Below are 132,129 nucleotides of genomic sequence, written 5' to 3' on the forward strand. Positions count from 1 at the left end.
GAGTTTAGATCTAAGTCTAAGAGAAATCCATTCCAAACTTGTGCCTCTTGTAGAAGTTCATTTCCGTAAGAAATTGTGTAGAGATATTAGAGGGAATGTAAACTGAGCCAATAATTAAGTTTTTTTGTTGTTGTAACAGGTTGGCTGTTGACGAAAGTTCTTTCCTGAAAAATGTTGATTGAAGAAAACGGAAGAAGGAAAATATATTAATTAATTAATTAGGAATTCGGATTTTAAGAGGGTAGCCGGAGAAATTGTGCCACCTCTATTGGCTTTAGCCATAAGTCTATGGACAATAGACTCGTAGGCTCGGACGGACAATTGAATAAATGGTGTGGGTCGTGAGGGCTTTGCTGGCACGAAGGACACCTGTTTAGGGTTCCGGGGACAAATGCGCTCTCGATACAATTGAGTACATTGCTGTATCCGGACCTTAGTTGTGCCAGAATTGAACGGGTTGGGCTAGGAAGAAGCCTCTCTCTCCGAAATTGCAGGAGGATGTTGTTGTAGGACTTTATTGCATCTGTTGCCATTTATGGCATCGGAGACCGCCAGTTGATGCACGGATTTCATCGCGTTCGCTATCGACAATCTGTTGACGTCCGATGGAATGACGTCTTGGATGCCATCACGATGGCGCCTGAAGTCCTGGCGGATGAGTCGCGGAGGTGGATCTGCCATCACAGTGTGATGGTTAGGATGACACGGCAGGTAGCATGCCAGCTACAAGGTAGCATGCCAGCCTGGCCTCCTCATGTAGGTGATCGACGCTCGTCATCTGGACACACCCGCTTGCAATTCGGAGTGCATTATTTTGCGATGTTTGCAATGATCTCCATTGTGTGTTGCTAAGGAAAGAAGTCCAGACTGGGGCAGAATAATTCAGGATGGAACGACCTATAGCCTTATAAGTCGTTACCAACGTTTCTTTATCCTTGTCCCAGGAGGTGCCAGCCAAAGCTTTCAGAACTTTATTCCTAGCGTTCACTTTCTGGTTGATGTAATTGGAATGCGAGGAGAAATGAAGGAGACTATCGAAGACCACCCCAAGGATTTTCGGATTATGGACGGTGGGGATGCGCCTACCTTAAACGGAAATGTCAAGTTCTAGATTGACTTCTCGCGTCCAGGAAGTGAAGAGTGACACGGTAGACTTTGCAGTGGATAATTTTAGATTGCGCTCCCGGAAGAAGTTGGTGATGGTGGCTAGATAGTTGGAAATTCTTGCACTTACGTCGTCAATGTTAACGCCGGACGAAATAATCGTACAGTCATCGGCGTACGACACCACTGAAACATTTGGTGGAGGAATGGGGAGTTTCGCAAGATACATGTTGAACAAAATGGGGGAAAGGACACCGCCTTGCGGTACTCCCATTTTGATCTCGCGATATTTGGATTTTTGGCCACGGAACTCAACGAAGGCCTGCCGCCCATTAAGTGTGGAATTTGTGATATCGGAAATCAGTTCGGAATGATCGACCTATGAAACGCCTTGTACAGATCTAGAGCTGCCACAATGGTCCGTTCAGGTGGTCGTCGCTGATTGAGGCCATTCGCAATCTTGGAAGTAATTTCTTGCAAAGCCGTAGTTGTGCTATATGATTCCCTGAAACCGTGTTGGTGGGGAGCAAGAACGAAATGCTGTTTCAGGGACGGAAGCAATAGAGACTCTAAAACCTTGGCTACTGGAGACAGAAGAGAAATCGGGCGGTAGGATTCCAGATTAGTAGCGGATTTATTAGGTTTTAGGATTGGAATAATCCGGGCAACTTTCCAAATGTCAGGAATTACCAACTGTGACATCGATAACTCGAGGACTTTGGTCAGATAGCCCAGCCCTATTGCTCCAAGCTTCTTTAACATGAACATGAATATGCAGTCTGGACCAAGGGCTTTGGATGGTAAGTTTTTTGTTGTGTTGTTTGCCTCAATTTGAACAAAAATAGATTAAAGTTTATATCATCTATATAAATGCGTTTGTATTGAAGAGATTTCTTAAATATAATTGCTATACCGACTGGGGAATGGTTGTATATAAAATTGTAGTCATCTAAATAAACTTTTCGGTTGCATGAATCAATCCGAAATTAATATTGTTGCGAATCATGATGTTTTGTTTTAATTCCTTTGGTGTAAAGGCGTGTGCTAAATCTGATTTATCTCGCAAAATTTTTATCGACTCCGTGTGAACCACGGCATCAGAAAAATATAACTTGCTTTTTCGCCTGAAGAAAATGTAGAAAATTTTTAATAAAAATTATTGCGCTAAGATTTTTTTCTTAGATGCTCTTTTTATTCTCACTGAACGAATACAACAAACCAATAAAATTCACAATAGAAAGTTAAACCAAAAATAAGTTCCTAAATCTTGACTCAATAATACACAGAGAAGAACAATTACTAAGACTAGATTGGTACCAAGGGAGAATCATAAATTTCCACTCTAAACACTCTCGGAATATTAAAGTTAACACTACATTATATGAATATTATGACATTAAGGGTGTACTTACCAAATACAATATGAAAAACGAACAGGTTTATGTTTTTATCTATTTTCTTTTTCATTCTTGAAATTGTTTTGATTTTTTATTATTTTGAAATCAAATTATTTCATTTTACTTGTAAATGTAATGTTATTATAAACGTTAAGATGGCAAATTCTCTTAAAAAAATATCATTACGTAAAAAATATGTTTGTGTTGTTGTTGCAAGTGTAAATTTATAAATAATCATAATTATAATGATAATACAATTAAAATGTTAATTCATTAATCGTAATAAGTAGCAGAAATAGTTAATTAATGATTGAACACACCAGACCAATATGCCGCTATATAGTGAGAACATAGTCAAGTTTTATCCCTATCACATGTATGTACACTTGTTGGTCCGGCCCGTGTCGTCCTTTTTGTTGGGTGTGATTTCCTATTAAAAATATTTGTATAATTTGTTTGTTTTCTTTGTTTCATTGTGATGGATTGTTGTTGTCGTTTAAGAGAATGAGTATTGCAGAAAAGTAGAACACAACTGAATGTTAATATTAATCGATTTTATGGTTTTGTTGTTTCGTATTTTAGGGACAAACTATTGAATACTACATCACAAACTAAATGTATGTCTATAAATACAAGGAAATAAGGAGTGGTATTATGGAACGTAATACGTTTCTATGCGGCAGCAAACGAAAAAGTAATTCAAATTAAAAACTAATTGGAGGAATTAAACAAAAACAAGGTATCTTTCTTTTGATTATAAATGAATTTTGCAGACGGCATAAGAAATTGACTTGCATAACTGCAAAAGGAAGTAAAATTAAATCACACTCAAAAAACTATGTGAAAATATACATATATTTAGATATATGTATGTGTGTGTATATATTATTGCAGGCAGTCCGTTCTAGAGAAAACCATCATCAGCATAATCACGAGAGTTTTAAAAACTTAATTGTATTACTTAAGCTAATGTTAATTAAATACACAAAGTAGCACTTAAATGGAAAATGAAATACAAAAATAAATAGATTCTTTAAAAATTATATATAAATACAATTACAGCTATGAATTAGCCAACGCATTGATGTTGTTTTCGTTGCTAAGTATGTATAAAAAATCCCTATTTGCTTCCAAGAGGCTTTTTCATGTACATTATATTTAAATTACAATAGTACATAGTAGTAGTAGTTCATTTTGTTAATAGGCCATAATACATATATAAATTTTAGAATTAAAAAAAAATATTATGTAATAAAGAATTTTAAAATGTTTAACAATGCTAAATTTCGACTGCCTTATTTAAGAAATTATTTCATATTTGTAATTTTGTCACATTGGTTCGAGTTGGATATTAGAATTTGTACTTGAAAATTTTGTTACAAAAGCCCAGTTTGCTAAGAAAAATCCATCCATATGTATATGGAATTTAACAGATTATAAATGTTTTTTTTTTTATTTAAAGTTGTCGACAACATTCAACTAATTATTTTTTATTTACATAGTAAATAATTTAAATACATATTCAAAACGATTAAATTAAAATGTTGAAAGCTATTTTATGGAAACTACTGTCACAAATAAGACATTGGTTGAACTATAAAGTGGCACTATTCATTCGGACCAATTGATTTCTTGTTATGGGGTTCGAGGATTGTTTCAGGGAGGGAGAGAGAGCACAACGCCGGAATTGCTAGTAGAAGGAAAATATAACATGGATATGTGATTTCGTAAGCGATTTCACATTGCAGAACCTCACTGCAAAAATCATGACATGACATTTCAAGATCAGAGGTTTAAACCCAAAATTGAATGACTTTTTTTCTATCTATGTCAAGGCATGGGCGCGTGAGGCAATTCATAGTTATGATTTATTACTTAAGCTTTTAGAATTGTTTGGTATTTGTCTTTTCATAAATATTATTTTATTTATTAACATTGTTTTATTGTGGTTTTTAACCATAATAAATGAGATTCAATATATAACGATAGGGAGAATTTTTATAACTATTTGAAAGATGCAAATATGGGCAATGAGCTTCTAATAACATATGGGAATAATTGAAATAAAAAAAAAATCGCTCAATAGAAGTTCTCAATGTTGCTTGAAATTGTAAATTTGTCATACTACTTTGTAAAGGAAAAAACTCGATTACAGTTATGACAACTATAAATTGTTGGTAGTAGAGATAATCGCAATGCTAGGCGTTTTTGGTGTTTGTGTTTGTAACATTACAGTCGGTCTAAATAAATCACAATTTGATACAAACTCAATGGAAAAATAACGACTTTCAAGTATTGTTTGTAAATTAATTCATAAGGCAGTGAAAAACAGCAAAACGTTTGTTTGAATTCCTTTGCCATTGAGCAATTCAATGTGCATCAATGAAACATTTTACTCATTTGCAATAAATTATTGTTGAACCTATCACATAACTAAAAAAAATAAATACAGAACGCATTTGTATCGTATTTTGTACATAAAATGAATTAAAAAAAATACATGTTGTTTTTTTTCTTTTAACTAGCAAATAAGTAAAATGTGTGCGTGTACACATAATTATTAATTATAATTGAGAATAATATTGCTTTATTTCTATGAAATAGCAAATATTGTTTTTTTGTTTTGTTGACGTTCTCGGTTGTTATTTCGTAAACATAAATTGAACAGAAATTTAGTCTACTAATACAAAAATATGTTGGCATATATTTTTTGCCTCGTGAAATGATAAAATAAATGTATTCTTTTTTTTGTTTGTTATTTTAGCGTTTTGTATGGTTTTTGTTTGTTGGTTGTTTACGATATATGTATAGTTTGTTTTTATTTTGTTTGCATTTTTTTCTTTTTGTTTATTTTTGACATTATTTTGTTATTTTTATATATATTTTTGTGTGTGTTGTTTTTTTCTTATTTTTGCCATTATTGTTTTTGTAATCGTTCTGTTTACATCATACAATATAAATGTATAAAAATTAAAACTTACTCTACTATTAATCGGATGGTTTAACCAGACCCATCACTTTGCCCTCAAATAAGGGAAGGATATCGTTGTCATTGACAATTTCTTCTTGAATCACTGGACTGTCAGGATCTTCACAATGTGTTTTAAAGAAAAATCTGTATTGAAAATAAAAATAGTTAAAACTTGGTCCCAATGAACAATATGCGAATAAACTTACCTAAAATTGCCCTTTTTGGGTAAATAGTCCTTAAATTGCTTTAGTGTGGGTTGTGTACCGGGTATTTTAGTTCTATAAGGATATTCTTCATCACAAAATGAAAACACAACTGTTGTGGTCTCTTGTGGTTTTGCGGGTAATGGAGGCGGGAGCGATTGATGGTGTAAACTACTACTGCCACTGCTGCTATTACTAAATGAGGCTGATTGTTGCTGTTGCATGGGAGGCAACATATGCTGCTGTTGGGTATAGCGACGAGACCGTCTAGTCTCATCTTCCAGTCTTCTTTTGGCCTCTTCCAGTTTAGAGGCTGTACTCGTGCCAGAACGTGAACTAAATTTACAAATGGGAAATGGCAAATTAATATATTTTATTACCACACATTTCCACAAATAAGTTACCTGTTATCTTTGTACTTCATTAGAGTATCAGCTGAGAATAAACTTATGCCGCTATCTGTATTCATGGAAGGCCATTTATTTGTAAGCTTCCTTGTAGAGGAACTATGGTCCGGCATTGACTTCGAGTGTTTCATTGAATGACCACCTGAAAACATTCAATATATTTAATTGTGGCAAAAAGAGAGAATTCAAATGGATTTCTTATGCTGAATTACGCCTGATATACATATATTTAATAAAATAACCTTTATGGAATGTCACATATTTCCAAGATTATTGGTGCATGGGCGTGGATTCGTATAGATTTTGGGTACATTGTAACTAAATTATCTATTGCCAGTAAATTCTGCAATCATAATATAGTCGAGTACGTTTGTAACGAAAACCGATTATAAAAAACACCGGTCGTAACGAACTTTATCTATTGCGAAGACATTTCTAGGTCCCGAAGTTTTAAGACATATTTTTCATAAAAATATTTACTCTTATAACGAACTTCTTTTATAACGAACTATTTTGTCGGTACCAAATTTTTGTTTTCATTTCTATTAATGTAGTTATAACGAACTCGCTACAAATATACTTAATACTTAACGATGACAATACTCAATAGAAGTTAATTTTTAGACTAAAACTGGCAATCTTTACAAAAATGTCTGTTTTTATGCAGTTTTCATAAATGATGTCCCACATCTAATGAAGTACTATATTATATAAATTTAATTGTTTAATCATTAATAGAACTAAATATATTTTTCCTGCTAAGCTTTTATTTTGCCTTCCCTTGGATATAACGAACAAATTAACTTGGTCGCTATTAGCGTACTTAACTGTAATAGCTTATTAAGCCCGGTCGATTTGTAATTCAACGTGATTATTGAAAGAATTGTTAGTGTCAGACGAAAATGTATTGATTGCTGTGTTCACGATGGGCAGAACATCCAACTAATTACAACAGATTTGGGCATATCGCATTGATGTCGAACGACATTCTAGATATTAGTATTTATGATTAACTTACTTATACTCATGGCGCCATCACTTAACATGCCCGAGTCATGAGTTATTGTACGCCTTCTAGATGGTAAAGGTGGGCAGGGTGACATTGTACCAGGTGAGCGATGTGGCGTTTGATCTTTCCAAACGCGTGAAACATGCTGATCGAGTATATCCTGATCATTGTCCTCGTCAATGGCAAATTTCTCTCGTATGGCTTGTGCAAAAGCACGATCACTGGCAAGTCGTTCATTGGTCGGCATAGATTCATCAGGAAAATGCTAATCATGAGAAAGATATTCAAATATTATGTTTTCTTTTTTAAACATTTATATACAAAACAAGTACCTCTATTCGGGCTCTATCTTCTAGGTCTTGTTTCCGTTTGACTTCTTCTAGTTTGGGTATTAGTAACGCTATCAACTCGGATTCCTTCAATGGTCGATGTTCATTTGAGTGAAGACGCTGAGTACGTGGTATAACCTGAAATATAGGCATGTATAAAATAAAACAATTGAAAAATGTGGCGACCTTCAATCAAACCTACTTGAAAGGTATTAGTTTCTTTATTTGCCATGGCACTCTGACGAATAGCTTTAGTTTCTGTGGAGCTATGTCTTCGTTGTATGTATGGGCGTCCATCCCTAGAAGAGGAATCGTGAGGAATATTTTTTTTAATAAGAAGTTGAAATAATTCCTTGTACAAGTAGTTGTCTGCGTTATATATATACACAGTGATCTTTAATAATATGATGTCCAGTTATTACTTACATCGAACAGCTTGAAAGAGACATGGTATCAGAATCAGTTCTACCCCCCGAACTGACACTTGCTCTTTCTGAGTCTACCCGTGAATTCGGTACGTAGGAGGTATTTGTCTTCCCCGTATAAACATAACCATGAGCACTACACTCACATGCACAAGTTTACATTATTTGAACAACAATAAATTGTTTATGGAGGGAGCAACGAGTTTTGAGTTGATGTAAAAAGTTGTAGATCAGTCCATGCAATTAATTCAATTTATATAAATTAAAATCATAGAAAATTAATAAATAAATAATAAGAATCATAATATAATAATAAAAAACAACAATAACAACGAAAAGCACACAACAAGTATTTTTATTATTCGTTGAAGTTACGATTGCAGGATATGTTTCAGGTTGAGGTGTTGTATATTATTTATGAGTGTAAGTGAGTGGGTTGTGCATTTTTAACGGTAGCAGTTACAGTTGTAATTGGATGATGGTTTTTTGGATGGATTTTGGTATTGTTTACACGTGTGTAGAGATACATAAATGAAACGAAAATAAAAGAAAAAGAAAACAAAATAAATTATAAAAATCATTTATTAAATACAAATTAGGAAAAATAATTATATCTACGTAAAGTAAAATTATCTAACTAAAAATATAAACAAATATTGCTATGAACTGACTAAATTTGAACCTGGCAAACAATAAAATTGTAACAATGCTAACATTAAGCTGTAGAAATCTGAAATTGTACTCATTTTCGATTTGCGAACTGTTTCTGTTTAATTGAATACTTTTTACATTTGCTGTTGTTACAGTAATACAATTACTGTTGTTACAGTAATACAATTGTTACAATTGAAGTTCAAGCATTTCATAATACTTATGTCGAAACAGGTTATGGTGTAGTCAGCGTTTAGAAAAGGTATTTGTTGCGGGAAAAAATAACAGATTATACTCTGATATATTTTTTGTATCAATTTCTTTTCGAATTTGTAATTTAAATTTTTTACTATCGACGAAGGCCTTATCTGACCTTACTGACTACCTTATAAATTAATTTGTTCTAAATTAAGTAATTGAAATCACAACTGATAAGAATTGTTTAGGCCAATTCCCTCATATTTATATATAAGTGAGTTCATAAACAATTGCCGTTAAGTAGCAAATCTCAATAGATTGTAAATATTAATTTTTAATCCCTAAATTTAGCTGCGAACAGTGAATTTCTCTTAAACCCCTCAATTAAAATGATCTTATATAAATTATGATACAATATGTTAATCAAATCAAGGGATAGCTGACTGGACAACAACAGGTTACTATTCGAGTATGGGATACATTTTTAGCCATTTGGGTGAACATATGATATTATTTTCTTAGTTACATTTACAGCTCAATATGCAATTAGTTAGGGTGGTATTGTAATCGAGATTTTAGGCAAAAAGATACTTACCCAGGTGGTCGTATTTCCAGTCTTCTTTTTTGTGTTGCTAATAATAAATCCCGTGTTAAGCGCATTGGCATATCGGCTGAAACGCGGCCTCCTTCTACTCGTAGTTTCTCAAAGTCATCACTTAGTGACAATTCCGAATCTTCATGCAGGGTGGGTAAGGTTGAGCTGCGAGGTAGGGTATCTGTAGCACTAACTGAACCACTAGAACTTGCCGAAGTTGAGGGGCCATATACGCTGCCACTAGCGCTGCAACTACCAGTTGGAGCACCAATGCCGGCACTAGTACTCGCGGGCAAATTAATGATTTGGCCCAATGTACTGCTCGATTTCCCAGTACTTGTGGAAGCAACCACAAGTGGCAACGCACAGGCACCGCCACTGGCTCCGCCGCCACCGCAACTAGCACCACTACTACTACTGCTACCAGTACTACAGCTACCGGCTCCCGTGGGACCACCACTACTGCTGAATCGTTCGTGAGCAGCAGACATTTGTTGAATGTAAAGTATATACATTTCCGAACACAAAAATGATGGATAAATATTATCTCGTATTGTGTTTTCGACATGCTTCTGCATGCCATCGAATATGTTTGGACTGAGAGGTATTTCATTTTTAAGTCCCGCCTTAATATTGCGTCTCAGGTCTTCTGATACAGACAGTTGACTCTTGCGCAGGAATCTTCAATGAAAATAATGGTCATAATAAAACTGAGTCTTTTGCCGATCACTCGTATCTAATTACCTGTATATAGCCTGTATAATCTGTTTAATCTTTTCAGGATCCGTCTGTTGTTTTAAACCCTCACAGGCAAAATAGAAATTCAAATGATCATTGTAGGCCGGAGCCTCCTCCTCCACGTACTTCTTGAACAATTCCACACCATCGCGATCTTCCAGTAGATGATTGAGTGTTCGGGCCCAATTCAAATAGGATGGTGGTGAATTACGTAAATGTTCTCCTACCCCTTCGGTCATCTGAAGTTAAGAAATCGAAAAAATTAGTCAAATTCAAGACTTTTAAAAATTAATAGATTTTTACCTTTCTAACTCGACTTTCTTCTCCGGGTACAGGTGGTCTTGGCCCACAACACTCATTATCATCATATTTTCGATGACCCGATGTATGGCTCATGCCACTCTCGATGATGTCTACAGACTTCGTAGGATGTCCGTATTTATAGTATTCTGTTGTCCTTCTATGTGGTGAGTGTTTAGTCAGTTGGTGTTTGTGTTTTGATTTGTTTGTTTTTTTTTCTTTTGCCTCTTGCTTTTTAGTCGGTCTTAAAATCTATGTTGCTGTTCTTTTTTATATTATTGGATTGGTTAACGGGAGTGCTGCTTCTAATTATAGTAACTTAACCTCTACTACGGCTATCTGGTGCTGGTTCTACAATTTATGTATGTATCTATGTAAGTAGGTATGTATATTCTTCGTATGCAATGATGTAGTTATTTACAGGTGAATAAGAATGCATCAGTATCAGGAGGATATCGCAATTCCAAATCGATCTGCTGCTGCTTGTTTGGTTAGTTGTGATGTCAATAAGTTCCGTTTTCTTGACGGTTTGTCTGGTGTATGTTTCACGATCGAAGGTAAAAACTGTGGAAACAAATAAAATATGACGTAACGTACAAATACAATTTGCTAATGCCCTTTTATTTTCCAAAAATATCGGGGAAACATGGAAGATGATTTTGACAATGGAAGGCAGCAATACAAGGCCTGAAAGTAGAGTAAAATAAATTATTTAATATTTGTTATCCAAACGTCAAATAAAAAATGTAAATAAAATATATGTACGCATGTATGTAATGTTAATAGTAGGTACACTAGCCAAAATATAATCACTAAATAACTCGAAATGTTTGGCAATGTCAAATTTGCCATTTAAATTAAAGTAAATCTACGTTGTTTTTTCTACAATTTCGATTAATTATGACAATTTAACCATAATTAATTTAATTATTGTTACACAATCAGAAAGCCCCAATGGGGGGCATAATATCTGGATTTCCAAGATTCATTGAAAGGAAATTTAAATGCTCTTTCCATATCTGGACATTGGATTTTTAAAAGCTGGACATAAACAAATACTGTTGAAATCGGTTCACAGTTATAAATTTTCAACTGATTTACGTAATTCTCATTTATTATTTGTATGCAAGAGTTTGTAATGCGGAGATATTGATCCCGAATGTTACGAAATCGCACTTGTGATGGTAATCGTCAATATATAGCCGATAGTAGGGTTATACTACTACTACCACACCAAAGGATGTAAATATTACATCCGGTAGTACAAAATGAAAAAATTCGCTGTTGCAAACATAAATTTACTGTGAAAAAATTCATTTCGGGCCGTCCCCCTGCTTACATCCCTGTCTTGTGGTATTTATTTATGCACAAGATGCACAAGAACTCGAGATAGAATGATGATAGCGTGCACAACAAAGATATAAAGTTTTCCTTCAAAAACTTCAGATTTACCACCAAGAAAAAAAAACCTTCGCGTTATAACTTAATAACCTGGCATATTTGCCCTCGTTTGCTAAAAGTTTCCAATACCCGTAATCTTGTTGCATAGTTTAATTATCGATTTTTATACCCTCAAACAAAAGGTGCTGTGTTTATTAAATGTGTCATTTCGTTTGCAACACCTCGAAATATTCACCAGAGACCTCTTATACTTGATCGTATAAAATTATATATTGATTTCGAAATCGAAATAACAATTGAGCTCACACTATTCTAAATAGATTGCTCCCACTCCGATATATAGGTCCATGTTTTTTTATAGGTCCATGTTTTGGTATACATCGGTACCTCCCAATTTTCAACATTTTCAAAAGTAGCAAATCTTCCTACCTAATATCTTCAATATTGATCTACAGACTATAGACTATTTATAAATATTGACATAATTTTCGAAATACGCTGGTGGCCAAAACTAAAGCAACTAAAGTTGAAAAATGCTGCAAAAATAAAGATATTGTGTTGTTTTTTAGTTTTAAATCGAATACTTTATTTCCTTAAAAAACATCGAAAAAAACATGAAAGTTACATTTATTATGACATAAATAATAATTTATGGGAATTGTCACAATTTTTTGCTTGCAAAAACTAAAGCAACTCTATAGTAAAAACAGATGTGCTCTGAAATATTAGTTATTTTTACCGTTATGGTTTCTATGTTTAGGTTTCTACACATATTCTGATTCTTATAGATAATTTTTAAAATTATTTTATCAAATAACATGTGTCTGATTTGAAATTTTGACTTACTGCAAAGAAAAAAATACAATCATGGATAGAAACAAAAACAGCTAATTTCCAGTGATGGTGAAAATAATTTATCACACAAATTATTTTGGAAAAATGTTCCATAAATACACCCTTGATTTCTCCAATTATAAGTTGGTTTTATGCAACTATATCAGTAGCGACAGTTCATCACAGGGGGAGGCAGTGGAAAACACCAGTTCGTACTGATCAACAAGTTGTCATAGCAGTACAAAATACCCATTTAAGAGTTCAACGGAATTTGTGAGACGGTTATCGTTGGATATAACCTCAAGACCAGAGTGTGGGCGAGCTTTGGTAGTAGGCATACATGTCCGGAAACTATCAAGAAAGCCATTTTATTTCTTAAAATAATCGGAAAGCCAAATTGCTTTTCGCAAAAGCTCATATTAATTGGAATTTGATTTAGTGGAGAAATATTATGCTCTCGGATGAATTAAAGTTAAATAATAAAGACTCACGACATTAATAAAAAATTCTTTTTATATATATTTACGAGTTTTATGAAGTAATGGATCGTATTATTTATACAAATGTGTTGTACCTCTTGTTTGGGTTTCAGCTCGACAATAACCTCCAAAAATAGAGATTTTTTATGAGTGAGCGGGAGTAAATAATCAGGGTTTAATAATGCCCAGATCTTTACCCTATAGAAACAGTTTCATTTCATTTATTTCATCCAAGGTAATATAAAAAAGCCAGCATGGCCAATAATTTATATTAAATTATATAACAAAAAAATCCAAATAAAGAATAAACTAAATAAATTAAAAATAAGTAACAGTAAAAAAACTCTACAAAATTAAATTTAACCGATTCCAAAATGAAAAGAACCCCAATCCACTGCACTTTACTTAACTTTCGGTAAAAAAAAATGGAGGGGAAAGGAAGCATAAGGAATCCTACATAAAAATAAACTATATATCCCTCTCGAGGCCAAGAGCAATACTAGCACTACAGACCCTAAATTTCATATGTACCAGCGTATATGTATAAATCTATAATATAAATGCTAACGAACTTAAATAAAGATGGCTCCCCAGTCAATAATTAAAAAAAGCAAAGTAACACTATGCAACCTGCAATCAGCGATTTCTTCAAAGTCAACTTCATCAAATACGAGACAAATGCACAAACAATTCCCTCCTATACGCAAAAGTGGAAGAGTTAAAATTACGAAGGCTCAAAGGGAGCTGATCCACAATCTTACGACTCTAACTACAAATGATCTTTCAGAAATTACAGACGAAAACCTCGGATACAACAACAGCCGAAAACCTCAGATACACATCACAAACCTACTACACAGTGGTAAATAAACATTTCTCATAATTCTATAATAACACAAAAGGATACGATATTCAACATACTTATCAAAGGATAGGCCAAGAAATTTAACAACAAACCATATACATAACGAACAATGGAGTTAACAACCTTTTGAAGCCGATGCAAATGACCAGAATTAGAGCCCGAAATTACCTCCAAACAATAGTTTACATGGGACATCAATTCACCCTAACGCCAAGAGGCAAATATGCTTGGACACTATAAAGCCTCCTAAGCTGGAATCGCACACGGGACAACAGAAGATCAATGTGAGTCAAAAAACTAAGTTTGGCATCAATAATTAAACCCAAGCACTTCATTTCATCAACAATATTAATAGTAAAGGAACTAACGCAAATATTAGGCATAGAACCGTCATAGCAACAATTGAACAAAACAGCTTCAGTCTTATCCCAGTTTATATCAAGACCATTGGAAGAGATCCACATAGAGAGAGATTGCAACGTTGTGTTAGCCAGATTCTCCAACCTGGCGAGATCAACACTCCTAAAGAAAACATGTATGTCATCCGCATACAAGAAGAGACTATAATTACTAGCAGTAACAGGATCCATGACGTCATTAATGAACATATTAAAAAGTAATGGGCCCAGCACAGAACCCTGCGGGACTCCACACCGGATTAAACCACAACAAACTGGGATCTACACTCCAAATGATGCTTCAGGATGCAGGGAATAGTATATCCAAGGATAAAATTGAGCATTTTATTTATTCAATACCTCGTAGGTGTGCAGCCGTAATAAAATATTTTGGTTAGGATGTCGATTACTAGCAAAATTTGCTTATTTATAAGAAACAAGACAAAAAGTTGATTTAGTTTTGACGAGACAAAAATTGGGTCATTTAGTTTTCAGTATATTTTTTATTTCAAAACAATTTTTGCGTCTATATTTTCTTGTTTTTAATGAATAAACATTCACTATAGCTTTATTTTCAAAAAAAATACAGGTCATTTATTCACTTTGCAATTTCAGTTGCTTTAGTTTTGGCTCTTGCTTGGCCTCATATAACAGACTCCCCATTTTTTTGAGTAAGTTTCAAAGCCTCCTAGCTCCTGCACAAAAATTCCGATCGATTATAGATATTTTGATAGATTGGCATCGGTTTTTCATGCCAACGACAAATAATAAATTTCATTTATAATTATATGATATTTTAATTATAATTATGCAATAAATCATGGCATTGTTATGGATGGTAGTCTAATACGACTAGCTCGTTCGACGTTATTCACCACAAAAGTATAACACGTGTATTTATATGAATGTTACTGAAATACGTCGAAATTCAATATTGAAAAAAATCAACAATAGAAACAAAACAGTAAGAAAGTATGAATTTTCCAATAAGAATACGAAATATATGGACACATTTTAAAATTTTTTTAATTTTGTTTAGTTTGCTAAAAGGTATGGGGTAATACGGCCGTAAAAAACATTTTGCCACAATGGGAAAGTAGAATTTTTTTGCCACAATGGGGAAGTAGAATTTTTTTGTACGCCTCGTCGGAATATAGCTGGCATCGTTAGCTATATTCAAATAAATGGTAAAGTAAATTCCATAAAATTTGCGTTGTTTTCAAGATACTGAGTCCTTATGTTATATACAGTCCAGCCTTTATGTCTGCTCACGACATAACATAAAACGGCGTTTAAGTGGTAACACAAACAAATAATCGAAACCCGAAACCCGTTTTTGGTAAAAATACGATTTTTTGGTTTTTTTGTCATTAAAAATATTCCTGACATTGCAATATACAAATTTAATTGATGTTATATCTGAAAAATCAGTGGGGATCCATATTGTACAATAAATGCCTTTGTATTTAAGTCAACAAGTTGTTCGTTTTGATTTTGCCATGAATGAATCTTCAAAATGAAATGAACTCACTTGGAACAAAGTAATTACGCAAATTCATAAAGAAGAAACGAACAGATAACGATTACCAGCAAGTAATAAGATATTTGGACACAAAAGATGGAAACAAAGGATGGCAACAAAACAATAAAGAAGAAGGAGATGAAACAAATAAAAAACATCATACTCAAGTTCTCAAGTATACAACAACAGAAGGAATGTGCGGCCATTTTGAAAGCGCTTTTGATTGGTGGATGAAATCGACCAATGCAATAAATTTGGGACATATACTGACTGGAGTGGTGGCGGCATCGACTGAAAAGAAGGACAATTATTCAGCCATTATGTACAAAATTTTGAAAAAGGACCACACACACACACAAACTCTTCTACACATTCATTGAACTCTAGTTCGAAACACACACACAAACACACTCAATTGCAATATACATACATATATAAAAGTAAACCCACCCTGACATCAAACCACCACTACTTTTGTCCTCCCCATCCGTTTGACTGTCTAAAAAACAACAACAACAGCACTCGTAGGCATGCAAAATGAAATGTAGTAACATGTCACTTAGAGCTTTGCTTTGCCCCGCATTCCCAACTCCCAAGTTTAGCTGACGCACTGAACCAAAAAGGGCTCTTTTATCCATCCGACGATGACAGTAACAGCAGCCGACAGCCGCCATTTGGCACAAAGGCAAGGCATGGCAGAATAACAACAACAAAAAATATGATTTTCCCATTCACTGAAGCTCAAAGTTAGTAATACAACATCGTCACATAGAGAGAAGGAAGGAGAGATGATATATCATTACAAAACAGAGCAACAGCAACGAAACCGACATACATACATATATATCTGTATAATGATTGTAAATATGTAATCAACAATGTTCACTACTGTTGCTGGTGACAAGAAAATACAACATCAGCAAAAAAATGAAATAAACAAAAAAATAACCATCATAAACAGACAGACAGCGCGGAGCATCCTTTAAAGTAAATCGAGAAATTGAGCAATAGCTTATGTAGGTAGTACGAAGAGAAGAAGAGGCTTACTACAAATATTAGAAATACAGTATTTGCCGGATATAAGTCCATTGGATGCAAGCAAGCAAAACAGTGCATATCAGCTGGGAATTCTAAATCCATTTCAATAAAACAAGAAAACAATTAAATTAAAAAATCGAACTTCTTTGTGTTGTATATGGCACAGAGATCATTAATACATAGTTTAAAAATAATGCTGCATAGTTTAAATCCTTCATTTACTAAAAACTATTAGTAGTCACTTTTTCTATATTAAAAAAATATATGGGAAATTACAAAAATCTTTTAAATTCCTTGAAACTGAGGTTTGCATGGTTATAACTCGCGAAATATGAACATATTGCATAAAATTTAAATTCATTTGTATAAAATGAACTGTTCTTGTCAAAATCTTAAAATATTGGTAATAAATAATAAGTTGGGTGGAAGCTGTGGTGGTGGAAAGAAATGGGTGAAAATGTGTTGAAGCCAACGAGTTTTTTTTGTGTTTCTTCCTGATTTGTGGCTAAACTACACAACGCACGCACATGTGATCAGTGATTAAGTTGCAGAATACCCCATGGACAATATGGTTCTATTGTATGATTTTTCGATATAATCACTGCATCCACCCAAAATGGATGCTGACATTTTGAAGCCGGATTTTCGGTGTTTTTTGAATTTTTCTTATAATCAGGACGCGCATGCAGATAATAGACTAAACTGATTATAGGATTGTAGAACTCGTGATTTTGCTTCGTTTGGTTTATATCTCATGAATGTGCTCACCGTAGCTTCTTTGCAATTGGCTTCCAAAGACGAAAATTTAGTGCGTAAATTTTTATAAAAAACCTATTTTTTGAGTCCTAATTTAAGAAGGTCCATTCAAATTCCGTGGAACCCCGCGTGATTTTAGTTTTTTTTTATGTGCGGGATCAAATGAGCCCATCCATGTTCAATTTCGCCCAATAAATCGGCGGATATAGGTACCCGCAAAAACTTATTTTGACAAATTCGCGTATATAATCGCGTTTTTCTTCGAATTGATTTTATCTACATTCATGTTTGTATTATCATCGATACGCGATGCGTATTTTATCCAAAATCGATTGTGGAGGCACATCCGCGGTTTTTAACCGATCCTTTTAAAATATGCGTCCTTTGGTGTATTTTCATAGGAGATCGCTGAAATCGGATGCGCATAAAAATCGTATGCACGTTGCGCCATTTTTAGTCATTTTTAGGGTTTTTGCATAGCAAAGTGCATCGCGCGTCACACTTCGTCCGCTTAATGAAACCTCGAAAAATGCATAATTATTGGAAGAGATTGATTCTGTTTATACCATAACCGCATGCGCATCAACTGATTTCAACTAATACGCGAATTGCATGATTTTAAATATTGATCATTTTTATGAATTGTAAGTGAAATATATTTAGTCACTTTTAACGACGAAACTCTTATTAGATGAATTCACCGATATTTAACAATCATCTAAAAGAATTTGCAGAAGAAAGCGTTGTATATTTTAGAAGATTATGGCAAAATCGTATCCTTTAACCATACTAAAAAATCGAAAATTCAAAAAAATTTTGTTTTAATTCAAAAATTAATTTATTTTATTTTCCGATATCTTCATGTTTCTATTTGTTTTTCGCGACTATCATACCGTATTTCAAAGTGATTTGACTAGGGTTAAACCGTATGTGAAAAAATTCGCGAATTGCAACAAATAGGAATTCATTTAATTTATATTTGAAATACAAGATTTAAAACCGCTATAACTTTTATGCGCAGCATCCGAATCTGTGAACGCGAAAAGATTTCGAATCAGCATATTTTTCTTAACCTATGTACCAAAAATCATAAATGTGCTCGCAAAGAAATTTTTCTAATTTTTTTATTGTAATTTTAAAAGAATTTTGTAATTTCCCATATACATATATCAAAAAACTCGATTGCATACTCGATGCATAAATACCCTAAGAATGTTCTTCAAATGTTTGGTTGTGATTTTTGGACATTTTCTCCGCTGGATTTGAATTTTGCCCAGTATGCGCTGTTGAAAAAATTACTTGTACTATAAATTATTTTAATCCGGTGCTTTTAAAACAAATTAAATATTGTTCAAAACTTATATATAAAAATGAAGTACAAAATGTATTCACCTTCTTTAGATGTTATTCAAAACATTTCCATTGCAATTCGAGAAGTTCATTTGTAATTCGAAAAGTATATTTGCAATTCATGACATTTCAGTTGTAATTCGAAAATGTAATTGGTAATTTACAACATTTCATTTGTAATTTTAAACTTTTCATATGTAATTGAAAAAAAATCCATTTGAAATTTTAAAAGTTTCATTTGTAATTCGTATATTTCTAATTGATATTCGTGAAGTTTCATTTGAAACTCAAAGAAATCCTTTTAAAATTCAAATAATTATATTTGAAATTCATAACACTTCACTTTCATAATATTTCAGTTGTAATTCGTAACAATTCATAACATTTTGTTTCAAATTCGAATAAAATAAATAAATTTAACAATAAGTGAGATAGAATTTTTCTATTTTTGAAAATAAAGTTATAGTGATGTCTTTTTCAGATATAAATAGGTGCTTTGTTCATTTTTAAAAAACGAAAAATACAAAAGTTTAAAATTTATTAAAATTAAATTGATCTAATTTATGATTGGTCAAAACTAAAGCAACTTTTCAATTTTTTTCTTATAAATAAGCAAATTTCATTATTTTTCTTACGGCAGCACACCTACTACACATTAAATCAATTCCTTGCATTCTGAACATTTGGGAAGAGGTTATGTTTATTTGTAAGGCTCTTTTGATGATACTCCAAAGATTTTTCTATAAGGTAAAAATCTGATGATTTTGTCAGCCATTATAAAACCCTGTTTTTGACTGCCGCAACAATTCATAACATGTATTGGTGTACGTTTGGTGGTTATTGTCAAGATGAAACACCCAAACAAGCTGTATATTTTCGTCAGCGAAAATAGCATTTTCAAACACATGTGTATGTACAATGCGATCATTATTCATAAACTCGTAAGTATATAGAACTCCATAAATAGAATACCAGCCCAATACCATTATTGACTCTCCTACGTGATTCTCAGTAGCCTTGCAATACGGTGTCATGAGGCTTTCATTTTTGGACTTTCTCACGAAAATTCTGTAATGTCTGAGTCTTTAATATTTAATTTTAATTCATCCGGGAGCATAATATTTCTCATTGCAGATTCCAATCTGCAATCTGGCTTTCCGATTCTTTCCAGAAATAAACGAAACTTCTTGATAGTTTCCCGGCATGTAGGCCTGCTACCATAGCTCGTCAGCCCTCTGTTCTTGAGGTTACATCCAACGATAACTGTCTCACCAATTCCGTTGAACTTTTAAAAGGGTATCTTTTTAGTCCTATGACAATTTGTTGATCAGTACAAACTGATGTTCTTCGGCAGCAGCCTGTCTCCGCAATGAACTGTCGCTACTTATAATTCGTGAAATCACTGATTTAATCATGGAATATTTCTCCGAGATCATTTTCTGTTATGTATTATTTTCACAATCATGGTAATTAGCTGTTATCGGAGTACTGTATTTGTTTCTAGCCATTTTTATATTTTTGGCATTGAAAACCCGACACATTGTAATAAAATCCAGTTAAAAATGATCTATATGAATCAAAATCGGTAAAAATAACGAAAATTTCAGAGTTCATCTGTTATAAATATAGAGTTTCTTTTGTTTTGTCCAAGCAAAAATTGAGACAATTCCTATATCCATAAATTATTATTTATTTCATAATGAATTTTGCACCAATGCTTTAGTTTTTTAAGTGAACAAAGTACCCGATTTAAAACTGAAAAAAGCCAACACGATATGTTTATTTTTGAAAAAGTCGGTGACATTTATTAAATTTGCAATTTTAGTTGCTTTAGTTTTGGCCACCAGTGTACGTAGCATGCATATTTATATGCAATTATTAAAAGAATTGTCCTTAAAAGCTTTAGAATATATATATATATATATATATATACATTTTTTTTATTTGATAAAAAATATAACATGTATAAAATTTGATGGAAATTATTTTTCATATTATTTGAAATTGATAGATGACTTACAAATTAAAAAGGGCGAATTTATCCTCCTGGGAACAATACATGATGCAATTTTGTTGCATAGTGTAATTTTTAATGATAATAAAACAGTATTTTTATGTATATAAGACCAAAAATCGTTATTGCTATCCATATACCAAACTACTTCATCACTCATTTTTGGAATAGAAAAACAAAATAAAAATCAAACATCGTTTTGGCGCCGTCAGTATCCTTAATAAAAGTAATTTATAAATATGCTTTTATAGCGATATGATAGTCAACAAAATAAAACATGTTCAATTCAAAGGGGTCCTCAATTTGTGTTCTTTTCAATGGGGCAGCACCGCGTTTCCCTCAATTACAAAGCGCTAAAATTAAAATCTTCTACTTTAATAACAACTAAAGGACTCTCATGTAAAATATCTCATTTGCATACTTTTTGTTATAAAGGAAAAACACCAAACACAAAGGATACCGACCGACTCGTTTGATGAACAGCAAAACAGGCCACGATAAGAAAAATGTCTTCATAAATTAACTTTGACATAATACGGTATTTGTTTTTTTTTGTCGTTGCTATTTATTTGATGCATCAAAGCGAACATCAGATCATAAAAGAGACATTTTGTTGAAGATGAATATGTACGAGTGTATGGGAAGTTGTTCAGTTGCAAATTCTATGTACATAAGGATATAACTTTTTCTTTGTGTCCAAAGTACCAAGTATGTTGGTTAGACTTGGTAGAAGTTATATTCAGTGGAATTTACAACGTTTTAGCATTTTCCTACACAATAAACCATACAACATTTGTAATTGAAAGACAATGTGCTACCCAATAGACAACATTCTGTCTTTTTATATGTGGTTTTCTTATATATGGATTTTTGTCACGAATATTTTATACCAAAATACCCAAGTGTAGGGAAACAAATTACTTAGAATTTTTAACAAATTTATAATTACTGGATTATTGTCTGTATTATTTATTAAGTTTGTTTGGTTTTCATATGTGTATTAGGGTTATGACTTTTTCCTCGAAAACTATTTAAAATATTATGAATGAATGAGATTTTGCATAATAACGACTAAACATAGCTTTATTAAATTGACTATTTAAAAAGGTTACGCAAAATCTATTTTGAAATTATATTTTTGTGAAAAAATTAATTGTTTTTTTTTTAAATTGTACAAACCCAAAAGTGTGAAAACGGTTAATTTTTAAAGCCTTTGCGTAAAATCGCGCTATGTAGTAACAAAATAAGACACTGATCATAGAAATCGATCCAAATTTGAAGTTTTTATTTAAAACTAGCATATGGCCGTTACTTCGCTAGCGAATGTGGGAGTTATTTAAAAACCAGTACCGGCCATAGTTACAATTTTAGTACCATTTAGTGTCTATGTTCTCTTATAGTATGTACTTCCACAACTACCTCCATATCCCAACACTACACACCAATTGTGATCGCAACCGAAATCTAGCTCTATACAAAATTTGTTATCATGTATTACCCTTTTGTACTCTTGTAATATTTAGTTAAAAAAATTTTCCAAATTTCAAATATAGGTTCACCCAAATTTAGTACCAGTTAGTACACATTAATATAAATTTCTATAACAACCTACATTAAGAATCATACGTTCGATTTTCCAAAACTTTCCACATACCCCAATCTTAATTCCAAATTTCAGGATTCCAGGTGTATTTGTTCACCTAAATCCAAATTGTATCAAATTTAGTACACATCAGTTCAATTTTCCATTACTACCTACATCATGCAACCCAATGGGAATCTGATTACCCAGTTTCAGGATTCGGTTCACTTTAAATTCAAATTGTACCGAATTTAGTTTTACCATTTTGGTTTACCATAAATCCAAATTGTACCTAACTAAGTACCAATTAGTACACATAAGTACCAATTTTCAAAACTATATACACACCTCAATTCTACATTCCAACAGTAATATTAATTCCAAATATTTAGTATTCCAGCTCTATTGGTTCACATAAATCCTAATTGTAACAAATTTAGTACTTTCGGTACATATAATTACAAATTTCCAAAACTGCCTACATATCTCAATTCTATACACCAAACGGGAATTCTAACACCAAATTTCTGGATTCCAGCTTTACCAGTTCCAGTACCAAATTTAGTACCATTTAGTACACATAAGTACAAATTCACATAACTACACGTAGGTACAAATATCCAAAAACTCCCTACATATTACAATTTTATACTCTGGCGCTAATTTCAGGATTTCAACTTCATCCGTTTCTCCAAATTGTGTCAAATTTAGTACAGTTTAGGACTTTTCGTATACATGAGTACACTCTTTCAAAACCACCACTTTATATCGTCCCTACTTCTCAAACTTCGCATTACAAATTTCAAGTTGCCGTTCGAATGTCAAATTTAAGAATTCTATCTCTACCAGTTCACCAAATACAAATTGTACCACATTTAGTACTCTTCGTGCCGTTCTAGTAGGAATTCCAAAAACCCAACCTTATCTGACACCTTTGGGCCAAGAGTGACCCGACCCCAAATGTAAATATTCTAGCTTCAACCGTTTCGTCGGGGCGTTGATGAATCGTTAAGTCAGTCAATAGATTCTGTGTAGGTATCTTATTTGAATCGATTGCATTTCTTTGTTATGGGATACTGAAACCTTTTACGATTTTCAAAATTAAAGATATTTTGTATTAAATTATATCTTTGCTTATAGTGACTCATTTTTTTAAAGTCTTACAGTTTGGTTCCCCATTTACATAAAATTGATGGAAATCTATGGATATTTTCCGTACAAGTTCCGATACAAGTGTATGGACTTGTAGGGGTTCTAAATCTAATCAAAGGGACTAAATTGTGCCAATTAGTAGCTATATGGGTACAAAAACCGTGTTCCGTTGTCCCCTAACCTCAAATTAGATGTTGTACACCGCTTCTAAGATATGTAAACCAACGTCTAATGATAAAGGGAAAAGTAAATTGATAAGATTTAACATCAAAATAGGCTTCGTTAGCACTTGTCAAACCTGTTAGACGGCGAACGCGTGTATAGCCCTTCCCGACATTGACTATAGCAGCAGTAAAAAAAACCTGTGTTATAGGAAAAAAACATTGCAAAATCAGGGTAAAAACTTTTCAACAAGTCCAAAAGTTGAACAGTGGTCGACAGGAAACAAGTGATCGGCCCAACTAATCCAAATTCAACCGTTTTCAATGCGACAATAAGCATTATTGGTAATGAAAAATAATTCAAAACCCATCGTGAAGCACAGTTGAGGAATCGCCATCTCGGTATGGGTTAGCTTTAACGTGTGGGTCATTGGCCGATGTAAAAAATCTATATATATAAAAATGGAGCAAGAAAAATGTATACTAACGCATCAATTGAGAACGGCTGGACCGATTTCACTCAAAATTTCTTTGAGTTGTCGGTAATTACAGTGGGAAGGTTTTTATATAAGAAAATTTGGAGAAAAATCCGCGGAAATCTTGCAAAAATAATTTTAAAGAAACGGTTGGACCGATTTGACTTAAAGTTTCTGTTAGTATTCTGTAATTGAAGTAGAAAGGTTTTAATGAAAGAACATTTTAAGAAAAATCCGCGAAAACGTTGCAAAATGTATTTTGAACGATATTAACCTTTCCACACATTTTATATCGAACCTTTATGGTTTCACCTCTTCATAGTTATTTTTGGACATATTTTGGGCGAAAATGGGCAGTGTATATCTTTAAGAAATTGTCAATTATGGAAAATTCTCAAAATATTTTAATTTTCTACATTTAATTGGATTGTCATTGGCTTCAAAAAAACTATCTATGTATATACAATAGAAAAAAATGTTTGTTTGTATGCTACCAATAGACGCAAAAACCGATGAACAGGTGTTAATTAGATTTACACAGTATGTCATGAAAGTAACAAAGGATATATAAACTTCTGCATCTGCATCCGCGTGGATGCAGAGTTATAGCCTAAATAGGGAACACACCTAGAAATTTCAGTACATGTAATATGCGTATATCTATATAACGGTAATAGACACAGTCTTCAAAATTTGTCTGAAGAGCGTAGGTGTAAATACACATCATGCATACAAATATGAGCGGGGTACGATTGAGGAAAATGCAAATGCCCTTAAATAATTTACATACATAGAAAATAACATTTTTTGTTTGATTAGTCAAAAACCGCTCAAAAGATTTTGCTGAGAATTTTACAGCACCTCATGCTACCTGGTAGAAAAATCATAAGCGGAGTTATGGCATCAAAAGTAATTACAAATCTGAAATAGGTATTCTATGTTTATACCCTAAGGGGCGTTACAAATTCCCACTTTAAAATTTGCTTGAGTAAATTGGTTACAAATACGCATCATCCATATTAAAATTGGGGTAATACAATGGACGGAATTTACTCACAATTGAATTTAATTTATCTATACATGGAAAAAAGAAACAATTTTGGTTGTAGACACAAAATTCGCTGAATAGACTTTGCAGAAATTTTCGCAGTCAGTTATGCCATCACATGGAAGTAAGATATGCAAAATAAACTTTCAAAATGACGAAGAGTTATAGCATCAGCCGTAATCATAGTTCTGAACTAATATTAATTGTCTATGCACATATCTGAATACCTTGAATAAATATGTTCATAAAAGTATGTATGATATTCAGATAAGTACAAATCCAATCTTAAATGACCAGGAAGTAAAATTTGGTCAAAGTCTGAAATTTTCAACTCATAATTTTTTGTCCTATTATCAGTGCATTATTATCAGTAATTTTTAGCCATCAGGTCAGTAACGTCTACTGCTTTCCATCTCTCCATTGTCATATTCATACACATTGGAATAAAATTTGTGTGAAATGAAAATTTTTGAAATTTTCAATAAAAGTATGCATCAGCAATAATTGGGAGATATACAGAAGCGAAATGCGAATGATGGTGGGTTATCATCATAGGTGGGTTATGGGTTATCATCATAGGTGACCTGAAAACAAAATATGTACATTAGTTGAGAAATTAAGTTTAGTTGATCAAAGGGATATTACTAAAACAAAACTAAACTAAATTACTAAAACTACAATGGGGAATCAGATGAGAATACAGACATAAAGGTAATGGTAATGGGAATGAAGGATTTTATTGGTCTTTAGTAGGGGCAGCGAAGCGCTACGGTTCCAGCTACAAATGCAAGGATGAAAATCAGAAGATATTCGCAATAGTTTTGATCCTAAGATCCATTCCCTAGATCATTTTTTCTTAAAATATGAATAGTAATAGTTCCATGAGGACACGTTGTTCTTTAAAGTACTTAAAATGTTGCTAGACACGGGAAATATCAAATCAGGTGGTACCATTATATGGTGGTTATATGCCTAATCGTTGGTCAATGCCTTTGAACTCATAAACACAACACCTCGCATATATCCGATACCACAAATGTGTATCACAGATAAAACTAATATACGATGCCATTTTCTGTGAAAAATTCATTAAGTATATATCAAAAAAACAAGTGATGTTTTTTTCGTATTGAGCCTGTGACTATAAAATTGCAAATACCTTAATATATCAAATAAACTTAAACTTAAATCTAACTTTGCATATCTTCTAATATGTAGATTCCTTAAATCGGTCGGGACATTTATATGGGAACAATGTTACAACACTATGTGACAGTAGGTTGCCCATGCTCTTTAAAAATAATGTACAGACACTCAGGTTGGAAAAAGGGTTAAGAACTTCAAATATGTATGGCGCCTTTTTAATACTTTAGACCAACTCTATGAGAAAATTTGGACCAAATAAAACATTACTACCACTTTGGTTGACACACTGGAACCAACTCCCCAAAATACCGAATATTTTGGGTACCGTTATATGGGAGCTACCTCAAAGAGTGGACCAATATAGATACTTTTAGTACGATTCATTCTACCAAATAAAACAACCAAATACCAAATTAATGCCGATTAGATTTAAAAATTATATGAGGGATATTTGGAAGCTTGGGCGAATAAAATATTTCAGCCAAATACTGAATATTAAGGGATATATATGGGAGCTATCCGAATACTTGGGTCAATATTGATATTATTAATGTAATGTTAAATTTTCAATATCAACTATCATATAAGTAGAACGCCGAAAATTATGCATCAACAATATTGCTAGGCAAGACAACGTTTGCCGGGCCCGCTAGTGTACAATATAATAAGAAAGAAGTCTATTGACAGCCTTGTAGAGTCATATCAATCGTTCTTGGTAGATAAAAACGCCTATCCTGTAGAAGAAGTAATTATGAGCAGGACGATGATCAGACACACGTCCAAAATCGTGACAGAATATCTTGATGAACAAAATTTTCAATTAACGCAGTGGCAGTACAAAGCCCAAACTTCAATCCGAAGGATAATTTGGGGCCCATCGTAAAGAGATTTTGTTTTCTTTATTTTTGTTAGAAATGCAAGAGATACATTTTGAAATTTTGGTTGTTTTGTTAAGTACAAAATACCTAATAAAATACAACCAAAATTTTGGCATTTGCTTATTTACATTTATTTTTATGACGTAAAAAGTGTCCAAAGAACAAACATGCACTCGTTTCTGCAGGTGTTGCTAATTAGGAACTGGCGGTGATTGGTAAAAATAAAACACTTGTTTAGTTTCAAGACTCTGGCGGTTTGAATTAATGTTTTATTCCTTTAAAAACAATTCTTAATGTTTTTGCGCATTTTAGTAATCTATGAATTTTTACTTATAGAACATTAGTGTAGAGTAACTTCGGGTAATGTGGACCACCATTTTCTTTTTTTGATATTGTGGGCGTAACAACGGTAAAAAATAAAAATAAATTGTTTTCACAACTTAGTAGATTTGTTGTCTAAATATATTCCAGGTCAAACAATATATTTATTTGTCTATAAAAATGTTATTGCATTATATTTCAAAAAACTCTAAACTGCGTAAAAAAATTACTTGGCGGGAATGTGGACCAGTATGTGTGGGTAATGAGGATCAGTAAGTTAAAGGTAGGATGTGGATTGGTTGTGATAAATTTCAATTTATTGCACTCTTGGGTAGCAATGAATGCAAATATATATGGGTTCATGTTTTGGAATAACCCCCATTTGAGGGTACCGCCCCATTTGCGGTATTTTGAAGGTCCTTGCTTCGTTATCCAACCGAAGCACCTGAAACTTCGCATATCGAGTTTTCAGAGGATAGAATACCTCCTCGCATATTAATAGCGCCCATGTTTCGAACTCGTCCTCATGTAAAGGTCCCAATTTTTATAGTGGTCCACATTACCCGACATTGAATATTTTTATTTAAAAATAATTATCGGCGTCAAAAATGAATAAAAATTAAACATCACCGATTGTAATTAACGCGTAAACGTATATTTTTGTTAAAGAAAACTAGAAAACCACATAACTTCTTTATATTCGAGAAAAACAAAGTGTTCGACTATTTTGCAAAAACGTTCGACTATTGTGGTAAAAAATTTCAAAATCACACTTTTACAATCAGAGCTAAATTTTTTAGCACTACATTTTCAAAATTGCTATAATTTATTAAAAACCAAGTTTGATGTTTGTTTTCACTTATTAGGAAAACATTAATCAAGGCGGCATTGTCATATTTCAAGCATTCTCTTAGATATGGGGGGTGGTCCACATTAGACGCATGGTCCACATTACCCGAAGTTACTCTATCTCAATTTTTTTATAAATGCTGACTTAGACGCTTTACAGTTTATGGCGGCAAAAGATTTCCTTAGACACAGTCAAATTGCATGATATATAATTTTTAAAATGTTTTTAATATGGCATAGTACTTTTAAGTTAAAAAAAAAATACGTATCATTAAATTGCTGTGGAGGCTATAAGCTACATAACATTGTGTCTCTTGTTCCCAATGAAACTGTTTCTAGAATTTGTTGACAATATCGAAGAAAAAACTAAAAAAAAATACATAGTAGTAAACATCTGTTGTTAACAACATTAAATGTTAAATATAAACACTTTCCAATTTTGATAATTAACCTCCCTCCCCTATTCCTTTTTCATTTGAATGCAAAACAATAAATAAATTGTATGCCCGAAATGATGAGTGTTGAAGTGAAATCGTAAATGTTTTCTTTTTTGTTAAAATAAAAATTAATGTCTAGACCATGCTGCCTGGATGCCTATAATAACATTGCCCCCTTGCGATGGACGTAGTATTTTGTTGGCCTCGGCAAGGACACCAGAATAACAAACCCTTCAAGTCATGTTGCAATTCTTGCAGAAAAAAATCCGAACCCCAAAAAATTAAAAATTATACTCTCGTATATGAAATAAACTAAAGGGGATAAAAAGTTGAGACCTTAAACAAGTCAACACAACAAATTATAAATTGGTGCAAATTGAACTAACAATCCCCTTGTTTAGCCCGTTACTCCTCCCTGCATGATGCTAGATGGGAAACAGAAATGGGAAATAATTTGCACAACTCAATACGCTTCTGTACATGGCATTACCGATGTTTACACAAAAACAAACAATTCAAAAATTATGAAATTCGGTACTATTAATGAAATTGTACACCATGTTGTGTTTACTTTCTGACGGGCGAGCAAATAGACAGACAGATCGACAGACAAACACACTGACTGACTGACAACCAGAGAACAAGAGACAAGCAAACAGCAGCCATAAGAGGACCAAACTGATTGACATGGCGTTCCTAGTCCTGGAAACTAGTAGCAAAAAATTTACGCACACACACATACACTGACAAAACACACTGACACGAACTGACAGATGAGAAGAACGGTGGATGATATAATAGGGATTACACGTTATTTGTTTGAGACGTCATTGTTGCTGCTGTTGTTGTTATGATTCCATTCTTTCATTTCAATAATTTACGCTTCGTGTGTAAAACATAAATGAGAGGTTATTTAATTTGTAAGTTATTAAAAAATCATATTGAGGGATGTTCGAATGTTCGGCGAACACAACAGCAGCAGATCCCATCATTGTTGTTAGCCAGAGCGGGCTGCCTGCCTGGCAAACAATTGAATTGATGAAATGAATCAACTCGCGAATTACCCCCTTTCACATATCGAATGAATTTCTCTTTTTCTACCTCGGGAACACCTTTCCAATCTTGGGTTTTGTTTTTGTATTTGATTTTTTATTAATTTTTTTTTCAAAAAAATATGAATTTGGTTATTTGAGTTGGTTGCTGGTGGTTCGTCGTTTGTTCTCGACCATTCAATTTGCTTTGGTTGTTGTTTTTTGCATTTCTCTTTTGAATATTGTATGGATTAAAATAAATATGACATGTGATGGATGAAAAGCCTTGATTTGTTTGAAATTCCTTCAAATTTATAACTCGCAATCTATTATTATGTTTATCATTTAAGGATTCTTGTTACAGTGGATTTTAGATGGTTAATTTTAAAAAAAGAGTAATTGTCGAAATCAGTTCGGAGATAAAAACCTAAATACCCAAAGAAGGGCAGGACAAAGAACAAATTTAACCCAATCAAAACTGTACAACATTCACTACAATGAAGTAACAGTTGTCCATTAACAAGTAAAAGTTCGCACAAATCTACTTTGGCATTTGTTAACCCTTTGTGCCCTGAATTTTTTTCCGTAATCATAGAACAATTTCCTGTTCACAGATTTAATGCAACGATCCTGAATAGGATATGAACAAAATTTGACTTGCATTCGGGAGATACATTATGTCCTTACTGAAACACAAAAATCAAAAACAATTATGATAGCAGAATTCGTACAATTTCAATTCGAAGCGATTTTAATAATTTGGACTGTACACATGTTTGCCCTCTTCTCTATATTGAAAAGCTCATAAATTTCCCAAAAATTAAATTTTTTTTAGATTTTCTTTTGATATGTGTTGTCTATAATCATATTACTTTTCGTTTGGAAAGCTTTGGAATTTTGTCGACAAAATGCTCTTCAAGTTTATGAACTTATTATAGCAATCCTCCATCTTTAGGATACCATTTTTTGAAGAATGTATTGTCCATTGCTCCTGCATCGGCTTAATTCGAAACCTTAAAAATGAAATGTTTCCTGGGATCCAGATCTGAAAATGCGATGCGAAACAATTATATGCCTAATTCATGAAATAATGTTATTTTTCCAACTTGGGACTCGGTGCATTTTCATACTGTACACATGTTTGCCCTCTTCTCTATATTGAAAAGCTCATAAATTTCTTTTGATATGTGTCGTCTATAATCATATTACTTTTCGTTTGGAAAGCTTTGGAATTTTGTCGACAAAATGCTCTTCAAGTTTATGAACTTATTATAGCAAACCTCCATCTTTAGGATACCATTTTTTGAAGAATGTATTGTCCATTGCTCCTGCATCGGCTTAATTCGAAACCTTAAAAATGAAATGTTTCCTGGGATCCAGATCTGAAAATGCGTTGCGAAACAATTATATGCCTAATTCAAGAAATAATGTTATTCTTCCAACTTGGGACTCGGTGCATTTTCATAGCATTTAATGGTATGGCTTATAATCTGTGACGCAATGATAATTCTTTTTTAAAGTAGTTAATGAATTTTTTTTTGAGGTGTCTAATAAAACTCGCTATCAATCCCATTTTTTGGATTATCTTTATTTCTACAAGGTGGTGGTGCACAGGGAAAAAATTACCGCAAATGGTTATTTAGAGATCTCCAAAAAATTATGGTGCCATTTGCGGAAGGGGAAATGGGAATGACAACCCAAATAGAACGCCGTTAAAGTGGGAAAAACCTCTGCCAGAAGTGTTATATCGAAAACGACGTGGAAATATTAACCCACATAACACGAGTCTCAGCCTTTGAGCCCCAACCTTTTTTTCGTGACCATAGAACTATTTCTGAATACATATTTAACGAAACTATCCTAAATAGCGTGTGCACAAAATTTGACGTCGGTACATACAGAACATTCTTTCTGGTAAATAAAAACCGATTGAAATATAGACGAAAAAATAACTTTAAATTATTCTCAAGGCTTTTTTTAACAAGAATAAAAAAATTTGAAGGTTGATATTCTAAAAATTCGCATACAAAGTGATTTAAATAATTTGGGCTGTATATACAAATTTGTACAGTACACATTTTTGGCCTCATAACTTGACCAAAATTTTTGATTTTTTTAGATTTTTCTTTTTTATGTTGTCGTCCACCACTGATGTCGGGACTTTGTGCTGATCACTGCGTTAATTGAAAAATTTGCTCACCAAGATATTCTATCACGATTTTGGACGTGTGTCTTTGATCACCATCTTGCTCATAATTACTTTTATACAGGATAGGCGTTTTTATCTACCAAGAACGATTGATATGACTCCACAAGGCTCTCAATAGACTTTTTCCGATAATACAGGTTTTTGGTTTTTTTTTAGTGCTGATATAGCCAATGTCGGGAAGGGCTCGTCATGCCGTTCACCGACTTACAGTATTGACGAGTATTAACGAAGCATATTTTGAGAGTAAAACTTATCAATTTACATTTGCGTTGGTCCACACAAATTTGAAGTGGTGTACGACATCAAATTTTAGATTTGGGAACAACGGAGCACCGTTTTTTACCCCTATGACCACTAATTTAATTTTTTTTTTTTTCAATTTCCAACAGCTTCTTTCACTCAAGACCCGGATGGCGTCTTCAGTGCTTATTAAACATTTATTCAAAAAAAATTTTGGTAGTTATTTATTTGATTTTTGTTCACACTTTGCATAATTTTTTAGTAAACGGAATTTAAAGAATATATATGTATATATATATTCCATTTAAAAAAAATCGGCTTTTTTGTTTTTATACTACATCACTGATTTTTTGGTACACATATAGAGAAAAATATCCTGACTCTGAATCCGTTCGCGATAAAATTTTTGGTTGCTGTGAGCAAAAGTTGTCGAGATTTTAATTTTGGGCATAAGAACAAAAATTTAAAATTACGCTGATTTTTATACTGACCCAAAAATATGAATATGCAGATATTATAATAATCGCGAAAAGGCTGCACATTTTCGCGAAATATGACAAAAATAATAAAAATATAGGATATTACGTCATTATTTTGAAAATTAATTTAAAAATATCTATATAATAAAATAAATAGGAAAACATCTTAAAATAAAACTATATTATGAAATATACATTTTAAATTACGTCTAAATCGCGTAATCCTCAAAATCATTTGATGCGCATGCGCCTTCCACAAAATACTGAAGGTTATCTTCCAATCCATGTATATTTTGCGAAATTTCAATTGACGGCGAATAATTTCCGAAAAGTCCATATGCCTTTAAGGGGACCTCCCCCATTCTCATTCGTTTTAAATGTTCATTAGGCTGGTAAATGAATACCAATGCATGTTAAGGTTTGTACACATATATGGGAAATTACAAAAATTTTTTAAATTCCTTGAAACTGAGGTTTTCAAGGTTATAACTCGTGAAACATGAACATATTGCATATAATTTAAATAAATTTCTATAAAATGAAATGTTCGTGTCAAAATCTTAAAATATTGGTAATAAATAATAAGTTGCGTGGAAGCTGTGATGGTGGTAATGTAAAAAATGGTTGAATTTTTTTTTTGAAGCCAACGAGTTTTTTTTTGTGTTCGTTCCCAATTTGTGGCTAAACTACACAATGTACGCACATGTGTTCAGTGACTTAGTTGCAGAATACCCCATGGACAATATGGTTCTAATGTATGATTTTTCGATATAATCACTGCATCCACTCAAAATGGATGCTGACATTTTGAAGCCGGATTTTCGGGGTTTTTTGAATTTTTCTTATAATTAGGATGCGCATCCAGATAATGGACTAAACTAATTATAGGATTCTAGAACTTGTGATTTTGTTTCGTTTAGTGTATATCTCATGAATGTGCTCACCGTAGCTTCTTTGCAATTGGCTTCCAAAGACGAAAATTTGGTTTGGATTGAGTCTTGAATTGAGAAAGCCCATTCAAATTCCGTGGAACCCCGCGTGATTTTATTTTTTTTTTTTACATGCCGGATCTAATGTGCCCAGCCAAGTTCAATTCCGCCAAATAAAACGGCGGATATAGGTACCTTGAATGTGGGAAAAACTGCAAAAACTTATTTTGACAAATTTGCGTATATAATCGTGTCTTTCTTCGAATTGTTTTTACATACATTCATTCTTGTGTTATCATATTCGCGAATTTGTGTGAAAATAGGTCAAAAATATATCGATACGCGAATAATATGCGTATTTTATACAAAATCGATTGTGGAGGCACATCCGCGGTTCTTAACCGATCCTTTTAAAATAGGTGTCCGTTTGTGTAGTTTCATAGGAGATTACTGAAATCGGATGCGCATATAAAATCGTATGCACGTTGCGTGATTTTTAGCCATTTTTAGGGCTTTTGCATAGTAAAGTGCATAGAGGGGCACACTTTGGCCGCTTAATGAAATCTCGAAAAATGCATAATTATTAGAAGAGATTTATTCGGTTTATACGAAAACCACATGCGCATCAACTGATTTCAAGGAATACGCGAACTGTATGCTTTTTAATGTTGATCATTTTCATATACTGAAACTGCAATATATTTGGTAATTTTTAAAGTCAAAACTCTTAACAGAGGAATCTACTCATATTTAACAATCATCTAAAAGAATTTGAAGAACAAAGCGTCGCATATTTTAGAAGATTAAGGCAAAACAGTATTCCCTTAACCACGCTAAAAAATAGAAGGAAAATAATTTTCAAAATTTAGTTGTTGTTTTTGGTGATTAGAGAAAAGTCCTTATTGTTGCTGGCGGGCATGATAACTCCTCACTGGAACATCAGAATCCGGAAATTCCAAGGGTGTTAGAAAGAGTACATGTCTGGTTCTCGTATGAACAATTGACTCCGCTCAAAAATAAACATAATGGCGGACCTAAGTTAAAAAAGAAGGAGGTTCTTCACCGATTGGCTTTATTCTAGTTCATACGATAGCTATACACTCCCAGAGAAACGTGTCAAAATTTGGAACCGATTGGATTATTAGTTTTTGAGATATCGTGTCCGCCTTTCTTTAAAAAACTGTTTCGAGAAAAATGCGTTTAAATTGTGATGCTGACACAATTAATCGGCAATATCTTCAAGAGTTATTGAGATTTTCACTTGAAATTTTGTAGGGACACTCTTGAATTTTTATATGAAACGTAAGAAAGTTTTCTTAAAATTTCCAACTTCGGATGAGTATTACTCTGAAGCCGTATATATATAAATATATATGTATATGGGCAATATTGCCAATTTTTTAATATTCCATTTTCAAAAAATCAGCTTTTTTGTGGCACATCAATGATTTGAAAAATGTTCTGACTTCGAAACCGTTCGCAATCAAATTTTTGGATGATGCGCGCAAAAGTTATCGTGGTTTTAATTTTGGCAATAAGAAAAAAATCTTAAAATTACGCCGTTTATTATATTGACCAAAGACGTTGATATATATCTTCCTCCGTAAAATAAGAATATCAATATATTATAATAATCGCGATAAAGTTGCAAATCTTCGCGAAATATGAGAAAAATAAAAAAATATAGCAGATTACATCAATATTTTCATTATATTAATGACATACACACACACACACCTAAAAATGAATTTAAAAATATCTACATAATCTAAACACCATGATGAATCAAATGATATCAATCCGTGTAACGGTTTGTAAATCACAGCGACAACAAAATAAAATATTGAGGAAAAATTTTTGTTTTTGGTTCGAAAAAAATGTCATCATATTTATTTTTTTAAATAATAATGTCATCATATTTATTTTTTTAATTTCAGAAAAAATGTTGGGGCTATTCTGCTATTTTACCCGAATTTCGCCGAAAAATTTACATATATAATAATCACGTTTTGTGTATAAGTATACGCCTTGTGGATTATATAAAGACCCTTCCGATAAATCTTAGGGTTCTATAAATAGGAATAAATCTTAAAATAAAATAATATTATGAAATATACATTTTAAATTGCGTAACTCTCAAAATCATTTGATGCGCATGCGGTTTCCAGGAAGTACTGAAGTTTATTTTCCAATCCATATATATTTTGCGAAATTTCATTTGACGGCTAAGATGTGCCGCACGTTGCATTGGAGTACCCAAAAATCGTAAAACGCGAATAATTTCCGAAAACTGGAGTGCACACTAAAAAAAACGTAAATAAATCCGCGATATTTTCACAAACATTTTTTTTTTGCCAAATTTCGTGCTTTTGGAAGGCCAGTATCCGCCATTCAAGTAGATGGATTTTCACGAAGAAGCTTTTATATCACCCGAAACGTAAAAAACTTTATTGATCGCGGGTACCCATATCATTCAGTTGACAGATCCAAAAATTTGGCACGAAAAATAGGTTTTTTAGAAATTTGATCGCACAAAACTTTCACCAACGGATGAGTATTACTCTGAAGCTGTGCATACTACATACACAAAATACATATCAAATTACGGAGATTCGCGACTACAATAATCTTATAATCGTTTTTTAGAGATTCATGTTTGCGTATTAAAGCCAGAAGTAAAATTCAAAATACACTCAAAATCGAACTTCAAAATGTCAGCATTATTTAAAGGTAGATGCAGTTAAAATTTTGAAAAATGAAACATAAGTGGCGTAGTTCCCATTTTGTTGGCTTCTAGTTTTACTTTGACACGAAGACCGTGAAATGAGTGGCTTAGTCACAAATCGATAGAGAACATAAAACAACTGGTTCGCCTCAAACTGTTTTTACACATTTTTTTTACATAAAAGTAGACACAGCTTCCACCAAAATAAAGTTTGGAGGTCAATATCATGAACAGACCAACGACAGACCAATTAACCCAAAACTATTCACTTTTATTAATATACTTAAGTAATTCCCGAGTTATAGAGGGGTGAACCTCCGCTTCAGCTATGTTAAGAAATTGGCAATATTGCCCATATATATCTACTACTCAGATTCGCGAGCACAACAATCCTAGAATTTTTGGAACTAGTGATTGCGCATTGAAACTAGAAAAAATATATAAAAAACACTCAAAATCGAGATTTACTATTCAATTTTTCTCATGTACTTTAATAATTCCGGAGTTATATAAAGGGGTGAACTTTGGCTTCAGCTATGTTAAAAAATTGCCAATATTGCCCATATATGTATAAATTATTTTTTTCATCAAATATGAATATTGATTTCCGTGATTTCTCGAATTATAAATCGGTTTTATGCAACTAAATCGGTAGTGAACACGTTCGTCAAGGATGAATGCTGCAAAATAGCAGTAAAAATTGCCCAGTTAAGACTTCTACGGAATTGCTGGGTTATCGTTGGATATAACCTCAAGAACAGAGCGTGGACGAACAAGGACGAGCGTGCCCGGAAGCTATCAAGAAAGCCATTTTATTTCTGAAAGAATTGGCAAGCCACATTGACTGTCGCAAAAGTTCATATTAATTGGAATCCGACTCAGCGGAGAAATATTATGTTCACGGATGAATTAAAGTTAAATATTAAATGCTCAGACACGAAAAAACTGCCAGTGAGAAGATCAAATAATTAAAGCGGCAAGCCTTGGAACCATGGAGGAGGATCAATAATGATATTGGGCTGTTATTCTTTTATGTAGTTTTATGTAGTAATGATAAAAATCAGGGGTTTTTATCATTACTATAATCTCATTTACTTTTAAGTAGTATTTAGAAATTGGCATTTATTGACATTTATAATATAAAAATAATAACAAAGGTATATCATTTGAAAGCAAACAACATTGCTAATCACATGAAATAAATTGTCTGCTTAAGAGTTAACTATGTAATGTCAACGGGACATGATTTTGTCTAAAAAAATCACATTTATAAGGCAGACAAATTTGGTCATTATGTTATGAGAATAATAACTAAATTATAGAGAGATGAAATTGACACGGCCATATGCTTTGCTAATTCAATTCACAAATAATAAAAAAAAAACAATATGCGCCCAAGAAATGAAAATTTTCCCTATTTGGCGATAAGAATAACGATGATAATGATGTACATACCCATCAAATCTGAGGAGTCCTCACAAATCCTTCTACAACCTGGATAACGTGGTTATCAACTTAATTATTACAATTAGGTGCGATGATGTTTTCTTTTTTTCCTCCCCTTCTCTCTCACTCACACACGCACACACGTTGTTTGGCTTCCTCGAGGGATAATTGGTTATGATTTGTCACCAAATGACAAACAAATGATTTTGTTTGTCAACACAAATAACTTTTCACAGTTCGGAGACAAAAACTATTGGCTTAGGTCCTTCTGGGGATGCTTTTATTTGTAAACAAACACACTTTTCGAATGTCATTTGATTTGCTTGTTGGCAGCCTAGCCGAAAACACAAAAGGTTTCTTTCAAGTTGTGGTGCGGAAATCGCACTCACAAAACACCACAAATGATGCGATGATAATCACAATGACGCGATGACACTAAATAGAAACGCGCACACAAACGAAACGACACACTATTCTACCTGGTGACACTTATTCATGATCTATTGAATTGACAAGTACGGATTTGAGATGCTCCGGTGGAGATTTGAAAATTTGCTGTAATTGGATTGAGGAAGGTTTACTCGCGGCACGGCACCGAATTAATTTAAATGGAAAACAATTAGGAATTGACAAGGTATGCCAGTCCCGCACGTAACACACGCTGTTAATGGATGTGCGCAACAAGCAGTACAAAGCTAAAAAGTTAAACTGAAACTGTGAACAATGATGCGATCAAATGGCCGGGGTTGCACTAAAAACAGAAAAACAACAACGACAACAACAAAGCATCAAAGCATCAACGACTTTTACTTAGATGCTATTACTGCGATGAAAGAGTCCTTGCATGTATGCCGCCTACCACCACCACCACCATCATCACCAACGAGCCGCACCATTGGGCTCCCACACCATCTATCTGCCCTTTTTATGTACTGTAGGAAGTTATTACTGCATATTTTTTGTTGTTCCACAAGAAATTTATAATGAAAACGATGAAAAAGCTTGCACACATATACAGGACGACCATGCACACTTGGATACATGTTTGGGCTATGATTCGGTGCAAGGGCGGTCGCGGGTGGTTGTACAACAACACAAAAAGGATAACAAACATTTAACGGGTTGTCCTTACAAAATGGCGTCTCTATTGTGTGATTTTTGGGCAAGGTCGAAGTACCAACAGACCATAACAACAATTTGGTTGGGATGTGGGAGGGGGTAGGTATTCCATCCTCAAAAAGGTAAATTTGTTTCATTAGTTCAATTACGACAGCACCTACATACTCATACATATATATTAGGGAGCACCCTGTTTTTGTTTTGCTTCATTTTGTTTCCTACTTTCCATTTTGCCGTTGTCTTTGTTTTTGTTGCTGCTGCTGACACAAAACACAAGAAGAGCAAACAATGCGAACAGTAAAAGGACGAGTGAGTGAGTGCATCATCCTCTTCATCCATGTACTATACATACATACGTGTGTATATGCATACATAGTTTCGAGGAGCATCTATCCATCCATCCAGGCAGTAAGGCAGCCAAGCCAGCCAGCCATTCATTCTGCTATCCATAAGGATGCTCTTTTGTTGGGAATTCCTTTTAAGCGTAAAAGAGACGGAAATAAATAAATGATTTTCAAAGCAAAAACGCCATTATAAACAACCCTCCATTATGTAGTAGTTGTGTGTCTTCTATGTACGCGCAAGCTCAAAGCTTATATACCCCCAGTGACGGACTAAAAAGCAATAAACTTTTCGAACACACAGCCACCAGAAGCACACACATATCCATCCACTCGTCCATACGTGTGTTTGTTGCGACATTCTACACAACAATCGGTCAAAATGTTTCGTATGTAAGTTTGGATGGTGTGTGTGTGTGTAATTCCTGTTAACTGTCTGATTCACTTCATGAATGACTGTCACAATAATAGAGTTGCCATTTTAATAATTTTACAAGATCTATCCGAAGTCAGACTCTGACAAATGCGTTTTAAGTTTTCGATTGACTCACACCTTATAAGGAATAGAGGAACTTCTACAGCTTCTCGATCAATGGGTGAAAGGGATATTCTGCATCATTAAATCTAAAATCACGATTTTTTACTTATGCCGGTCATGCAGTAAATGAGCGATATCTCTTAATAAACTAGTATGGGAACAATCTACATGTGATACCTCCTTGTTCGTCTGTTAATTTGCCGATATCAATATCTTGTGGTTGTCTTTTTTTAGCACATTTTGTGAGATTAAAAAATCGAAAAGTCTAAAAGTCCCACAACTTCTATATTTTTAAATTTATTTTAAAGACAATTTTCAATAAGTAAAAAAGTGTCAGTCGGAGTGGCCGACAGAAATGGCCTATGGTTTGAGGAGGTACCTAAAGGAGAAGACCGACCGGTTCCATCTTCGGAATTGATCTATACTAGGTAAAAGTAATAGGTGCAAAATTTCGTTAAAATCGGACATTCCATTCGCCTGATGTTAAATATCTGAAGATCTAAGGATAGGCAAGTCTTGAACTAAGTTTGGAAGAAATATTACCATGTGTAAAGTTTGAATGAAATCGGTTACTCGTTTCGGGAGTTCTCGGACGGACGGACATTTGTACATCGACTCCAAATTGCTTGAAACGGATTTGCTCCATAGAAACATGGTGTCTAAAATAAATATTTCGACGAGGAACATCTTTACCGTATCAAAGTGTATATACCCTCATAAGTCATAAGAAGTAAAAAAGTAATAGGTCTGACGTTTTATCGATTTCCACGAGAATCTGGTATTCCTATTTTCTCTTTCTAACTTCATTGAAATTTGTAAACTTACGATTATTTTTTAGTCAGATGAAATGAAGACCTTCACAAAAACTACAACTAAACACTTTATAGTTCTGTTAGTTTTCATATATAGAACAGAGCTGATCTCTACTCGAATTGGAGCATTCCTGCGAGTCGGAAAAAATAAATCGAGTAGACTTAAAATAAATTTTTGGGGAGGTATATTACACTCTAAATTTCTTAAAAAGACAAGATATGTCAATAGTCCGACAATCGGTTTAAATGGACAGTGCCTTTGGATTTTTGGTGAATATGTAAACTGGGGAACTTGAAATTCGCTTAAATAATTAATTTATTTTATTTCTACGCCCATAAATTGGGTCAAGGAACCGGCGAAATTGGTCGTTATAAGAGTTATCAAATAAAACGCAAACGTTTTTTTGGGTCTTTTTGATGTAGTCGAAAAAAGAAAACAAAATATATAAACGCAAAATTAATTTTGAAATAAATTTTGCTAGTATACGCCAAAGATGTTTCTATATGGTTGAGGTCTGATAATTGTGCTAGTCATTATAAAAACATGATTTTTGACTCCCGCGACCAGTCTTTGACATGTTTCGATGTATGTTTGAGGTTATTGTCAACTGAAACACACAAACAAACGGTATGTTTTCTTCAGCGATATCGATCCATTACATCATAAATCACGAAATAGAACTCCATAAATATAAAAACAGCCCAATACCATTTTTGATCCACTTCCATGCTTCCCAGTACCCTTGCAATATTGAGGCTTGAGCCTTTCATTATTTGATCTTCTCACGGTAAATTGTTTCGTGTCTGGGCATTTATTATTAAACTTTAATCCGAGAACATAATATTTCTACACAGAGTCGGATTCAAATTAATATGAGTTTTTGCGAAAGCCAATCTTGTTTTCCGATTATTTTCAGAAAAAAAAATGGTCATGAGGTTATATCCAACGACAACCACAGATTTTCTACATAATGAGAATCAAAAAATTGAATTTGCCCACACTCTCCAACATACCCAAATTTGGGATGTAGCGTTATATGATGAAGGCTAAAAAGTGGACCAAAATTGATAATTTTTAGTAAGAAGATTTTCAATCCAATGTGCATTCAATGCACCATATTCGGGTAAAAACATTCCCAAACTTCACAAAATATCGAATAATGGACTGTGCCGTTAGATAGGGACAGTCCTAAAAAGTGGATACATACTGATCTTTCTTTCGGATCCAAAATACCGGATATATGGGGGCTATACCAAAATGTGCACCGATATATATCTACCATTCTCAATACTAAACATCATAAGAGTAATAATGTACATACAAAATGTCTAAGCTTTATATTAAATACTCGATCTCTATCGTGATTTCTGCAGACAGACGGATATGCACAAATCGACATTGAAATATGGATTTCCGGTGAACATTTCGAGTTGGCAACCCTATATGAATTGTTTGTAATTTACAAAAAATATATGTATCTTCAAACTCGTAAATACATTCATACTATATATATATACATATGTATGTAGGCAGTATGGGTGTAAATATTGCTGAGATGTAAGGGCGTAAGCTGGCATGGTATGAAATGTATGTACATAAAAGTTCGTTCCATGTTTCGTCCTCGTACTACTCTCACTCTATTCGTATTTGTAACTTGAATGGGAATTCCCGACATTGAGTCAATTGTTGTTGCATTACTTTACTTGTGCTTTTGTACCACTCGTTTTTTTGTGCTTTTGTTGTGTTTTTCGCTTTTGTTATTGTAAAAATGCCGGGGTTGTTGCTTTTGTTGAGGCAGTCGGTAGACGCCGCCGTTGCGGCTGGCTGTTTGCAGCTAAAGATGCAATTATTATTACCTTTGTCGTCGCCATCGTCATCGTCGTACGCAAACCAAACGCTATTGAGTGTGAGTTTCCAGGACTTTGCTATATGCAATGATTCGTGGACATGTGTGTGCGTGTTTGTGTAGCTTATGGGAGGTCTCCTAATTACCGACCGACATCTACCGTCGTCGTCGTCATCGTATGGCCTACCTACACCCTGTATTTGTGCCCTATACGTGTAATGAGGTTAAAAGCTGGCAAGCCAGCAAAGCGTTGCAATGATACTCTTGTGGATTTTGAATTAAATCAAGTACATGCGGAAAAGTTCAGTGTGTCTATCCGCAGTCTAGACAAATACAGAAAGCTGAAAAGGTTCTTTTGACCTTCATTACTGGCTGCCATTGTTTTATTTTTTTATTTGTTTGCTGTATGCTTTTGTTTTATTTGTTTTTATACCCTCCACCATAGTATGGAGGGTATATTAATTTTGTTTTTCCGTTTGTAACTCATCGAAATAAGCATTTCCGACCCTATAAAGTATATATATATTCTTGATCAGCGTAAAATTCTAAGACGATCTAAGTATGTCCGTCTGTCCGTCTGTTGTAATCACTCTAGCGTCTAAACGAGTTGAGATAGATCGCCAAAATTTTGCACAGAGTCGTCTTTTGTCTGCAGGCAGGTCAAGTTCGAAGATGGGGTATATCGGTCCACGTTTAGGCATAGCTCCCATATAAGGGTACCCCCCAATTTTCGGTATTTTGGGGTTCTTGAGCGCGTTTTTCAACCGAAGTCGCTGAAATTTGGTATATTGAGTTCCTATTGGGTACCCAATTTCTCCACAAAAAATTATACATATAGGTCCATTTTTTCTGGTAGCCCCCATATAACGGTACCCTTTAATTTTCAGTATTTTGGGGGTTTTGATCGTAGTTTTCAAACGAATTGGCTGTAATTTAGTACTTTGAGTTCTTATAGGGCACCAAATCTCTCCACTAAAAATTATAAATATAGGTCCATTTTTTCTGGTAGCCCCCATATAAGGGTACCCCTCAAATGTCGGTATTTTGGGGCTCTTGAGCGCGTTTTTCAACCGAACTCGCTGAAATTTGGTACATTTGGTTCTTATTGGGTGCCAAATATCTCCACTAAAAATTATAAATATAGGTCAAATTTTTCTGGTAGCCCCCATATAAGGGTACCCCCAAATTTTCGCTATTTTGAGGTTCTTGAGCACGTTTTTCAACCGAATTCGCTGAAATTTGGTATTTTGTAGTCGTATATGGTAACAAATGTCCCTATAAAAAATTATGAGTATTCACCTCCTTTTTGGGGTAGTCCCCATATAACCCCCTTTTTATACCCTCCACCATAGTATGGAGGGTATATAAATTTTTGTTTTTCCGTTTGTAACTCATCGAAATAATTATTTCCGACCCTATAAAGTATATATATTCTTGATCAGCGTAAAATTCTAAGACGATCTAAGCATGTCCGTCTGTCCGTCCGTCTGTCCGTCTGTTGTAATCACTCTAGCGTCTAAACGAGTTGAGATAGATTCGCTGAAATTTGGAATTTTGTAGTCGTATATGGTAAAAAATTTCCCTATACAAAATTATGAGTATTCACCTCCTTTTTGGGGTAGTCCCCATATAACCCCCTTTTTTATATTAAAATAGTTATGCAATTTGTTCCGCGTTTTGGGTTTGGTTCTAAGACTCTGTTGTAATCATATTACCGAGATAAAAAACTAGAACGTAAGGTTCGATAATGAACTATATATGAACTATAACCCATATTTAGGCCTAGCCCCTGTGTGGGAGGTACCAGAAGGAGTGCACTGACATTCCCCATCTCCGAACTTGATCTAAGTTTGGAAGAAATAATAAGATGGCCAAAGTTTGGATGGAATCAAAATTTTCTGAAATTTAATTATCCATTACAAATTTCTGAAATTTGTTTTATATTTTACATTATGGTTTACATAATCGGTTTGTAAAAATCTCGATATAGGTCCACTTTTTGGTATTTTCCCTATATTTTCATTTCAAGTACCTGTCAGTTTATTTATGGTGGAGGGTATCCAAAGTTCGGCCCCGCCGAACTTAAAGCTTTTTTACTTGTTATTCCTTTGCTCGGTGTTCTGCAATTTATATTTGTTGATTTTATTTGATTCTGGTTTACAATGAGAAGAATCGTCATAAATTATAGTAAATAGATTTGAATTATAAAAAAAAGTGAGAGTGAGTGCCTTGAATTTTGTAAAGTTGGATGGTGATAACATATTTGAAGTAGAATTAGTCCAATTTTGAGACCTCATGAATGAATCAGTTCTTTCAGATTAACATATTTGTAAGTCGAATAATCTTAAAGGTTTATGTTTTAATTGGCGAATTTTTATTTGGATTTCCTAAATGAACTTCGAATCAACAATATTATTTATTTAAATGTAAATTAGGCTATGAAACAAAATCGAGCTCATGGTCTGGAGGTTAGAAATTCGTTTGGCCATGAAAGCCTTTGGTAAGAATATTAAGAATCCACACCATTTTCATAGATCGTATTTTTGAGTGGTGGCGCATGATTTTTTCACTAGCAACCCACAATTCGACAAAATAAATCTGTTAAAAAAATCTAAATAGAATGAGACATTTTTTTTGTAAAACATATTCTTCTTCAATTTCGATTTTTTATGTGTCTTTTTAGTCCTTAATTTCTTGAACCGTAAACTAAGTACCACATTACGAAATTTGTTGATACTCAAATCTATAATATACAGCTGTGTTCACTAGAAAAAAGTAATGCAGTTGAGTTGTAAGTACTGTACTGTTAAATTGTTTAGAAAAACTTAATTTAATTCTAATTAAATGCGCAAATGAATAGTCTTATTTCTTTTTATTATTTTCAAACCATTCATTCCCGAAAAATATATTTGTCTATGTTCCATGGCATAATAAAAAAATGAAAAATAAATTCCATAAAATGTTATGGCTGTCGATTGGCATTTTCCAAAGCTGCCGAAAATTCCGAAAATAATTTTTTTTTATTTGTTTTTTTCGGCTTGAGGTCATTGAAAATTAAAAAGATTTTTCTTTTTTAATTTTCCAAAATTTCGATCATCATCGATGATCATCGTCAGGGATTGACTTTAAAAAACATAATTACATAAATATATTAACAAAATTGACTGATAAACTTTCGCTCTCATTGAATTGACTTTTTTCAATAATGCTCCTGTAAATTTGTGCACAATGTTCCGTATCTATCTTAAAGTTCATTCGGTTTTTGGCAGGGACATTCATAATGTGCAACATTTCTAACATAACATGTGCTGCTAAGGCTGTTCTCTGTTCTAGTGGTTTGTTTTTATTTTTATGATCAGACTTGTGGCCGCTTATTCTTGTTTTTAGTTTCATATTTGTAGTACCAACATATACCTTTTGGCATATGTTGGACTTGTCACCATTGCACTTGATTTTATAAACTAAATTAGATTTCTCGTCTGGAGGGGTTTTTGACTTTGTCCAACTAAAGAAGTTGTTATTTGTATTACTACTTTTTAAAGCAAGTCTGTAATGTTCTTTGTCATATAGGTTTGAATTGGCGAAACGTTCCGATAGACCAGGTACATATGTGTACTTTTTGTATATTGTGGCAGGTTTTTGTTCTTCCTTAGCAGATTTAGTCATTTTACATGTTTTATTAAATCTTCAATTGTTTTATTCGGGAAGTCATTCATTTTCAATATTTGTCTGATTTTTTATTTTGTTTTTGTGGTGAAATTTCATGTCACTTTTAATGAGCACTCTCCTTATAAAATTTGTGGCAGTGTTAATTTTAATATTCCGAGAGTGTTTGAAATGGAAAATTATGATCCTTCCGGTTGCAGTCGGCTTTTGGTACCAATCTAGTATTAGTACACGTCCTTCTCTATGTAACATTGAGTCAAGATATGGGAGCTTATTTTCGGATTCACATTCCATTGTGAATTTTATTTGTTTAATATATTCGTTTAGTACTGCAAGGGTATTGTCAATTTGGTCTTTCTTAATTATGCAAAATATGTCATCTACATATTTTGTTAATAATCTTGGTTTCGTTGTCAATTTGTTTGTAGTTTCGTCAAGTAATTTTTCCATAAAAATGTCCGCAATTATTGGTGAGATTGGGAATCCCATTGGCATACCTTTTTTGTTGTTCATATAATCTTTCGTTATATAAAAAATACCGGGATTTTTTTATGCAAGTTGTCAGAATTTCTATAAATAGTTCTTCGGGGATTTTTGTGTATTTCTTAAGAGTGGACCATTTTTCTCTCATAATGTTAATTGCCAGGTTTACAGGTACACAGGGACATATAGATATTACGTCAATAGATATGATCATTTCATTACCATCAATGTATTCATTTTTGATTCTGGATTTGAATTCAACTGCGTCCTTTATATTATATTTTGATTCTTTGCTCAAATTATTTAATATCGCTGCCATGTTTTTTGACAACTCATAAGTAGGCGAAAACGATTGTAGTCAAAGAGCGGTGGAGCACCTCAAACGATGGCCAAACCAGGACTAACGGCCAGGATGGTTCTGCTATGCATTTGGTGGAACTGGAAGGGGATTATTTATTATGATGATTTCTTTAATGATAAAAAAACTGGAATCTATTGAGTGATGTGAAAATCGACTACTAGAGTTTTTTTTTGCAAATAGAGAGCAGGGCTTCTATGAAAGAGACATTATGAAGTTACCTTTAAAATGGCTAAAAATCATACACAAAACGGTGCATATTTGGCCCAAATCGGACATTCCGAAGCATGTTAAATAAAGTCCTATAGTTAATATAAAAATAATGGATTTCTGGATTTGAGATTTTGCAAAACTCAACGTAGCGTTGGCATGCTCCCTTTTCAATAGGGGAATCTACGTACATTCACAGATTTGTAAATTTAATTAGTTTTTATCATTTCAGAGGACGCTGAAGGGTTCTAGTGCGAAATTCTACAAAGCGAGAGCACATCTCACGGGACTTTATTCACTTTCTTGATCTTTAAAGTCCATTGTTCAAAATTTGTACAACAATGATCAAATATATGTCCGTATTTTGTTGTTTGAATGACATTTGTACATTGATCAAATGCACTACTTTTTTATGAACACAACTGTATGTATAGAAAAGTTCTCTTGTTACAGTTTTTGTATAAACCGATTTTTATCAAAATTTATATGTACATTTTGTAGGTCTGAGAATAGGTTATAGGCTCAAGATGGTAGCGAAGATGACCTCTCCCAAGTCATATTGTTGGAAAATGTTATATCTCGGAAAATATTTAACAGATCGGTTTAAAAATTATTATATAACACTGGGATGATTATTCCCTCAATCCAAATTGCGTTAAGGAATATGAATGGTTCAAATCTAAGCGTTTAAGTGACATTATCAACGTAAAAGTAAAAAAAAAACTGTATTACTTTCAGCCTCGGCGAAATGGAATAATATATTTCCGCATTTCGTCTTTATTTTTACTTTTATAGTCTCATGGTATAATGATTACAAGGTACATAGCTAACAGAATTCAGAATGAAGTGATTCGCCTTTTTTATACAATCATGCTCTTGAAAACATTGTAGGTTTTGCACTAAAAGTAACAACGTATTCGTACCATTCGCTTAGAACCCTACAAAGACAAGGAAAATCTTCTTGCATGACAGAATCTCCTTTCAAATAGACGGCCTTCAGCCGGGGTTTTAAGACTTTTCACCTATAGATAGATACATACACCGGCTACGCGACAGAAAGTCCTTTTAAATAGAATATTTTTTGCGTAAAAAATTTCAGAAAAATCTGATCGTTTTTACTAAACTAAAGTTTAGCTCAAATTAGTGAAGTGCGAAGAGTGAAGACTGAAATCTTGTAGAAAAAACTATATTCTATTATACAAATTGAAAAAAATGAAAAAAATTACAAATTAAAATTTATGTATATATGAGTCGTTCATTTTGAGTGTGGTTTAAGTCCATTTTTTATAATAAGACATTTGAAGATTTGGGTTTTATTGTATTGGTATTGTACTGGTATTAACTTCGTTTGCGGCTTTGTGTCCATAAATATGATGTAATATAATAATAATAAGATTTGTAAACTTTTCTAGAAAAACAGGACTTGCATCAGAGCCTTAAATGGACTTATTTTACTTTCAAAATAAACGACTCATATAATGATAATTTTTTTTAAACATTACACATCGTAACATTTTTACCCAACCTACCTTAAACCGGAAGATGTTATAGTCCCACTCCGTTTAGTACTTCACCCATAAAGAGATTAAATTTTTAAATTAAATTTTATATAAAGATGAGTATATAAATGGATCCAAACATCGGCTCCGCAGACCTTGAAAAAATCTGACCAACATCACAAACAAATGTCGTTTTAAATTGATACATCATATTTTAGGGTGAGTATATATTTCTTTGAAATATATGTATTTCGGTACACTGCGATTAAAAGCTATATGAAATTCGAGGATATGATTTAATCGTAAAAAATTAAAAGTTGCCCTTGGGACTTACTATTTACTATGAAAACACATTATTATATATATATATATATATTTTTTTTTTAAGCAAAATGGTGAATTTATTTATGGTATCGAATATCAAACACAAACCAAAAATATTTTTCATACACATTTTGAAATAACTAAAAAAGGCATATTTTGCCAGAAAATCGTTGGAGCTCAGCTCATTTTTAAATAAAAAAATGGTGTAAAAAACAAACTCAGACTTCAGAAAGAATCAAAAATATTTGTAAGCAGAAAATCAGGAAGTAGTATTAAAAACACAATTCCAATTTTACTTTATGAAATAAATGGCGAATTCGAATTTAAAAATTAAGGAATTTTTTGAGCTATATGTTTCAATACGTACCATTTCTTGGTATTTAAAGTCTACTCCTAAAATAAGATGGACTAAACTAATGTCCAAGCTACCTTTGGAATGGAAAATGCAAAAATGCATATCACGAATTCCACAAAAATGTCAACCACATAATCGATTCTTTAAGAGAGATATGAAATTATTAAGGAAATATTCTTTGCAATCCGGACAATATATTTTTAGTTGAATTTTGAAAAATAGCGGTAGTTTTTCTTTTTGTTGTCCCATTTTCGCGTGGAGAGTAACTTGGGCATATATTTATTAGTTTTATAGTGTCATTTGTCGTAAGTGTGAACGCTAAAACAATATCAATAATAAATATTAAATTCAAATAAAGTAATAACTTACTAAGATTTACATATATAAACCTATATATATATATATATATATATATAACAACAGAATCCCGTGGTAGGTGCAGTTAAATAGTGAAAAAAATATGTAACGCGTGCGTGACAAAATTAACATATGTTGCTATACAGACTCTAATATGAGATTTTTTTTATAAAACCGACCATTTGTTTTAAAATAAAAAAAAATACCAATAAACGGTGGTACATGGTATTATGTTTTTTTCGCATATGTGTTCAACATGCAAAAAGAAACGAGAAAAGACCCATAGTCGGTTCAGATTTAGATATAGCTCCCATATCTGCCAACGTTGCTTATTGACTAAAGTCCATTTATATATCTATAAATATCACATATTTAATTTCGTACGATTTGTGTTTTAAAATTAAATATAAGGTTCAAAATTTAAAATCTCTGATGTTATTTGTGATGATGATTACACATAGAAGACAAACAATACAATAAAAGTTACCAACGAATTTCCAAGACAAAACAAATGTTCTGCTAATTTGTCGAACCCCACTTTAATATATTTAGAATATCTCCATTAAAATTCTCCACATTTCATATTTTCGATTACATTTTACGAACGTTTGCGTAATTTAATATAATATGAATGTACACACATATGCTCATATATAAATACATAGATATTTGCTACCATAAAAATGCCAACTTGAAAGACCAGCAAAAAAGGATTAAGGCAAAAATTCGTCTTATATTGGTGACGTATGTTTCACACACACACATGTTGAAAATCATATTGATTCATATTTTCGTTTGAGGTGTGCACGCATATTTTGACACTTGATTACACAAAGGAAATCGTTTATTGAATTGCCAAATATCCTCACAAAATGGATGTACAATGTGTGAACGTTTATGATCAATGTAGTACAGCATAGTTCAAAAGTTTTATAGTCAATCATCTAACATAAAGGAAGTGAATATAAATATATTTATTTAGGCAAAAATTAACATATGTTTCTATACAGACTCTTATATGAGATTTTTTGATAATGCTGTTATGTGTGGATCTTGAGATGGCAAACTCAAATAAAACAAAATTTGTCTTCTATCTCCATCGAAAAAGTCAGGTTACGCATATGTTACATTCTTCCTCAATAAGTTGATTTAGAACCGGTCTTAAAGGCAAAAATTTCGTGATGATTGCTCCATAACTGCGTAGTGATTTACTAAAGGTCTTAGGGCCACACAAAGCTGATATCCAATTTTTAAAGGGAACATTCCATCCATGTCTCGAAGCAAACCAAAACTTGGCTTTCTGCCAAAAAATATAAATATTTTACCACGGACGGCTTGCACTACAGACTGTAATCCTATCGAAAACTTATATGAGATTCTTGTGGCAAAAGTGAATGATTAGGCATAAAGTTGTTTTTTTTTTATAAATTACCTTAAAATTCTGTCTCAAATTTAGTATACACTTTGTCAAACCGTATTCCATCTGTAACTTAAAATAGCGGTGGACATGCTAAATATTAATTTAATAAAAACAATTTTGCGAAGTTTGTTTTTAACGTAATATTTTATTCAGTAGTGTTGGCGGTTAGGGTATAAAAGGTTTTTTGTAAATAAGCAATAAATAGCTTCTGCCTTCTGCGCCAAATTTTGCAAAAACAGTAATATTTTTTATTTTTAAATGTGGTGCGCTCAAACGATTTTCCTGGCAAAATTCATGGTACGATACAACAACATCATGGACATTTGTTTTTGTAACAAAACAAACAAATAAATTATATTTATTTTGAAAATAAAATATTTTCGAACCCTCAAAATAAAATTTGAAAAACATGAATGAAAATCTATCAAATTTGTATTTCTATCGCTTCCACATCTTTCCTATAATTGAGCTATTGCCACTTAAAAAACTCATCATTTTGTCTAAATAATATATAATAATAAAGTGTTTTAATAGTAAAATCTCGAAAAAAAAATCATATGGGTTCAAACGAATGTATGTTGTCAGGGTATTATAGCTTTGTGCAGCCCCAAGAGTTTGTAACGCCCACCTTTAAGTATACCGATTGCATATCTCGACTAGCTGAGTCGATCCAAACATGTGTGTTTGTCCTCCGTCCGTCTGCCCATTATAATTTGTAAACATATGTTCCCCGCTGATCGATTTGAAATTTTACATGAAGTTCCGGTTATGGTCAAGGATGATGCCTATAATTTTCGGAGATGGTGAAAAGATATTTAGGGATTGAAATAGGCCAAAAATAATTAGCCGAACATCACATCATATGGGAAAGGGAATCTGGCCAACCAATTAGAATGACTGTTTTGATCGGGTAATATTCAGCGGGTCAAATCAAGCAATACCTTTCTGTGTAAAATGAAAAACATTGCATTTTAGTTAATAAATGTTCACGGGGAAAATATTCCAATAATATGCCAGGATAAGAACGAGTAGCTGTTGATCTCTAATAGTCAAGAGGGTGCAAATATCGGAAGTATTACCGAGGCACGGAATATAGATCCGCAGAAAGTTAGTGTTCCTGCTCCGCCCATTGGTTTTAAAATCAAAAAAATACCACTACACGGTGGTACATGGTATTATGTTTTTTCGCATATGTGTTCAACATGCAAAAAGAAACGAGAAAAGACACATAGTCGGTTCAGATTTATATATAGCTCCCATATCTGCCAATGTTGCTTATTGACTAAAGTTAATTTCGTACGATTTGTGTTTTAAAATTAAATATAAGGTTTAAAATTTAAAATCTCTGATGTTATTTGTGATGATTATTATACATAGAAGACAAACAATACAATAAAAGTTACCAACGAATTTCCAAGACAAAACAAATGTTCAGCTAATGTGTCGAATCCCACTTTAATATATTTAGAATTTCTCCATTAAAATTATCCACATATTTTATTTTCGATTACATTTTACGAACGTTTGCGTATTTTAATATAATATGAATGTACACACATATGCTCATATAACAATACATAGATATTTGCTACCATAAAAATGCCAACTTGAAAGACCAGCAAAAAAAGGATTAAGGCAAAAATTCGTCTTATATTGGTGACGTATTGATTCCTATTTTCGTTTGAGGTGTGCACGCATATTTTGACACTTGATTACACAAAGGAAATCTTTTATTGAATTGCCAAATATCCTCACAAAATGGATGTACAATGTGTGAACGTTTATGATCAGTGTAGCATAGTTCAAAATGTACAGCATAGTTCAAAAGTTTTATAGTCAATCATCTAACATAAAGGAAGTGAATATAAATATATTTATTTAGGCAATTGTTTTTTTTTTTTCTTAGTTACCAGCTAAGTAGTCATTTTATTTATTATTCTAATTAGACAAACATTTTTATTTAAATTCACCACACTCACCATTTAGTACTGTGGTGAATAAAAAAACATTACTTTGTCCAGTTGTATAGCATACTTTTAGGCGCGTGATTACTCATTATAAACCATTAAAAATTAAATCAGTACAGAAGTACGTAAATAGGGAAGAACCGACCATTGCATCCTACTTGAATTAAACTTTCAAATGGAATGTTCTAAATTTTACGCAAAATATTGACAATTTAAAACTGCTGAATTTAATGCAGTATCCGAATGGAAATTGTATGAATGTACATTGGGCTACAGATGCATATTAGTGAGTTATTTTAGCTGGAGTCGATGTCTGAATCGAAGAAGTTCTTGGAGACAAACAACTGACTATTCTTAAATATTCAAAATCGAATGGATCATTTGTGATAGGATAGGTTAGTTGGTGTTAAAATATGACTAAAAACGTTTTGTAGAATAAACCAAAATTTTAAATTTGACCTTTTTGAAATGATTTTTGAGCCAAATATCCTTTATAATGATTTTAACAAACTGCCAAAGCTTAATAAACTTAGAATACAGTGAACTACGGTTATAGCGAAATAGTAGGGACCAAACAAATTAGTTCGTTATAGAAAAAGTTCGTTATATCCTAAATTAAGAAAAAAAAATATTAACAGTTCCCAAATTGACAGTTTTTGTGTCCTTTTTACAATACTTTACCAGCTTCTCGTTAAGTATTATGTATATTTTTAAAACGTTCGTTATAACCGAGTTAAAATATTGGGACCGAATAAAACTTCGGAACCTGGAAATGTGTTCGCTATAAAGAATGTTCGTTATAAGCGTGCTCGACTATATTACGCTACAAGAAAATAAAGGACAATGTATATTACCTGTGGTTTAGTAACAGTAGTTAGTATTAATATTCGACTATTTGACCAGTAGAAAGTTAAGTCAAGAAAAAACTAGTAAATCAAGTTCAAAGCCTTCACCACTTTGCGTATATAAAAAAGGGGCTCCCAAATCTCTTATTGTAACCTACAAAAATATATATACCGATTAAACCAAGCATAAGAAATGTTGTCTCAAACGATTTTGGATGACGGACAATTGACATGAAGTGGGCTGAAAAAGATTTTTTACCTATAAAGATATATAAACCGATTTTAATCAATTCATACAAATGTCATTCCACAATAAATTTGCAAATTCATGTCATACTGCTAGAATTAGGGTTTTAGGTGTACAGTTTGAATAAAATCGAACTAAATTATTTAAGGGAGCTATTTCTGAAATATGTATAGGAGCTATATCCAAATCTGAACATATTTCGACAAAACTTTATAAAATTGTTGTGGAATATTTCGTTTCAATCAGACAAACATTGGGACTGTGGTGCACTATTGTAAAATTGAACGAAACTATATATGTCAGCTATATCTAAATCTCAACAAATTTTCACTAATTCCAATAGGGTTGGTCTTTAAGTCAAGTAAATTAACTTACCAAATATAATTCGGATACTAAATTCGTCTGCTAATTTGTATACAATTTTACATCAACTGGCGAACAGACATGAATGACATAAATCGATCAGAAAGTGATTCTATGCATATCCTCAAGAGAAACTATTTCGCTTACTTTTGCTTGTTACAAGCATATGTACAAAGACATAATATCCTATATCACAGTTGATGAAATGTATACCCAGCTGAGCCCTGTCCTGGATATAACTACCTGATTCAAACTCTAAGAAATTAGAAAAAAAAATAAAATATTTCATTAAAAAGGTTTTTATCCTCATTGATAAATTGAAATTCTATGTTTCGTTCAATCGCGAATCTTAAATTGTTGTTTTTAGAATAAATTTTTAGAATATGTCATTAAGGTCCGTGAAAGTCGCTACTACGAAATTACATATTATAATAGAATTGGGATAAAAGCTTCATGTAACTGACTTAGATTGCGAAATATTCAAGGGCAAAATAAACTTAAAAGTATAAATACAATTTACTTAAAGTATACTTAGTAAATTAAACTTATTTTGTCTGACACTGTTGGTTATAGAAAATATGTTTTTTTACACTTACCATAAAAACGTAAACAGGGGAAATGCCAAAAACACAATTTAGAAACAAATCTCTATGAAATACTTGAAGTGTTAATAATTCAATTTTGTCTGTTGTTGTCTATCTATCTCGACGTTCAAAAGAGATTTGTGAGTACGAGTCGTGGTATTTTTTTTATAAATTCTTCACTATACAACACCGCTGCATTAATATATTTAATATGTATTTTCAGTCACTGGTTTTGATTGCATATCCAAATTAGAATTGCTGCAATAGAAACAGAAAGAAAGGAATAAATGAAAGTAAGTTATAATGACAATAAATTAAATGTAATGATTTTAATATAATAATAAAAAACAAAAGTACATATTGTTAAGTCGGGTTTTGGACATGTTGCCTTCATACTTTCTTTGTGTTCCATGGTATCATCTGATTGGGAAAAGATTTTTTTACTCGGGGCTTACACATGCAACTTTTGTAACCAACTCTGCTTAGTTGTTAGGAGAGAGATAACAAGGAGGAAGAAAATCGCAGCAGCAGAGTTGCTTAAAAAAGTTGCATGTATTAACCCCGGGTAATAAAATATTAGATGCTACCATGGAACACAAAGAAAGTATAAAGGCAGCCATAATTTCTGGTAAAAATTGAGATTTCAAACCACACATTACACCTGATTTATATATGACTATATCCAATCTACTAGCAAGAAATTAACCTAATCGGTAAAATATATATGATTTTGACATCATAAAAAATTGAACCGTAAGTTTAATGCAAATTGTATTTAAGATTGAAGGGAAGTTATAACATATTATTGTTGATAGTTCGAATTCAACCTTTTGGTTGATAGTTCGAATTCAACCTTTTGGAAGATCATGTTCCATATATTTTGTCTGTAAAGAACTTCTATGAAGCCAGACAGCACATTGATTATATAAAGCGCAACGACTTTAAAAATATGAAAATGTCTCTTCTTTTGTCGTTTCTATACAAAGTATAAGGCATCTATATCAAATCTAGTAGACAACACTGAGCAGAGTATTGACAGTATTGTCTCTATTTCCTCAACGCCACCAAAGAACCAACTTCACTTCTTCTTTCATCTCATTTGCAAGAAAGATTTCTGTAGTAGGTTTTCATTTGTTGATTTCTAAGAAAGATTAGCTAAGATCGACGATAAAAGATTCAGGATACATTTGACATTAGTTCAGTAGGTCATATGGAAGGAAACAGCCAAAGCAGTAGCTCGGTTCACAGTATTAGTATTAGTCTAGGAGGATTATCAAGCGGATATAACGCTAACAATTGGTGCTAAAAACACTCTACTAAAATGAAACGATTGAACACGTATTATGGATCGATTTTTGTTCGCAGAAGATGAATAGAGAAACGTTCAATTGAGGATCTCATTATTTCGTTACTTATCTCTTGAATGTTCTCTTTCTCTGTCGAATATTTCCTCATATTTTCTTTTCAATCTCAGTGCCAAACAATCCGAGTGCCAAAAATATATCAACGATTCGACCCAAACATCTTTGAACTTATATTTCTACAATGTAGGGCCAAAGCATTATGATTCTACGATTTCCCCACATTTGTACTATGAGAAACAATCGATATGATAATGGAACATAAGTATATATGGAGTGTCGTTCAATCCTAAGTTATATGGGAATAAAAACGAATTATTTGGCACACTAATAACAAGAGGCAGCTATCCTGACCAAATCAGAGATATGACTGAAGTGACATTGTAATTATCATTAAAAGTAAGGACAATGCCAGCTCCATGATTTATGATAGTTTTTGGGAGAGCTTGTGAAAAAAAGAAAGCTCAAATTGCAACTGTCATTACAGTATTTATATCAATGGGAATATTATTGCAACTAGTCATTATTTTATTAGAATAAATAATCCTCGTTCGTCCTTATTTCCCTTCATAAACAAACATATGCGTTTGAAATATACTAAATACTTTCAAATATGGGTTAGAAAGACATAATAGCAGCTCACTGCAGTGCCGAAGCGATGTATACAAAAATATGGAGGAAAGGACACATTTGAGCACTTGTGATTTAAGTCTAGGTCTAAAACTCTTACCCAAAGGGCACTCTATGCCGACACTTAATTTGGTGTAGTTTATTCTAGAATTGCTATAGTTCAAGAAAATATTTCCACGTCTAATCCATATTCTCAATACTCTAGCATTGTACTTTGTATCATGAATTCGTGAATGGCAAAACATCTCCGTATTAATCCACACGTATGTTGGAGTGTTGTAGTTATATTCACACCTTATTTTCTGGATGTTACAAACTGGTCAAATACATCTATCCTGACGTAGTTTTAACTTTTAACAATCTCTCAAAATTCCAGTAAATATTATTCGATCTACCTCGAACATCGTCGCTGGATGAATTGTTTTTTGGCCAAACAAGCAACAATCATTAGCAACATAAACAAGCCACTAGCAATCAACCAATAAACCTTTGAAGGGATTCTTTCATATACACATATGCATGTAGTGGTAGTAGTACGTTTGGACAATGATGATACCTTGAAAGTGTTAATTTTGGTATGTATGTATTAAATCAAATAAACGAAGACAAACATATCACAAATTGTACTCACCTTTCAAACCACTGCGATGGGGACAATTAAATGTAGGTGTGCTGTTTTTGCTGTTGCTGCTGCACACGATGATGGCAACATAAATCAGGAAAACCAAGTAAATACACAATTGTTTTCACAGTGCTTGCTAGGATACAGGAGTAATAACAATAAGATGATTGTTGTAGTTGTCGATGATGATGATGTTGACGTTTTTCTTGTTGCTTTTGCTGTTGTTGTTGATTTTGTGTGGGTGTGGACGGGTTGAAAATTGCTCGCTTTAATGCTCTGAAACGGTTAAACAACTTTTCATTTGTTGTTACTGGAGAGGAAACGGAAAAATGTTGTAACGATACCACCGATGGAACACAAGGAAATTTGTTTCTCATTTTGATTCGGTGCTCATCAGATTTTCATCACAATGGGTGGGCAGTGGGACTGTTAGACAGCAGCTCGCCTCGGTCATAAAGCAGCAGCTCTAATAGTAGATAGAAAGAATACCACCACTCCACCTACACCACCAACAATAAGTACTACCACTGCTCTCCTTTATAGATTTTTCAACAAATTAAAAAAGACAACAATAAAATAACTGGCGACAAACGGCAAAAGGAAACACATCCAAAATAAATGACAATTTTTGGATTCATTCACTTACACACACACAAACTCACATACCGAACATCACATCAGTCGTACAAACGTGTACGGTGCAGAGTCAGAGCAAGGAGTCGAGGAGAGTGGGCAGTGTGCGATTTTGCAAGTGTGAGTTTAATGCTGGGGAGAAGGACAGTGACGTTTCTCGATGATGATGATGAAGGATATGTGTCGTCGTCGTACGTCCGTCTGGCTTCCTTTGCAATTATTCAACTGAGCAAATTTTAACCTTGGTCAAGACGACAAATGACCATCGTTGGAGCACAGCTTCAGATTCTTCCAGTGTCTAATTAGGAGGAGACAATTGCCAAAAGACACCCACTGGCTGGCGTGAAGATTTTATTTATTGTTTTTCGTTATTCGCGAATTAAGCCAAACCTAATGCAACGTCATGTGGAGTAGAAGGGGTAGGTGTCGGTCGGACAGGTAGTCTTCTTCAGCAGGTCGGTCTAGGTTTGGTTGTGTTGTTGCCGTTGTAGCATAGCACCATTTGTCGGAGGGAGGGCGTTATTTCGGATTGTTTAACACTTTAGTTGATTTGATTTTCGGATGAGTTTCATTCACACTCTGTCGGTCAGTCAGACAGACAGTTTAATATTTTTCATTTGTTTAATTGGTAATTAACAAGGTTTCGTTCGTCGTTTGATTTTCTTCTGTTCTGTCCATTTTATTTTAGAGTTTTCCACGAAATTGTTTGTATTCTCTTTTGTTATGGCATTCTTCCTTTTACTGTGACTTCTGGTTTTTTCATTTCGATTTCGTTTCTTTTCTGTTTCTACTGCTGCTGCTTCTTCTTATTCTTCCACTGTATTTTTCCGAGTTTGCAGGTATTTTGGGTTTTTGTTGTTGTTGTGCTAATGCTAAATTAAATTGGACGTTCGAAATTGATATGGATTTTTGCAAATTACGAAAAGAACTTAATTTAAATGAACGGAATCACTGTTTAACGATGATGGTAGGCTCTTAATGATATTTTAACAAAACAATTTCAATTAAATTTCATTTATTTCTCATCAAAAACACGCAACACGCACAGAAACGAATTTATTTTTATGTCCACAAGAGAACTGAGCCAGACCAAAAGCAACGATCGCCGTCAGTGGCGGCATTGTTGTTAAAACAGCAATGACGGTATAGACAGTCAAGGTGTACCTAGGTCGATAGACTTAGACAATAGCGTTCCCGTACAGGGTATGCTATATTCGAACACTGAGGGAAGGAAGATATTACTATATCTTTTGATTTGATCGAATTATTGAGTCTTATAATTTTTCAATTTAGAATGTTTTAACAACAATAACTATAATGAACACTTAAAACTATCATGTATTATTTTAAAATTATTACAAGTTAGTGCTACATGCTAATACTATTTGTAGTAATATAATTTTACAATTAATTTAATAATTTGGAGTACAGTGCTTGCTCCCGACACTTGAGATTATTTATAGTCTTATCTACAAAATTAAAAAAAAATAAATAAATAAATAAAACTTAAAAACTAATATGAACTTAAACTAAAATAAAAAACCATCCCCTATGCGTGCCGGGAGTAGAACATTTATAAAATTTTGAAATTTGGGCTATATATCTGCTCTTGTAAAATACCAATCGCTTAAAGATAATTAGTATTTGTCTTTCATTGAGCAATTGAAAATTTCGACGTATGCACTTCCGAAGCACATGGCGCTCAAAAATTTCAATTTTTTTTATTATTGTTGGCGAAATGTTAAACCATGTAGAAAAGGCATGCAGGAGTAAATTAGTAATTTCGTTTTTTGGGTAAATATTTGTTATTAAACTATAGTGAAAATGCGCCTTTAACACGAATAGCCATATATAAATTATCTGTAGCATGCTTGTTAGATTTTAGTAATTTATCAAAACTAACACCTAGGTATTTCAGGCTATCCTTAAAATCCTTCCCTTAAATTCTGTACACGTTATGAAATTTCAATAATGCATGAACAGTGGAAATTCCCTTTTTGAATCCAAACTGAGACTGGGATATATAAGAGTCTTGAAAAACATAAATTCATTTTTCCTTAATAATCTTTTCAAAGAGTTTTCCCAAATTTGAAAGTAAGGAAATGGGCCTTAAATTATTAATGTTATTGTTGTCAGGTTTTTTTCCTAATAGTTATAATTTTAGCTATCTTCCACGCTCGGGGGAAAATAACCGTTATTAATACAATTATTAAATATAACTGTTAAATACTCAATGGACTTTAACGGAAGTTTTTTAATGTGCGATGTGTCTCTATTGGGAGGGGAACATTGATAAATGGAAGTAAAATGACCTTTAAGGACTCCTAGTTAATGATTTTTATCCGAAATATTTAGCCCATTAACCGAAATATCATTTAATTTAGATAAGTTTGTAGATATTATTTTACGCCCAATATCCAGGTTTTATTTTTCCAAGTTTTTTTTATTAAAAATATTAGCTTGCTCTAATTCAGCTTGTTCTTTAATAATTATTTTCATCAACTGAATTTGTTTTGATATTAACAAATAGTCCGGATGCTCCCTATCGAGTGTGCGAGAGTAATTTAATTTTTAATTATTTCTTTAAATGATTCGAAGCTATAAATTTTCCTTTAACATCGGAAGAGTGGATCTTAACAACAAAATTTACCGTTGTTACGAACTCGTCTATGAAAGTGTCAATTTCACTGTTTGATAAATTTCAGTCAATTGGGGGAAAATGATTCAATAATACAATATAATTTAAATACACTTGTATTTTTGAAGGAAATAAAGTTATCAGCAATATTTAGTATGAAATCAAATTGTGGGAAAGACAGTTCAAATTTAAGAGGTAAATGAAAAAGTTGGCAAAGTACATGTTGAATAATTTTGATAAGTCTGCTTTTCCACAGGCAGATTTTTATTTGGCAAATACTGAGTTTGTAGGCGAGAGAGGTGCGAGGAAGAAAAACCAAAATTTGCCTGTTCAGAATTTGGCGTACACGCAAATTCTGCTTTGCTCTGTTCGTTGAAAACAATTTTGTTGACATTTCCTTTTGAACCTATTCGCTTTACTGACACACAGCCGGCTTTTGTTTACAAACCTGTTGTTTTAATTTGTGCAAGTGAAATTTAATTTTTAATATTTGCATTTTGTATAATGAAATATATAAAAAATAAATAAAATATTAAAAAAAATCTTTAAAATGCAAACACTTTTGACGTTTTTTTTCTTTCTTTTGTACTTTGATTCGCAAATTTGGCAAAGAAAAATTTGGTAATGGAAAAGCAAGCGAAAATTTCAAAAGAGAAAATAAAAAATTTGCCAAATAAAAATCTGCCTGTGGAAAAGCAGACTAAAAGCAAATTTACATATAACATTTAATTACGATTAAAGGATGAATCAGGGTTTATTTTCTTAATCACGCTGAATTTACCATGATTTATCATACAAATTTAAAACATCGTGCAGCAGGTTTTATTTTAAATCATGATAGAAATCATGATACTACTGAAATGCAACGCGGGTTTTGTACGAAAAAATACAACCCTCTCACAATGTACCAAAATTTGCAACTGTTTCACATGGCGTTTATTTTTAAATTTAACGGTTGACAAATACAAAAATAACAGATCAAAGAAAAATAAAAAAATTATTATAGAATTTTTGTGTTTTAGGTGTTTTTTTTTTATTTACTTTCCAAACGATCAGAGTATTGCAAAAACCTTTCCATTGTGGTAATTCTTCTATTCTTTTTCAAATTGTAAACAAATATTTTTGGCGCAAATTAATGATTTTTCATGTATACTAACAAACATCAGCTGATCGGCATATAGATCATGATTAAAGGTATGTGTAAACAATTAGGGTGTATTTCTGGATTTCGTTAATCGAGTCGATTTAAAATCGTATATGTAAATGTACTTTAACCTAGAAAATTGCAATTAAAGGCGGGTTTAGACTATGCCTTCTAAATCGACTCGATTTATAAATCGAGGTACGAAATCCTAGCTGTTTAGACTAATATTAAAATGAAATGGAGTGGATTTTTTAGCTAATATTTGTTTACGTATACATACACATTTCACTGCTTCTATGATGTCTGTGGCAATTTTTCAATCAGTATTTTCATAATTTTGTTAGAAGTTGTTCTCTATTAGGTCCGAAATGCATAACAACCTTTTTCTTTCTACATTATAGTAATATCTATTATGAATGCAAACAAAAGCTCTGGCTTTTTACTCGATATTTGGTAACAATTGTTGCAAAATGTTACTAAATGTTGTCTGTTTACCCAAAAATCGAGTAAAAGAGAGTCAAGTGAGAGAGCAAGTTTGTTTGAAAGAATTTTATGCAGTAAGATTTTGCAAACTCAGCCATTTTTGGATCAGCTGTTTTATGACCAAACACAAAAATTATTCAAAACATTTTTTTAATTTGAAAAGTTCAATTTGAAATTAGGTTTTATAAAAATTAAAGAAATTGGAAGAAAATTCGTAAGTAATGCAAAGTTTCATTAAATTAGTAATTGATTCTTTATATTTTTAGGCAAGTTCCAGAAATAGGGCAATGCATTTATGCAGGAAGCAGCAGTAATTTGGTGAACATACATAGTATAAATTTGAATACTCAATTTTTTTATTGTCCATTTTATTTTTAATATTAAATGCAATACAAAAAAGTGTTCGTCCTTTGGTTATTTATTTTGGCGTAAATAAAAATTTTCTTGAATCAGCTGTTTACTTGCTGAATCTTACTAAATGTTGTCTGTTTACCTTTCTCAGTATTATCGCAAAAGAGAGCAAAAACGACTTACTCTCTGAACTAAAACTTACTGAGTAAATGTTACTGGAAAAGTAACCAGACACACCTAAAAATAAATTTTCAGCAGTTGACATATTTTTGTCAGGCAATTATTTTGAATATCAACTATTTTAAAGCATACTTTAAGGAGAAACGATTATTTTTTGGGACAAGAGCAGTGTTGTATTTGAAATTATCTCGATTTAGCATAGGATTTAGAGCAAATCGATATATTGCGTGGATTTAATTTTGTGTGGTAAATCGAAGTAATTCGAGCTGGATTTAGCAATTAAATCGACATAATGCACATTATCATGATAAAGGCTACAGTCTAAACGCGCCAGTTGTCTAAACGTACCCTTATAATTTTGAAAAGATTAACCAGTTTCTTAACAGCCGTTCCTATGACCACAATACTTCTGATTGGCTGTTTGTGTGATGATGGTAATTAATTATTATTTAAATTCGTTTTTATATACAAATATTTCTCTCTTTATATTTCTAAAATTGACAAAACATTGTTAATGAATTCAGCACATTTAGATATTTAATCATTATTGTAATTTAATTCTTCTCAATTCCATCTACATTTTTCTGAATATCGGGTATAGCTGGGTCTAGACCGAAATTCATTTTTATAATATCACAGAATAGCGAGAGGAAAATTAAACCATTAATAACGTGATTCAAGGCATCAGCTATGGCACGTTCCGTTTTTCCTTTGTGGATACTGACCAGAGAGACCACCATCAATAAAATTCCGGCCGATATCTGATGATTGGAAATACAAAATAAATAAAAAACACACTTTATTTATTTTAAATTGTTTATTGTTTTACTTAAAATTAATTTGAAAAATTCTCGAGTATGTGAGTGTGTATGTAAATACATACATATGTACTTTTGTGTGGTAGGTATATGTATATTGGAATTTTGATTTTGACATTTTTATGGTTCTTTCTGATGTTGATCCAAAAGACGTAACGGTTGCGATGAGTATTCAATTCCAAAACCTGATATGACCACATTCACTACGGATATAACAAACACAACAACCATGATTATATCGTTTAATATAACTGCGGCAGTTTGATCCGTTTTCCGATTTATGTTCAGACTCCCGATGATGACAAACAGTATACCAACCAGCAGCTGCATTTATTCGAGCCATACATACCCATGCAAATATGTAAAGAGGAAATATCGGAAGAAGAGAAACACAATATAATTTAATTTGGTCAATTAAAGTAGCTGAAATATACATACATATCCATATGTACATAGTATGTATGCGCAGCATTTGCGAACAATTTCAATTGAGTCCACTGAGATAGTCTCCTTGAGAGGGTGGTAGGCGCGAATCAAATGCCGAAATAAACAAATTAATCATGGTCACAATAAATGCAAACCCGGTACGTAAGTGATTGATGACATTCGCCGAATGATGGAATTCCGGCATATGCATGCGGCAATCGCGCATTAAACTCAGTGACAAACTTAGAACACCGGACAGAATCTGAGACGAGAGATACATACATAATATACATATGAGGTACGTATGTATGTACATACTTACAAAACACACAAACACGAATTGAACCGTGCAAACCTTACCTGCAAAATGATCGACAGGCTAATCAGGACCAGCATCAACTTGTAAAACTGATGCTGTTCACCGACTTGTAGAATGTACTTCAGCTGTGATGCATTGGCCGTCAGCAGGGCTATGTCCAACATGCCCTGGGCAATTGTTTTCTTTGTGGCATATCGATTGGCATCCATAGATTTCATCTGAAATGGAAATGTGGAAATTGATGAAGGTGAATACGAATCTTTAAAGGGAGAGAATTCCGTGTAATTCCCTACACTTTTCAAAAATAACGACTTGTGTATATGTCGAAACAATTCAGTAATGAATGGATGAAATTGATATAACATTTTTCTTTCACGATAAAAAATATGAAAAACTAATACACCTATTGAAAATGAGATAGTGTGAGAGATATTGTACATCGAAAGTACATTGTGATATGACAACATCACTTCTGTTAGAGATAAGAAAGTATATAATGTTATATTCGTTTAAAAAATTTCGATAGGTTTTGAGTTCAAGGTAAACATCATAGTGTGAAAAGAAGTAGGCATGGATCATCAGTTATGAGCGGTTTTTCGGATACGAAAAAAATAAGCTGAAAAACAACCTAGAGTTGGTTCTTGTACCACGTGTACTAAAATATCATTTTTGTTTTATGACCGCACATAGACTCCTAGGCGAGATCCCCATATTACAACAATGTGCCCATATTACAACAATTTGTCATTGTTCGCCTGAAAGTTCACTCGATTTTCTACCCATATTGAGTTTACCGATTTTTTATAAAGGTTGTACAGAATATTATATAGTTTTGATAACCCAGTACTCAACAATAAAAAGATAAGCACAGAAATAAAAATTTGTTCACATACCCTATTAACGGGGTTTCTTGGCTATATAATGCAAACTACGCCATCTAGCTTTTAATTCCTGAAACAGGATGCCACATTTTTCATACAAAAAATAAATTTCATATATTTTGTGATGTTTTCATTACATACCTTGAATTATTAACGATTTGAATATTTAATGACCATCTGTGAGAAGGTACCAGGAGTAATTGCCCTATAGACCACATATTCTGTTTCAATGTTGCTTTGGTTAAAACATTACGATGTATAATCAGTGAATCAAATCGGTTACTCCATTCACTTCATGTGTATATTAAAAATATTATGTGCAAAGTTAAAATACTTTTTACGAGAGTTATGGTGTGCAGCAACAACATTTGTAAATCGACTTTAGATTGTATGAAATAGATTTGGTCCAAAGACAACAATATTTTTATGTTTGTATAAATAGGTACAAAGTTTTGATCAAAAAGGATTCGTCGTACTCATTCTTAAAAAATATAATTTTAACGCTGTAGGACACAGTGCGCTTTGCTCTTTGTCTTAGCCAGACTTGCTATTGAAGACCCCATTTCTTCGTCAACAGTGTCTTGTTCTGCAGACCGAAGACCTTGAGCATGCGTTCCGTAGTGAAATCGCCTCCACAACCTATGACGAAGACTGTAGTCTTTTGTAATAGAGGAATTTTTCTTTTCCTCAAAAGCTTAAGTTTGGTTGTCTCATCTATAAATCCAATACTTGCCATTAATTTGCTCAGGGCTTCTATGCTCTTTGATGATTCAAATTCTAGCATTAGAGAGTAACCCCCCCTCATCGCTCGTCTTCCTGATATCAGAGTCAACTTCGGCTTCCTTCGTCAATGGGTTCTCGTGGCAGTATCATTTGACGTTGGTTTGGCTCAGTTTTTTTCTTATAAGTGGCCGACGGGAAGCTCAATTTCTTCTTAGCGGGTTTTGTCACTCATCTGTTTTTTTCGGAGACCTTATCCTCATCGCCTCTTCCGAAGAAGTGGAGGGAAGGTCAGGCATATCCTTGTGAGCCTCTTCCTAGTTGTGAGTTTGACGATGTCTTTACTCACCTCCTCTATCATCTTGTCAGCCTCTTCTTTCTTCCGGCTTTCCATGAAGGTTATGTTTGTCCGATTTTCTTGTTCTGAATTTGAAGTTGAGTCTATCCTGTCTCGGAAGGCTGTGTCGAGATTGTTCAACTCTGCAGTTTCTCAACTCTAATTCGGTGTTGCTCAGTGGCTCAGTGCTTGTAGCTATACCTTCGACAACAGATGCCAAGACACCTACATCTGTAGGGGATTGTTGCTCACGATTGCAGGACTGAGTTATTTAAGCTCTGCACAGTAACTTACTTTTTTCGACATTTTTCAACGTTATCCATTTTTTTTTTGCTTTTTATTTATGGGAACACTCCGCCCGGAAGTTGGGTGATCAAAATATTTCATTACATCAAGCTTTAACTGGTTGTAATAGATTACAGTAAAGTACGGATATAGCGAACTATTAGGGACCGAGCAAATTAGTTCGTTAGATCCGAGGTAAGGCAAAATCTAGGATAAACAGGAATATATATATTCAGTTTCGAAATTTACAGTTTTTGTGTCCTTTTTGACAACGCATAAGCTGCTCCTCATTTCCTTAATTAACATGCAATTTTTGTAAAGGTTGCCAACATTAAGGTATAAATAAACTTTTGTGCAGATTTCCATGGTTATGGATCATATATATTTGTAACAAGTTTGTTATAAATGAAAACTGGAACTGGGACCGGAAAATTAGTTCGTAATAAGAAAATGTGTTCGCTATAGAGAAAGTTCGTTATAAGCGTACTCGACTGTAGTATGATCATCCACCTCCCCCTATCTGCCACCTGGCGAAGCGCCCGTTAGGACACTAACAATTTCCTCTACAACTTTTATATACAATTTACAATGTTTAGACCTGTTGGTTTGTACCAGAAGAAACGGACTTATAAATTCCATCCACTAAAAAAGGGTCAAGTGAAAGGGAGAAAGTATGACAGATCAACAACAAAAAACTTATTGGAGTTTACTGAAAGAATTGTATGCAGTAAACTTTTTCAAATTTATTTATTTCTGAATCAGCTGTTTTATAACCAATCGACAAAAATGATGCGCAAGATATTCAAACATTTTATTTTCCAAAGTGCAGTTTTAAACAGTGTTGTATAATATATTTAGAAAATGAAATACAATTCGCGAATCTAAAGATTATTTTCTGAATCTCACTGAATGTTGTATGTTTACGTTTCTCAGTATTACTGCAAAAGAGAATAAAAAGGGCTTACTCTCTGAAAAAGAACTTAATCAGTAAATGTTTCGTTTGCGTGTGCTGAAGATCGATAGATCTGAAAATTTGAATAAAATCGATTTTTCACTTCGATGATTTTTTGGTGCAAACAAAATTGGTAAATTGTTTTGACCTTAAGACTCTTAAGGTTTAAGAACGATATTTCCACACAAATCATTAAAAATCACAATGTTAATGATATTACAGTGTATATACAGTCATTAGCTACATTAGCTACTGAGGGCGGAATAAAAATTGAGTAAACCTAAGTATTTCCTTTGTTACTTTGCAAATTTTTGTTGTTCAAATGCGTATCACTGTTGCATACAAAGTAGATTTTTCTGACACATCTTCTTTAAAGGATGCATATTTTATAAGTGTAATTAAGCTTCATTTCCAAAGGGGTCATTATTCCATTTGTTGTTGCAGTGGACACATCAATATAAAAAGCATACGGAAATTCCATTATAATTGTTCTGCTTAGTTTTTTTTAGCAAAATATTAATAAGTAATAATGTGGGTAATTTAAATTTCAGCATTTTTGCCGAAACATATAACGTATATACCCTTCACGATTCTATAAGAGAGCCATCTTCTCAAAATGAATTTCCACTTTGTTGGAAAGAGCCGTCTGAGTACAACATTTAAGTTTTCTTTTGGTATTGGTTCTACGTCACACGCCCCTTCTGTTATATAGAATTACCTTGAAATTTCTAAAACGAATAGGAAATAATTACAATACATATTAAAATTGGACATGGGAATTACACACATGATATAAACGTATGTTCCACTACCCCAGTCCATTTCATGTAGCTGTGTTTATTTCCATACCACATACCTAACCACATATATATTTTTGAAAGTTTTCCTTTTATTCTTAACTAACAAAGTTTTTTTTATTAAAAAGACAATCCGCAACGCCAGAAAAAAAGACTTCGAATTGAACTCGTGCTGTAATTAGTTAATTATTTTTGCTTGTGTGAATTTCAAATGTACACACACACAGACATACAAAAACATTCGGCCACAGACTATAATGTATATTGCAAAATTATGAGTATATATAATTACATACATATGTTTGTATGTATGTGCGTGGAAGTGTATATAGTAATAATTTATTTTTGAGTTATGAGATGAATAATATTTTAATGTCCAGGGTGGATTCGAGGAGATTTTTAATGGCCTGAATGCGGGCACGATTGAAAAATTTATAATGAGAATTTGTAAATTATAAGTGAATCTATAAATAATTCTGTAATTAATGGTAATATGTTAATAATCATTTTTGAGTCATGTAAAATGTTTAACAAATTGAAGAATTCTGTTTTTTTTTTAATTTCCACTTGCTAGTAAGGTGTAGAGTTGCACTGAAAAAGCCCAAACACCGGAAAGTCCGATTGGAGTTCGTTCAGGAACACGAAGAAAAGAATGTACATTTTGGTAATCTGTTATTTTTGCTGATAAAAGCAAATCTAACATGTTTGGGTCGAATGGACCAAGTAAGATATGGTACAGGGCGAATAAAGCCATGGACCCTAAGCACACAATTCCAACCGTAAAGGCTTACCGGAAAATGTATTGTTTAAGAATTGCGATTGGGGACAACATTCAAATTTCATGAAGATAATGACCCCAAATAAGTCCCAGATCGTTAGAGAATTGATGCAGATTTATGCTCGTAGGAAGGGTGACATTTCGCAATAAAAATTTTTTTTGCTCTTTTTTGGTTGGTGCATTGAGTTGTGAGTTACAGGGTGTTAAAAATTGAAGTGAACAAAGAGAAAATTCGGTACATTATACGGTTTATCTTTGACAAAGGCGAAAATGCAAGCCAAGCGGCTAAAATTGTGAATGGGGTTTATGGTTTTGCGGATTCCGTTCAGAAATTTTTAATGTTAAATATCGATAAAATCGGAGAAATGATCGAAGTTGGCCGCCATGTTAGCAATCGTAACATCGCCCAGGATCTAATAATCGAACATAACTGTTTTAAACCATAAAAAAATAATGGATTTATTTTCCCCAACTTAATATTAACAATCCGTTTGTTTGTTTCACTGTAAAATTGAAATTGCTTCTGTTTAACAATCATTATTATTTATATTGAATTCACATACATATTGTTCATTTTATTGTATTAATTTTAAGTTGAGATGTTAATGTTCACATATAAAAAGGATAAAATTTAATTCGTTGGTTAATATGCACTTATATCATTTTTATTACGAAAAAAAAAACAAAGTAGGAACTTTTTACCAGGTTAGGTTAAGTTTGGGGATGTGCAGCCACTAATGTGGCTGTAGCACTCTGAGACCCGCCGGTCCATTGTGATCATCCATGTGAGATATGGAGAGATCTGGAGGGGAGAAAGGAGGGATAGAAAAGATAAGAAGCTAACAAGAAGTATTAGGAGTTAGGTGGTAAATTGTTTCGGTGGCTATAGAAATTGAACAGAAAACATATTAAGGGCGAAGGTGGAATTTCCCAACAACTTTAGGTTTCTAATGATGCTGTAGAATAAAGCAGGTTCCATAGTTGAAAAGAAGCTAAGACACGATGGAAAGTGAGCACCCACTAGTCTGTGTCTTATTAAGGTTTTATATGGATTTTTTCTCTCATCGAAGTTACTATAATTTAGTATATCGGATTGCTAGTGAATAAAATTTTTTTTTCCAGAAATTATTTAATTTTGGTTTAAAATGGGGGCAAAATGTCCCGTTTATTTTCCAATATGTTGAAATTCAAACCGAATTTACCAACAAGAGTATCTGTTATTTGAAACGTTATGAACCGCATGAGCAACCTACTAAGACATAATGCATTACCATATTCACAATATAAAGATCTCGACCGTTTAAAAAATTGAATGCACACAACGTGGCGGAGGCTATAAAAAGTTCGTCCCTAGAAACAACGCCTCCTATGATTATGTGCAGTGGTTTGTGTTAGTGCTTGCTTAACGTTGCCATTTTTCTCATGGCACTATCTCTTACTATTCCTATTTTATGTTAATGCCGAGATTGGTTATTAGAATGTCAGGGGGATGCATTTTATGTGGAGGGGAGTTTTAGCCATTTTTCCAAATTCTTTGAAATCCTCTTTCCATGGTTTGCAGGCCAGTAATATGTATAACATGCATGTTTATATGTAATGAAATTGGCCATGAAGAGCTAGGCTGAGAAGATAAAAACTACCTTAACGGAAGAGCTGAACAAGATCTCAAAAATATTTGTTTTCCGATTTTAAATTTTCATGATCTTCATTGGTCTGGTAAATAATTACCAATGCATATTAAGAAAGAGTACATGTCTGGCTCTCGAATTAAAAAATAAGGAAGTTCTTCACCGATTGGCTTTATCCTAGTTCATACGAGAGCTATACACTCCTAGAGAAACGTGTCAACATTTGGAACCGATTGAATTATTAATTTTGAGTTACTGTGCCCGCCATTCATAAAAACACTGGTTCGAGAAAAATGTGTTTAAAGTTGAGAATCACTCTTGCCGTCACTTGATGCTGACACAATAAATCGGCTATATCTTCAAGAGTTGTTGAGATTTTCAATTGAAATTTTGTAGGGGCATTCTTGAGTTAGTGTAGATTCGCATTAAATAAAAAATTGATAATATAGCTAGTATTTAAAAGAACTATTTTATATTCAAAGAAGTATTTCACACGCAATTGATTAAAATTTTTCTTAAGGTATACTAAAATCAATACATGGTTTAGGCTCTTTCTGTAATTTATAATTTATTGAATTTAGACTAAAAACCAGTGAGTGTAGCAGTATAGTCGGACGGGGCCGACCATATGATACCCTACACAACTTCCACGAAAAAAACTTTCTGTGGTTATATATTCTGAGCATGGAAAATATTTCTCAATATTTGCACCCTCTTGACCGACTAGAGGTCAACAAATATTACTAATATTCAGTAAATCCCTTCTAATTACTTATCCAGATTCCCTTATAAGTAGATTGTGTTATGATGTTCGGCTTTCAATTGTGACCTATATATTGACTCGAAAAAACTCAAAAAATTAAGTTTTCGGTCCACCACATCCCACTATTATTATCTGATCACCGAAAATTATAGGCGTTATCCTTGACCATACCTGGATCCTCATGGAAAATTTCAAAGCGATCCGCGCTGTATTTCCACCTCTAGTGTGGTAATGTGTTACTAAGTAATATCTGAGTACGTAAGCACCTGTAAATATTTAAATGTAACTCCAACATCCGAGTACATACGACAATATAATTGGTATCAATTTAAAGGTCAACCACTCCTCTTGGATATATTATGAACTTCTTGGTTCTATGCCATTCAGGAGTAAATATATACACTATAGAATAAAAATTTTGTCATGTTTCACACAAAAGTAAGGGTTCATTTGACCCGCTAAATATTGACCGATCTTTATCAAAACAGGCATGCTTATTCTTTGGCCCAATCCCCTACTCCATGTAGAAATTCGCGATGTTTGGGCCAGAAAATCAGACAAAAATTTAGTTTTTGGTTCATTTCATCCCCTAAATATTAACCGATCTTTAACAAAAACAATAGGGATCTTCATTGGCCAGAACCCATCCTACATGCAAAAATTCGTGAAGATTGGTCCATAACTGTGGCCTGTATCGTGTTTACAAATTATATAGGTCGACTCAGCTAGTCGAGATATGACGATCTGTATGCTTAAAGGTAGGTTCGCGGCGTTACGAACTCTTGGGGCTGCACAAAGCTATAATACCCTGACAACATAATTGTGTAGGGCATAATTATGTGTTAATTCGTGCGGTGAAAAGAAATATCCTCGGGGGACAAACATTGGAACTAACGATAATAAATTCAGAGAATTAATTATTAAGAAAATAAGAACGCAAAATGTATTATGTATGTCAAATATACACGCAAATTTGAACTTTCTGAACTTTATACAACTTTATACAAAGTCGAGTCAGCATTAATTCTTTTTTTAAGCAAACTTTGTAAAACATTTTGGATTTTTTCCACACGAGATATATGGGAGTTGCAGTAGGGCGTATTCAAGTTTAGATCTGACATGGGCTGTATAAACAATGTTTGTGGTATCAAGATCAGAAAATTCTGCACAAATTCTTTTTACAAATGCAAATACATTGAAGGCCTCAAAAATTATGTGGAACAAAATACAAAGACGTAACAAACAGTACACCTAAATCTCGGATAGTATTTGACCGATAACTGACTGACATCATAACATTTGTAAGGCCTCCTAATCGAATAGCCCAGCTAATAAACAAACTCCGCTACTGTGTTGGTTTTATTTTTAGTGTATCTTTTCTCTTAAACCGAAATAAAAAACTAGATCATAAAGTAATTTTGCAATTTTTATTAACCACAACAACATATAAACTACAGTACATTAGGAATATACATATTTTGAGAGGAAATATAATAAATAAATTTCATCGGGTAAATAAACTATTGTGTACACAAAAATTATTATTTTTTTAAAAAGGCCTACACCTGATTAAGCTGAGTATGAAAGATTTACTTCTGACACTTAAAAAATGTTAAAAAAGTGGTACTCCTATTGTGCATATGCTCTGTCGGACATGTGTCCGTTGTAGAAACTTTAATTTTGTTTTTATATCTCCATCTTAAAATTCGAGTTTAATTTCATTTGTTGATATTTTTATTCATTGTTTTGGTGGTGGTGATTGTGAAATCGCGTATGAAACTAAATTTGAAACATGATAACTTTGTTTTTGGCTTACCTCAGTGTCATTGTTCAAAGCATTCGCAATAGCCTGAGCCATCTTCTCGTCCGTTGTTTGTTATACCTCAAATACTCAGATTCTATTCCGTTGCTTTTCATTCAAATCGTCAAAATAACAATTCCAAAATTGTTTGTTGTTCAATGTATTCCAGTATTCGAATTTGGAATCAATGCAATTAACTATTAGACAAACTTAGACAACTATGTGTCCAATCATGTAATAGGATGTTTTGTTCCGTTCTATGTGATATAGTAGATAAAACCATGAAATTTAACTAAACAATTGAAAGAAATTATCTTCTTTGTTTACTTGCTATGTACATACACATATGTATGTATATATATATTGTTATTATTGTTCGTTGCTATGACAACTTGGGTATTTTTTGTTAACGTTTTTTTTGCGCGCCGCGTTTTTTTTTTCATGCAACACAACTTGACGCTTTAACAACCCGACATTAACTGAAAAAAATTACTAAAGAGCAGTGCCATTACTGTGTACCTAGGAGTGTGAGCAATGTTTGAGCCATTCATTCCGTTGGTTTTGTTGTGTCGTTTTTTTGTTCACGAAGATATCATTTCGTGCAATTCAGAATTCAGATACAAAGATGAGTTTTAAAATTTTTTCAATATCTCGGCATAGCATTCATCCGACGGATGTTGAAGACTTCGCAATGACTAATAATAGGGTGTTAAATTAAGTACTACAAATTAAATTTATTTTTAATTATATTGAAATAGAGTAAGTAAAAATATCGTTAAGTTCGGTTGGGCTGAACATAACACTGTGCAACACAAAAAATAATTACCGGGAAATTCCAACAGATTATGAAAGAGGGGCTAATAAAAAGAAGACACGTGTATCGGCGTTTTGAATGTTTACGTCGGGAGGTAACCTAAAAAGGGGGGACAATATTCCCCCTTTTCTAGAATTTTTGTAATTTTCGAATTATGATTTCATGAAATCCTTGCATTTTAGGTATATAGTGTCTTCGGCAATATTACTGACAAAAAATATCGGGGAATATTTTGCTATGAAACTTTAACCCTCAACCGACTCATTAAAGGGGTCTTTTCGGTCCCCGTATTTTTTTCGACAAAGTGCATTAAAGTAACATGAAACTTAATTTTAGGTATATAATGTTAAAGAATAAAATATTCTACGTCAAATTCCACTTCAAACCTCAGAAGAAACTATATATTTATATTCAATAGTTTTTAAGAAATTTGCATTATAAAATTAACTGAAGTCTACAAAAAATTGTTGTTATTATATAATATTTTATAATGTAAATTTCTTAAAAACTATTGAATATAAATATTTAGTTACTTCTGAGACTTGAAGTGGATTTTGACGTAGAATATTTTGTTCTTTGACATTATATACCAAAATTTAAGTTTCATGTTACTTTAATGCACTCTGTCGAAAAAAATACTGGGAAATGTCTTTGACAAAAAATACAAGAACATTTTGATTTTTTGGTTCAAAATGTATGACTATATATTCGGTATATACATTATATATACAGATTTCTCTTGTTCAGTGACTTATGCTAAAAATTGATGGAGAATATTTTTGTCCCTTATACTATCCTCCAAAAACGACATCTTGTGGGAAAAATTGGTAAAAACTAGTAATAAGTACAATATTAACCCTAAAATGAGTTTTTGTTTTTTAAGATTTTTGACGTTTAGGCTGATTTTTGAGTTTTAGTCTATTCTGAGACTTATAGTAAAACTTTATGGCGAACATTTCTGTAGAATATTCTGAGCAGCTTTAACCCAGTTTTGAATGAGTTTTCAATCACTCCTGGAAAAGGGGACCGAAAAGACCCCTTTAATGAGTCGGTTGAGGGTAAAAGTTGTATAGCAAAATATTCCCCGATATTTTTTGTCACTAATATTGCCGAAGTCACTATATACCTAAAATGCAAGGATTTCATGAAATCATAATTCGAAAATTATAAAAATTCTAGAAAAGGGGGAATATTGTCCCCCGTAAACTTTCAAAACGCCGATACACGTGTCTTCTTTTTTTTTAGCCCCTCGTTCATAATCTGGTGGAATTTCCCGGCAATTATCAAAAAATTCAAATTTGGTCTACGATCCGAAGCGATCTGAGTCTTACGTCTGTCACCTCAGCCCGTTGTGCAAAAGCAATAGGGTTTCTATAACAACAACAATATTTGATTAAAACCTAAATAAAACAGCGTTTTCATTCTTCGGGTCACGTTTATAAATTTCAGTTGTGTACCCTGACCCCCGTGAGCTTACCTCAGCAAATCGGAAGGAATTTGTGTCTTTACAACATAAGGATTCTTTAATATATAACACATTTAATATAAACCCTTACTATTGAACAAAATAGATAACGAACAATTAAGACTGATTGACTTACGCCTTTAAACTATGCAACAGAAAATTCAGTTTAACAAACCATATTTAAATAGTCTTATACGATATTCAACAAATAATGGGTTTTTGGCTTGGCTGTGAAACACGTTGCCCGATATTTATATAAACATATCGATATATATAGGAGGCGATGCAAATGTTTTTTTGTTTTTATCCGATAAAATTGAAATTTTACACTTAACATGCTACATGTGTTGTCTTTCCATGTATCAGTTTGAAAATAATATTATTCTAACAATTTAAGAGATATTTGAGAAAATATTTGAAATTCCATAAAAAGTGATTTAAAAAAATGCAGGTAATGTGGTATACAACATGAAGTTAATGTGGTATAGTACAATTTTCACTTCCAATTGATATCTTATATAATTTATTGTTTTTAATGAATGCGAATTAGCTCCAGATTTATGTCTGTTAAGATTTTTAACGGATACGTTCAGTGCAACTTTAATTTTTATTATATAATAATGTCTAGGCATGGCAATATTTAATTTTTGTACGGAGAAGTTGTTAAAACTCATATCCATTGTTTTTCATCCTTGTGATTCATGGCAGACTCTCGTAGAGTACAAATGTTTCAAATAGTAATGAGATTTTGTCTTGTACTGTCTTTTTTTCATGCAGACTCAAGGTATACCACATTACCTGCAGTTGTGTTTACTGAAGAAATGGCTAGTTTTTTTCCTAAATTGGTGATTGTGTGGTGCAATCGCGCATATTATTTGATTTTTAGTTCATACTAATTATTTTAATGCTTTAGTAATAACGATTGAATTACATCCGTAAAACAAAAAAAAATTAAACTTCAACCGAAAAAAAGTCAATTTCATGAAAAATTTAATTTTTGCTACTGATTCTCAGCGTGATTTAAATAAATTAAACAGATCATTGCTATCTTATTTTTTTGAGAACAGCAAACTATAGAACATGTTTCAGTTTTTCTAAAATTTTCAGTTTACAAAAAAGTGACTATACCACATTACCAACCTATACCACATTTGCATCACTTCCTCTATATATGATTGCAACAAATCTCCCTTGAAAGGATTGAAGGCGCGTTTAGACTACATATATCTTTTATCGCGATAAGGTGCATTATGTCAAGCTGAATTTACCTCGATTTATCATACAAAATAAAAACCACTCATTATCTCGATTTGTTCTAAATCCTATGCTAAATCGAGATAATTTCAATTGCAACCCTCAAAATATGGTAAAATACAAAATAGTTGCCCAACAAAAATATGACGGCTGCTGAAAAATAGATTTTATAATGAATTTGAAACAACGGCGAAATGTAATCGATATCCTATGCGGCTATACCGAATTGAAAGACTTCGATCGAAACAATTCGATACCGCCTGTAATAATTTGCCTCCCGATTTCAGGTAATTTCCATTGCAATAACCAAAATTTTCTGATGTTACCGATGTATAAACACCAAAATCCATTAGTTCTTAATATTTATTTTTCCCATTTTCAATATTATCTATTTCACTTGATAACGGCATAGATGAGAGAGATATGATAAGTAGGTTTAAACAGAATTTATAAAGCGAATTTCTATATTCTCGAAACGCATTGTGTTTTAGCATTCCCCACATTCTCAGGCGGTAGCAGGCAGCGGCGATTCCGTTTTAATACTTGAACATATTAAATGTCTTTATTAGTCACACATAATAAATCCTTTTGAGTTGGATAACTTTTTAATGACTTTAGAATACAAGTTGGTAAGTAATTTTACGCCTAACGTATGTCTTAAACACGCAAAAATAAATTACAAATACAGTTTGTGAATATTTTTAGGAAATTAAAAAAATACAAGCATTTTACAATAAATAATGACGAGTAGAATTGCTCTAGAAAGTCTTTTTATGCACAGCACGATGGCCCTCCTCTTCGTACTCTCTCTTTGAGATCCACATTTTCTTGAAGGTATCCAGTGATGCTAAAATAGAGCCACCCATCCACGTAGAGTACAAACGTTCCTGTGGAGCTGCAATCTGCGAAAAAGTGAAATCAAAAATTTTACATTTTTTATACGTTTTTTTTTTGGCCTAATGTTGTTATGTAGCTTACTCTGATTTTTAGATCCTTTGCCGAATGTTTCCTTAATTCAGATAACAGGCGATCACCAAATCCTTTGAACAATGTTGAACCGCCTGACAAGACAATGTTTTGATAGAGGAATTTTCTGAGATCCATGTCAGACTTTTCAATGGCGTACATCAAAACGTCATGAATACCCTCGCATTCTTCACCCAGTAAATCTGGTCTGAATAGAACTTCGGGCGCTCTAAAGCGGGCTTGTCCAACCTAAATAGGATTGATTGTAAATATCAGTTAAGTTTTCGATTGTCATTATTTTTATGAAATTTGAATTTACCTCTAGTGTTTTGCCATCGGGTAGTTTATAGGAGAATTTTTCAGTGTCCACCGTTTCTTCCTTTTGAGGATTTGTTGCCAAGTAGCACACCTTCTCCTTGATAGAACGGACAATTTCAAATTCGGCTGTAGAGCGGAAATTAAATCCTTCCTTGCGTAGAAGAGTCTTGAGATATCGCGAAACATCTCGCCCGGCAATATCTACACGCATAATGCTGTGAGGCATAGCAAAACCTTCGTAAATTGGTACTGCATGTGTAACACCATCACCTGAGTCAAGAACAACACCGGTTACGCGACCAGTGGCATACCTTGAAATTGAGAGTGTCAAAATTAAAACCAGCCAGCTGAGGAATTTTTACTTTACTTACAGACTTAGTACGGCTTGCATTGAAACGAAGAGAGCGGGTGCATTAATACCCTCAAAAAAGAATTCAGCAGCTTTTTCACGATTCCTGCGTGGATTTAAAGGAGCCTCCGTCAACAATACTGGATGTTCATCGGTACATGTCGATAGTTGTTCCTGTAGAGGAATTGGAAAATAAAAAAAAAAACAAAACCTTAGTTCGTGAGGAAAACCCGAAAAACTACAAAGAACAATAAAGGGTAATGTAAATAATAATGTTTGTTATTTAAATTCTTTATGACAATAAAATGCACGGTTTAATGGAGATTTTGGTCAGATTGATTCCAGATGGGGTAACTTTTGACATATGCGCAATTACTGCAATTTAAATTTTCAAAGAATTTATAGTATAATTATAACAAGGTAGGGCATAGCTACCAACTGATAACAATTTTTTCCTCAAGATGGTATGTTTTTTTTTTAATGATTTTTAACCGCTTTCGTCTGGAAGGAATTACATGTTACAGATGAAACAAATAATTCATGGTATTCCCTACTGGATTATGGGAAATAATAGCCTTTAATTTATGTTTGTCGTTTTGGAACAAGTTGATTTTAAAGGCTCATCTTTTTCAAAATTGTTTTATCAGCTGCATGTCTCGTCTGATCACGAAAATATATGACTTCCTTGGGAGAAGTTCATACTTCCTGAGATATGGATCTCTGAGGTTCCGAATTTCCTATACTCACAACTTCGTCATTTAGGGGCCGATGATAGTAATATTAGTATGGTTCTAAAGCGTATACATTATATTTTCGCTTAAATTCGTTTTAATAAAAAATTATGGAAAATATTCCCCACTCCTTTCCAAACAATTTTTAATATATTTCTTCCATTTATGCGTTCGTAATGGACGGAAAAAGTTATAGATGTTATCTATTTTATCTATTTTATTCGTTATCCAAAGCATCGTTATCCAGATGTTTTTTGCGTCCATCCCTTGTCAATCTTATTTGTAAATATTTGGATCAGTTCTTTTCCGAGTATCTCGAACCAAATGATAGATCGATTTAAATTATTCAATTGTAGAGTCAAAGAAATTCTAAGTTCGTAGTATTTTTTGAATAAGTATGGGATACAATACAATCTAAAATGGTTTATATCGTAGAAAGATATAAATGTAAACAAATGTCGATTCTGTAAAGTCGCTGTCACAAGATAAAAAATAATATAATTACCATAACATGAACATACTTTGCTATAAATGTATCCCCAAATGTGTTCCATGTCATTCCAATCGGTAACAATACCATGCTCCATAGGATAACGTATGCTTAATAGACCTCGGTGTTCCTCTGCTTTTGGTCCGACGAAGAGATCACCTTCTAGCGCACCTGCCATAACACGAACATGTTTGGGGCGACCAACACTAAAAAGGAAGAAAGAAGAATATGTGAATAAAAAATAAATTTTCTTTACACCAACTACTCACTAATTGGGAAATCGGCACTTTGGTATATGCTCTCCGGCAAAACCTGCTTTGATCATACCAGAACCCTAAAAAAACAAATTTTGTCAATCAAAATCAAATCTAATTGAAAAGATAGAAAATATAAAAATTAGAAAGTTGCTTTTTCTCTTTTTACTAATTGGTCAATTATTGTGTGTCACATTCAAGATGAAGTTTATTAAAACTCCCGAGGTTGATATGCTACGAGTCGCAAAGAGTTCTGAAAATCAAAGAAAATCGCTTAGAGGATTTGCTCCGGCAATTGGATTGTCCGTGGTAGATTATGGACGTGTAAATGATATTGATCAATTCTACATCGATTGCCAAAATTTCAGAGATTATTATCGAGATCCATATAATAAATTACCAAGACCCGTCGTTTTTAAGAAACATTATGGAAAATGCGGCCTTCGGACAAGAGATAAATGCAGCGAATTACTAATGCTACCATTACAATGGGTGCGTGAAACCCAACCAGTCATTTACCCAATAAATTATGGCAGACAATTGCATCTAAATGAGGGCATAAACATGACTGGTCAATATGATTGGACATCTTGTATTAAATATAAACGTTAAACGAAAAACTCAATACACAAACATTTTCATATTTTGTAGAACCCTTTAAGCCTGGTTTTTATTTTGGAAATTCAACCACCCAAAGGTTTAGTCATCATCGCATTCGTTGTTTTTGTTGTTGGTAGACTTATTAGGATTGTTGCTATTAGTGTTTCAACTACCAACAGATTTTCGGATGGATGGAAGAGAGGGCCAGCGCGGCAGTAAGGCAGGTGATGTCACTACTACTCATTCGCACCGCACCTTGTATTAGGGCTTTTCAGCATATTCCCGATTATTTTCACTCGCCAATGGGGCGAAAAACAAGAACTTACATTATCAATAACCACGGGCTGATTGTAGGGCTCCATTTTTGTGCGTTTCGAGTATTAATTTATTTAAATCTGCTTAGAAAAAAGACTGAGTTTGGCTAAAACGATTCTGTTCCGCAATAATTTTTTTGCAAACTCGAATATAGGGATAAGTAAATCGACTTTCGACTAATCGATTAATCGACTTTTTGTAGACGAAAGTCTAAAAATCGAAGTCGACTTTTGAGTGCACAAAATCGATTTTCTGTTGTGGCTTTTCGATTTTTGCTTTCTTATACCATGTTCTGACAAGCACTCGAACAACGTAGTTCGCTCTCAGAATTACCTACATGAATTAACCCGTTCATACAACACTATTCTTAATTCATGTCATCACAATTTGTTTTTTCAAACTTGGTGTTTCTTCTTCTACACTGAAATTTCAACTTATTAGTGTTCATTACATACCTACAAATTTAAATAGAACAAATTATCCAATCCATAGTTATATATTTTTAATTCATGTTTTTAATTTTTTTCTGAAAATTTTGTTTTTAATACATTTTTATATTTTCTCAATTCATATGTCACATATCAAAAAAATTTCATATCTTTTTATTTATGCGCTAATTAGAACAAAATGAAAAGAAATAAATATCGAAATAAGTAGGTAACTATATATACTTCCTAATCATTATTAATATTATTTCAGTAATTATTTCTTAATACAGGGTCGAACAACGCCCGTCTGTACATGGCGTTAATACTTTCGTTTTGTTGTAAAAGACCGAGACAATTTTGTTCTGCAATAATTTTGCAAACTCGAATATAGGGATAAGTAAATCGACTTTCGACTATTCGATTAATCGACTTTTTTGTATTGAAAAGTCTAAAGCAGTGTACACACTATAATTTTCGACTGTTAACCTTTTTATCCACTACTGACTGTCCAACAACCACAAATATTTTTGTGGTGGTTTTTTTAGGCAAGAGTGCCATTCAAAATGCATTAAAGTCGAAGTCGACTTTTGATCTATGAGGAAATCGTAAAGTCGACTTTTCAAGATCGACTATTGATTTTATTAATAAATACTTGGTTTATTATCACAAAGCCCAAACTGTCAAAAATTATAGATTCTAGAACTTTGATTTATTGGTTGACAACTGTTCACATACAAAATCAAACTTTTAGTCGATTTTGCATAGTCGGTACATTATACATCATGCCGTACAGCATTTATGATAGAATGTGTATTTTTTAAGTTTATTTATGTATGTGTGACACACACAATGCATAACGAATATCAAAATCTTGTGTATTTTATTTATTTTCAAAGCTGAGAGTAAATAATTTTGAGTACATATTGTTACGAATATAACTTTAGATTTAAGTTAATTCAGATGAATTCCGTTAATTTAAGAATTTGAATTGTAACGTAAATTTCTACTACGCAGTTTATTCGAATAACTTTACAACAACAACTACTGTATAGATTTTTCTACATCTTTCCATTTCCTCTTTCATTGTCTATTTTGTTGTTGACGTACAATTCTTGTTAAACGTTATCATTGATGATCGCTTAATTCCTCTTTCTTTGTTACTCCCTCGCCTGTATATGTGTTGTTGTTATTGTTTACTAACTGTAAGGTTGTATGTGTTTGTTGCATTGGTAGATTGTTCAAATGCTACCAGATTGTTCGTAATCTAGATGTTACCAGATCGTCTAGAAACTTCTGTAGCGACAGGCAAGATTCATATAAATAGAGGAAATGGCAAGGCAGTTAGTCAGTTGTGAATCAGATCGCGAATTGAAACCGTCAAATAACGTAAAGCTGTAAAGTAACGTGCAAAGTAAAGTTGTGTCAATAAAATCACTGTAATAATCGTAATCAGAAAGAACCCGCGTTTTATTTAGTACGAACTGTACTGGGAAATAAAACAACGTCTACACGGGATTAAGTAAAATCCAAGAACGTAACAATATATTAAATTTGTGACGAAATAAAAAAATTACTGAATTTACGACTCAAAATGTGATTTTTTGGACAAAAATCATTTTTTTGAAATAATGATTGAAGAGTTTGCCACACACTAGTCAATCACACACGTATACAAAGGGGTTCATCGGCATTACGGAATGTGTATAGTGTGTGGGGCCCTTTAAAAATAGACTTCTTAGTCATAGGCAAAAACAACGAAACAAAACAGAATTGCGAAGTACAAGTATGTCTGTACCCCCTTTTATTCCTCTCAACTCCTTCGCCCATAAACTCAATTTACTTTACCACAAAATTTGCCCGTGTGACTACTGACATAGGTAGCAAGCAGACACCCAAAAATATTCCAATACACTAGTCGTCCCGATTTGCGTCCTTTCGAGCTGCGTCGCTTTTCAAAAACCAGAATATTCGATTTGCGTCGTGCAATTTCATGTTGCGTCGGTCCGAGCTACATTGTGGATTACTATTTTTTGCATTTCCAGTGCTTGATTCAGCATCTTTTCTGTCGTTTAGCATACTTGAATACCAAGGTTTGCAACTTTGCATATATATATATATATGTAAAGATTTAAAAAGGAAGAAAAATAATTTACAAACATTTTTTGTTGTTGTTTTTTGTGATCAAAGAAAAGTCCTTATTTTTAATGGCGGGCATGATAACTCCTAACTGGAACATCGGAATCCGAAAATTCCAACGGTTTTAGAAATAGTACATGTCTGGCTCATGTATGAACTATTGACTTCGTACAACAATTAACAACATGGCGGAACTTTGAATTTTTTTTTTTTTTTTTGGAAAATCGCCTATTTGTGGTCTACTAAGTTAAAAAATAAGATAAGGAAGATCTTCGCCGATTGGCTTTATCCTAGTTCATACGAGAGCTATAAACTCCCAGAGAAATGTGTCAAAATTTGGAACCGATTGGATTATTAGTATTTGAGTTATCGTGCCCGCCATTTGTAAAACACTGATTCGAGAAAAATGCGTTTAAAGTTTGTGAATCACTCTTAAGGGCTAAGCAGAATGCTCGCGTTGAGCCATCCGTTGCGTTATGTGTTATCGAAAATACAACAACCACAAGGAAACGATAACACAAACGCTCGAAGTTGTTGTGCGCTGCGCTTCGGAGTTAAATATATTTTAACTTTTTGCGTGCGTTAACGCGATAACAAAAAAACGCTTAACGCGAACATTCTGTTTAGCCCTTCACCGTCACTTGATGCTGACACAATAAATCGGCTATATCTTCAAGAGTTCTTGAGATTTTCAATTGAAATTTTGTAGAGACATTCTAGAATTAGAGTAGATTCGAGTTGAATAACTAAAAAGCAACTATGTACGTGGTGGCTTCTTCTGCCAAAATCCAAAGGGAATACCATAAAATGTTTTTTCATCCATAACAAAGTAATTACTTCCAGACCATGGCATAATTACAGAAGGTAGTCTCATTTGAGAAATTAGTAATGGCAACCCTTTTTAATTTAGAACTCATCTATCAATTTCAAATTGTTTGAAAAATAATTTTTCATAAAATATTATGCATGTCGAATGGCATATTTTTTAAAAAATATAAAAATGTATACTTTCTGTAAATAAATATCTCCGTTTTTAATAATATTGCTCTTAAGATATAACTAAAAATGTTACAAAATGTCAATCTCTCAATGTCCCTCTTTTTTGGCCAGTTCCTTTTATTTTTCAAGATCCACTAGAAACACCAATCTAACAATTCCAAGATTGGACGTTCACATGGATAGATCATTTCTTGTTTATTCAATACACTACCTAACAACTTAAAAATGTTTAATGTAACCATTTCATCATACCGAAATAAGCTTCTTGTCTCATTTCAAGAAGCAGTAGAATAATATTCTATGCTATTTGTATCTACCTTAAAAAATACTTATATTTAGAGGCAGTAATTGTCGCTGATATTATAGTTTGGGAGTAGTTCTTCTTTCTTCTTTTAGGAGTAGTTCTTCCCTTGTGAAGTGTCATACGTGTATTTTTTCCTAATTAGATATTATTTACTTTTAAGTTCTAATAATTTAAATGTTAATTTCCAAATTTAATATTCGAAGCATGTTGTAATAATTTATTGGCCCCTTAGGCTTTTCATTACAAAATAAAGATTTAATAATAAAAATAATATATTTATAGATTATAGAGGCTGAAAACTTCAAGATCATTTCAATAATCATTTTGTAATTATGACATGCTTCCAGACGAACGTGTTGAAAACATAATTTTCATTGCAATTAAATTTGAATATATTTCAATTTACTTGACATAGTATTCAAAACAATACACACACATACCCTACCTTGTAATAATTATGCCATGGTTTCGTCGTAAATCACTCGAATTGGTTTGTCTAGAATTTTACAAAAAAGGGCTGTTATTTCTCTTTTACAAGAGGCAATCATATAAATTACTTGCTACACTGTGCTTGTCAGTCCGAAGTAGATCCAATTATCTGACTGCGTTACATTCAGTCAAGTGATCGCCGCATAAAACATACTTATATATATCAAATTCCAATAAAAATTAAGTTAAAATCTTATTTTTTATTTTTAAAATTCGAGAGACAGTGTAAATGAACTTAGTTTATTTTATTAAATGCGTTACAAACCTCAATTTTTAAATTAGGAAAAGCAGCTGATGCTTTTACATCAGCAACGCCGTCACACATAACATTTCAGTATGGCTCCGGTTCTCTGACTGCAGCTGCTGTGTGTGTATGTGTGTAAACAACACGGTTTCCACCTAGTCTCCCGCCCACATCATTCGTAAACTTTCTGTTATTCATTTTGGGTTTATCTTTATCGGTCATTTTGTCTTCTCCTCCCATTCGTTAGCAGGTGGAACGTTTTTCAATTTTTCTTCAGACGACGTTGTGTCTCGATCGATCTCTTTTTAATTTGAAATAATTTAAATAATTGTGCGCTATTTACTTATGTCAAGTTGTCTTCCATTATAATTGGGTTTTCAAAATGGCATCAGCCCCAAATCAGCATAACATTGGTGCTACTACACCAAGATGTCCGCCACCAGCCGGTTTGAAAGCTCTTATTGACAAATTGCTGGAGCATTATCCTGATCAACCAAATCCCCTGCAAGTTACAACAGTATTAAAATATTGGCTCGGTGGACAAGACCCATTGGACTATATTAGCATGTTCAGTAATCGTGGCGATCCCGAAAAGAAGATTCCTCCGCATTGGTTCTATGTTAGTTTTGGACTGAGTGATTTACATGGCGATGGACGAGTTCATGTGCTGGACAGTGAAGACAGTGAGATACAATCAAGATCTGGTATGGGCTTTGAATTGACATTTCGTCTGCTAAAAACGAATGAAGAACTTAAAGAGGAGGAAGAAAACCCTGGAAAGCGAATTAGACCGCCCACTTGGCCTGCAAATCTCATGCAAAATCTGGCTCGGTATTGTTTCCGGACTGGAAATCGACTCTGTTTCGGAGATAATATACCATGGCGGAAAGGCTTGGACGATAGATTTGATACGCCACTGCAAAATATTTTAATTGCAGAAGATCCCCAGCTGAAATCAATGATCACACCGTTTGGCAGCGTCGATTTCTGCCAAATTGTTGGTGTAACATATGAGGAGTTGGAACAAGCTGCGCGATGGAATGGTCGTGGTGTATTGAATTATCTGAAGCAAGACATACAAACTGGCGGGGAGTGGTGGGTAACCAACATAGATCGAACTCTTAGCGTATTCGACATTTTCCCCGATCGTTTAGTTGCTCTTGAGGAGGAGTTAGAAAGAGATGGCTCGGATCTAGCGGGAGTTAATGCAGAATTTACATTCAGAGAAATACCTAGACCTAGGACACGAAATACGCAAACCAATGCAGAAGATCCAGAAGATGGGCAAGAGCTAAACACATTAATGGATTCGATGACACTGAAGGAAGAGATAAAATGTAAAGAAGAAGACTTAGGGGAAATGAACACTGAACCTTCTAATTTGGCGTTTCCTGTATCTATGTCCCTGAGTGGCAGTTCTTTGCACAACTCCTGTCCCATTGATGACCAGCCAGAGGCTCCCGATTCTGTTACACTCGACGGCATAGAGTTACAAATCGCTCCATATGCAGCTAAATTTCTGTTGTTGGCAATTAAAGATCGGATACGTCATGGTCGACACTTTACCTTTAAAGCTCAGCATTTGGCACTGACGTTTGTAGCAGAGTCGGTGACAGGAGCCGGTGTAACTAAAGAAGCACCTTATGGAGTTATTGGATATTGGATTCAGGTGTTAATAACCGATGACTTGGTGCCACGTATGATTGAAGATTTCAAGAATGCAAATCTGGACAGAATAAGTCAGCTCGGGGAACGGCGGGAATTTGAATGGCCCGATAAATTTTTAAAAGTAGTTATTGATCATCCTCATGGTTATATGCTACCTCCGCCTCCAATGAGTTTTTAGAATGTATAAAGTATGAATTAATGAATTTTAAAATGCAAATTTATAGATAGCTGATGATGCCTTGACGAGGTATTGTGAAAACATATTTGAGATTTTTTTAGAACTAATGTATTTTTTGATAGTATTGTACTCACAAAAGACTTACATATTTTTTTTTTACAAAATAGACACATACAATTTTGCATATTTTATTAAACGATTTGAATATTATTTTGGCTATATACACATTTATATAGTATGTATTTCGTTAAAGTATATCTGGTAAGTATATCCTATCACTGGACGGTGTACAAAGGTATCATCAGGAAATGCTTCAACAATTTTCTTCGAACAAATTAATTGTGTCGATTGGACATAAAATAATATCTTCGAAGATGTATGCGTTTTTTATATCTTAAACTTTTTTAGAATTTTATAAATGTATATATTTTTTGGGTTCTTAATCGGAGGTAAACATATTTGGAGAAAATTGTATAGACGCCGTTTACACATGGAGATTTGTAAGCAAATTTTGCGGCAGCTCTGCTGAGTTCCTCAAGAGATAGTTCAACATAATTCGTCTATTTTTAGTGTGGTGAACTAAATTAAATTTAGCTTTAAATATGGGACAAAATATCTTATTATTCGAATGCAAACTTCCCAGTGATCAATTTCCCAGGATACATTATAAAATTGGCAAATCATTTACCGCCATATATAGTAACAGTGCCAAATTTGTAATACCGAGGGCTAGATTCAGAAATATTTATTAAGCTTGTAGGAGTTTTTGGCATACCGTTTAAAGTTCCAAAATGCACACCTATTAATTGGAGTGATTTTACCAAAATAGCACAGCTTTCCCGACCCAACGTGACAGTGGTAACATTACATATTGTATGAAGTTGGTAAATTATTATTTCTTCTACCACCAGAGGCCATGGCAGAGGTGAAACCCCAAGATGCAGTGAAATATTCCTGTAAATATAATTTGTTGTCCGTGTTCCTCTCAAAGCTTGTGACAGTCTTAAGTATCTTCTACTTATTCGTTTTTAAATTTAGCGTTATCCCATTTTCTGTTTTTTTAGGTCGTGAGATTTTCTAACTTAATTATCCAGCAGCTTTTCCATTGTATGTAATAGAAAAAAATCAGGTGGATGGGCCTATAGTCTTCTTCCAAATTTGTCACTTTGTTTCCGATTTTGATGATATAATTTAAAAAAATAACCGAAGTTTTAATTGACGACATCCGTCAATATTTGTATTGCAATTGCAATCAAATTTGTATTGCAATTGACATTCTACTTATCTTCGTACCAGTAAATGGTACTAAGCCGAGTTTATTAGGTGTAGCTAGTGATTTTTGGTAAATTATATAATTTAATTTCCAATTATATTTTATATTTAAATTATATATCAAAATTTATAACTTCAAGAAATAACATTTTATTAAGTCTGGTAATTACTTTGATTCTGGTATCAGAGTAGAAAACTAAAATCAAACAAAAATGCTTATAAGGTTGTATATTAATTAAACTGCAAATAACTTTTGAACATTTAAAAATTAAAAAAAAAATATTTAAAAATTTTTGTGAATGGTTCAATCCATTGGCAAACTATTTGAAACAAACCTTCGTAAATGCACACTCTCACGTTTGTAGCCGATAAAATACCTTTAAAACCTTTTGAATATTTCACTGTCGCATGACGAAGTTATGTAGTAAATTACATCATCCAATTAAGTCGATAATAATTGAATCCAACTAGTGTGGATCAATAGTCTAGAAAATGAATTTAAAGTAAGCAATCGATCAGCTGGCCAATAAAAAAGCAGACCGCATGACTCTTTTTTAAAAAATTAAAAATCAATTGAGTTAAAAAATATGCTCAATAATCAAAATTGCGTTTGTTTGCAAAATCGGACTGAGGACAATTGAACAATCAATTAAAAAAATTAAATTTCATTTGAATTTGTCGGCACTGTATATGTGTGAATTGTAATTAATTTTGAACAGTTTGGCAGCCGGATGTTCAATAAATTGTGAACATTGCAAGTGATTTTAGAAAAACTGATCTTTGACCAAAAAAGATTAATGGCAATTTTAGAGTATTGGAAGTATTAAGGACGAATTGTAAATATTAAAATTTATATTGCCTCCGTGTAAGTGATAGCAGAAATGCCCATATACATAGAATCACTTTCTGAGTCGATTTATGAATGTCCGTATTCTTGTAAACAAAGTACATTGCTATTACTCCTAGGATGTTTGGTATTGAAAATCGATCCACTATTTAGGGTAGCCCCCATATAAAATTATCCTCATATATTAGGTATTTTATTGGGCACGTTTTCCAACCAAAAATATTAATATTGGTATGTTTCGAGGTAACCCCCATAGATTGGGTGCCACACATTGACTGTAATTTGATATTTTGGATTCTCATTGGATAGAAAATTTCCCTATCATCAAATATCAGAATGTTGGTTCATGTTTTGGGGTAGCCCCCAAAGAGCGGTACAATTATTTGGTATTTTTCGGGTTTTCGGCACGAGATATAGTACAATATGTTTTTGCAATTCCTAAATTTGGGATTAAAATTTCTGTTTGAATGTAAGATTGACACATGGAGGTAGTTTTGACAATTCGTAATAATGTGTACTAAATGGTAATAAACTTGATATTAGATGTAGGAATAGAGGTGGAATTATAGTACAACAAATTATACAGCATTCACGATTTCCATATAAAATATTATTTTTTTTTGTATTCTCTTTCCGCATACGAAGTAGCGGGCACTTCGCTAGTTTGTAATATGAAGTGTTCGCACAATATTTAATATTAGCTGTGTTCGGTTACGTTTCCAGTGTCATTTACTCAGTAAGTTCTATTTCAGAGAGTAAGCCGTTTTTATTCTCTTTCACAATTAAAAGACAATATTCATTAAGATTTTACAAAATATCACTTAATTTCACTTAAGGGGGCCACCCCCATTTTCGGTGTTAAAAATCTACTCTAATTCTAGAATGTCCCTACAAAATTTCATGTGAAAATCTCAAGAACTCTTGAAGATATAGCCGATTTATTGTGTTAGCATCAAGTGACGGCAAGAGTGATTCTGAAACTTTAAACGCATTTTTCTCGAAGCAGTGTTTTACGAATGACGGGCACGATAACTCAAAAACTAATAATCCAATCGGTTCCAAATTTTGACACGTTTCTCTGGGAGTGTATAGCTCTCGTATAAAGCAAATCCGTGAAGATCTTCCTTATTTTTTAACTTAGTATGTGGTCAAAAATAGGAAATTTTCCAAAAAACAAAAAAAAATAATCCTAGTTCATACGAGAGCCAGACATGTACTCTTTCTAACACCGTTGGAATTTTCGGATTCCGATGTTCGTGCCCGCCATCAAAAATAAAGACTTTTCTTTGATCACAAAAAACAACAATTTGTAAATTAGGTGTGTCTGGTTACTTTTCCAGTAACATTCATTCAGTAAGTTCTTGTTCAGAGAGTAATCCTTTCTTACTCTCTTTTGCGATAGTACTGAGAAAAGTAAACAGACAACATTTAGCAAGGTTTTTTAATTATTAATAAATTTATGAATTATTAAAATAAAAAATGTGTTTTTTTACTTTGGGCAAAATTTAAGATTAACGGTAGATTGAAATACATCGAATTGTCCCGGATAAATCAGACTAGAAGTAAGTTCTCCGTGCAGAACTGTCAAACTCTCTTTTTCGGACTCTTTTACTTCTTTTACTGGTCTTTGGAGTAAACAGACAACATCCAGTATGATTTGGTAACAATTGTTACCAAATATCGAGTGTATACTTCTAATCGCATATTTCAGAGATATAAAATACCTAATTCAGAGATATAAAATGCATTAGGCATTTTCTATCTTCATTTCGTCGTGGAGTGTATAACAAAGTGGGTCCGGTCGAACTTAGATTCAAATAAAAATTATTTGTAAAAAATATAGGTTTCTTTCAATATTCCAAATTAGTGATTTTGGAAGGAACATCTAGGAATATCATACATGAAGCCATAGTATGCAAAACATACCCCCACCTGTATTGTTACTTGTGGAAATGTATGGGTGTCTATTTTACAATTTTTTTTACTAATAAGCTATCTAAGTTGATTGACGTCACTACTTACGTGCCTATTTGCCTTATACGTATGCATGCATTTCTAATTACTTACAGAGAGTGTAATGATGTCACATTTATTCTTACCTTCTACTTCGTTGCATTCAACTTCCACCCTTATTGACATTTTGGGGAGCAGTTCCCTTTCATTACCGCCCAGAGTGCTACGTGTTTCACAAGTGCTCACTGTTTGTGCGTGTGGCAAATAGCCTTTATCAGGGCTGGGTATTTAGTCGCCCAAGAGCACTTGAATTCCTCAACCAATCTCTCGCTCGCGGATACCTTTAATTGCGATAACAGAATGTTTTCCTTCGCTTGCTATAGCAACGGTGTGGCTCTTCGGGTTTTCGCATCGTGCCAACAGAGTGCAATCGCTTGGCACGACAACATTAGCGTCAAGCGCCAGTGCAAATAAACAAATCAATAATTGTGGCAGGGAGAATAGCAAAGTTTTACTTTACCCACGACCGCCGTCGTGAGTGGTAGTTCGCTCTGCTATTGTTCGGATTGTTGTCGCTACTATTTATCGCTTGACAATAAGGAGACTCGCGGAACTATTCTGAAAAGAACACAAATAACACAAATTTACAAATAGTAAAACAATTAGGCGGTCATAGTTTCGTTCTGTATATTTTTGCGGCAACAACATTTTTGTAAAAAAAGAAATAAATATATTTGTGCGAAATTTATATAAAAAATTGTATTTAATATTCAAGGTTGCGAGAACACTCTTTGTGCCATTCATCCGACAAATAAAAAAACTCTCGACGTCTACGAGGAAGAGGAAAGTGTGCGTGTGTGCATGTGCAATTGTTGATATTTATAAAAGAAAGTGAGTGAGTGAGTAATAATAAAAACACGTGTATTTGTGGTCTCTCCCTCCGTTCCGTTTCAATGGGAAATGGGCTGATATTTCGTCGCACACCCATCGCACCCATCCATCCATACGACCTATCTACGTATATTGAGGGAAGATGTGTGTAAATGTGTGTTCAAGTGATACTATTTGTATCTGAAAAAAAAAACGAAAACAAAAGTTTGTTTTGTTCTTAATTTATTTATTTTTTTTTGTATATTCCAACAAAATTGAAATAAATGCTGAATAGTTCTTACTTATTTGTGGACAGTGACTACCTTTTGCGGCGTTATGCGGTTTAGTTCGTGTCGATTCGCTATATTTTTGTAAAATGATTCCGCATGACGAAATGACATTCTGCAATTGCAGCAAGTAATCTTCAACGTCAATGTCTTGAGTGCGATCGGTTGTCAAAATAAGAGCAGGTTTTGACCCTGTAACTGAAACCTTAGTTGTAGCGAAGAGGCACATAAAAATGCGAACAGTGCGTTTCGTCATGAATCGAAATCATTAAATACTAAATATGTGCAACTTTAGCGTTATATAGCAATATATTTACAAGTGGTAATAGTTATATACAGGGATGGCGGGAAATTCAATAAAATAGATATACCGTCGAAATTTCATAACTCAAACCTCGATTATCCCGACTTATGCCTACTTAGTGCTATTGTCATAAAAGTTCTTCGGTTCCAACTCTTACTTTATAGAGACAATGGCATTCGAAATGCCAAAAAATGTCTATCTAAAGTCGCTAGAGTGGTTAATGGTGGTTTTACTTCGATGGGTTTCAAACTGTACAAGTATATAAACCCCTGAAGATTTAGGAAATGTGTTATGTGTTGTAATATCCGGAAAAACAAGTAAAACTTCATTAAGTTCGGTCGCGATGAACGTTTTATAGAGTCCACCAAATTGGTTGCAAACGTGGTGAATATACCGAATAATCTTATTTAGGGGCCTACCCCTAAACGTGAGTCAATATAAATAGTTATTATAGGGTTATTTTATAAAAGTAAGTCAACATTTAAAAAAAAATTTTGGTAGGGATATTTTATATTCAATGAGAATTCAAAATGCAAAGTAAAATCAATTTGGTTGAAAAAATACCGAATATTTGAAAAAACCATTATATGGGGGCAATACCAAAACATGTACCGAAACATCTCAAACATCCTGGAAGTAGTAGCAATGTGCAATTTCGAAGCCTTATCGTGATTTAGATAGACGAACATGGCATAGAGACATGGCATAGAGACATTTTTGTAGCATATTTGGAGTACAAAAAATCTCGTCTTGTGGTATTTAATTTACGGGGGATATGTTTTACAAAAAATATTCCTCATTTGATTTGACTGAAGAAACGCCATCTCAAAAATAACCAGCAATAGCCGCAAAGCTATTAAGGTTTTTTATGAACTTTATAGTTACTAAATTTTGGAGCAAACATCAGAAGGATTGAACCAAAGCTCCTTATCTTCGGATAAGATCTAGGTTTGGTAAAAATCGTATTTTGTGCACATTTTTAATTAAAATGGATACTCAGCTACACATGTTCAAAAAGTTGACTCTTTGTGGGAGAGCTACTGGAATGAGTGATTGAATGGACCCAATCTTTGGACCCGGAAAAATATTACACATTTGGTTTTCAATAAAATGTTAAGCGGAGAAGGTACAAAAACTATTAAGCTAATATACCCATTGTCGAACTGCAGGTGTAGCGCTCGTTCCTTTTGACTCACTTGCGGAATTTTTTATTTAATTTTTCTGTGAAGTACAAAAATTACACACGTAAACAATATTTTAACAAATATATTTTTTCGTAAATTTTTCACCGTAACCCCCGATTAATTTGTTTAATTTTTACGCGGCAAAAATAATTTAACTGCAAATTCTCTGAATCTGTTGACGTTCGCAAGAAATGCATAATCGCGAGTACTATAACATTCACCACATAGCATTCTTAAAGATATGTGGTGTCCAAGAATGCAAATATCGCCAAATATGTTCACAATTGTACATTTTAACTTATTATTCTAGTATTGAACTGTATAGAGCATTAATAAGTCGGTTATCGAAAGAGAATATGACAACAGATAGGCTTAATATGTCTTCAGGTTCCACACAGATAACTTTGATAACGTGATGCTTATGCATATGAAATTATGATAGATTTCACAATGGATATGATAGAGCTTTCAAATTTTCCATATACATCGATATTAATCTCAAGATGTTTGGTATCGAATAAGGCATATATTGGATCAAGTTTTGGTATACCTCTCCATATAAAGTTATATAATTTCGCCTTTGACAATTTTTAAATAACTCTCCGTAGATTTATTGCTTAAATTACTCGAAATGGTAATAATAAATCGATAAGGTCATCGTATTCATTCCAACTAAGTGTTTGTGTCTTATAAGGTGATTGAAATACACACCAAAAGTTTTGATTCGAATTTTACTAATGTGCGACAATTGATTAATGGTGAAAACATAATCCCTTGCTGTTTCGTTTATTTACAAACTGTTCATTTGATATCACATTTTTTATATATTTCCCTAATAGACTGCTTATTATTTACAAACAATTGATTTGTTTCCGTACAACAAGAATTGACAATTTTGTTCATTTAACATGCGTTAAGTTCGCCCGGGCCGAACTTTGGATACCCTCCACCATAGGTATACTGACAGGTACTTGAAATGAAAAAAATATAGGGAACATACCAATAAGAGGACCTATACCGACATTTGTACAAACCGATTTATTTAAACCATAATATACACCAAATACAAATTTTAGCAATTTTTAATAGACATTTTTCCTAAAACAGGGATGCTTATCCATATACGCTATCGTTACCGAGAGTCCATAGTTAAACACGCATTCTTATTTTCTCTTTTTAATGGTAAATTCTCAGTTACGCCCACATACTCTCAATTTTGTTATGCTCACCGCTGTCCAAAATGTGGACCGATATTGGCGACGCATGGTAGGGTGGAACATCTCAAAAACACTGAGGTAATCACCAACGTACACAGGTTCGGGAGGTTGGGTGGAAACTGCTGTTTCAATATGAAATTTGGTATTTGTATTTATCATTGTATGAGATGCTTTGCCTAATATAGGACCGATATAGCTCTATTTCGAAACCAACATTTTTGCATCACAATACATTTCTTTATTCTACCGAAAATATATATACATATACGACTACAAAAATACCAAATTTCAGCGAAATCGGTTGAAAAACGCGCTCAAGAACCCCAAAATACCGTTACATGGGGCTACCAGAAAATGTGGACCTATATTTATAATTTTTGTGGAGAAATTTAGTACCCAATAAGAACCCAATGTACCAAATTTAAGCGAATTCGGTTGAAAAACGCTCTCATATGGGAGCAATGCCTAGACGTGGTCCGATATATCCAATCTTGGAACTTGACCTGCCTGCAGACAAAATGCTGGCGATCTATCTCAATTTGTTTAGAGGATATTTCCAAAAAAAATAATATACCCTCCACACTATGGTGGAGGGTATAAAAATTAGTAGATTCTTGCTGTACGGGAACATACCAAGTAAAAACGATCAAATCTGACTTCAAAGATAGAATAGAAATAGATTTCAATTTCTAATTTCATAGCCTTTTGGTTTGCAGAAACTGTCCAGGTTTCGAAATATCCCCCATAATGGCACCGCCGTATCTTTTGATTTTTGGACATTTTTAACTGCATTTTCCAATCGAAGCATTGGTTGCAAGCATTGATTCCTTTATTAATTTTCGATCACTGTTTAGCACATATCGATCACTGTTTAACACATAACTCAGCACTTTAGAGTTCTGCATAAACAGGTGTTTAATTGCATGGCCAGTTGATATCGTCTCGACGAGAAATTACGCGGCCAGGAAATGTCTCTTGCAATAATGCCATATTCGAACCAAAGAGCGCGTCAAACAATAACTTTTTCTCGATGACGTGACTTTTGCAGAACCCCAAATATGACAATTTTGTATATTAACATACCTGTAGTTGGATGATGGTGTAAACCATTATCTCTTCTTAATCGATCCATTTTCAATTTCAGACTTTCAACTGAAAAGAAAATATTCGTTTAACAACTTAGTTTAACAGTTGTCGTATTCCAGTCCCAAAAACCTCGAAATGGATAACCCTTTACATACAGATATGATTTTAAAATAATAATGTCATGTGTTTTTCTATTTTCATTTTAGCAATACAAAACGGACAAAATTTAACGAAAAACGGATATGACAGAAAACGAGCCCTTAAATGAGAGTTCGCAGACGAATGGCAAAATCGTAGCGATCGATAGCGGCGGCCGATTGAATGGCAACGCTCATACAAATGGCAAATTTCCAAAAGGCAAAGCGTTGCCCCTGCCGGAGCACATTGAGGCGCCGTGTTGTCGTGACATTCATGGTGCTAAGGAGCCACCAGATGGCGGTATGCGTGCATGGTTGGTAATGATAAGCGCATTTCTTTGCAATGGTGTAATATTTGGCATCATCAATACATACGGTGTGATACATAAACTGTTAACTGAACGCTTGCAGGAGCAAGGTGATACGGATGCGTCCAGTAAGGCGGGTAAGTGGAGATGTTTTTTAGAAATTATTGTTATAGTTAGTGATATTTTGGACGGAATACCAATAACTGCATCGTGTATTAGACAAATGGGGGATTTTAATTGAAAATTTAAATACACTGGGTGAACAAAGTCCGGTGCAATGTAAACATACTATTATTTCCGTAATTTTAGTTTTTTCAGCTTGTAAATTTCCGATATTCACAAAATAAACATCAAAATGCTCATCTTTTGACAATATCCATCCATTCGCATGAAATTCCCAATATTTTCTTTGAGGTCATTATACCAATGTCCCCCCCACTTTTCTGCCATCCACTGTGTGTGTGTGCGAGTGTGACAATTAATTGGCTTACAATGACCAAAGTAATTTTGAAAGCATTCCAATTTAGCGGGAAAATACTCTCAAATTATCACACCGATAACTATGTATGAAGTCTTAGTAGTGACGGGAGCATATAAATGACTACTACTACGTTTTCGTACTGCTGAACTCATACGTAATTCATAAATTCTTAATGGTCGGATAGTAAGTGAATATGGATTTATCTACGGTCAGAGGCCTATTGATGATGGGTGGATGGATGAATGAACGAATAAAAAAAGACAACAAAAATTAAAGAATTATGGCGAAAAGTTCAATTGATTCATGACTTTTGCCAAGGTTCATGTCGGTTACAAATGCTTTTGTCAAAGAGCGCCGCTATCCAAGCCGCAAAAAATCATTGACTTGAACGGCAGCGGATATAAATTGTCGGAACGAATAAAAAGTTTTCTTGCGAACACTTAGATCTGTTCCGTTCTATTGTATCGGTGAGTGATCGGCGACTTCGATGACTTTCGTGGAATTATAAAAATGACATCTCAGAAAAAAAATCACCAATTACATGTGATGGCGTTCTTATTTATTTTTTCTAAACATTTTCTTACAGAAAAAATTAGCAGAAACTGTAACTTCTGAAACATATTTAAACGAAAATTTAAATTGAAACTTGTAATAATGACGTTATATTCGTCCGAGCCTTTTTATTTTTTATACACCCTCTCCCTTAGGTTGGTGAAGGAAAAAAATCATGTTAACTTTTCGCAGGAGGTTCTTTTATCCTCTAACTTTAATACATCGAATACCGTGTACAAAATTTTCTGCAAAGAAGTTTTCATCCACCAAAACCCGGAATGCCATATTAGAGCCACATCAGCTGGAAAAAATCTCGGATTATCAAAATACTTTAAAAGAGGCGGAAAATTTTTATGGGACTGTAGAAAAACATGGACCAATACTGGTCATTTTCTGTAAAGATGTTCTCTTTCCAAGAATCAGGCTTGCCAAAGTATGGTTCCGTTATATGGGCACAATACTAAAATGTGGACCGATGTATACTATTTTCCGTACAAAATATCCTAGAGTGTTATTTATATATTTTCTCGAATCAGGTCATTTTGAATTTTAGACCTTCATCATTTTATAACCATTTGTTTACATTGACTGTAAAAATCATTGAGGTCTATAGTATCGGACTTTATAAAATTTTCTTTTCTTGTCACCATAAAATTAATTACATTTCGGTTTGGGAATTCCCTTAACTCTCTATTTAAACCATGCTGGTTTCACTTTTAACTCGCCACATGGAGAATTATTCTATTATTTTGATCAATTTTAATAGACTCACGGAGCATGCGTTGGCCTTTTGGTGGTGGTTGGCTGTGTAAACTGTATCATTCTACTGACCCAGTTTGGCGGTACTTTGTTGCCATTCGATGTCTGGCTGGTTAACTGATTGGACTATACGGTGGAATAGGGCAGCCCTACAAGTGCCTTAACTAACAACATTTTTGCCACTTGCTCTTGTTAACAGAAAAAAGTTCCGCAATTTGATCCAATGCTTGCGAGCGACTCCATGCTCTCGAATGTGCCACGAAAGGTTTGTTTGAAATGAATTTGAGAACTGGATGGCATTGTACGATTACACGAATGCGAATGCAGCAACAGGCATAATAACCACAATAGGCAATAAAAGTTTCAACCTATTGTCTATTTGTCTCTCTAGTAAAATTTGCTTTGGTGTTTACATGGAAAAAGTAAACATAAACAAATGTTTATAGGAGGGTAGATTGTATATTAGCATAATAGCTCATTTTTAAGTCCGCAAAAAATGATTTGCGACGCCTTGATAAACATACATTCATTATGTGTATACCTTGAATTAGATTGCCGAAATACTAACACTTAATGCTTTTGAGCGTTAAGTTTAAACACCAAGTGTCTGAGTGGGTATCGATTTGGTCCAAATCTTGCACATCGTAATATTCCATTTAGACTTAAGTCTAGGCGGAAAATGTAACATCTCTTCAGTTTCCAAATATTGGAAATTGTCGACATTTAATGCTGTTGTTATTTAATTTTAATCATGTGTTAGCAAGAATCACATAGAATGGACATATTACCATCGATCTTCCTTTAATTTTTAGTAAAAATATTACAATTTTCTATATTTCTCAAATCGGCTGGATATCGGATATGGGTCCAAATATACTTTTTTAATACAGTTAGTTTTTTTTAATGTGAAAAACGATTTAGAGTCCTCTTATTTGTCTTGGTTGTATTTCAGGAGGTGATTTTTTTCAAAATCTAGTGACAGTGTCGTATCATAACATACGACAGTTTGATACTTTATTGGGTTTCATTGATAAAATGCCAATAAATGAAACCACAAAAATTTCTCAAAATGATGTTAATTTATGTATTGAAAACAATAGTTTTGTTCGTGTACCATATTGTACTCGAAACACGACTTTTGCTGGAAAAATCTTTTCATTAACTAGCCAAATTTAAGAGTGAAAAATTGTTTAATCTTCTCCGATGTTCTGCTGGTTTGTGTGGCTATTGTCTTTGATTTAGAAGATTTGGTCTATGAGAATTTTTTACAGTTTTCCTCTTTTACTAGTTTTACTATAAGTACGGGAACAAGAAAAAAATTTACGTATATTTAGTATTTTATCAGTGATGGCATGTAATCATGACAAAAGGATTTCCAACTCGAAAAAATGTAATACTTTAGCGAACTATGTTGTGAGTTTCTATCCAAAATACATAAGGAAGAAACCCCACTTAGACCAATATGCTCATCCATTAACTCCCCAACATATGAGCTGTTAAAATACATAGAGGATATTTTAACAAATTTAACTAAAAATTTTATATATAACATTAAATACGCCGTGAAAATGAAAAGAAAAACCAGTAAGGAAGGTTCAAAAGTCGGACGGGGCCGACTATATGATGCCCTCACCTGAACCGATTTCAACAAACCTTATCACACATAATTTTTTCCTCAATTGCATTTGCTATGAACAATTTTGTCCCAATCGGACAAATATTGGGAGTTTGGTGGATCATTCAAATAAAATCGGACGAAACTATATATGGAAGCTATATCTAAATCACCATTTACATAAAATCGGACGAAAATATATTAGGGAGCTATATCTAAATCTGAACCGATTTTCACCAATTTCAATAGAGTTCGTACTTGGGCCAAATAAGTGAAATGTGCCAAATTTCATCCTAATCGGATCATAAATGCGATGTTCACAAAAATACATGGACGGACATGCGTAAATCGACTCAGAAAGTAATTATTATAATCAAAGATATAAAGATTGTTGATGATGATGTTCTATTATGATTTGACGTTATTTCCTAGTATACCTATAAATTTAGCATTGCGGACAATAGCAGAAAAATGGGACATAATTAAGGAATACACAAAAATACCACAATACCTATTTATCTCCAGCGTCACCGATTATTGCAGATATAGTAATGGAGGAGTTTTTGGACGCTTCAATGGAGAAATTGATAAATAAGCCAAAATTAGTTACGAAATATGTGGACGATATACTTTGTAGAGATCGACAATACATTAAATACCCCCAAAACTCCATTGACAACATGTGCAATTTACGCAGGACTTGTAAGAAAACCAAAAATTACCTTTGGCGCCATAATAATCCGACAAGGCCAAAAACTAACAATAGATTGGGACCATAAGCCCACCGCATCTGGACGATTAATTAACTTTTAATCTAAGCATCCCAGACTAATAAAAATAAATACGGCTTCATTAAAAATATCGCTCTTTTTAGTTCAGCTCTCATGAATAAACTTGTTCGTTCTTTTAGTTCAATAGTTCGTCGATACAGACATATTCGTGAACGGCGATTGTGAATCATACATTGAACTATTCATTGCTATTTTATTTGGGTAAATCAGGTGTATATGAATGCAAATAAAAAAGCTTACAGATTTGTTTGCAAAACAACGAACAGGATCTACGATGCACCATTTACATATAATGGGACTGAAGTGTATATGTGACCTATATTTAAATCTGAGCCGGTTTAAACCCTAACAAAAACATTCTAGACTAAATTCCATGGTGTTCTATTTATATAAAATCGGACGATACTATATATAGGAGTAATATCTAAATCTGAACCGATTTTCTCCAATTTCAATAGGTTTCGTCCTTGGGCCAAATTTCATCCAAATTGGATTATAAATGCGACCTGTACTTTGCTCACAAAAATGTGTGGACGGATGGACAGACGGACATGCATAAATCGACTGAAAAGGAACCATGTGTTTACCTCGATTCCTTTTGCCTGTTACAAACATATGTACACAGCCATAATACCCTGTACCATAGTGTGGTGAAGGGTATAAAAAGGAAGACAAATGCAATGTAGTATGTATATAAGATAAAATGTAAAGGGGACTAATCCAACGTATGCCAAACTAAACTTAAGACGAGACTTTCTGGACATAGCTCAGATCAAAACTCAGACAAACCTTAGGAGCAAAAAACGGCACTTGCAGCAAATTGCACAAAAACTGGACATACGCCGAATTTTAAAGACGTAGACATATTGACACAGGAAAATAATTCTAAATGACGATTTACTCTAGAAGTGTTAAATATAATAAATGTACCTAACGATAAGAGAATTAATGATAAGACTGACACGGACCACTGAGCACATATTTTCAGAAATTTAACTAAAGATATTTTCAGTTAACCTAGAGCCAAACTATCCACAAGAATTAACTGGTCAACAATAACAGCAATATACAGTAAAATAGGCAAAATGCGATAAAATCAGGAAGCAGTGAATAAATATCGAATATATTCATACTTCAGGAGTTAGAAATATCCAAATACGGAAATACCAATAAGGAATTTCGAAATACTGAAAATATTCTTCGAACATCTGTTACTACGTATCTGCATTCGATACGCGTCTTATTAAATACCGCAATTTTAATACTCGTATAATTCTACTGTCAAAAAACTTCATGTTTTGGCTAGGATTTTGCGATTCCGACAAATGTATAATCCCTCGGAAAAGTATGTTATTTACGTCGCCGTTTCTGCCGGACCATCGTTGTATTCTACAATATCAAATTGACAGTGAAAATATCAATGCGGTTCAATGCTTTGTTATCAGTCTTACATTCTTTACGCAATTATTCAACAACAGTAACGGATTAAATGTTATTCTATTTTTGAAAATATTTTAAATTTATTATACCCAGGGATGTATGGAAAGGATTGTTTCAATGACAACGATGGATACCACATTTCATGATCCCGATACTATTATTTATTCCATTATTTCTATTTTATTAAAGTAATAAGATGTAATATTAGTTATATTACTAAAATTGAGATATTTTTACATTATCTTACACAATATACATCAATGGGAAAGAATAGAAAAATTAGTTAATTGCAAAATTAATAACAAACACATACATTATTTTTTCAGTGTAATATTTACTTAAATGCAATTTCTCGATTACGTTGCTTGGTGTTGTTGGTTTTTAATTTTCTGCTGACGAAAGCTATTTGTCGTTATTTATAGGAAGTATTATTTGACAAATATATATTTTTTTATAATCAAGAATATAAATCGCGTGTGAAACATTATTACGGCCGCAAATTCTCAATGCCAGTGGTACAACTTTGACCTATCTTTAACATTGTTTTGGTGTACCAGATAAGCCAATAATAAATGATTACCAAATAAATAAATAGAAAAAGAAAATAAATTCCGCATAAAATTAGGCTCTAAAATAAAAAAGTAAAATGAATATGGTGTACTTGTCGATGTTTTGATTATTATCGGGTAACATTCTTGTATATTTCTGACATTTCTTTGTATTTTCTAAATGCTAAACTTCTCGAAACTTTCTCCAAAAATATGTAATCTAATTTTTTATCAAAAAAAAAAAAAAAAAACAACAACAATTTATGGAGTAGAAATATTCTTTATATCCTACGAGGATTAAAATAAATAATTATGACGTGCCATCCATCACGCGTTTATGTTTTCTTTTATGGTTGTCAAACAAATATGTACATATGTATGCGCGGTTTCCCACCAACTTCAAACATTCAAATAAAATTCGAATTAGTCACCAGATTGCACCAAACTGAAATGTTTTTTTCTGTATACAAACGTGTTGCACACTTTTTTAATTATTTTCAGTACGTATTTTACAGCAAATGTATTTTTAACCAGATCACATCACCTATTGGAAATTTCTTGTAAACGTTATCTCAAAATCAAAAACGATTGCATCATATCGCAGACAAGAATCTTTGCGTGGCACCAGACATTATCACATTCTCATGTTTCTTCTGACATCGCCAAATTGTCAGCGTTACAGAAACGCGGAATTACCCACCAAAAATATAAAATCACAGCGAACGATGCTGATGATGATGTGTGGACCAATGTTTCATTGGCAAGATTCCATCGCAACCCACACACATACACACACAGACTGTCTACAGTCGGAGCGATGGGGCGGAAGCAAAACGTAATCTACGAAATGTTTTGTTATCTGCTCGAAATCGTGAGAAGTGAAAGACGTGTAACACGTACTAGTCGAACGGTGTTATTTTCGGACATTTCGAGTAAAGTCAAGAGCAAATAATTGGGGAATGTTGTTGCCTTGACATTGACCGTTAAATGCAATGTTTTCTTACAGATTATTAAATTGGTATACGGATATCTAAGCAATCTTAATGATTTATTTTAATGTTATAGTCCTGAACGGATTTCAATACAGATCGCTATAAGTGTACAAATTTGTATGTCTTAAAACGTCGGGTCCAGGAAATGTGTTCGCTAAAAAGAAAGTTCGTTATAACCGGTGTTCGTTATAAGCGTACTCGACTGTACTTTAAAAAACGGCAAGAAGATACTCTGAGCAAGTAATGCACACATTTGGTCAGAATCCCTCTATATTTGTTAAATGAGGACTAATAATAAAAAAAACGAATATTGATATTCAAAAATTGTGTTATTGTTCTTCAAAGTATATATTTTGGCGATGAAAATAATTGATCACGCATTGTTTTAATTAAAAAGAAGTCATTGTGTGCCAAGTCAGGACTGCGTGATCAGAATAAAATTCTATGTTTATTTAGGTATGCTCGTCTGTTGAAATCGCAATAAAGCTCCTAGGATGTTTATTATTGAAAATGGTAGGTAGCCCCCATATAACCGGTATTGTGAAGTATTTGGTCAAGTTTTTTAACCCAACCAATGTAATTTGGGGCTGTTTCGGAAATGGCGTTTTCAATATGAAGCTCTCATTGTACATCATTAGCTTTGATCCATAGGTATCGAATATCAATGTTTGAAATCTCTGTCGCAATGTTTGAAATCTCTAGTTAATAAGCTTATTCAAATTCGCAGGTATGGTTCAAAATTACATATATAAAATTAAACGTGCTGCTATTGACGAAAATGCGATAGAAAAAAATATTTCTTGACACGTCAATGTCCACCGCTGGAAAATATTGACTTAAAAGTCAGAAATTGAGTCGCATATTAAAACAAAATATAACTTTCAGACGATCTCAATTCCAACCAATCTGATAGCAATGATAGCATAGCAGACTATGCCTAGGGGAGCCCAATGTGCCCCATCAGAGGCATATGCGGTCAACCCAGAACCGCAAATTCGTCATAAGTCTTAGCCACCTTAAATTCATGCGATTTCCAGGAAGTACTGAAGATTATCTTCCAATCTATTCGTTTGAGGGTTAAGATGTTGCCCCAACCTGTTTTTATCATTTTTTCACGCAGTTTGCACGAAAATAAACTTTGGAGCTTAATATCATGAAAAGTTTGCAACGAGAGATCAATAAATCCAAAACTATTTGATTTTTCTCACAACTCCCGGGGGGAGAACCCCGGCTTCAGCTATGTTGAAAACAATGCCCATATATTTGGAAATAGATTTTCGTTGCACACTATAATCGCCTCAAGTGAATAAGATGGTCGAGGATCTTTCGCCTTCCACATAGTGATCAACAGATTCACTTCAGTTTCTACTTCCTGCTTCGAATTTCGAAAATCTTTTTCATAAATTTGTATGATTTCTTAAACATCATTATATGAAAATTGTATAATTCTTAATGGCACTACATTTTATAATCTTTTAACCTTTTTTCATTTTCTAGTAATCTGATTGTCATATTTACAATTAGTTCGCCCAAATATGGGACAAATAATGTAATTCTATAAAAAGATTCGGAGTTCAAACTCATTACATTTGAACTGTAATTTTGCGAACCAACCCTTCATGGCACTGAAACTTCTAACCTAAATTTGTCGGCAATAATTTTTGTTTCCATGTATGAAATGAGAAGTTTATAACGACAGATCAGTAAATCAAAAAATATTCATTTTTTCTTATATACAATAATAGTTCCCAAGATATAAAGTGGTGAACCTCGGCTTCAGCTGTATTACAAAATTAACATACAAAATTAAATATATTATAGGATAATACGTGATTCTTCGATGAGTTTTAAATGGAGAAACCCCCTTATCACTATTGGGGTAGTAACTTAATAGGGTATACCTGCAGCCCTTTATTTCATTTTCAGTTTGCAAAATGTAAGATTGTCAACAATGTTGTACTCGTATAATATCACCTATCGTATTCTATTTAGTTATGACATCTGGGGTATCAATTGAAATGTTATTTACGTCAATCGATAGTCTATAAAAAAGAAATTAGTATGACCAATAAATATTGTGCAGGACGGAACAAACATTTCAATTTAAATATCTTCTCCAAACTAATTGTGTTCTTATAAATTGTTTAATAACTATTGTTCGAATAAAAAAATATATATGTATTTATTCTTATTTTCCTCGCATATGTATATGAGCACTGATTAGGAATAAATGTTGTAAAATGTCTCCAAAATATTTTTCAATCCTAATCATATATTAAATACGATTTCCATTAAATAACGTTATTACTTTTCATGTTCTCCTAAATGACTTAGCAACTGACAGCATAAAACTATTTGCAACAATAAAACGCAATTTTGGACAGTGATTTTTCATGCGATGTGATAAATTTGTGGAGAACTGAATCAAGCATGCGTTTATTTAATGAAATTGTAAACCGATATCAATGCTCAGGGCCAGAAGATACTATGTTTTCTGCTGCCTGCCTATTCGCCCACATCCGACAATGTAAATTATTTTTTGTTTTACTTTTTTCTCAATCGTTGAGAAGAAGAAGAAACAAGTGAATGGAATCAATAGACATATTGAATTATCAATGGATTCGATTAGAATCGTATTGGTTTTGATATTTACACGTACATATGTATGTATGCATATGTATGTATGTAGATTACAATAACAATAATTAATTTGTAAATCTACTCGTATATGTATATAACATACATACATATGTATATTTGCGTATGTCTTATATGCCAGTTTTTTATGCATTTGCAAATAAAAAATAAAAATATATATTTTTTTAATTTTTATGGTTCTGACTGTTACAATCTCATCGCATGGCATCTCATCATCAGTCTGTGCGATTTGTGTTAATAAAATATTTGAATTTTATTGTCTGACAATGATGTGATGCTCATCATGATCAGTATGTTATCAAATTGTAACGAACACACACCCACACCCATATATATATTTAATTAAATTGTAAACAATTAAAGTGGAGTAATGCCAGTTGACAACTGAAGAAAAACTAGTTCAAAAGTTAGTTTGTTTGTTATCATAAAATTACCTGTGCTAAATGTACTCCTTAAAAATGGGGCCTTAATAAGGCAGCCTACATAAAAAGGCGCGGAACGTTTAAATTACATAATTGTAGATTTGGAAAAGTATTTTATTTCCTAATGCCAATATGTTAAATTGTATAAATATTTAGGTGCATATTAATAATTTTTATAATTTTTGGCATGTATATGTTTTATAGAATGAGAACGCACTACAAAACCAACAAGGTTGAAAATTGTCCGAAATCCCTAAATTTGGGTGCTACACCAAATCGTGGTCCGATATATCATATTTACAACACCACACATCCTAGGAATACTAGCAATGTCTGTGCAAAATTTCAGAGCTCTATCTTAAATATTGCGATCTTTATCGTGATGGACATGCGTAAATTGACATAGAATTTTTATCTGCTATTCTGACCTTTTCTAGATGGTATTCTCTTTGTACCGTAATCTCTTAACGACTCTGGGGTATGTTCTTCACCGCCACTATTTGTTACCAGAAGCATTGCAAAATGCTTCTTCCAGACCCTCAACACGCTAACTATATCTGTCACCAGGTTTCCTTCATCATCCCTACAGAAGGATGTGCCTGCACCAAAGCCTTCGGTTGAGTATTTTACTCATTGATACATTTTCTGGACTATTATTCTGACTTCTGTACAAGTCGATTTGCTCACACTCACGCTTACGTTTTTCTTGTTCTTTTCTTTCTAATTCTCCCTCGAATTGCGTTTCGTTACTGTCTGGAGGGTTGTCCCATACACTGCGTTTTTCATCTCTGCAGCATTACGAGAGACAATTAACCTTATGGCGTTGTCGGATGTTTTTTCATGACCACTGAATTTACCGACTGATTTTTTTTGCCTTCCGATTTTTGCATTGAAATTTCCTATCCTAATTTTAATTTCTGGCCAGGGTAGGGGTCATATGCTGTTTCTGGGCACTTGTAGAATATGTCTTTGGTTTGTTCATTTTTCCCTACGGTCAGATTACAGCTTTTATACGGATTATATTAATTCCCTCATTCACTGGAGCGAATCTGTAGACGAGGTATTTCATTCTCCTGCACAACCAAATTCATGTCTCGTTTCATGTGATTTGTTTACGCCTGTCCCTTTCCCTCACATTTCCTGTAACCATTCAGCTTTGTACTTGTTGAGAACATCCCTAAACATTTTCGTGAAACTAAACCTCACTTATACTCTCTCAATTTAGATCTGGCTTTGTTTAGTATAGGCGGGAGATTATGTGGCCAATACAAAGAAAGAAATAATTCATATATTATATGAATAGTGTTCAGAAAGTGTTGCCAATATCCGGATTTGGGCATTTTATGAATGCAATTCATAAAACTCTATTGGTTTCTTGTCAAAGAGAGGAAGAATGAGAGAGAGAAAAAAAAACACTTTGGAGTGTGTTTAGATGGTGGTTGGTTGTCTATGGCACAGAAAGTTTCTTTCTAAACAAAATATAACCGAACAGTGAATGGTCGTTTTTTTGCTTATTTGGGAGAAATACAGAAAATAGCAAAAAAGAGAATAACAAATGAGCGCAAATAGTAAGACTAAGAAAGAAACTAGTTTTGATATTAATGCAACTTTTACAAAATTTTGAAAAAAATTGGCTTTCTCACGATTATAAGAAATTTTACTCGTATCCCAAGTGAGGTACATGGACAAGATGAAAAAAATGTTTGATTGGAATTATGAAAATATTCATTCATGCCAATGGGAGTAATATGAGCACTCCTGTTCCAGGTGCAGTTTCGAAGATCGTGGTCCCCTTATATATTTGCGGTGGTCGTCAACATTAGGGGTTTTGGTGTTTCCTTTCTGTTCTGTTGCAGTATGTCGTTCCACGTATAGTTCCATAAATACTACAATCCGAAATGATCCCTTGGTCATTGACGAAGATATGGTTCAACGACTTCTCATAAGGCCCTATTTTGATTGCCACCCCCTTAATCTGTCTCTGCTGCTCATTGTAATTTTCCTTTGGATGCTCTAAAAACCTCTTGACTGGCGCATAAATCTTTTCATAAAATCCGCTATGAAATATGTGACTGGGTGAGTGTGAATGCCTATTTGCCAAAGAAAAACAATTAGATTAGAAGAATAATAATTCAATTGCAATGATTTTTGCAAAGAAGCATTGTTGCCTCTATTTGATCTCCGATCACATTTGACGCCTAATCTTGGGCTAAATAGAGCGAATATGTGGCACAAGTAAACTTGTCTTGCGTCGCTGTTGTTGTCTTTAGGATTTGTGTTAACCGACCGACGCACGTGAAGGTTCAGTGAAAAGTTGTAGAGCAATGCAGTTGGACAGCTGTCCCGACGGACGAACGAACGAATGAACGAACGGGTGCATGGACGAACATAGATGTAGGTGTCATAAGAGCTGTAAATGCGTTGTGTATTTAATGAAGATTACATTTGTTGTCTTTATCATCTTTTTGTTACCGCCAAAACGTCAGCCGGCTAGAGCTTTTGAAAAAACAACAACGACAACAAAGGCAAAACAGCTGCTGTCATTGTTTTGCATTTCAAACTGAGCCAGGCGATATATGGGTCTGATGGGGGATTACTGCCAATGATTGACGTCTGCATTTCTTTTGAATGTTGAACTGTTAAGTTGATGTGGTCAAAGATGGCTAATAAATTTAAATCTATTCGTCTACGTTCTGCACAAATACATGCGCATATGTGTATATGTAAGTGTGCGTTTGTTTCTTGATATAATTTTCTGTCTTATGGAAATGGCAAAGTAAATGCGACGCATTACCAACAAAGTTTGTGGCATGCGTTTGGCTTCATTGATTTTATTTCTGTAATCTCGTCTTTGAGGTGTCCATTCATGAAATACTTATTCAAATTGATATGCGGCCATGTAAAAAATACCCTGAACATGACAAATTAATATTCACTGGCAATTACGTTGGATCGGAAATGATTAAACTGTACTGGCGTAAAGGTATCAAGAGTTCAAAAAATATTATTTCTCTAATTGAATTTATAATTTATTGATACCAGGTTTTTGTGCGAGACCCACGTTATATATTTCTGGCCTAATAACGCAAATGTCAATATTTGCCATAATATTTTCAAACCAATTATCGGATTAATTTTCCCACTTCTATTGAGATGGGGTTTGAACGCTTCAACAGCAATGAAAATAGTTGGAGACACATTTATTTGAAGTGCGAATTTTCAAAACCACATTCATATCATAAACCAATGTTGAACAGAACTAAATTGAGAGTAATCGTGTGAGAACGTAATGGAGAGTGCATCATCAAAAACGACTGACAAAAAGAGAAAAACGAATTTATCTATCAACGTTATCGTACTATTTTGTGCATACGTGTCTTAAATCCACACACCACCCACTCATAATAAAGTTCCATTTTCAATTTCATTTCTGAGACCCTATAAGCATTATTCTAAATCGATTGTCTTCTTCTCATCCTTTCAGCACTTGTTGGTTCACTGACGATTGGAACTACATTTCTGCTATCACCCGTGGCCGGTTGCCTTACCGATAAAATCGGTCTACGTCTAACCACACTGATCGGAGGAATATTATCTTCCGGTGGTTTGCTGCTATCATCTTTCTTTACCTACAGTACCGGAGCGTTGTACGTTACCTATGGCATAATGTTTGGACTGGGCGCGGCATTGGCCTATACACCGACTTTGGCCATATTGGGTCACTATTTCAAACGATATCTGGGCAAAGTTAGTGGTTTTGTGACGGCCGGTTCGAGTGTATTCACCGTTATTTTGCCACCCGGCATGGATTACTTAATTAAGACGTACGACCTGGAAACAACCCTGCGAATAATGAGCCTGATATGTACATTTGTTATTCTGTGTTCGTTTGTCTACAAACCACTGCATCCACCGCCAGAGCCACCCAAGAAGAAACCTGGTCGCTCGAAGGCTAGCATGGTAATGCGTTCCATAATCAATGTGGAAATATGGAAGCGTAAGAAGTATGTGATCTGGGCGCTGTGTATTCCTATGGCCCTGTTCGGCTATTTTGTACCCTATGTACACATGATGAAGTTCGTCCAAATGACCTATCCAAATAATGATCAAAATCTTCCGGTAATGTCCATTGGTATTACTTCGGGTTTAGGGCGTCTGATATTCGGAGCGATAGCAGATCTGCCCGGTGTCAATAGGATATATTTGCAGCAACTTTCGTTGAGTTGCATTGGTGTGGTTACAATCCTTCTTCCTCTCACCAGTTCCTATGTTCTGCTGATCGTATTCAGTTTGATAATGGGTCTATTCGACGGCTGTTTCATATCATTGTTGGGTCCCATTGCCTACGAGATATGTGGGCCATCGGGAGCAACTCAAGCAATTGGCTTTTTGCTGGGCTTAAGTTCGCTACCACTTACCATTGGGCCTCCGGTGGCTGGAATCATTTTCGACAAAATGGGTTCATACACAATACCGCTGATATTGGCTGGTATACCACCGATCATTGGTTCGGCAATACTCTTCTTGATACGTTTCATAAAAGACGAACCAACGCTGGAGAAAACAAATGGTGTTATTGTCGTAGCAAATGGTACAGATGCAAATGGCGGTGATAATGATGAAGATGTGGAGAAAAATCTAGGTAAATATCATTTCGTTCCATCTTTTCTTATGGACTTTTTAATGAAGCGTTCTCTTTACCCTTAGCATCCAAACAAATACAACCCCTAATGAATGGACATTCCAAAACAGCAACCCAAAACGGTAACGGATCTCTGGAACATCGGCCGGAATCCGAAACACAACAAGATCCACCTACCGCCAATGGCAAAGCTCGTTTGGCCGATTCAGGTATTACCATAACGTTCTCTACTGCCTTGAAACGCATTTTCCCTAATGCTTGTGCTTCCGCTTCTGCTAAATGTGATAGTCGTAGTTGTAGTAGTGATAACCGTAGTCATAGTAGTAGTAGTGACCAATCCAGGTCGTATGCTAATCAAAGTCCACTTAGTTCTAATGCTTGTACTAACAAATCGATTGACATACACACAGCCCTGGTAACGAACGACTGCAAATCATATCAGTTAAATGATTCGTCTGGTGCTTCGGTCGGCTCTCAATCGGGAACCGACAATGTAAGCCTTAGTCAGCAACGTCAGTATAAATATTCTATTTATTAATCATATACACATAAAATAAGAATTATTTGACTAACATTTATTTCTATTTGAATAATATATTAAATATTTTTGTTTAGAGATATAAAACTACAAGAAAAATCTGTTGATATATAGACGAGTTTATATGTATGTGGACGCATTTGTGTCTTATGAAACAAAATAAGTAAAATGTGCTTTAACACTAACACTGCATACATGCATATGTATATACACACACAAATGAAAACATATCGAAATCAGTATTTAATTTTTATTACACAATGAATGAATTAATGAATGATTAATCCCATATATACATATACACACACATTTTTGTTAAACCGCTTCCGCATTTTCTAACGTTTTTTTATTTTTTCCTTCATAAATTTATTGGTATAACACAACATGTGCGGAATGCAGAACCACGTGTACCAAATGGGTTAAGATGTTTATATAGAGTGCATCCGATTTCACATGTCTGCTTTGCTAATGTATTTTTACATTCGATAATAAAAAATTTCAATTCGCTTCAACATATCGGTTAAAACGACAGCATCCAAAATTCCCGCAAAATGCCCATTATTTGATATTGTTTATAACGACTATCGCTTATAGTGACCAATTTCGCAGGTTCGGTCCCTTGACCCTCGTTATAAGCGATGTTGACTGTATTATATTTATTTACCGGATGTAATATATCTTAATGTTTTTCCGTTGATTGAAATGGATAACTTGTTTGCGCTAGGATCCTTTTCAGTTCGCTTTTCAATTTGGCGAATATGCTCATATTTTGTCCTTTTAGTTTAATCCTGAAATTTTAAAAATGCGTTTTTGTTTGCATTTAGAAAGGCGGAGTTTATTGATACAGAACATATTTTCGGAGACAACCCTAAATTGATTATTAGAGCTGGGTTGTTCCGAAAGCTTAGAGTTCAAAGGAACGATTTGTACTGGTTCTTTTTACAGTCTTTAATCTAGATATTCCCATTCACTGACGTATACCAATGAACTAAAATGAACTATAGAACTAAATTAATTACCTGGTTCCTTTTTGAGTAGTAAACTGAAAAATATCGTACCGCATCAGGAACGAGATTTCCCAATCGTCCATCTGGATCTTCCCATTCATTGATTGAATTAACGAACGTTTGCCAATGAACTAAATGGAACTATAGAACTAAATGAATGTATAAACAATCTTCATAAATCTCGTACATATATGGGAAATTACAAAATTCTTTTAAAATTCCATTAACAAAAATTTGATTTTTTTTTGCGAGCACATTCATGATTTTTGGAACATAGGTTAATAAAAATATGCTGATTCTAAATCTTTTCGCGTACACAAATTCGGATGCTGCGCTCAAAAGTTGTAGCGGTTTTAAATCTTGTATTTCAAATATAAATTAAATGAATTACTATTTGTTGTAAATCGCGAATTTCTTCACAAATGGTTAAACACATTTGTTTTCATTGCATACTGGTCAAATCACATTGAAATACGGTATAATAGTCGCGAAAAACAAATAGAAGCATGAATATATCTGAAAATAAAATAAATTATTTTTTTAGATAAAGACAAAACGTTTATTTGAATTTTTTTTTGATTTTTGATTTTTTTAGTATGGTTAAGGGAATACGGTTTTACTTTAATCTTCTAAAATATACGACGATTTCTTCTGCAAATTTTTTTAGATGATTGTTAAATATCGGTGAATTCATCGAACAAGAGTTTGGACGTTAAAAATGACTAAATATATTACACTTACAATACATAAAAATGGTCAATATTGAAAAACATGCAATTCGCGTATTCGTGGAAATCAGTTGTTGCGCATGCGGTTTTCGTATAAACCGAATCAATCTCTTCCAATAATTATGAATTTTTCGGTGTTTAATTTAGCGGCTATAGTGTGCCGCTCGATGCACTCTACTATGCAAAAACCCTAAAAATGGCTAACAATGAGGCAAAGTGCATAAGATTTTTATGCGCATCCGATTTCGGTAATCTCCTATGAAAATACACAAAAGGACACCTATTTTAAAAGGATCGGTTAAGAACCGCGGATAAAATACACATATTATTCGCGTATCGATATATTTTTGACCTATTTTCACACAGATTCGCGAATATGATAACACAAGAATGAATGTATGTGAAATCAATTCGAAGAAAAACGCGAATTTGTCAAAATAAGTTTCTGCAGTTTTTCCCACATTCAAGGTACCTATATCCGCCGTTTTATTGAGCGGAATTGAATATGGATGGGCTCATTAGATCCGGCACGTAAAAAAACTAAAATCACGCGGGGTTCCAAGAAAAAGATATGGACTTTCTTAATTTTAGACTCAAAAAAATAATTTTTTTTTATAAAAATTTACGCACCAAATGTTCGTCTTTGGAACCCAATTGCAAATAAGCTACGGTGAGCACATTCATGAGATATACACTGAACGCAGCAAAATCACGAGTTCTACAATCCTATACTTAGTTTAGTCAAAAAACACCGAAAATCCGGCTTTAATATGTCAGCATCCATTTTGGTTGGATGCAGGGATTATATCGAGAAATCATACATTAGAACATTATTGTCCATGGGGTATTCTGCAACTTAGTCACTGATGACAAGTGCGTGCGTTTGGTAGTTTAGCCAGAAATCAGGAAGGAACACAAAAATAAACTCGTTGGCTTCAACACATTTTCACCCATTTTACCACCATCACAGCTTCCACGCAACTTATTATTTTTTCAATTCAATTCAATTTATTTCATAAACAAGAACCTAGCCCAAAGGGCCATGAGCGATTCCAAAAACTTCTTTACATGGACTACTCCAAATTTATTACCAATATTCTAAGATTTTTACAAGAACACTTCATTTTATAGAAATGAATTTAAATTATATGCAATATGTTCATATTTCGCGAGTTATAACCTTGCAAACCTCAGTTTCAAGGAATTTAAAAGATTTTTGTAATTTCCCATATATGGAACTCCATGCTTCCAAGTACTCTTGCAATACTGAAGCTTAATCCTTTCATATTTGGACTTTCTCGCTGTATTTTTTCTCATGTCTTTAATATTTAAGTTTAAGGGATTTTTAAGATTTTAAATGAGCTGGTAAATGAATACCAACGCATGTTAAGGTTTGTAACTTTGCACATATATATTTGAAGATTTAAAAAGGAAGAAAAATAATTTACAAAAAAATGTTGTTGTTGTTTTTTGTGATCAAAGAAATGCCCTTATTTTTGATGACGGGCATGATAACTCCTCACATCGGAATCCGAAAATTTCAACGGTGTTAGAAAAAGTACATGTCTGGCTCTCGTATCAACTTCGCACAACAGTTAACAAAACGGCGGAACTTTGAAAATTGTTTTTTGAAAAATTGCCTATTTTTGACCACAAACTAAGTTAAAAAATAAGGAAGATATTCACTGATTGGCTTTATCCTAGTTCATACCATATCTATACACTCACAGAGAAACGTCCCAAAATTTGGGTTATTACTTTTTGAGTTATCGTGCCCGCCATTCGCAAAAACGATGTCTGGAGAAAAACGCGTTTAAAGTTTGAGAAGCCCTCTTGCTGTCATCTGATGCTAACACAATAAATCGGTTATATCTTCAAAAATTGTTGAGATTTTCACTTGAAAATTTATAGGGACATTCTTGAATTAGTGTAGGTTCGAATTAAATCAAAATAAAAAATTAAATTTTTTGAATTTTCTGCGATAAATTATTTTCACAATCACTGGTAACTAGTTAGTCGGAGTTATGTATTTGTTATTTATTTATTATTATTTATTTCATAATGAATTTGGGATCAATGCTTTTGTTTTTTAAGGGGACCTCCCCCATTCTCGGGGTCAAAAATGTTGTTGATTTAATTCGAATCTAACCTAATTCAAGAACGCCCCTACAAAATTTCATGTGAAAATCTCAAGAACTCTTGAAGATGAGGCCGACTTATTGTGCCAGCATCAAGTGACGGCTGAAGGGCTTCTCAAACTTAAGTGAATAAGGGCCACCAGTGTATATTTTCGTCCGATTTTACATATCCACTATCTGATTTCAATCTAACAACAGTTATTCTCATGCCTATCCTTTAGGGTATAATTTAGAACTTTTCGTGCACTTATAGTACGATTTTCTAAAAACACTTACCTTGTTCTATTCGTTCAATCAATACCAAGTGTACGAAATTTAGTACATTTAGTAAATTATTTAAGATACGCTAAGCGTACTATCTATAGAACCATTTAGTACTTTTCGTATTTGTATAGTATGAATCTCCAAAATTACCCCTCATAATTTCAACTCTACGTACTCAATCTCAGCACTTACTTTCCAATATACTAAATTTAGTACCATTTGGTACTTTTTTACTCTTCCCTATTTTTGTTGACCGAATACAAATGTTAACAATTTGAATACCTTTTAGAACCTTTATAGTATTCCTATTTTTTCACATCTTGAAAAAATATATTGTTACGTTCTTGGGTTTTACCAAATCCCGTGTAGACGTTGTTTTATTTCCCGGTACAATTCGTACCAAATAAAACGCAGGTTCTTTCGGATTACGATTATTACAATGATTTTATTCACACAACTTTACTTTACACGACGGTTTCAATTCGCGATCTGATTCACAACTGACTCACTGCCTTTCCATTCCCTCTATTTATATGAGCCCTGCCTGTCGCTACAGAAGTTTCTAGACGATCTGGTAACACCTAGATCACGAACAATCTACCAATGCAACAAACACATTGAGTAACAATAACAACAACAAACTTACTGAGTGAACAATAACAACAACAAACTTGAGTAAACAAACTTACAATAACAACAACACATATACAGGCGAGGGAATAACAAAGAAAGAGGAATAACAACAACACATATACAGGCGAGGGAATAACAAAGAAAGAGGAATAACAACAACACATATACAGGCGAGGGAATAACAAAGAAAGAGGAATGACGTTTAACAAGAATTGTACGACAATAACAAAATAGAAAATGAAAGAGGAAATGGAAGGATGTAGAAAAATCTATACAGTGGTTGTTGTTGTGAAGTTATTCAAATAAACTGCGTAGTAGAAATTTACGTTACAATTCAAATTCTTAAATTAACGGAATTCATCTAAATTAACTTAAATCTAAAGTTATATTCGTAACATTGCCCCCCGCTTAAGCCTGTTCGTCCCGAATAGGCACAGTTCCCGTTCCGTAGGGGGTCAGCCGCTCCAAATGTACAACTTTCATCTTCGACCTGGGACTGTCGCTCCTCTGGATGCGATAAACGACGTCATTTATTTTCGTGACAATCTTGTAGGGTCCTTCCCAGTGCGTTTGCAATTTGGGGCATAGTCCTTTCTTCCGTTGTGGGTTGAACAATAGTACCAGTTGCCCTTCTTGGAACCCATCGGTATTTGCCGCTCGATCGTACCTTGCCTTCATGCGGTTGCTAACCATTTTTATTCGATGGCGAACTGCATCGTGGACTTTGCTAAAAGAGTTTTGACTGTCTTCATCTTGGTTCACATCGTCGTTTGGGGCAGCACCGAATATCAAATCGCCAGGTAGCTTTAACTCATTTCCGAACAGAACTTTGGCTGGGGTCCGGGATGTGGAATCATGAATGGCCGATCTATAAGCCAATAAAAACTTTGGAATATGCTCATCCCAGTCTCGTTGGCCACTGTCCACCACTTTCCGTAGATGTTCTTCAAGGGTGCGATTGAATCTTTCCACCATGCCATCTGATTGTGGATGTAGGGGCGTCGTTCTGGTTTTCTTAATTCCGTAGGAGTCACACATTTCCTTGAAGATCGCTGATTCAAAATTCCTACCTTGATCGGAATGAACCTCAGATGGAACACCATAGCGACAAATCCAATTTTTGCTGAACACATCCACAATTGTCCTGGCTTCTTGATTTGGGATAGCATAAACCTCCGGCCATTTACTGAAGTAATCCATGACCACTAAGACATAACGGTTCCCAGAGTCGCTTGTGGGGAACGGTCCAGCTACATCCATTGCGATTCTTTCAAAAGGGGCTCCTGAATTATACTGCTGCATGTAGCCTCGACTCTTCCGTGTTGGACCTTTAGCTTTTATGCACCTTTCACAATTGGCGATCCAGTCGGCAATGGATTTTGACAGCCGACCCAGTAGAATCTCTGCTTTACCTTTTCAGCGGTTTTTGCTATGCCAAGATGTCCTCCACTTGGACCATCGTGAAACTCCGACAAGACATCTCTTATTTTGGAGTCTGGGACGACGATCAAATTCCGGTGAGATTTACCGTCCTCACTTTCCCATTTGCGATATAAGCAACCATCTATTATCAGTAGACTGTCCCACTGGGCCCAATATGATTTTAAAAGAGGACTTTCGGAGGTAATTTCTTTCCGACTAGGTCGCTTGCCCGTTTCTATGGCCGAAATTATTTTGCCCAGAATGGGATCTCTTCGTTGTTCCGTCGACCAATCTTCTCCCGACTCAAACTGCAATCGTCGGACATCCACGATATTCTCTTTGCACTCAGCCTTTGAGCAGTGCCTGTATTCTACCTTGCATGGCCGACGAGACAGGGCATCAGAATTACCGTGTTTTCCGCCTTCTCTGTGCACGATTCTGTTTAACGGTGACTCATTGGTGGACTGTTGAGCCATTCTTCTACCATCTTTCGTTGGAGGTGGTGACGATGACCTGGATCGTTTGCGCTTAGCTCTGCATTCGCGCGCAATATGACCTGCTTTATCGCAGTTGTAGCATCTAACCCTGGGCTTAGTCATCCCTACTAACTTTGTTTCTTCTATTACCTGCTTCATGGCGTCCTTGATCGAGTTAACTAGAGATTTGGGTTCGCAACCTTCGGTCTCCAGTTGGCGAATCTTGTGGGTCTGGGGCTTAACAATTATTCTTGCCGTCTCTTGGGCAAGGGCAAACGACACAGTTTCGGCAAACGACGCTTTTGGTGACGCATATGTTGCACATTTAATCTCAGGGTCACGTATGCCATTCACAAAGGTTTCGATTTTCATACGGTCCAGCAATGGGTGATTCTCTCCTGGATACGCCATTAGCACCAAACGTTCCACCTCAGCTGCAAAGTCTTGTAGCGTCTCGTTTGCCCTCTGTACTTTTCCCCTTAGTTCCATAAGGTAGATGTTTTGTTTATGTTCGCCACCGTACTTACGTTCCAGTGCAGCAATAACATCTTCATAGTTGCTTCTAGAAGCGACAGGAATACTCTGTATAACATCCGCAGCACTGCCCTTCAATGCCAGAAGTAGTGCAACCGCTTTGTCGCTGTCGTTCCACGAATTTCTAGAAGCCACTGTCTCGAACTGTAACTTGAAAACATTGAATGACGTAGAGCCGTCGAATACAGGAGGTTTGATTTTTAGTGTGTTATCAGGAGCTCGCACCGGACCACCTTTAATTTCCAGTTCCGAAATTTTCTTCTCCAGATTCGTAAACCTGTGGTCGTGGGCCAGAAATTTCTCGTCAACCGACTGCACTTTCTTATCCAAATCTTTAATTTGGACCTCCACGGTTTCCACTCTCCTTCCAATAACTTCCGTAATGTTCCCGAGTGTCTCGTTCATTCTACAATTCTCTGCCTTGAGTTCATCTAACTTTCTGGAATTCTCTTCGAACATTCGTCTCGTGTTTTCTTCTAACTTTCTGGAATTCTCTTCGCTCCTTCTGAAATTTTCCTCAAACATTTTGGCCAGCATTTCTCTGAAATCGTCACCCCTGGCAGCTACTGACGAGACCTCCCCACCGTTGGACTCGCCCATTTCCGATAAATCCACTTCATCCTTACTGTCAAACTCATATGTATCGATGTTCATACCACGGCGCTCGAACTCATCCAACAGACGTTTTTGGAGTTCAGCCTTGTTGCCAGTAGAGGACAATTCCAATTTATTCAGCTCCTTCTTCAAGTCTTCCACTCGTAGATCCTTAAACTTCATCGTAGTACTATCGTAATCCCACTTCTGACACCAATTGTTACGTTCTTGGGTTTTACCAAATCCCGTGTAGACGTTGTTTTATTTCCCGGTACAATTCGTACCAAATAAAACGCAGGTTCTTTCGGATTACGATTATTACAATGATTTTATTCACACAACTTTACTTTACACGACGGTTTCAATTCGCGATCTGATTCACAACTGACTCACTGCCTTTCCATTCCCTCTATTTATATGAGCCCTGCCTGTCGCTACAGAAGTTTCTAGACGATCTGGTAACACCTAGATCACGAACAATCTACCAATGCAACAAACACATTGAGTAACAATAACAACAACAAACTTACTGAGTGAACAATAACAACAACAAACTTGAGTAAACAAACTTACAATAACAACAACACATATACAGGCGAGGGAATAACAAAGAAAGAGGAATAACAACAACACATATACAGGCGAGGGAATAACAAAGAAAGAGGAATAACAACAACACATATACAGGCGAGGGAATAACAAAGAAAGAGGAATGACGTTTAACAAGAATTGTACGACAATAACAAAATAGAAAATGAAAGAGGAAATGGAAGGATGTAGAAAAATCTATACAGTGGTTGTTGTTGTGAAGTTATTCAAATAAACTGCGTAGTAGAAATTTACGTTACAATTCAAATTCTTAAATTAACGGAATTCATCTAAATTAACTTAAATCTAAAGTTATATTCGTAACAATATTATAATTTGAGTAATACGGCGGGTTAAGATTTGAGATTTTTTATCGGGTTAACCTAATTTATCAGGAATTGACAATTCAAATACACTGGGTTAACAAAAACTAGTACAATGCAAATGTACTATAACTCAAATCTTCTGAAAGTCATTTACACGAGGTATGAAACCAATGAAACCAAAAGCAAAAGGAATTTAAATGGCTAAATATTTGATCTGTTTACGTAGACCATTGGATTAGTGGTGTAAGGAATGAAATTGTAGTTTCACCTCTCGCAAAATTATGGAAAATTTTAAATATAAAATTGTGAATTATGTCTAAAATAAATTAAATATTTTTCTTGATGAACGTAACTGTTGTATTACAAACGCTTGTACTAAGCATTCTTTGTACAATTAGACTTAAATAATATCTGTACATTTAGCTGTGTGTGTAAATAAATATCTATCTCATTTCCATGATTGAGCTGCTTTCAATGCTTGCCTTGGACTAATTTTTAATTGTTGCTAAAATGTCTTTTCAATCTGATTTTATTTTTTCAGAATCTCTGACGGATGCACTGCCCGCGTACAAAGAAAATGTTTAGCAAATAAATATTCACTAATTGATTTATTGTTGACTAATTAGACTAAGTTTTTTTTTCTATAAAAATTAAAAACAACTTAAAATATTGGATATAGCAGAATTAATGTTAATTCTCCAGCCCCCATCTCATACGACATTACATTGCTGTTTTCCTTTTTGACTTGCCCCGAATGTAATTTGATTTGTAGTTCACTGCCATCGGACATTCCCACTCCGCCCCCTAAAATACCAAAGTGTTATCATAAAACAGCTCAAGCCACCAATACTTCGAATGGACGATAGACACAAAACAGACAGAAAACTGTACATAGATAAATAAATACAGACAAATAACTAAGGATAACTTTAATATTGGCAGTTAACATAAATAAACAAATGGTACACAATTATATGCATATGTATGTAGGTAAATACATTTTTAATTTTTTAAGAAAAATGTACAATAATAAATATTAACATATTTTATACAATATAAAATTTTTTTATTTATTTTTATAAAAAGTGCTTAAAGGGATTTTTCAGTTGGAGTTTTATAGTTCCAATGGATGTGAATGCAGTGGAAATATAATATAGGTAAGTATATATTTACGCATCTTCGACTGTCACACATGCGTTTCTTGATTCGCGGGAATATAAATAATTCGTTGGGAACCTAATCAACGTTTTAGACGGATAATCCATCACGTTTTACCCGGTAAAAAGGGTCTGGTTCTCTCGCATACGCATATAAGCACGAAATGAACCCTTTATTAACGATTACCAAATTGTACAATTGGTATGTTCCCGTACTGCAAGAATCTCCTATTTTTTACTCCGATAACACTTTTTTTCTTTATGATATCGAAGAAAATAGTAAAATCGAGTAGATTCTTGCAGTACGGGAACAGGCCAAATGTGTGTTGGTGGAAGAAATGCAAAGGATACCTCTATCTGATTTAATGTCACACGACGTTGGTACATCTCGTACTTTCATTACAAATTTCAGAGTTCTAAATTCGCCAAATAGAGATGTTAATTTTCTTACTTTTCAATATTATTTTAATTTAAAGATCCTAAAGACTCCGTTAAAACGCCATTTACATTAGAACTTTTTGCCGGCTTAACCTACTCTATGAGAATTTATTTTACAATTGAATTGACAATTTAAGTCATTTACAGACGAGCCATTGTTAAATTCGAATCACTCTCTGAATAACGAAGAAATTTGTCCCAGTCGACTTTTAGACTTTTCAACACAAAAATTCGATAAATCGATTTACTTATTCCTAATTTGATCTATGTTTGACAAAATTATACGATGTGCCGAATCATCAAATGTTGTTACCATTTAATTTACATTTGCGTACGCCTTACAAGTTCTCTTTTATTGCCAACAGAATTTTGACCAATTGTGTATATAGTAAATAGTTGTATGTTTCTCTGTTTTTACATTTTGTTTCGATAAGCGTGTTGCATGGAACGCAAATGTAACATACACCTAAGTCTGTTTTTACACGGTAGATTGGTTCCAGAAGAAGCCGTTTAAAAAAAGACTTTGATGTTATACATAATGGGAATTCCCCTAAATTAGTGCTATTCATATTTGCTTTGACCAGTAAAAATTGTTTGTACGCACTAAAGGGGAATTCACTTAAATCTTTAAGCTAGTGTTCGCAAACTATCGATACTATGGTTTCAGACTTTTTTCTTTCAGACTTTTTTGTGATATGAACATACTTCGCAAATATTAAATTTGACAAAAAAAATTTAAGTACATAAAATTTCAAATCGTGCTAAATGGAATAAATTCGTCTAAAAAATTAAAAATATTCAATTTTCAAACCGTGTTATATCAAAACCGTGTACAAAAAGACGGTGTAAAAACAGACTTAGGTGTATATACTAAAACAAAAATAAAGGAAATACAGTAAAATCTTGATAGCCCGGACTTCGATCACACGGACTGCATTTCACAACTCATTTTGTTTTTGTTTAATCCGTATTGTTTGACTTTAAAATCCAGATTGTGAAGTTAAATTATATTAATCAGTTTTTTTAGATTCGTTGCAAATTTTAGTGAAAATTAAAGTGCATATTTTTGCAATGAATTATTTTATTTTTAAATAATAACAAAAAACTATTTAAATTATCACTTAATTAATATCCGGATAAGTTTGTAATCCGGATTGAGGTCTGCAATCAATTGTATGAATTGGCGAGCTTTTACTGTACTTTTATATTTTCTGAACTTAAGGTATTACAGGGTGCACATGATTTCCATTCACCCTAAAAGTATACTTGTTATTGCGAAAAGGTTTAACATATCATCGCTGATTAAATTAAATCGCAATGGAAATCCTAAAAGTATGCAAACAAATCAGCACCTCGAAATACTCACGTTTACAACTTTATGACAGTCTAACGTCTAATTAGCAAAATCACTGAAAATTTACTGCTTAACCTGCTAAAATTTCTTTAAGAAATTTTGTCTTACAGCGAGCAACGCCAACGAGTAGCGACACATTATATCTACGGAAGTAATTGCTTTTTGATATTTTCAGTTCCTAGAAAATAACGCTTCGGAACTGAAACGCAAATTGACAACAAGCCTAAAACTTGAAACATAACAGCATTACCTAAAATACAACTAGCTCGTTCGACGTTTTTCACACAAAAGTAGAAATCATGTACTTATATGAATGTTACCGAAATACGTCGACGTACGAACTTTCAAAATTGTAAAAATTCAACTATGACATAACGTATTTTTGTTTTTTTTTTTCATTTATTTAAAAAAGAAACAAAACATAAAGGAAATATGCATTTTTCAATAAGAATATGAAATAATTGGACATATTTTATAATTTTTCAAGTTTATTTCTCGATTTTGTTTAGCTCGCTTAGAGAAGAAATGTCATTATATTTATTTTTGTAATCTTATTCAAGAAATTTCAGAAAAAAAAATATTGGAGTTATTCTTCTATTTTAGCTAAATTTCACCGAAAAATGGACATACATATATAAAAATAATCACTACTTGTGTACACTCTAAATTATTGTTGCTGAAAATCACATTGATAATTATAGGGAACAAGATGCCGTACAAAAAGTAGTCATTTTCAATAGTTTTGTTGTCGTAAAATTTTACACTTAAAATGTTACACATTTTTAATTGCGTTTTTTCAAAAACCATTTAAAAAAACACATTTATTCTTAAATTGCAATTTTCTTCAATGAAATACTATTTTATATAAGAAGAAAAGAACTTTATTGATATAAAATTTAAAGCAATTAAACATACAAAAAATAATAATAATTCTGTATTAAAATAAACCTACAAATAATTACACTATTTTTATACACTGCGTATCATAACTATAGACGCACCCTTAATTCAATTGGTATGTTAGTTGACAAATAAAATGGACCCATTAAGTTATTGTTCACAATAAAACGATCAAAAACACATATTATTCAACAAAAATAATTAATTTATTCTTTATGGTTTCGCCGAATTCTGCACTTTCAAAATTGCTGGTGTTGCATAACTATAGACGCACTTTTACAAAATTAGAAAAATTTATTTTTTAAAACTTAAATAAAATAAAATAAGTTTTTTAAATACTTTGAATAAGTTCAAAAATTTTATCCATTACACTGTTGATCAAAATTATTCGCAAGTCTTCATCGATTGACCGCCATTCATCGAAAATCACTTCTTGGAGGTAAAATACAGTTTGGTATTGGAGGTTTTCTGCATAGACACGATGAGTCAATTTGTCTTCCAAGACTTGAACGTACTCTATTGAATTCATCCGACAACATGGAAATGTCAAATAAAGCATTACCGAAATATCGTTATTTCTTAACCCTACGTTCAATAACCAAAAAAGTATACGTAGATCAATAACCGTGGTACATTTGTACCCATCCAATGATAGCTCTGTAACTCATTAAAAAATTTGACTATCGTGAGGTTTTTTGTTTTAAATTAGTCTATGTGGATCTTGTCTAGATGTAGGAACTCAAAATTATATATACATTAAAATAATATATATTTAAATCCATGCTTAAATGATAATCTATCTAAAACAATCATAGTAAATTCGTTATAGCTTTCGAATGGGTTAAGCTTTTTTAGTTATTTTTTTATTGGAATCTTATTTAGGTGTTCCTCAACCTCTCTGCAATTTTTTGTGGCCCTAGACAACATGGGGCCATCAGGGCGACTCGTGGAAGTCAGAAACTACCCTGGTTTTCATTTGGTATACAGGGACTAAAACAATTATTATTGCCAATTATGCATATTTTATGAGTTTAGAGATTGTGATTGGCACATTTTTAATATTATTTAATATTTTAAAACGTTATTTAATGATAGTTTATATACGTACGCCAATTTAGGATTGTAATAAATCAGACTAATTCGGTTATATAAAAAGTTTCAGTCCCAATATGAAGAATAATTGGATAATTACGGACAATAATCATTGTTTTTGTCCCTGCATACCAAGGGAAAACCAGGGTAGTTTCTGACTTCCACGAGTCGGCCTGATGGTCCCATGTTGTCTAGGGCCACAAAAATTGGCAGAGGGGTTGAGGAACACCTAAATAAGATTCCAATAAAAAAATAACTAAAAAAGCTTAACCCATTCGAAAGCTTTAACGAATTTACTATGATTGTTTTAGGTAGATTATCATTTAAGCATGGATTTAAATATATATTATTTTAATGTATATATAATTTTGAGTTCCTACATCTAGACCAGATCCGCATAGACTAATTTAAACCAAAAAACCTCACGATAGTCCAATTTTTTAATGAGTTACAGAGCTATCTTTGGATGGGTACAAATGTACCACGGTTATTGATCTAGGTAGGTAATAACTTTAAAAAATTGTAAAAATTATATATATGGAAAATATTTATAATTTTTTCTTCGATTATGTGTGAAAATACCTCAAGAATGATTCCTCAAAATTTGATCCAAATATCTCCATTATTAAAAATTTTACAGCATTTTTATTCAAAAAAAGGTACAAATGTACCCGGTTATTGACCGTAGGGTTAATACGATATTTCAGTGGCGGTTCCTTAATGGCCTTGGGAGCATTTGATAGCCACGGAATGCTTTATTTGACATTCCCATGTTGTCGGATGAATTCAATAGAGTACGTTCAAGTCTTGGAAGACAAATTATTGCAATTTTGGGAAAGCAGCAACAATTAAGGACTCGTTTTTCAGCAGGACAACGCGCCAGTTCATAAAAGTCGCCATACTCAAGTATGGTTAAAATCGAAAAATATTAAAATTTCCGACCAGAATCCGATCGAGAACATGTGTGGAATCTTGACTCATCGTGTCTATGCAGAAAACCTCCAATACCAAACTGTATTTTACCTCCAAGAAGTGGTTTTCGATGAATGGCGGTCAATCGATGAAGACTTGGGAATAATTTTGATCAACAGTGTGATGGATAAAATTTTTGAACTTATTCAAAATAAGGGAGGCCCTACCCATTATTTATAAAAGTTATTTTATTTTATTTAAGTTTTAAAAAATAATTTTTTCTAATTTTGTAAAAGTGCGTCTATAGTTATGCAACACCAGCAATTTTGAAAGTGCAGAATTCGGCGAAACCATAAAGAATAAATTAATTATTTTTGTTGAATAATATCTGTTTTTGATCGTTTTATTGTGAACAATAACTTAATGGGTCAATTTTATTTGTCAACTAACATACCAATTGAATTAAAGGTGCGTCTATAGTTATGATACGCAGTGTATGTTATTAACATTGTAGACAATGGCGTGATCATTTTTTTCCTGGTGACCATATTATACTTGAAGAGATTGCTTTATATCTTGGTTAGTATCTATTGTGAGTATTTTTTGACATTTCATCAGAGGTTCAGAGGTGTTTAAGGAATACCGGGGTCTGAAGAAATGCTACTAAGACTCCAAATTTCAACCCTATTTAAAATTATTAAAATGTCTATCTTCTAAAATGCATTGCAATTTCTCAGTTCCTGTACTTTCTATAACCAGCCTGTTTGCTAAAATAAAATAAATATTTTATTAAGAACAGAGACAATTTGTTTGTAAATGCCTTGTTAACCTCGAAGTGAGGCTCCAGCGAAATTCTCATTCAGTTTATGTCGTTGGTCAGCTAAGTACTTCGCTTTGTTACAAGAGTCATTTGTTTATGAAAGGTTTTTTGTATAGAAGCAATAGCTTCTGGGGAGAATATCCCAACAAAAAACTAAGGGAACTGATGAGGACCAGTGGCGTGATCCGAAACTATAGTCTTCCCTGCCTTACCCCTCGGCAAACAATGCCATACATTCCCCACTAATAAATAGTTTTTTATAAAAAACAACAAACTGGGATTCAGCCTGACTATTTTGCAAAAACAAAATACAAATGGTATCCCAAATAAACCGCCAACACTACTGAAATTTCTTAAATTGTATTTTATACCTTTTAGAATGATGTGATCTATTGATGCATTTCACATAAATGGATTTCTCTTTGATCTATCTGCATTCCATATCTGGCCAACAGGAGAGAGACACAACTTTTTGAATTTCATGGATATGGGCACTTCCGCAGTCACTTACACGACTTTCAGAGGCAAAATCAAAATTTAAATGTTAAATAAATCAAAAACAATTAATTTTTTCCCTTAATACTTTTTTGTATAACTTTATGAGTACTATCAGTGGTAAAAAATTTGAGAGCCTTCGGTTTTTAGTTAGTTAGTTAGTTTGAAAAGAGGGGTGGTTTAAAACCACCACATGTCCATTATGGGACATACACTTAAGCCATAGTAGGCCTGTTGTGCGCTCTAGGAAGGAAAGGTATTTAGATTGGAATTATTTTTAAGTCTTTTGTTGGTCTCCCTATTCTTCTAGGAATTCTGTATTTTTACAGAAGTCCTTTAATATTTTCCATTCACACCCCCTTAGGTCATTAAGTTCAGGAATAGTGTCGGTTTTCAAGAATTGGGTTCGGATGAATGCAAAAGCTGGGCAGTGGCATAGAAAATGTTCCAACGTTTCGTTGTCTTCCCCACACGCTCTGCACCTGCTGCTTCCCGAACACCCAATCTTGTGTAAATGTGACTGCAGGTTAAGGTGTCCTGTGAGAATGCCTATCAGTCTGCTTAGTTCTTTCTTGTTTAGCGTGAGTATTTGCTTAGTCTTATCCTCATTTGGGTCTCCCCATAAGATTTTTGTGTTTTTTCCAGTCCTCTCGTTATTCCAGAGTGTTTTGTGCGCCTCTTTCGCCCATGACCTCATTTCTAGACGTGAAGCGCTGAAAGGTTTTGCACTGTTCACATCTATGTTGATTAGGTCCGTAGCACGTCTGGCGAGTTGGTTGGCTATCTCGTTTCCTATGACTCCTGAGTGACCCGGTACCCATATTATACGTACAAGACCGTGTCGTGAGAAGTTGTTTATTGTTTTTATGCATTCCAGTACGGTTTTTGATGTAACTGTCTTGGATGTTATTGCATTAATAGCATGTTTACTATCTGTCATGATGTTTATGTTATTATGCCCAGAGTTAGAGCTTAACCACCTTAGACACTCCGTTATAGCTTGAACCTCCGCCTGTAGGATCGTGTTGTGATCTGGCAGGCGAAGTGAGATTTCAGTCCCCGGTTCTTCAATAAAGAGTCCCAGTCCCGTCTTTCCCGCTAGCCGGGAGCCATCCGTGTAACAACAGTTCCCCGGAGGCATGTGAGCTAGTGTTCCGCTGCTCCATGAGTCTCTGTCCGGTATCAGGATTTCACACAACGTGATTGCTCTTGTTTCAGGTATTCGATCTGACTCAAAGTGGTTAATTGAGTTTCCGATCGTAGCCTGCAGTATGTTTTCGTGCGGTGTGCAGTGTCCGTTTCCGATCCACTCGTTCATGGCTTTAAGTCTTAAAGCTGCGATGGCCGCTTCGTATTTTATTTGGATGTCAACTGGGTGTATATACAGTATAGTTTCCAGTGCCCTAGTTGGTGTTGTCCGCATTGCCCCGCATATGCCTAGACAACAAGTTCTTTGGACTTTCTGTAATGTTATTACATTGCATTTTTTGTCAATTGCTGTCCACCAGACTACAGACGCGTAAGTTAGAATTGGCCTAATAACGCTCTTGTAGATCCAGTGTACCATCTTTGGGTTGAATCCCCATTTAGAGCCCACGGCTCTTCTACAGAAAGACCAGCATCTATGTGCCTTTTCGACCCGTTGATGTATGTGGTCTTTCCATCTAAGTTTTCTATCTAGGATGACACCTAGATATTTGACTTTATTTGATATTGCTATCACTTTGTTTTGAAAGATTGGTTCTTCATACTGTCCTATTTTTGTCTTTCTAGTGAAGAGACATATTTCCGTTTTGTCCGGATTTACGTTTAGACCCCTCGGCTTCGCCCAATTAAAGGCGATGTTTAACGCCGTTTCAGCCTTCCTGCATAGTAAGTTAGGGTTCCTTCCCCTTAGAAGTATTATAACGTCGTCTGCATAACAGACTGGTTCAAAACCATCTTCGGTTAAGTTCCTTAAGAGACTACTGATGGTAGTGACCCACAGGAGTGGTGACAGTATCCCTCCTTGCGGTGTCCCTTGTCCTACTTTGTCCCTGATAGTTATGTCTTGTAGGCTACAGTTTATCCATCTATTCCTTAGCATATGGTTGACCCAGTCTATGATTGCCTGGTCAACACTAAAGGCTTCTAAGGATTGGATAAGTGTTTCGGTGCTGACATTATTAAAGGCTCCTTCGATGTCAATGCAGACTGCTAAAGTGTACATTTTCTTATCGAAAGTTCCTTCGATGTGGTGTACTACCTCATGTAAAGCGGTTTCCACTGATCTCCCTTTTACGTACGCATGTTGTTTGTATTTCGGCGTGTCATTGGGGATGCTGCTCTTTATCATGGTGTCGATTGTTCGTTCCATGGTTTTGAGTAGAAATGAAGTAAGGCTAATTGGCCTATACGCTTTTGGTGTTGCGTAGTTTGCCTTGCCGGGCTTGGGTATGAAGACTACCCTGGCTTCCTGCCAAGCTTTTGGTGTGTACGCAAACCTTATACATGCATTAAAGAGTGCCGCTAAATATGGTGATATATGGTCTACCTCTTTTTGTAAAAGAGCAGGGAAGACGTTGTCTGGCCCTGCCGCTTTATATGGTGAGAAGCTCTTTATGGCATCTCGTACCATTGATTCGTCAATCTTAGGTTCCACAGCTCTTGTTTCCCTTGCTACCGTAGCATCATCACTTATGGATGGGTTCGGTGGGAAGTGAGCGTTCATCAGAAGCCTTATTGTTTCTTCAGTTGTTTCTATCCTGTTGCCCTCACTGTCTACCATCGTTTCGGCTTGAGTGTGGGTTTTTGACAGAAACTTTTTTATTTTTGAGACGTCATTTACGCTATCGACCTGTTCACAGAAGGTTTTCCAGGAATTGCGTTTGGCGGTTCTTGTCATTTTGTTGTATTCTTTCTGCTTATCGTGGAAGTTGTCCCAGTATACTGTAGATTTCTTGCGGCGTGCTCTATTGTAAAGTTTTCGGACCTCTTTCCTTTTATTTCGAATCTCCCCGGTCATCCAGGGTTTTTCGAAGGCAGATTTCCTTTCTCGAAGAGGACAACTTTCTTCGAAGGACTTTACTATTGCTTCCGCTAAGTTATTGACATTTTTGTCTATATCGTCAGTGCTTAGGCTGTCATAGTTATGTTGCCCTAGCCTTTCTTTGAGTAATTTTCCGAATTTTATCCAATTTGTTTTGGACTTATTTCGAAAGTATATGGGTTTCGGCGGTGGCCGTAGGATTTTAAACCTAATATATTTATGGTCCGAGAAGGAGTATTCATGTGAGACTCTCCATTCTTGTACCTCGTCTATTAGGTTCGCTGAACATATTGTTATGTCTAATACTTCTTCTCTAATTCTATTAGCGAAGGTAGGTTCGTTG

General features: G+C 33.7%; 6 protein-coding genes across 7 annotated transcripts; 3 read left to right on the plus strand and 3 right to left on the minus strand.

The window, feature by feature from the left end:
• Positions 1 to 5,466: 5,466 nt before the first annotated feature.
• LOC133332640 (axin) lies at positions 5,467 to 86,561 on the minus strand. 2 transcript variants are annotated; one of them, XM_061541031.1, is made up of 11 exons: positions 86,555 to 86,561; positions 10,331 to 10,447; positions 10,034 to 10,266; positions 9,290 to 9,970; positions 7,847 to 7,981; positions 7,623 to 7,719; positions 7,424 to 7,558; positions 7,101 to 7,356; positions 6,080 to 6,224; positions 5,679 to 6,011; positions 5,467 to 5,616 (listed from the first exon to the last, which is right to left on the minus strand). In XM_061541031.1, the coding sequence occupies exons 2-11, from the start codon at positions 10,421 to 10,423 to the stop codon at positions 5,490 to 5,492; spliced, it is 2,235 nt and encodes a 744-aa protein (XP_061397015.1). In that variant the 5' UTR covers positions 10,424 to 10,447; positions 86,555 to 86,561; the 3' UTR covers positions 5,467 to 5,489. The 2 variants fall into 2 exon arrangements, with proteins under 2 accessions (XP_061397015.1, XP_061397020.1); XM_061541036.1 differs by lacking the exon at positions 7,847 to 7,981.
• LOC133332672 (ninjurin-1) lies at positions 64,754 to 74,032 on the minus strand. Its single transcript, XM_061541054.1, has 4 exons — positions 73,991 to 74,032; positions 68,927 to 68,936; positions 65,075 to 65,292; positions 64,754 to 64,976 (listed from the first exon to the last, which is right to left on the minus strand). Exons 1-4 carry the CDS (start codon positions 74,030 to 74,032, stop codon positions 64,773 to 64,775), a joined length of 474 nt encoding a protein of 157 aa, XP_061397038.1. The 3' UTR covers positions 64,754 to 64,772.
• Positions 78,043 to 81,682, minus strand: LOC133332703 (actin-related protein 1). The gene is made up of 7 exons (XM_061541084.1): positions 81,543 to 81,682; positions 80,632 to 80,696; positions 80,394 to 80,568; positions 79,164 to 79,315; positions 78,794 to 79,103; positions 78,487 to 78,723; positions 78,043 to 78,410 (listed from the first exon to the last, which is right to left on the minus strand). The coding sequence occupies exons 1-7, from the start codon at positions 81,576 to 81,578 to the stop codon at positions 78,267 to 78,269; spliced, it is 1,119 nt and encodes a 372-aa protein (XP_061397068.1). The 5' UTR covers positions 81,579 to 81,682; the 3' UTR covers positions 78,043 to 78,266.
• Positions 80,818 to 81,231, plus strand: LOC133332754 (uncharacterized). The gene has a single exon (XM_061541134.1). It carries the CDS (start codon positions 80,818 to 80,820, stop codon positions 81,226 to 81,228), a length of 411 nt encoding a protein of 136 aa, XP_061397118.1. The 3' UTR covers positions 81,229 to 81,231.
• On the plus strand, positions 86,514 to 87,977 carry LOC133332683 (suppressor of fused homolog). Its single transcript, XM_061541065.1, has one exon. It carries the CDS (start codon positions 86,514 to 86,516, stop codon positions 87,975 to 87,977), a length of 1,464 nt encoding a protein of 487 aa, XP_061397049.1.
• A 9,238-nt stretch (positions 87,978 to 97,215) lies between these two features.
• Positions 97,216 to 122,240, plus strand: LOC133332724 (monocarboxylate transporter 10). The gene is made up of 4 exons (XM_061541104.1): positions 97,216 to 97,579; positions 111,185 to 112,342; positions 112,408 to 112,551; positions 122,132 to 122,240. The coding sequence occupies exons 1-4, from the start codon at positions 97,240 to 97,242 to the stop codon at positions 122,173 to 122,175; spliced, it is 1,686 nt and encodes a 561-aa protein (XP_061397088.1). The 5' UTR covers positions 97,216 to 97,239; the 3' UTR covers positions 122,176 to 122,240.
• The last annotated feature ends 9,889 nt before the right edge of the window (positions 122,241 to 132,129 follow it).

This window comes from Musca vetustissima, unplaced genomic scaffold (assembly GCF_032173495.1).
Source record: "Musca vetustissima isolate MV318-11 ecotype Yass unplaced genomic scaffold, APGP_CSIRO_Mvet_v1 utg16112, whole genome shotgun sequence".
Classification (NCBI taxonomy): Eukaryota; Metazoa; Arthropoda; class Insecta; order Diptera; family Muscidae; genus Musca; species Musca vetustissima.

Bases quoted from the DNA above. Each gene is read 5' to 3' on its own strand.
- LOC133332724 (XM_061541104.1), top strand. From the start codon at position 97,240: ATGACAGAAAACGAGCCCTTAAATGAGAGTTCGCAGACGAATGGCAAA. The intron at 112,343-112,407 runs GTAAATATCATT...CTTTACCCTTAG, and splicing joins AGATGTGGAGAAAAATCTAG to CATCCAAACAAATACAACCC. The intron at 112,552-122,131 runs GTATTACCATAA...TTATTTTTTCAG, and splicing joins AGCTCGTTTGGCCGATTCAG to AATCTCTGACGGATGCACTG.
- LOC133332683 (XM_061541065.1), top strand. From the start codon at position 86,514: ATGGCATCAGCCCCAAATCAGCATAACATTGGTGCTACTACACCAAGA.
- LOC133332672 (XM_061541054.1), bottom strand. From the start codon at position 74,032: ATGGCTCAGGCTATTGCGAATGCTTTGAACAATGACACTGAG. The intron at 64,977-65,074 runs GTAAGGTTTGCA...CTCTCGTCTCAG, and splicing joins GCCTGTCGATCATTTTGCAG to ATTCTGTCCGGTGTTCTAAG.
- LOC133332640 (XM_061541031.1), bottom strand. From the start codon at position 10,423: ATGAGCCATACATCGGGTCATCGAAAATATGATGATAATGAGTGTTGT. The intron at 6,012-6,079 runs GTAACTTATTTG...TTGTAAATTTAG, and splicing joins ATGAAGTACAAAGATAACAG to TTCACGTTCTGGCACGAGTA. The intron at 5,617-5,678 runs GTAAGTTTATTC...TTTTCAATACAG, and splicing joins CCCAAAAAGGGCAATTTTAG to ATTTTTCTTTAAAACACATT.
- LOC133332703 (XM_061541084.1), bottom strand. From the start codon at position 81,578: ATGGAGCCCTACAATCAGCCCGTGGTTATTGATAAT. The intron at 80,697-81,542 runs GTAAGTTCTTGT...TTGTTTTTTTAG, and splicing joins AGCCCGTGGTTATTGATAAT to GGTTCTGGTATGATCAAAGC. The intron at 78,411-78,486 runs GTAAGCTACATA...ACTTTTTCGCAG, and splicing joins CAAAGGATCTAAAAATCAGA to ATTGCAGCTCCACAGGAACG.
- LOC133332754 (XM_061541134.1), top strand. From the start codon at position 80,818: ATGAAGTTTATTAAAACTCCCGAGGTTGATATGCTACGAGTCGCAAAG.